The sequence below is a fragment of the Panicum virgatum genome, chromosome 2K (assembly GCF_016808335.1).
Source record: "Panicum virgatum strain AP13 chromosome 2K, P.virgatum_v5, whole genome shotgun sequence".
Classification (NCBI taxonomy): Eukaryota; Viridiplantae; Streptophyta; class Magnoliopsida; order Poales; family Poaceae; genus Panicum; species Panicum virgatum.
In genome coordinates, this window is record NC_053137.1 from 40856261 (window position 1) to 40999235 (window position 142975).

Below are 142975 nucleotides of genomic sequence, written 5' to 3' on the forward strand. Positions count from 1 at the left end.
GTGCAACCCCTCTGTTTTGCGAGGACCGGTCTAACCGGTCTGACCGGTGGTGTGGATCAGGCAGTGGCAACCGGTCTGACCGGTTGAAAGAACCGGTCTGACCGGTTGGGTGCACGCAGGATAGGGTGGAGTAAAGTTTAGGTGTAGAATTTTGTTCCTTTGAACCTTGGCTACCCTTGTAATGTTTTGTAAAAATTATTTCGTTTATGTATCCTTTATGTATATTTGGAACTCGGCTTGTAAAATAAGTGTTTCATATTGTTTTCATTCCTGTATTTTCAAGTATTATGTCGTGCTTGTACCATGTGCGCCCACCTTCGCGTGGGACTACCTGTGTTGTTTCGATTGGACCGTGGGTTGAGAAATGATCGCCAAATTAAGCCGTTAAGCTAATGCGCCCGATGTGTTCAAATGACGGCCATTACGCTTAATTAGAGTTTTAATTTAGCGGTTCCGTCACAGCTGGTATCAGAGCCGAAACGCATCGGGGGTGGTACGAGCATGTCTAATTTTCAGAGACTACAAATTAAGAATGAACTTCTGACTTAGGATGAGGTTGGTTTACTAATATGGGTGGAGTTATTCGTAGTAAGCCCTATATAGGTTATGTTAGCGTCATAATTAGATGTTCGTGTTTTGGTTGAGAGGTTAACGCAGGGCGTCCATGCATCATGCTATTTATGTTTTCTTTAGGTGCATGTGTGAGTTGGCTTTTGGAATCATGCATCGTATCATACATCATGGCATCTGTTAATTTCAAATTTTCATTTGGAGATTTGTTTAAGGGGTTTAGTACACGACTTGAACTCTAGAATTTTACTTCTGGGTGGAGACCGGTCTGATCGATCTTAGCCACCGGTCTGACCAGTTGGTCCACGTCCATAGTGGCATGCAGTCCATGCAGACCGGTCTGACCGGTCATGGCACCGGTCTGACCGGTCGAGCGCAGACAGAGGTTCAAATAAATTGTTTTCTGCGATTTCTTCCATGATTCGGATATTAGTTGGTGTCAGGATTATTTTTATGTATTCAAAAAAATGTGACTAATCCAATCATGGTTGAATGCAGAATGGCAGGGCCCCTAAACCCTCCCGATTTGGCTCAGGCCATTGCGGCCATGCTCACAGGACGCAATGAGCAAACAGCACTCCTTTGGGAGATTGTGGAGCAAGGCAGAGCGCAGCAGCATGAACATCACCACCAGCCGCCCATCCCTGGATATGAGCAATTTCTGAGTACTCAGCCACTGCTTTTTCATAAAGCGGATGAGCCATTGGAGGCGGATAGTTGGCTCCGGACCATAGAGTCCAAGTTCACCCTACACCCATACAATGATGGGGACAAGGCGGGATTTGCAGCCCAGCAGCTCAGGGGTCCTGCATGCACGTGGTGGGACAATCACGTGGCCATGTTCCCTGCGGGCACTCGGTTCACCTGGGCGGAGTTCAAGAACGCCTTCAGAGCACACCATATTCCTGCAGGGGTCATTCGCAGGAAGTTCACCGAGTTCTTGGCCCTGAAGCAGGGCAATAGCAGTGTGCTACAGTATTCCCAGGCATTCAACACTTTGTCACAGTATGCCGGGTATCACGTGGACACTGATGAGAAAAAATAGGCGTGCTTCAGGCAAGGGCTTAGCAGTAATCTCCAGGATCGCCTGGCGATGATCAAGTTTGACACCTTCAGTGAGCTAGTCAATGGGGCCATTATTCAGGAGGATGCCTATCTAGCTCACAAGGCGGCGAAGAAGAGAAAGTCACCGGCAGCGGGGTCTTCTAGCAGTGCTCCTCAGAGGTTCCGCCTGGTGCAGTCAGGCCCATAGCGAGCCCCCTTTCAGCACCAGCCACAGCAGCAGTGGGGGTATCGTCCACCTCAGTACACACCGCCACAGGGGACAGTTAGGCCTCCTGTTCCTCACCAGAGTGAGCAGAAGGTGTGGGTGCAGCAGCCGGGGATGCGCCCCAATTTGTTTTCGTGCTACAACTGTGGACAGTTTGGTCACTTTGCACGGAACTGCCCGATGCCACCAAAGCAAGGTCAGCAATCAAGCCAGCAAAACCAAAAGCAGCAAGTGGCTCACTTCAAACCCAGGCGTGTGCACTACACCACCCTTGAGGGTATTCCAAAGGGAGCTCCAGTGATGGCGGGTGCGTTTTTCATAAACAATCAACCCGTTACGGTATTATTTGATTATGGTGCATCTCATACATTTATTAGCAACGAATGTGTGAGAAGACTAGGGTTGGAAGTAGAGAGCATATCCAGGCCATATAATATTCATTCACCCGGGGGGCACTTAATTACTAATCAACTTGCTAGACAAGTACCCTTGCAGATACAAGGGAGGATTTTTGCCACCCAGCTTATAGTATTACCCTCCCAGAAAATGGATATCATTCTTGGCATGAATTGGATGGGAGTTCATGGAGTCGTTCTTGACACTGTTTCTCAATTTGTGCATATCAAATCTCCTACCCATGGTTCGATGACCTTGTGTCTCATGAGTTCCACCCCGTTGGTCCATACGGTGAACCACGCCGAGGGCAAGAAGCTAGCAGATATACCAGTGGTTTGCGAATATCCGGACATCTTTCCGAATGATTTGCCTGGAATGCTACTAGATCGCAAGGTGGAATTTGACATTGAATTGCAACCGGGAACGTCACTAATTTCCCGAAGACCTTATCGAATGCTACCCAATGAGTTGGCTGAATTAAAGAAGCAATTGCAAGAGCTGCTCGACAAAGGCTATATCCGTCCTAGCACTTCGCCCTAGGGCTGTCCAGTGCTCTTTGTTAAAATGAAGGATCAAAGCCTCAGGTTGTGTGTGGACTATAGACTTTTGAATGCCGTCACAATCAAGAATAAATACCCACTCCCCAGAATTGATATTCTGTTTGATCAGCTATTCAGGGCCAAGATATTTTCAAAAATTAATCTCTGCTCTGGTTATTATCAGATAAAGATTAGAGCTGAGGATATTCCCAAGACGGTTTTTTCCACCAGATACGGGCTCTATGAATACCTGGTTATGTCTTTCGGGCTAACCAATGCCCCTGCTCATTTCATGTATCTCATGAACTCGATGTTTATGCCTGAGCTCGATAAGTTTGTCATGGTTTTCATCAACGACATTCTTATATTTTCTAAGAATGAAGAAGAGCATGCAGAGCATCTCCGCATCGTGCTCCAGCGCCTACGGGAACACAAGTTGTATGCCAAATTCAGCAAATATGATTTCTGGCTGGAAGTCCAGTTCTTGGGCCACATCATCTCAGACAAGGGGATTTCTGTTGATCCTAGCAAGATTCAAGATGTATTGAATTGGAAGACTCCAGAGTCTATTTCAGAGATCTGGAGTTTCCTTGGGGTAGCAGGATATTACCGGCGGTTTGTTCCGGACTTCTCAAATATTACTAGGCCTATGACTGAATTACTCAAGAAAGGGGTGAGATTTAATTGGGACGACAAATGTGAGCGGTCTTTTCAGACTCTGAGAAAGCTTCTGACATCTGCCCCTGTCCTAGCTCAGCCAGATATTACCTGGCCTTTTGATGTGTATTGTGATGCATCAGGTACGGGTCTCGGCTACGTTCTCATCCCTGTTTGTCTTCGTCGGATACTATTCGGCCATTAATACTTGTTGTGATGCATCAGGTACGGGCCTAGGCTGCGTCCTTATGCAAGATCAGCGAGTGATTGCTTATGCCTCCAGAGCCCTCAGGCAATACGAAGAGAATTATGCCACTCATGATTTAAAGCTAGCAGCAGTGGTACATACATTGAAAATCTGGCGCCATTATCTCCTGGGCAACTCTGTGCATATATACTCAGACCACAAGAGTCTCAAGTATATCTTTACCCAGAGCGAGTTGAATTTGCGCCAGAGACGGTGGTTAGAGCTAATCAAGGATTATGATCTGGAGATTCATTATCACCCGGGCAAAGCCAATGTTGTTGCAGATGCATTGAGTAGGAAAGCGAGTTGCCACTGCATCTCAGCAACATCTATGCATGCAACTCTATGCCAAGAAATGGAGAAGTTGAATCTGGTGATGATAGCTGAGGGTACACTTACCAATATTACCCTCGCTCCAACATTGCGGGATCAAATTGTTGATGCTCAGAAAAATGATATTGGCATGGAAAAGATTAGACATTGGCTCAGTGGAAATGACCCCAGAGTTTAGTGTTTTCATCAAGATGATGAAGGGGTGTTATGGTTTAAGAACCAGTTGGTAGTACCTAAGAATTGGGAACTTCGAAAACAAATTCTCGAAGCTCATCTCTCTAGGTACTCAATCCACCCGGGCAGTAATAAAATGTACCAAGACCTGAGGCAGCGTTTCTGGTGGACGAGAATGAAACGGGAAGTTGCCAAATATGTGTCCGAATGTGACACCTGCAGAAGGGTTAAGGCGAGCCACTTGAGATCAGCCGGCCCTTTGCAGCCCTTTAGTATTCCATCCTAGAAGTGGGAGGACATCAGTATGGATTTCATTGTCGGTCTACCCAAAACTTCCAAGGGGTATGACTCAATATGGGTTATTGTGGATCATCTCACCAAGTCGGCACATTTTCTACTGGTAAAGACCACATATTCGGCGAAGCAATACGCTCAGCTGTATATGGACCATATTGTGAGTCTTCATGAAATTCCAAAGACAATCATTTCGGACCGGGGTATTCAGTTCATTGCCCGGTTCTGGGAACATTTTCATGCCGCCCTCGGCACTCAACTCCTCCGCAGTTCGGCTTATCATCCCCAGACTGATGGTCAGACAGAAAGGATAAATCAAATATTAGAGGACATGCTTAGAGCTTGCGTGCTTACATATAGCCAGAAATGGGATGAATGTCTACCGTTGGCCGAGTTTGGATATAACAATAGTTATCAAGAGAGCATCAGAATGGCTCCTTTCGAGGTCTTATATGGACGGAAATGCAGAACACCATTGAATTGGTCAGAAGCTGGGGAGAGAACTTTCGTTGGGCCTGATATGGTAAATGAAGCAGAAGAGTAGGTTCGGGTTATTCAAGAAAATTTAAAGATTGCAAAATCCCGACAAAAGAGTTACGCGGATAAGAAACGTCAATCGATCATGTTTCAAGTGGGGGATCATGTCTAATTGTGGGTGTCTCCAATGAAAGGGATTCAACGATTCGGTGTGAAGGGAAAGCTTGCACCTCGCTATGTTGGGCCTTTCCTTATTGTTGAGCAATGTGGGCCGGTGGCATACCGTCTGGAACTCCCTGCCCACTTATCCGCTATTCATAATATATTCTATGTATCCCAGCTCAGAAAATGCCTCCGTGTCCCTACCAAGATTGTTGATATAGAAGAGTTACAATTGGAGCCCGATCTTGTGTATCCCGAGCACCCGGTGAAAATTATTGATTATAAGACCCGGGTCACTCGACATCAAACGAGCAACTTCTATAAGGTGCAATGGAGTAATCACTCCGAGCGGGAAGCTACTTGGGAGACGGAGGAATTTATTCGGTCTAAATGTCCTGAATTGCTACAAGCATATCAAGGTACCCACTTAATCCTATCTTTCAATTTGGCACGTTCAATCTAAATCTCGGGACGAGATTTCTTTTAGGGGGTAGGATTGTAACACCACAGGTGTTAATCACCTATAATTAAACAAATCACGGCCATTAGTTCCAGAAATCACGCAACAAATCATCAAAAAAAAACATTGCTTCTCAGCCTGGGCCGGACCGGTCTGACTGGTAGGGGCGACCGATCTGACCAGTTGAACTGGGCTGAACCGTTTTGAGGGGCCCCACAACATTTAAACCACACACTCTCTCTCCCTCACCAACTCACTCCTCCCCACCGTGCTCAGCTCGAGCTCGAGCTCTCTCTCGCTCTCATTTCCTCACTCAAACCCTAATCCCCAAATCCTTCCTTTCCATTGGATTCCAAGACCGGGGAAGGATCAAATCAGCGTGGGGGATCATCTTCTCCTTGATTCCATCCTTGGGGAGCAGGAGATTCGAGTTCTTCGTGCAAGAAGGAGCTCACTCAAGGTATTAAGGCTTGTGTGGGTCGATCTCTCATTTTAGATGATTTTAGGTGATTTTCTCTGGTCAAACACGTCTAAATGTATCCCTGAACTAGTGCCTAGAAGGGTTTAAGGACTTGTTGGCGATTTTCGCCGCGCCAAGGATTCCAGCTTTTGGTCTGGGTTGGACCGGTCTGGCTAGTCGGAGAGACCGGTCTGACCGGTAGAGGTCCGGACAGTCCGGCCATTGGTTCGGATACTCCGGGTTTGTGGTGGTTTAGGCCCGGAAACTCTGGGCTTGGGAGTCCGGATACTCCGAGTAGGTGTCCGGATACTCCGGATTTTTGGTCTTGAGTCGCACACAGGTCAGACCGGTTTGGTATACCGGTCTGACCGGTGTGGTAGTACCTGAGAGGGCTTAGTAAGGGATAGTTAGTGCAAATAAATGAAAACAAATTCAGGTATCGGTTACTTATAAGTTTTGCAAATCATGCCTGCATTCCTCATATCATATGCATGTGCACACGTGTAGCAGCCGCGGCAGAGGAGGTGGTGTACGAGGTGGTTGCGGAGCCACCGGAACCGCTAGAGCAGGCCCAGCAGGAGGAGAGGCGTGAGGCCCCGGCCCAAGGCCAAGTTCACCCCAGTTCTGAGCAGCAGACGCAAGGCAAGCCCCGGTGCACATCCTATTATTTTAAATTATGACATCTATATATGTACCTATTACTTGTGCATTACATTTAGGAGTTGTTTGGACCCTAGTTGCAAGATCCCGAGGTTTCCTTGAGTTATACTAGCATGTATAGGACGATAGAAATGCTATGCTTAATAAGTTCACGATAGAAGTCGAGTGACTTCTTGTCACTCGCGAGGTATAGGATATTTAGAAGTCGAGTAATTTCCGGTTACACACGAGATATAAGTTATCTATATTTATATTACAGTCCCTGAGTTATTGAATGTGATATGGAAATGGGAGACCGGACGGGGAGTGATGATGATGTATAGGTATGACAGCAGGACCAGGTTTTTGGTTGTCTTAGCCCCGTCTGAGTCGGTTAAGGACCGGTCGTTGTCGGCAGTGCTGATCGGGGATTGAACTGTACTAACCACATGCCGGGAGTAGGAGGAAGTCAAAACCGGTAAGCCGAGTACTGCCTTGTTTCGAAAGTACAGAACTTCTACCCACCCCATAGGACGTGTCGAGTGGCCGTGGAGAATTGGGATGCATATGTTTACTTTTGGTGGTCTCTCGTAGGGCTCGGCTGACTATATGCAGGTGAGGCGGTTCTGTAGTTCGAGACGGGGAGGGGAAGGGTTGGTGCGTGTGGTCCGACGGGACATACGCGTGCCGTGTTGATTAGATCTACCTTGCAAGGTTAAATCGAATCGATTCGCCGTGTCTCGCGGTTATGAGGGTCTTGATCTCTTTGATGCATCGTAGCAAAATATTAGAATGTAAGTTGTTTATGTATATATATAATCTTAAACACATTGAGATATTTGGATTTGCACCACCATGTTTGCTATACATGATTCCTGCAAATATTAGATTAGAGTTAATTCATATATAATCTGAGGCAAAAATAATGAAAGTAAGGAATTATTTTAGTCACTTTTTCTGCAAAATAACCACCAGCCAAACGCTTTGCATGTCTAGATATATGGGCTAAGTTATACCCACTGGTCGGGTAAGTCTTGCTGAGTATTAGTATACTCAGGGTTTGTTGCCACAATTATTTCAGTCCATCCGGATGTTGACTTCTGCCCCTGATGTGTCAAGTTCATCCGCCGAGATGCAGAGGGGTGGGGGGAGTGGTGGAGCGAGACCCTTAGGCTAGGGAGTTGTCGGGTTGCACCCTTGAGGGTTGTGTGTGCAACCCCTCTATTTTGCGAGGACCGGTCTAACCGGTCTGACCGGTGGTGTGGATCAGACAGTGGCAACCGGTCTGACCGGTTGGGTGCAGGCAGGATAGGGTGGAGTAAAGTTTAGGTGTAGAATTTTGTTCCTTTGATCCTTGGCTACCCTTGTAATGTTTTGTAAAAATTATTTCATTTATGTAGCCTTGATGTATATTTGGAACTCGGCTTGTAAAATAAGTGTTTCATATTGTTTTCATTCCTGTATTTTTAAGTATTATGTCGTGCTTGTACCATCTGCGCCCACCATTGCGTGGGACTACCGGTATTGTTTCGATCGGGCCGTGGGTTGAGAAAGGATCGCCAAATTAAGCCGTTAAGCTAATGTGCCCGATGTGTTCAAATGACGGACATTACGCTTAATTAGAGTTTTATTTGGCGGTTCCGTCACAATAAGCATTCCTAGACATAGGTCCCACTGGCTGTTTCCCTGTCGAGCTGATCCATCGAGTGAAAAAAAAAACCGCCGAGCTGATCCATCGATGGGGTGTACTTTTCTACTGGAATGTGCTGGAAGGTAATATTTTAGTACTACCTGTGCTGTTGCCGAGACCATATCACTTTAACTCATGGCCACATGCGAATTTTACTACTCTCCTATTTCTTTCATTTGAATGCTACAAATGCTAACATTGTGGGACGGAGGGAGTACCTGACTGCCCCTCGGCATAGCCTGCCTTTGTTAATTGAGCTGCTAAACTAATAAACAGTATTAAAATTGTTGTTTAACTAATGGAAATTTCGCATTGCAGGAGGGCCCTGGCCTCTATGGCCCCAGCGACCCTCCGCCAGTGCCCCTCGGGAATTAGTAAACCGGCGGTACCAGCTCGGGCCGCCAAACATTCTACAAGAGCTGTACCTAAGATTCCGAGGCCCATTGTGATAATACAAAATGGAGCCCTACATTTAGAAAATATAAGTAGGTGGAATATATTTTGATTTGATTTTATAATGCACCATAATTAAGTGCATGCTATCCTGATTGGCGGGACATATGGAAGTGCAGGAGAGAAAAATTAACAATCGCAGAATACCTACAAGGAGGATTAATATTATTAGAGGAAAAACAACCAAATTAATAAACCCATTTCATGAAGACATGGAGTCACCTTGCTTTGTTTGAGAAGAAGCAGCCACGGCTATCAAAAGCAATCATCCATCTTGTGGTACGGACAATGGAGATCATTATGCATGAAAGAAAACGGCAGCAAATTGGACTAGTTGCCTTTGTTTTTTTGGATTAGCTGTTGGTAGCAAAATTTAATTTGGACAACTTTAATGGCTCAAACATGACCTGGTAGGCTGATAACGTAATCAAGTGATTTATTTGGCTGAATTTCAACTTTAATTCAGTTTACAGTAACAGAAACTATCTAGATCAAAATGAAGTTATTTCTTTAAAAAAAAGTGAAGTTAGAAATAGCAGCAGATTGCATGCTGGAGTTTATGCGTGATGAAAAAAAGAAAGAAGCTAGAGAGAAGTAAGCAAGCATTCATTGAGATTTTGCGGACATGTGAAAAAAAGGAAAGATTATACGTGCTTGCATGCATTTGAAAGAAAATTAATAGTCAAGCACAAGCATTCGTGTACTCCCTCCATATTGTAAAGGAAGTCGTTTTGAGTTTGTCTTAAGTCAAACATTTCAAACTTTGATTAATAAATTCTTTTGAGTTGGGTTTGAAAATATAAAAGCAATATAAGTAGATTCATCTTGAAATGTAATTTCATAAAACTATATGTTGACTATATTTTATAAATTTTTTTAGTAAAAAGTTAGTGTTCAAAGTTATTTTTGGAGACCATGTCGATGTCTGAAACGACTTCCTTTAGGGCAGTCCCAACGTAGACTCCACTTGTAGAGTCTAAGCCTCAAAGACTCCATCACAAGAAACTATACTTCCCAATGCAAAGTGTGTTACTTTGATTTATATGGCCTACTTGTCTCTCACACATTTATTTTTGATTTGTGTGAAGATTTGGAGTCTAAATAAGACTTGGAGTCTTGGTTTCTCTCCCTATCTCTTCAATAAATATACTATCACATCAGCAAAACACAATAAATAGGAGACTTAAACTCTACGAGTAGAGTCTGCATTGGAACTGCCCTTACAATACAGAGGGAGTATAGAGCTAAAACTAGGACCTTTGCATGTGAGTTTTTGGGGGGCCTAAATTTTGGAGGACCAGGGCCTAAATTTTGGAGGACCAGTGCGGTCCCTCCATTTGCACCGCGCATTCAGCGGGCCTGCTTTTCTACCGTGGATGCGGTGTGTGTGGAGATTGTGCATTGGTCACATGAACTGGCCCCGCCGATCTACGACTGGATCCTGATATATATCGCCGCCAGTGCTTTCTATTTGTTACGTTAAAAAAAGTGCTCCCTATTTGTCCTCGGCGTCCGTGCGCCACGACAACTCTGATCGCGCTGGATTTGAGATACTGAACCGGCCCAAGATGATTTTGTTTAATTAAGTTATCGTCCATTGATCAACTAGATTAAAAAGGGCCAACCTTGGTAGTTCTTAGAATATGTCATGAGCACCGCCCAGAATTTAAACACACTCCACTTACACAACATGTAGACATCAACACACAAGCACAACCGTACATAAAGTTTAGATTACATCAAAGAGGTTCAAGTACAAGGACATTAAGTTTCAGAGTTTTTACAGCGGAAAGTTCTACATCACGCTAATTCCATACATAGTATAAAATAGAAGGTTAACACTATATGCCGATAGTGCCCTTCTCATAGCCACCGGCCATCTACTCCTCACCCGCACCTCTGTCCGCGGGGTAGAAGTACCCAAAGACGGCCTCCGACTGCGGATCACCTGCAACAACTTTAGCGATAGCACCATAAGTACAAAAGGTATTCGCAGGGCTTATCCAATATGGGTATATAATATCCCGACCTCAAGGAGAATGCATTTGGTTAGTAGTAAGGATAGGATATGGTATTTAACTTTTGCATGAAAGCATCTATCTTTGATCAAGTTGTAATAAGCAAAAGACAAGCATTTAAAATCTCTAAATCATACATCAATACAATTGCATAAGTAAAGTGATCATACATAACTTGAGAACAATCTTCCATGAACTCCATCACGAAACTTTACAATGGTGCGAACCTCAAAGAACGTGCTCACTGTCCGAGAGCGCGGCTATTGCAATAGATTAAAAACCCTGCAGGGGGGTACAACTTTACCCACACGAGGCTAAGACCAACGCCCATACCCACGACTAAGGATAAGGGTTGATTCATACCTCAACCGTTCATACAAACACAACCGACTATGAGCGAACGGTCGGGAAGGATAAGTGCACCGAAACCGTCGATCACACTCCATCACGACCCGCACCGAATCCGATCAAGGCAAGGTGTGACTTATGCTAATTGGCTTGCTTTCCCATTATCAAGCATGTGGTTTGTACTAAAAAGGTGCTCAAGAGACCGACGACCAAGGAGACGGTCCTTAACCAACTCAAGCAAGACTAACCATTTGGACTCCTTTCCGTCATGACCCTACCATTCTTGCCCAAGTCCGAATCACAATTCATAGTTGCTCACATTTTAATCATCATCATCTAGGTGCGTAGAATTAACCAAGCATCCTATAACTCACGAGCGGTGGTGCCCTTGCCACTCTCGTCTTCTACCGAAACTATGCAAGGCTAAACATGTAGTTCGTGACACCTAACAAGCATACTCATCTATGGGGGATTCTCCTAAACAAGGTTGGTAATGCATCAAATAGGTTCTAATCAAGCATTGATATATATATATATATATATATATATATATATATATATATATATATATATATATATATAGTAACTCATGCACAACCAAGACACTTAAATAGACTTCATTGATCCAAAATAGGGGGGAGAAGTATGCTTAGGTGCCTGCCTTGAGTCTCAAAAGAAGCGTCGTCACCCACGGGCTCCGGTTCACCCTCTTCTTGCTCCGGCGTCACGGTCTCTACGCGAATGCACATGATGCTTGATAATGAGTATGTTATGAATGTATGCAATAAAGGTTAGCTGATATGAGGATACATGTATAAATAAAGCCAAAATATGGTATAGAGGCTGGACATAAGGTGCATGGGTGGGTTGTTCATGTGTACGAGAATGGGTGCTGAACAGGCAAGGGCGGACCGTCCGGGTTAGGGGAGCGGACTGTCCAGTCTGAACGGCGGACCAAGTGGCGGACCGTCCACCGGTCAGGTGCGGACCGTATTGGGTGAAAACATGCTCTCTGACTAAATCACGGAACGTCCGCGTAGGTTAAGCGGACCGTCCGCCTCTCAAATTTTGAAAGGCTAGAAATCGTGAAGAGGCTCTGTTGATTTGGGTGGGGATCAGGCGGACTGTCCGGCCATGTCGGGCGGACCGTCCGCGACACGGCCGAGGCTCATTGGTGAGTTCGCCGCCGGCGATTCCGGCCACGGTTTGGGGTGGGGTTTGATCCTAGAGGTTCCTGGGAGCCTAGGGAGTTCACTTTAGTAACTAAATCTCACATGCATTAGGATTTCGAAGCTTTAGGTCAACAATGGTGATTGGGCTCTAGGTGAGTTCTTGGCTTCAAATCCTAGGGCAATGGGGAATGGATCGGGGAGGGGAAACACTCACCGGCGTCGAGCAGGATACTGGCAAGGGCTTCAAGGCGACGAAGGCTTGGAGTAGCTCAGGGTCGTCTTCTTGCTTAGAGCTTGAGGGAGGAGATGGAATAGAAGAAGAACTTGTTGGGGAAGCTCCTCCCCAAAAAAGAAGAGGAGATCGGGGCGGTGTAGCTCGTCGGCGTCGTTCCTTGGCGTTGTCCGGCGATGCTCCGGCGAGGTAGGGCTTCAATGGCAAGAGAGGAGGAATGGGAGCTCCTCCATGGCTTAGCTAGAGAGAGAAGTGTTTGGGGAGAGTGGGAGAGAGAGAGAGAGCTAGGAGATGGGTCCCAGGTGAAGAGGGGTCGTGCTAACGAGTGGGGCCCGTGGGTGGGACGTGGCGCCCAGACTCTGCGCGCATGACACTCACCAGAGATGCACTGGCGGACCGTCCGCGAGTGAGGAGCGGACCGTCTGCGGATGGGTGACGTGGCAGTGAAGTCGATGTGTCCGAGGTTAACTGTGGTCGGCCACGTGGCATAACTGCGGACCGTCCGACGTATAGGGGCGGATTGTCCGCCACTACCGTAATCAGTGGATTTTCCTAAGTGTTGATTCTCTCCTTAAATGTGAGCTAATTATGCCTAATGTTAAATGATGCACCTGATGACAAATTTAGCTCGCTAATCAACATAGGGCTGTTACAAATTCTCCCCCCGTTGGGAAAATCTCGTCCCGAGATTTGGCTAAGGACCTAAAAAGAGGGCGGATTGTCCGCGGGGTCTGGCGAACCGTCCGGTCCAGATATGCGGGCCGTCCGCTGTTAAAAGGCTGAAAGCTCTTAGTTTTTGGTTGGTTCTGTGTAAAACTGGGCGAGTCTACTGCGGACCATCCGCGGCGTATTGGCGGACTGTCCGCCGGTAAAACTAGCGGGACAACAAGTTTCTGGGAGGGTTCTAGTACAACTTTTGGGATCTACAGCGGACTGTCCGCGATTGAAAGCCGGACTGTCCGCAGGTGTTTTTGGCTGGGAGACACAGATTGCAGGCTCTCTATTGGGATTGAAGTTTTGTACGGTGGACCGTCCGCTGCAGAAGGCCGGACCGTCTGCGTATCACGTAAAATGCCCAGAAATAGCTCAGCTAAGAGTAGATATTATCAAAGTATGGAGCATCCAACACAAAAATTTCTCAGATTTGGTGACAATCAACTTAGAACCAATAAAAAGATATTGAGTAAGATAAATGGGAGGATTGCGAATGCACATACTCGTTTTCGAATAAATCGGGATAGGATTGTCGAAATTGATCTTCTTACTCCCATGTCGCTTCTCGCTCGGAATGGTGACTCCATTGGACTTTCACAAATTTGTTGGTTTTGTTTCTAGTCTTGCGTTCCACTTGATCAAGAATTCGAATAGGATGCTCTGTGTAAGAAAGATTCGGTTGGATATCAAGATCTTCATAATTGGTGGCTTCTATAGGAACTCTTAGACATTTCCTCAATTGAGAGACATGGGACACGTTGTGGATTGTTGATAGAGATTGTGGCAACTCCAATTGATAAGCGACAGCCCCACACCTTGCCAAAATCCGAAATGGACCAACATAGTGGGGAGCAAGCTTGCCTTTCTCTTGAAATAGTTGTGTTCCCCTGAAAGGTGTAACCTTGAGATAGGCATAATCACCAACTTTAAAATATAGTTCCCACCTTCCACGGTCTGCATATTACTTTTGGCGAGATTGAGTTGCTCGTAGTGGCTCTTGAATGGTTTTCACTTTTTCCTCGGCCTCCATAACAATGTCCGGACCAAAGTATACTCGTTTTTCGGATTCTGACCAATTGATAGGAGTTCTACAACTCCGCCCGTACAAAACTTCAAATGGAGACATCCCAATGCCTGCTTGGTAACTATTGTTGTAGGAAAATTCAGAAAATGGTAAACATTCATCCCAATTCTTTCCATAAATGATTGCACAAGATCTGAGCATATCTTCAAGAATTTGATTTACTCACTCGGTTTGACCACCGATTTGAGGATGATAAGTTGTGCTAAAAGTAAGATCGGTGCCCATAGCATCATGGAGACTATTCCAAAATCGAGCGGTGAATTGAGGACCTCTATCGGAGACTATGGATTGAGGAACTCCATGAAGACAAACAATTTTACTGAGGTAGAGCTCGGTATACTTATCAACGGTATATTTATCTTTCACTGGAAAGAAGTGAGCTGATTTAGTGAGACGATCTACAATGACCCAAATAGAATTGTACCCATGTAGAGTACGAGGAAGCCCGGTAATAAAATTCATGGATATATTCTCCCACTTCCAAGAAGAAATAGGAAGAGGTTGGAGAGTTCCGGCCGGCTTGAGATGTTCGGCCTTCACTCTCTGGCAAACGTCACATTCAGCTACATATCTTGCAATCTCCCTCTTCATGCGAGTCCACCAAAATTTCTTCTTCAAGTCTTGGTACATCTTATTGCTACCGGGATGGATAGGAAATTGAGATTCATGAGTTTGATCAAGAATTTTCTTTCTAAGCTCAAAATTCTTTGGAACCACCAATCGTTTTCCAAACCAAAGAATTCCTTAATCATCTAGCTTGAAACACTTGAGCTTGTCTTCATTGATTCTAGCTCTAAGCTTCATCATGCTTTTGTCTTCATGTTGAGCTTTCTTGATTTCATCAATGAGGTTAGAAGTGATAATTAAAGAAGTAAGTGACCCATGCTCTACCATAGAAAGATTTAACTTCCGGAAATCTTCACAAAGAGTCTTGGCTCCGGATCAAGTGCGCAAGCAATGGCATTGGACCTTTCGTCTCAAAGCATCAGCAACCACATTGGCCTTGCCAGGATGATAGTGAACCTCTAGTTTGTAGTCCTTGATTAATTCCAACCACCTTCTTTGCCTCATATTGAGTTCCGCTTGAGTGAAGATATATTTAAGGCTTTGATGATCGGTATAGATATTGCAAGAATTTCCAAGAAGATAATGACGCCATAACTTGAGAGCATGAACAACGGCTGCAAGTTCAAGATCATGGGTCGGATAATTTTCTTCATGACGTTTCAATTGACGTGAAGCATAAGCAATGACTCGGCCATCTTGCATAAGAACACAACCAAGTCCAATCCTAGATGCATCACAATACACATCGAATCCCTTAGTGATGTCCAGTTAAGCAAGAACCGGAGCGGTAGTGAGTTTGGTCTTGAGGGTTTGAAAAGCATTCTCACAAGCATCGGTCCACTTGAACTCTACACCTTTCTTTGTCAATTCGGTCATAGGCTTAGAAATGTTGGAGAAATTTCCAATGAACCTACGGTAATAACCCGCAAGTCCGAGAAAACTCCGAATCTCACTAACATTTTGAGGTGGCTTCCAATCGAGCACATCCTTCACCTTGCTTGGATCCATAGCTACACCATTTTCCACAAGAATGTGCCCAAGAAAAACCACTTTCTTGAGCCAAAATTCACACTTGCTAAACTTGGCATAGAGACGATGATCACGAAGCTTTTGAAGAACAATGCGAATATGCTCGGCATGCTCTTCCTCGGTCTTGGAGAAGATAAGAATGTCATCGATGAAAATCACCACAAAGACATCAAGCTCTTCGAAAAAGATAGAATTTATGAGATACATGAAATATGCCAGGGCATTAGTTAACCCAAATGACATAACCGTGTACTCATAAAGCCCATATCGAGTAGAGAAAGCCGTCATAGGAATATCCTTCACTCGAATTTTAATTTGATGATATCCCAGGCGAAGATCAATCTTGGAAAAGAATTTAGCACCCACTAATTGATCAAATAAGATGTCAATCCTAGGAAGAGGATATTTGTTTTTCACGGTCACTTCATTCAACGGTCGGTAGTCCACACACATTCTTAGGCTGCCATCTTTTTTTGAGACAAATAGAACCGGGCATCCCCAAGGTGAGGAGCTCTGACGAATAAATCCCTTGTCAAGAAGAATTTGCAATTGCTTCTTCAATTCAGCTAGTTCATTGGGAGGCATACGATATGGTCTTTTAGATACCTGGGCCGTTTCAGGGAGTAGCTCAATAACAAACTCAACTTCCCGGTCGGGAGGCATCCCCGGCAATTCTTCGGGAAAAACATCCGGAAATTCGCACACCACCGGAATTGCCTCTAACTCCGGCACAATGGTGGCATTAAGAGCATGAAGTTGAGAGCCCAATTTCACATGAAGATAGAGAGAAACCCGCTTTCCGGAAGGGTGCCTAAGTTCAATAGAGTGAGGGTTGCACCGAATAATCCCGTCATATTTAGTCATCCAATTCATCCCAATTATGACATCCAGGTCTTCTAAATCAATGACCACAAAGTTTACCATGAAAATCAACCCCAATACTTCAAGTTGAGCTAAATTGACCACTTCCTTAGAAACTAATGTTGCTCCGGGAGCATCAATGATAAATGGAGTAGGTACTACCCAGATAGGAAAATTGTGTTCTATGGCAAACTTTCTACTCATGAAGGAATGAGATGCACCGGAATCAAATAATGCTCGAGTGGGTTTAGAATTGATAGAAACCCTACCAACAAGAACTTGCATGTCCTCACTAGCTTCTTCCGCCGTGATATGATTCAACTTGCCACGCTTGGAATTTTGACCATTCCTCCCATCTTGGCAAGGAGGAGGAGTTGGTGGGTTTGGAGCATTGCCGGCTCCACCCTTTCGTGGAGAGAGACACTCACGAGAGATGTGGCCTTGCCCGCCACAATTGAAGCATGGCCCACGAGAGGTATTTCCACCACCGCCTCCCGGCTGCCCCATAGCACGAGGAGGTTGCCCTTGGGGAGCCGGAGGACGGCGTGCCATCCACATGGGTTGAGGAGCACCAAAACCCGGCGCACGGGGTGGAGGAGGAAGTCCCGTGCGGGGGCATTGCGAGTTACCACCGGTTGAAGAAGAGGCAGCCCGCTTGCGGTTCTCCGTATCAATCTTACGGTTCTCATTCTCAAATGCATTCATCTTGTACTCGGCTTTGATCGCCTTGCTAACCATGTCATTGAAATCCCGAAAATCCGTGGTAGAGAGATGAGATTGTAGCTTCAAAGACAACCCATTCATGAAATGATCTTGCTTCTTCTCATCCGTGTTGACATTTTCCAAGGCATATTGGGCAAGATAATTGAAGGTGTTGACATACTCCATCACAGGTTTGTTGCCTTGGCGCAACCTACGGAACTCATCCCTCTTGATGTTGAGCACACTCTTGGAAATGTGATATGCACGAAAAGCCTCACGAAATTCAGCCCAAATCACTTGGTGACCTTCACCAACTTGTGGCATGTATCCATGCCACCAAGCTCCTGTGGCATCACGAAGTTGATGAGCCGCTTAATTGACCTTCTCTTGATCATTGCACTAAATAAGACCAAATTTTTGCTCTATGACACGCAGTCAAAAATCAGCATCCAAAGGCTCCTTTGATCCACGGAAGATAGGGGGTCGGTGGCCATGAAAGCGGAATAACCATGGTGTTGACCACCATGTCCCTGCCCTCCCAAGTGCTGCACAATGGCTTGCATAATTTGATTTTGCATTTGTCGGCTCTCCTCCGACCTTCTAAGGATCTCCACAAGGGTTGGGTGCAATGGAGGAGGAGGGGGCAAATTGTCATCCCCACCGGCGCCTCCATCTTGAGCCATCCTGCCGCCAACCACAAATGAGGTGAGCGACCAGGAGAAGGAAAATTGATACAATATCATTGCACAAGAGAGAATTGCAAAACCATATAGAATATCAACCACAAATATGTGAGAATAAATAAAAGATTGACATCATAGATAGGATGGATCAAGAATGATGGAACAAGAATTTTTGGACCACAACTACAGAGTTATTCATAAGAGATACCCATGGTTCTATTAGTAAGCCACATATTGCCATAAAACATATGCATGAATGATGATAAATGATGACATGTCTCACCCATATGCATATTTCATACGTCACACAACTAGAATAACGGAGGTTCACATAGATAAATAATAGTACCATACATAGACATCGTAGCTGATTAGTGTCTCACACGGTCTCACCAATTAACTATTCGATTACATAAAATAGGCGATACATTATAACGAGTCACATAGCTCGATGAGTCTCATAACCGCCAAAAGTTTACATAAATATTTAGAAGGGTCCATAGGGACCTCTCGCGAAGTACGGTGGAAAGTCATCAAGAAGGTGATATTGAGGGGATCCGGTGTCTTCGGGGTTCTCCGGGTGAGTGAGGGGTGCATGTTCACCACCAAAGATGATCTCTCTAGACAAAGTTGTGGGGGCAAAGCGGCGCACACGCAGCCCATTAGACATACGTGCTTGCCCCACCACATGTTGAGGAAGATATATGCCTTGGACTAAAGGAAAGCGAAGCTCCAATGGTGCCGCCTCATGTGTAGTGTAATCATTGGGTCCATACAACACATCTTGAGGCACTCGGCCCATACAAACATACATATCCACGGTGCGTTGCAATTCATTGAAGTGACGTCTTGTCTCCCTTAACTCCGCTCGGATGCAACGGAGGCTTCGGTCTTGTGCCGCCACCAACTTGGACATACGCCTTTCATACAAGCTAGCACCTCCCATTCCCATCTCAAACACATTCACACCTTGCAATGGTCCTTGAATTGGGAAGTGAGTGAATGGATGACGCTCCAACTCGATCACTTCTTGGCGGAGAATCGCCATGGCCTTGTGCGCCACTTCTTGGATTGCCATCTCAATTGAAGTTCCATGAGCTGAAATGTTGTGAGCTTCCGTGACCCCTTCAACAAAGCGTATTGGGATGAACATGGTGGCAACGTAGTCCACCATGCCCAGCCCAAGTCCCCTCGCAAAGACCGAATACTCCGGCCTCCGCGAGAGTTTGCCTCTCCAAAGCATCTCGGCCAGGAGTGGAGGAAAGCCTTCCGCCTCCTCGGCCCGAGTCACCTTGACCAATTGACCCAAGTTCCCGTTCATCTATCATGAGCAAGACAAGATAAATTAGAGAACATATTTATAATAACTAATGTGCAGCCCACAAGGTAAGAAAAGTAGCTCTAAGGAAGATAAGAGATATATATACAATAGAAGAAATATAGCCTTAAGAAAAGCAAAGTTTTACAAGTACTTGATTATAAGTGATCACCATTTTGTTCCTAAACGTGCCTCACACCAAAATTTTAATGATAACCATGCATGGAATGCAACCATAGCTCTGATGCCACACTGTGAGGAACCAGGCCAAGTTGACCCCGTTTAATTAAGTTATCGTCCATTGATCAACTAGATTACAAAGGGCCAACCCCGGTAGTCCTTGAAATGTGTCATGAGCACCGCCCAGGATTTAAACACACTCCACTTGCACAACATGTAGACATCATCACACAAGCACAACCGTACATAGAGTTTAGATTATATCAAAGAGGTTCAAGTACAAGGACATCAAGTTTCAGAGTTTTTGCAGCGGAAAGTTCTACGTCGCGCTCATTCCATACATAGTACAAAATAGAAGATTAACACTATATGCCGATAGTGCCCTTCTCATAGCCACCGGCCATCTACTCCTCACCCGCACCTCCGTCTGCGGGGTAGAAGTACCCAAAGACGGCCTCCGACTGCGGATCACCTGCAACAACTTTAGCGATAGCACCATGAGTACAAAAGGTACTCGCAGGGCTTATCCAATATGGGTATATAATATCCCGACCTCAAGGAGAATGCATTTGGTTAGTAGTAAGGATAGGGTATGGTATTTAACTTTTGCATAAAAGCATCTATCTTTGATCAAGTTGTAATAAGCAAAAGACAAGCATCTAAAATCTCTAAGTCATACATCAATACAATTGCATAAGTAAAGTGATCATACATAACTTGAGATCAATCTTCCATGAACTCCATCACAAAACTTTACAATGGTGCGAACCTCAAAAAGCGTGCTCATTGTCCGAGAGCGCAGCTATTGCAATAGATTAAAAACCCTGCAGGGGGGTATAACTTTACCCACACGAGGCTAAGACCAACGCCCATACCCACAGCCAAGGATAAGGGTTGATTCATACCTCAACCGTTCACACAAACACAACCGACTATGAGCGAACGGTCGATCACACTCCATCACAACCCGCACCGAATCCGATCAAAGCAAGGTGTGACTTATGCTAATTGGCTTGCCTTCCCATTATCAAGCATGTGGTTTGTACTAAAAAGGTGCTCAAGAGACAGGCGACCAAGGATACGGTCCTTAACCAACTCAAGCAAGACTAACCATTTGGACTCCTTTCCGTCATGGCCCTACCATTCTTGCCCAAGTCCGAATCACAATTCATAGTTGCTCACATTTTAATCATCATCATCTAGGTGCGTAGAATTAACCAAGCATCTTATAACTTGCGAGCGGTGGTGCCCTTGCCACCTCTCGACTTCTACCGAAACTATGCAAGGCTAAGCATGTAGTTCGTGACACCTAACAAGCATACTCATCTATGGGGGATTCTCCTAAGTAAGGTTGGTAATGCATCAAATAGGTTCTAATCAAGCATTGATATATATATATATAGTAACTCATGCACAACCAAGACACTTAAATAGACTTCATTGATCCAAAATAGGGGGGAGAAGTATGCTTAGGTGCCTGCCTTGAGTCTCAAAAGAAGCGTCGTCACCCACGGGCTCCGGTTCACCCTCTTCTTGCTCCGGCGTCACGGTCTCTATGCGAATGCACATGATGCTTGATAATGAGTATGTTATGAATGTATGCAATAAAGGTTAGCTGATATGAGGATACATGTATAAATAAAGCCAAAATATGGTATAGAGGCTGGACATAAGGTGCATGGGTGGGTTGTTCATGTGTACGAGAATGGGTGCTGAACAGGCAAGGGTGGACCGTCCGGGTTAGGGGAGCGGACTGTCCAGTCTGAACAGCGGACCAAGTGGCGGACCGTCCGCCGGTCAGGTGCGGACCGTATTGGGTGAAAACATGCTCTCTGACTAAATCGCGGACCGTCCGTGTAGGTTAAGCGGACCGTCCGCCTCTCAAATTTTGAAAGGCTAGAAATCGTGAAGAGGCTCTGTTGATTTGGGTGGGGATCAGGCGGACTGTCCGGCCATGTCGGGCGGACCGTCCGCGACACGGACGAGGCTCATTGGTGAGTTCGCCGCCGGCGATTCCGGCCACGGTTTGGGGTGGGGTTTGATCCTAGAGGTTCCTGGGAGTCTAGGGAGTTCACTTTAGTTACTAAATCTCACATGCATTAGGATTTCGAAGCTCTAGGTCAACAATGGTGATTGGGCTCTAGGTGAGTTCTTGGCTTCAAATCCTAGGGCAATGGGGAATGGATCGGGGAGGGGAAACACTCACCGGCATCGAGTAGGATACCGGCAAGGGCTTCAAGGCGATAGGGAAGGCTTGGAGTAACTCGGGTTCGTCTTCTTGCTTGGAGCTTGAGGAAGGAGATGGAGTAGAAGAAGAGCTTGTTGGGGAAGCTCCTCCCCAAGGAAGAAGAGGAGATTGGGGCGGTGTAGCTCGTCGGCGTCGTTCCTTGGTGTTCTCCGGCGATGCTCCGGCGAGGTAGGGCTTCAATGGCAAGAGATGAGGAAGGGGAGCTCCTCCATGGCTTAGCTAGAGAGAAGTGTTTGGGGAGAGTGGGAGGGAGAGAGAGAGAGCTGTGAGATGGTTCCCATGTGAAGAGGGGTCGGGCTGACGAGTGGGGCCTGAGGGTGGGACGTGGCGCCCTGACTCTGCGCGCATGACACGCACAAGAGATGCACCGGCGGACCGTCCGCGAGTGAGGAGCGGACCGTCCGCGGATGGGTGATGTGGCAGTGAAGTCGATGTGTCCGAGGTTAACTGTGGTCGGCCACGTGGCATAACTGCGAAGTGTTGATTCTCTCCTTAAAGGTGAGCTAATTATGTTTAATATTTAATGATGCACATGATAACAAATTTAGCTCGCTAATCAAACTGGACCTCCACGCGGAGTGCGAGCAGTGCGTCGTACGTGCACGGCGACATCACACCGAGCAACGTGATGCTCGACTCCTCGCGCGCGCCGCGTCTAGCTCGGTGACTTCGGCATCGCGAGGCTCGTCGGCCTAGCTCGCTTACTTGCTTTCCTAGAGCAATTATTGTTTGGGCTTAGATAGAACTATAGGTCGTGAGCCTGTTGAGCGATTGACACCTTGATAAACATAGAGCAGTTTCAGAAATTGTTATCTTAGAGCCAATCACTTTTTTTTAAGTGTCCTACTTCCTCTCCTCGGGGCACCATATGGTCCCTTTACGCTTCATAGGAACACCTGGTGATCAGCAAGTCAAACGAACTTCTTTATTTTGTACGGTGCAGTCAAGATACGATGCCGAAGTTTTTCATCTTCAGTATATCAGTTAAACAAGGGATACCACTACGTATAGAACTAACCAATAAACGGCTGTAAAAAGGTCACATGTTGGCTTTCCAATTATTCATTTCGAGAAGATACAAGCGCCAGGTAGATCTGGTAAGCACGGGCACATGTATACATCATCCTTGACATGCGACTGTTTACTTTTGCTCGCTGTATCGCATGATCCCATGGACATCAACGATGCCAGGGGGGAACACCGGATCTGTCGCTGCTCTCACCGCAACCTTCGCCACCGAGGTAACACTCACTGGAGGTGTCAACAGCGGGCCAACAACTGGTAGTCTGGTCAATGGCTTTGCGTTTTGGAGCACCTGCAGAGATAGATCACTTTCACATTTAGTGAAGCCACAATGCGAAGCAATTCATAATGAAATAAATCATGCAAATCACTAGCACTTTCACATTTAGTGAAGCCACAATGCGAAGCAATTCATAATGAAATAAATCATGCAAATCACTAGGCAAACAATAATTTGCATTGAGCACTACGAAATAATAACCACCGCAGTTTCTGCCAGTAAATCAAGGACCGTAGTTGGGTTCGACGCCATCATTAATACACGATAAATGGTATATATAATAGTTCCGACAGAGGAATAGAAAAAGGCACAACAGTTGCCACCAATTCTCTTTACTGTACAAGGCATGAAAGATGCATTTCTGTATATCAGTAAATCAAAGATCCTGTACGTTGACTGCTTTGGAAAACCTCATCTCCAACAAAATCCACCCTTAATCTTTTGGGAATATGGAAAGAGGGGGGTTTGGGTCAATGAATTTGTCAGGAACTAATCCAAATAAAACCCTTCATTGCCAAGAGCGGACAAGGACAGGTCGTAGAAACATTTAGTTTGCTGTCCTATCAAAAGAGAAACACATCTAGTTTGTTCAGCCACCTTACACTGCCTGCATTTGCCATTAGGCATGCAGTGGCTTCTCAAAAAGATAACTTCTACAAAAATATATTTTTCATTTACTTGCAGGTTCAGTGCTAACTAGTTTTAAAATAGCATTTAGCTGCTGTCGGCAGATGCTCTTCACATATTGTGCACATCCGAAATTGGCATTATTGCCACCACCGATCCCTAATTGAAGATGTGCCATCCAAGTTTGGCACTGAAAGTATTCCAATTCAGTTTCATTTGCCACAGGATTATACATGAATTACAAGCACAAATCCATGGGAAAGAACCTAACACAACTAATTTTAGAAGCATGCTCCATCCCAACAAAGAATGCAATTCTGGCTATGTATCTGGACAATGTGACGTCCAGGTGCTTACCCAGAATTGCATCCTTTTTTGGGGGCATAGTAGTACTTCCAATTAGTCTATTCCTGATAGCTGAAAACAAAAATATGCCAATGCCAAATATGCACATCACACAATAATGGAGCACCACCTATCATTACATGAACTGAAACAAGTGAGGAAAGAGAAACCTCACCATTTCCATAGGGGCACCAACAACACTAAGAGGTATCTTTACACTGCCCACTCGACGAGTTCCATGAATAAAACCAGGCCTCAGTATCACACCTAAAGAAAACAAACAGCAAAAATAATATGAAACCATCATGCAAGTGTCAGACTCAAGAGGATGGTAACTACAAAATGAGAGATAGGGGCAGCAGTTTGGCCTCCGCCTGAGGGGCAGCAGTTTGGTCTCTGCCATGCTGCAGGCCTATCCGCACGCACGCACACACATGTAGCGAGGGTTTTGCCCCGCATCCAAAATCTACTTACAAACCAACACTCAACTCATCAGCTGGAATTAGCCTCCATACATATTGTACCGCGCTTTCATCCTTGCTTCATGTAAAAGGGTTAACTTAGAACATGGAGGCTTATACACAGGGCTCAACCCACCTAAACTTCCAAGGTGACGCTAAACCATCACCATAAGACCACATGGGCCAACACCACTACTAACATGCTGGGGCATTATATTAACCAAATGAAATTGGCCAACAATCAAATATAACTTACCTCCATATGTGAATTTTGACAGCAATTCAGCTTCTGCAGCTCTCTGAACCAAAAAAAAATGCATATATACGTCAATAGGTGCCAATAATACTAAGAACTGCAATGCAATGCAATGGAACAACGATGTCAGGCTTACTCCCTCAGCTTCCTAGTACTAAGAACTTCTAACTAGCTCACACATAACTAGGAAATTAGCTTTCAATGAAGCAACAGAAATGTTGGCCTAACAAGATGGTGTGGAGCATATGTATATACCTATTTCTTAACTGTTCATGGAAAAAGGAAAAGTACAAGGATACTGAAGAAAAGCACTATGGAATTTTTGAAAAAGGTGCAACGTCTTATATAAGACAAATAACACGAGAAATAAATGCAATCATGAATGCATCACAAAACCTAACACAAATATTTTTTCCATATATCTATTGTTTAATCTGTTCACAGGAAAAGAAACATTTATTGAAAAAATAAACATATAAGAAGATTTAGAAAAATTACTTAGTAGTATTCAATTTTTAAAGATATGCTGATATCTAATTTAAGGTATGCACTGGCACAAATATAAATGATAAAATGAATGAATCATACAAGCATTTAGGAGACGATATCAATGTCTTTTCTCAAAAAAAACACTAGTGACAATAAAAAATGCACACTATTAAGACGAATCATATACTGCCCCTGGTATAAAGTGTAAGTTGTTTCAGGACACTTCTTGATCAAACTTTTATGTTTTTATCATTAATATATAAAAAATTATGCTGATTTAAATATAAAATGATACCACTAGATTTCTCATGGAAAATACTTTCATAATATATAATTAACTTTAGCTGCATGAACATATTTTCAAACAAATTGCTAGGCCAAGTGGCATATAGGAGACCCTGGAGATGCATAAATGACTTAATTTTTGGGATCAGATGGAGCAAAAGTTAATTTCCAAACATGCATGGCATTTCAATATATTGAGAAGTTACCTTGCCATCGTAATAACCTTTCAGTAAGTAATTCACTAAACCGAAGTCTGCAGCCGACACATATACAAATCTCTTTACACCTGCAGGTGGAAAACAAATAAATGAAAAAGCAAAAGAAGATGCTTCTCAAATAAACTAAATTCCGTTGCCATTTTTGTCTGCTAAAATAGCAAGCAATGGAATTTTAAGAACAGATTGGAAAATTAAATCAAATTCAACAGTTGTAGACCAGCCTAATGCGAATATATTAACCGAATCATATCTACAAGCATAAGTAATAGATTGTGCCCAATACTTTTTGGATAATGATAAGTGTCAAAACTCAAATTGGTTTCAGCTCGCTCATTACGAAGAGAAACTTTGGGCATGAAAAATGTTTAGACATAGAATTCCATGTCATATTCAGCAAAAAAAATATGGTCACGAGACTTGTTATTCAAATACGAACACAAGTGTCAGAACCAGACTCCACATGCTTTTGTCTTAACCCTTCTCCCTCTTTCCTCTATTCATTTTTCTCCCCCAAATCGTGTGTTCACAATGCCTATTCTCTTGAAGTATGTCTAGTGTTATTAAACTAATTCCATCATACTACATATATATCATATTCAACGAATATCTGTTTATCTATCACGTCCAAACCCCCATATCTGCCTCAGGTGTAACAGTATGAAGTGTCAACAAAGCATCATATATTTGCAATCCTTTGATTTAGTGAAATGATATGCAACTCTCATGCATTGTTCGAGAAAAAAATATCTGCAAATCATATCCTCTTTGTAAGATACCACGTCCAAAATCAGCTTATGGCACATCTCCCATATAGAATGGGACCGCCCTATCTTACACTTTCATCATTGCTTCGTGAAAAAGGGTTGATCCAAAGGTGATATGTTAGGAATAACCAGGTTATAAGCAGAGGCTCCCACCCTCAGCTTCGAGAAAAGTAAGAAGGCTCCCACCCACCTAAACTTCCAAGGTGGCAGTAGAGCACACCACCACAGACACCACTGCCCACATGGACCAACACCACCGCTACTAACATGATGCTGACAGGCTAGGGTATTTCATAGTCCCCACCCCTTTTAGCGCCCAGAACCACCCCTCAGTACACGGCCGTCGGGCCGTGCCACATGCCTAGCGACAAGCAAACATGCACATGCAGCAAGGGATCATGCTCATATGTAACACCACAGGTCCAAAATCTGCTTATAACCTAGCTCCCAAGTGGAAAAGGTCTGTATATGCATAGCAGCTCGCATAGTCATCCTCGCTTCATGTAAAAGAGTTAACAAGGAGGTCCTATATTTGGAACAAGGATTATAAGCTGGCCCTCACCCACCTAACCACACTACTACAACGACACCATAGGGCCACATAGGCCAACAGCACCACTACTAATATGCTGCTAACGAACTATGGTATTACACTCTTCATGATATTATTTTCTATTTCATAATTTTTTTTACCTCTTTCTTGGTTCTCGGAGGGGTTGATGACTACCCTACCCCACTTTCTTGAGATAAAAGACTTTGATATTGTATCACTTAGACCACCCCCTCTAGCCACTCCGACCCTAAAACCCAGGTGTTAGAGTGGGGGAGAGGGGGGGGCTTTATCACTGGACCAACATTCCCCCTACGGCGAGCGAGCCGCGCCGCGCCTGTGGCTGCTAGCTGCTGGTCTCAGCGAACCCCACAGGGGAAATCGCGCAGCGGAAGAAATGTGTGGCCGGTGGGTTTCGAACCCGGGACCTGGCTCTGGTACCAACTTAGACCACCCCCTCTAGCCACTCCGACCCTAAAACCCAGGTGTTAGAGTGGGGGAGAGGGGGGGGGCTTTATCACTGGACCAACAGTATCAAGTAGCTACGGTTTGGAACTAGTCAGATAAAGTTGAATCAAGAAAGGCAAACATACATACAAAGCAGAACACTTCTATCAGCCAATTGTTTGTAGCTTAGCCCATAGAGCCACCCTGTGAGTACAAAACACTGAACCATGGCGAGAAGCATCCCCCTGGCTTTGCCTGAAGAGAAGGGAGCACTAAACTCTTTATGAACATACTGACAAGCCACAAGACCTGCGATAACCTGGGTGGCTCCTAAACTAGATGCTCTAAAAGTGAGCTATTGTTTGGTTCTCATCCTGTGAGAAAAAACCGAAAAGGGAAACATGTGCCCTATTTTATCAAAAAGAGAAAGGAAAAAAATTGAAATGATGGTGAAGGCATACAAATATCATTTCAGTGTAAGCAAGCTGCTGTCTAAAAACCCAACTGCTATTTCTACCATCATTGTAGACCAAGGGACCACTTTAATTCTTTAATGACAGAAATAAGCCAGAAAAACAACATTATAATCATACAGAAAAGATGAATTCACTAAAAAATAATTACACACAGTAATCAGTAAACCAAGCAATGAAGCAAGGGAAACAGAGGAGTTTTGATCACAGAAATTGCAATCATAACCGTGAAAAGACATAATTTTTCACAATGATGACATCAATAGTAATATACCTTTCTCAGCTGCAGCCCTAATGGCATTGATGTTTGCAGTCCCATTAATCTTGTACATGAATGAACTTGACCCAAAACCTCCAACACAAGATATCTGCAATAAATTTTCTCATCTGTTAGTGGTACATCAAACCAGTGCATGCTTGGATAGTTCATGTAATAGTTACATTATGAGTTATGACTTATTCAAGTCCCAGTACATAGTTGAAAAGTACCTGATATGTCAGGAATTCAGGTATCAAGTCATACACGCTTCTTACTAATTCTAGCATTCCTAGAACCAGAACTGATGGTGAATACAACTCTAGTTTATCTACAGCTACATATTGGGTAGAAATAAAAGGAACCTCAGATACTATCCATAGAACAGGGATAATAGTGGTTGTATCACTGTTACTGTACAATAGGAATAATAAAAATGACTAGCAAAGTCCATGAATATTCCATTAACCTAGTCATACAAGTTAAACAAGGGCAAGCAGCTTTATGCCCCTAAGTTAAAATCAGAAGTCTGGGCCTCGAGGGTATTGGTGCCAATTGTTTGGTGCGAGTTCTAGCCAAGTAGCACTTGTACATGGTTATGTAAGAATAGGCATAAACAGGTGCTGCAGCACCAAATGTCATGTAAAAACGAAAGGGCAGGCCAACACTGCCAGCATCACCTACATCGTCAGATCCATGCAAGCACCGTCCAGTGGTGCCTATTTGAGTGTTGCTCAAAATTTGTGTACTGTTGAGGTCCTACAGCGCTGGACCTCTGGTATCACGTTTCGGAACTACTAATTTTTTTTAGAAAGTCTGATATTAAGACCTGCATGACCCAAATAAGTTATGTAGCTATGAAAGATTTACAAAAAAGAGTTGGTATAAACAAAACAAACATTAACAAAGGTTTAGGATTGTGCAAATGAGATCACTTTATCCAAGATCTTTCTGTTATGGCCGGGAGTGTGGGTTGTTCCTGGGATTGCAGGGACACTCAATGGCAGGGCGAGGCTTGTAGCTGCATCTCCATGGAGCCATGGTGGAGGAACAGTGCAACAGGAAGGCGCTAGGAAGGAGGAAGAGAGGAGAGAGGATATTAACTTCTGCTTAACTCTAGCAGCTACCTCTCCTTACAATGGTATGGCCCACTGCAACAAATCAAATCTCTTATCCTTACAAGCCAATCTCATATAGTGGTTCAGCATAATGCAAAAGCAACAGGCAAGCAACTAAGCAGCCCACTTCATGTGATCCTTGTGCAGTTGCTTGTGGCATTGAATTTGTCCTGCCCAACATAACAGCTTCAAGTTCCAATGAACCTATGATTTTCCATTTCCAACATACCTACTGATGGTAGACGGAACAGAAGCAAAAATTATGGCTGGTATTGGTACAGTACCACGGTACAGTACCATGAGTTTCCATGCTCAACTCATAACTGTGACATTGTCTCAGTTATTAAGGCATTGTCGAGATTGATTACAAAAAAGTTGCGGCATCCATGCCCTGTGTCTAGATTTTATCTATTGACCAAAACAAACTAGAAGCAATTGTATGTAGCGTGGGCAAATATAACCGAGAACCGAACCAAAAAACCGAGAACCGGAACCAAAAGAACCGGAACCGAGAAAATTCGGTTCTGCATCGGTTCCTAGTTCTGAGGAACCGAATTTACTCTGTTCTTTCAGTTCTTAGCCTCGGTTAACCGAAGAATCGAACACATAGCAAATTTGGCCCAGCAGGCCCAGACGGCTCAACTAAAACCCTAGCTATCCTATCCCAGCTCCCACCCGTGACCCCCTCACCCAGACTCCCAATCACCCCCACACCCGCCGGTCGCCACCCACCCCACTCCCCAGGCCACCTCGACCCCACCGGCGTTCCCGACCTACGCGGCTTAGCCCCGCGTGGCCGTGCCCCACGGCGGCACGGCCCCTGCCGCCGTCGGCGTCCCCAGCAGCCCGCGCTCTCCAGGAGTCCGCCCCCGCCCCCGGCCTGCGCCCCCAACTCATCGGACCCTGCCGAGCGCTGTCGCCCCCCCGCCCTCGGCACTGGCAGCGCCATCCTCTCCTCCCCTCCCCTCCCTGGCGTGCACTGTCGCTCTGTGTCTACCTCTGCCGCGCGGATCTGGCGGTGTGGGCGGCGGCGGCCACCCGGCGGCTAGCACGTGCACGGCTCGACCACACTGGCGGCCAACGCGTGCACGACGGCGGCCACCACGGCGGCAGCCACTCCAGCGGGCGGCGGCCAACGCGTCCGCGGCTCTGTGGCGGCGCCCGCTCAGGCAATGGGGAGGCGGTAGGTGACGACGTTTTTTTTTTGATTTTGTGAATCTGTTGAGGGGATAAAACTCGGTTCCTTCGGTGAGAACCGAAGCCGAACCGAAGTAACCGAAACCGAATTTGCTCGGTTCCTGATTATGAAAAGAACCGAACTTCTATGAGAACCGAGGTTTGGTTCCTCCTGAATGCCCAGGGCTAATTGTATGGTCTCCCTCACTTTGAACAATAACTACTGATTTGCCCTTCTTTTTTTAACTTTGCTTGTTTGCCCATATTTTTTAATCTGAGTCTGCCATTTGCTCCTGTTTTCACACAACGTTAGTAGGAAAAAAGAAGAAAACCAGTGAAAGGAAGAACAGGGAGGGGGAAACAGAACTACCCATGAGCTTAAACTCTTGCCTGATGTGCCCCTAAACTTATCCTCTCCTCCCTCCTATCTGCTCGGTAGGCAGCAGCGCGTCTGCAGCAACGGAGCATGGGGCGCATCAAGCAGACGGGAGAAGGAGCTCGGATGGTGGCACATCGGCTGCGGGAAGGAAAAGAGCAGAAGGTTGGGCTCAGGTGCAAGCAGTCAGGAGGAGAGCTTCAGGGGGTGGGTGCTCTGGTAACAGCAGGCTGGCAGGAGGTGTGGCGCTTAGGCATGACGCTGCTGTGCACATGGCGTGTCGCTCAGGCGTGGATGTTGCAGGATGACCATGCTGTCACGCAGAGCTTAGGCACAGGTACCATAAGGCAAAGGCGATGAGAAGGGGCACAGGGACGGCAGAGACAACGCACCACGCACAGGGAGGTACAGAGAGGCAGCTTGCAGGGACAGCAGAGGCAGCGCCAGGGACAAGCTAGGATGAGACAGGAGAAGGCCATGCATGGGCAGGCCAGCGCATGGGCAGACACTGTCATCGTCAGAGATTATTAGTATTATATTGCCTCCCTATAAACTACTCTGCATCTATTGATATGCGAAAACAAAGCAAATAACAACAAAATCAACTATAAGAAAAGAAGTGGTTCTGGGGATGGGGATGGGAGGCTTACCACTGCAGAAACATCATCCATAGCATCCTTCAATGAAGCTGGTTCCAGGAGGTTGCCTGTCCGATAGAAGAAGGTAGATATTAAATGCGTTACGTCGTTACCATTGATAGAACAAAGTTAAGCTCAGTAGCAAGCAACCTTGGTTCCATATAACTTTGTCAGCCCATGATTCACTTACAGATGGCTTTCCAGATCTAAGACAAAAAAAAAGCATTGGTAAGAATAAGAAACAACAGAACGCATTAAGAAGATGAATTTTAAGTATGAAAAAGTCCATTTTACTACCATTAACTATTCATTTAAAACCTCATAACAAACGCTGACCCAATTTACTCCCCCCTAATCGAAGAAATTGACTTTGCATGGGCATTTTACTGGCAGCTATAGAGATAGCTGCTCTAGCTACAGTTTTGGATACTCTGCTCATTTCATTAACCTCACAACAGCAGGATCAAATCACCCTGTGATGAAATGGCTTTTTTTTTGTCCCTTGACTCCCTTCTCATACAAGTTGTGTCTTGGGTTTAAATTTTGTGTGGTGATAGCTGACACTATACCTTATGTGACAAGAATGATTCAGATCTTTTTGAGATTATTTTCATTGGTTGGGAACATTTGATATTACTTTAACCATCAAGATATGAAAGCACAAGAAAAATAACCACCGGATTATCAATGTATTTTTCTAACATAGGTAATTAGGTACTGATGTGTTTTTTTCTCGAATACACCAGACAGCTGCTCATCATTGCATAAAGAGGAAGAAGAGCATAAAATACAACTCATGTGTCATCTCACAAAATTTGAACCTGAATACAACTATGGGGAGAAACAGAAAAGATAAATTTCAGCAGGGGATGATGACCAATTTGCATAATTTGTGGTAATAAATCGAATTAATACTTTTATAGGGAATCAAACAAAGTGGATCATTCAGGGTAGTCCTTTTTTCCTTGTATAAGCATGTAGAAGTACTCGGATTTAACTACGAGATACTGTGTACTGTGACTGACCTGTAGGCCAATCAAGTCTACTACATTACCATAGATATTGACTCTAATTTATTTTGGAACTGCTTATACATTCTTAATTTGTACAAAGAAAATCTCTTTAATGATATTAAATTGACACATCTTTAGTTTGTGTTGAATCAATCTGATTCTCCTTTCCAATTCTATACTAGGCAAGTAGAAAAATAATCCTAGTTCTGGACTCTGGTTTTGAGCTGACTGCTGCTGTTCATACTTCATACTTTTACCACCAATTTTGCTCTTTTAACCAGAAAGCTGGAAAAAAGGTCATGGACATGAATTTCTCTAGCCTGATCCATATAACAAACAGCCCTCACAGCAGTAAATTGATGGCTAGAACAGCACAACTGAAGACAGGAGAATAAGAGATTATCATCATCAATGCTAAGTCCACAAAAGGAATCAACAGAAACTTAGCGAATTATCATTTATTTGAGGATTATTGTCAGTTGAAGTTTTCCATGAATGATATCCGAACAGAGTTATGTTTTAAGTTGACACCCTAGGCAAGTAGAAATTTTATTATCATTTGGATGTTTCTAGCCTATTTTGTAATGGTTTTCGCACATTACATGAAAAACTTAGCATATCTTATTATCCTCATAAAACAGAAAGTCAGAACAAATAGTGTAGTATGAAATAAGAGAACTAGCTTATGGAGTTACCGATTAAGACTAGAGACAACAAATCCTTTGTCCAAAGCCTCTTTGCAAACATGTGATCCAACAAAACCACTTCCTCCTAGCACTAGCAGCTATACCAACACAGATGTCAGAAGCAGCTCAGTAATCTTCATAAACTATAATTTCAACAAATTAAGAAAACAATGACTGGAAGCACATCTTTGTTTCCTACAAAACACAGGAGAGCTGCATTTCATTTCATTAATTAGAGAAAATAAAATACAAATAAGGGGTCATAAGGATCCATATAAATCAGTTACATGCACGCCACTTTCAAATTATTTAAATGACCAGAGCACCTATTTGGGCTACGAGTCCAGGTAAGTGACCTTGACCTAAATTGTCACCCCCAGCACTAATAAAAACCCTTTGTTTTCTCATGGGCAAGCATGGATAATTGGTTTACCACCAAATTCACAATTAAGGTCATTGCATAACGATTGTTCAAAAACATGATTCACTGACAGATAGGACGGATAAAACATAGAAACATGGAGCACATGGATAGGAACAGTGTAAACGTAGAAAGCTTTACAGACTTCAACAAAATAATCTCCACAAACAAGATCCAGATGCTACATGAAAATACATTTCAACTACACAAGAGGCAAACTAATCTCATCTTCCACAACAACATTACCTTTTCTGGAGAAGGTGGTTTCACCTTCACAGTTTCTGCCTCCTCCACCTTAAAAGGCTCCTCGATGTGCTTCGGATCACTGGGCGTGGCATTGCTGGAGAATGCTTTCCCAGTTTCCAGCAAAACCGGCGATGAGCTGTCAGAACCCCAACACACAGGAGAATTAGCAATGTCACAAAAAGGCAAATAGCAGCCCGACTGCCCAGAAGCAATGTAGCAATCAATAATATGCCGGAAACAGGCCCAGCCCTGGGGCAGGGCAAACAAGGCGATCACTCAGGATCCCCATGGTCTAGGAGTAACCCTGTCTTGCAAGCCTATACATGCAGCTAAAGCGCCCTTACTGCTCGAGGTCAAGTAATGACATGAAGCACTGATAGGTGGCCATCTGTTTGTTCCCTGGGTGGTGACATACCGACGCGGCCAAGACTATTAATTGAGGGTCAACGTACTCACCAGTGTTTTCACTAATTTCTCTTCTTTTTTTTTTTTGCTTTTTCACTCTGCAACAAGCATTTTGGTGGTTCTTGGGTTCTATATGCAATGATAACAATTAAAGCTAATGCCGTAAGAGATTGAAAAGGCAATACATTTGGCCAAATCCTCTCATATTCTCACACGAGGGTTCTGCTATCTGGGACATATTGATATCTCCATTTACACTTCAAATCAGGTAAAACAACTAACCATGTACTAAACGCCTTAAGATAGCATAGGGAAGATAGAGGCCTTACAAGAAAGCAATCGGTTTTATTGTGTTATTATACAAGAACACTTACAATATTATTTCAGTGATTATCAGAGTGAGTATCCATAAGTAAATATATATATCAGCTGCAAACGTCCTAAAATCTTCACACTAGAGTAATATTAATACGTACTTGTACTTTGGAAACACAGTCTACACAGCACATTTTGTAATAAACGGAAAATGAAAAATCAAGGGGGAAATGCATATATATCTAATATAAGGGCCTTCCTCTTTCTATTTCGCCCCAGGCCTACCAAACAAACCGCGGCTCATTCTCCAATCAATTCGCCCATCCCCTTGGCCTACAGAATTGCCGCATGACCCAAGAGAACCCATCCACCGCAATGCTAAATATTACCGCATGACATGAGGGGGTCGCTCACCTGAGACGGGAGGCGGAGGCGGAAGCGGAGGAGGAGCGGATCAAACGGGCCACGGCCGACCTCATCGCCGCGGCACCTGTACTCACGGTCTTGGCGAGGGCAAAGCGGGGAAGGAAGGTTGGGGAATCGCGTGCGGGTTGCGCGAGGGGGAGTGGGGAGGAGAGGGGAAGGGTTCAAGTCTTCAAAGCCTCCAGGATCTGGCGGCGGCGTGGCGCTTGTGGAAGCGTTGGCAAGTGCCGCAGCAAGGGGCGCGCCACGTCCGGGGCTAGCGTGTGGTGCCAAAGCGGCCGAATCAGCTAGATAGCGCACATGCGTTTGGGGGATTCAAGGTGGTTAAGACCGTCCACAGTGGAATGAGCAAATGGAGAAGCAAATATACTGTTCGGCACTGTAGATGCACTGTTTGGCACTGTAGACAGAGAGAGCGTGGGAAACGAGGAGGGAGCAAATTTGCTCTTGCTCCCTCCGCTGTGGTCAGCCTAACGGGTTAGTTAAAATTTATTTCTTTGCTAATACAATTCAATTATTTTGATGGTTTTTAAATTGTTGAAAAATTTTACAATGATCGAAAAAATAGGAGTCGTCCATTTGGTAAAATCCTACGATGGTGAAGGCAGAAAGTACCCAAAAGTTCCTAGAGTAAAGTACCTGATACTTCCAAAATATAGTACCAAAACTAGTGGGACCAAGTAATAATTTAATTTAATTTCCATAGATCAACGGCGAGAAAAAATTTAAGTGAATAAGTACCTGAAAGTACCGTTTGGTACTTTACAATCATTGTAAAAGAGCTCTAAATTGTTATATAATACTAGTGTTAGCTTTTTCTAATTACACAGTACAATTTAGATATTCACAACGCACGCACACGTCTCCATGAACACACGTACCCAAATTCTACCCCTATGAGCATCTTTAAAGACTAAGCTGATAAATTCTCGAGATTAACAAAGTCACCGCAAACGTCTCACTATCGACGGGAACATCGACAACCACTAAAGACTCAACGCCATTAAATTCTAGAATATTCACTCTCACGGGGAGTCGAATCCAAGACCTGAGAAACTACTGAGGCCTTTATATCCACTAGCCTACATGCTCTTTCGCATGTTAGCTTTCTTTTGTTTCATGTTATTTTTCAATTATGCAATTTGTGAAAAACATTATTATGTTGTTCATGCTATATAAAACTTTTAGTTCCACTGTTGTATATGTGACATTGTAAGTAGTTTTGACTAATATAAAATAACATAGGTTGTATATCCATAAAGTTTTATTACAGATAAACTTTTGTTTCACAAGCTTGCAGGATTAGTTTAGTAGTACAAGCTCTTTGACACAAAGCATTCGTTTGGTATGAATAAAATTTGTTTTAGCTAAATAAGTTTTCTGCGTGAAAAATATTGAAATAAAAACTCAGAAATCTCCCCGGATCGTATGTTTTCATCAAATATATATCTGCATGAAAAATAAAAACTCAGAAGTCTCAGGTGTGTTTCCCAGTCATGCCTACCATAACAAAAATTTCCACCGCAATAAAAACACGTTGGATCAGGGCGTCCGCGATCACACCAGAGCTTGTGGTGCCTCTAGTGCTCGCGCACACCGGCACCAGAAATACTCAAATCACACCAGAATGCACCATGTGATTACTTAATAAGAGAAACAATCGTGCCATGACCATATACCAAATTCTCATCAAGGAGGCCGGGTAACAAGCAAGTAAGAAAACCAAATGCGCAAAAAAGCTAAGAGCATCTCCAAGAATTTCCAATCTCTCTTTCCTATCTTTATTTTTTAGAAAAAGAAAAAAAAACTCTCTCCACTAGTTCTCTATACAAGTTCTTAATCTTTTAACAGTTGGCAAACTGGCTGCGATGTGCGTAAAGTAAAAATACGCACGCTCCGACGTTCCCCATCCGCTCTTTTTTTTCCGTCGCTGTCTTCTTCTCACGCCTAGCCGCCGTCCGCCCTGCCCTGTGCCCATGTTCGCTCTGCAGTGTCCGCCGCCGACGCGCGTGGCCTGCCCTGTCCGCCGGCGTGGCCTTGGCCGGCGTGATGCGGATGTCCTGGCCTCCCGTGGCCTTGTCCTTGCTGTGGCCTCCTTCAATTGGTCATGGGTGGCCTTGGCCTGCGGGTGCACCTGGCCTGCATGGCCATGGCCGATCAGGGGAGGGGCGGCGGCTGCAGGTGGTGGCGCCAGTAAGTACCAGCGGCGGCGGCCGACGGCTGGCTGCAGCGGCGGCGGACCGAAAAACAAAGCAATCATAATTTCTTTTTCAAGTAAAAATAGAAAATTATTGGAGATGGATTTTTTCCCTTCCCATACTTATTTGGGGAATTAGCAAATAAAAAATTTTGGAAAGAAAATATAGAGAACTCTTGGAGATGTTCCAAGAGGCAAGCATGCATCTATACTATAAAGATCGAAAACAACTGAAAACTTTTCTCACCCAAATCGAACCCATCGTACCCCTCACACCGGACCCGCTTATCAGAACCGAGGGAGGTAGAAGGGGTGGAGACCTATAGAAACCGCGAGTTGAAGTGTGTTTCTGCCAAAAACTTAATTTTTTTCTCACCCGTCCGCTCGTACCCGTCTGAAATTTTCACGCGGGGCTTCTGTTCTCATCCCGTGTTCCTCGCAGATGGGCCCCGCCGGCCTAGAATCCCAAGCAAACACGCCAAGCTGCCTCCACCGCGCAGAACCATTTCGTATCCTTCAAGTATACCTAAAGTGGGAAGCGAAAGGAGCGCCGGTTATGGCGGTGGCCTTCACCGGACCTGGAGCTCGTCGGCCCCGCTGAGCCGACGCCCTGCGAGACCAAGCGCCTCTCCGACGACTGACTTCGACGGCATGGAGGGATTTCACGTACAGTCACAATTCATGTTCTTCCGGAGCCTAACGCGCAGCGACGCCTGGCCGCCGGCTGGAATCATCTGCAGAGCCATCGCTGACGCACTGGGGCCTTACTACCTGCTCGCCGGCCGATACGGTTCGCCGAGGGGCGCCCCCGGCACATCGACCATGCTCACTGCGTTGGCGTGGCGCTTCCGCGCAGGAGTTGGACCAATGCGCCGAGGAGATCAGACACAGGCTGACCTCGACACATCAAACGGGCCTTCTGGGAGGGCTACACAACGAACAGGCCACGCCGATTAGTACCAACCTCTCCGATTAGTACCAAGCAAGCGCACAACACCAAAGCCGGTGCATGGCCGTGAAGGTGCCAAAAAGGCACAAATCAAAGGGTATGGATTTTGTTTTTACTTTTGTCATTCTAGCCATGATAAGATTACTTTTATTTGCTTGCTTACTGGATGTTGATTTAGCTCCATAAAAAGAGAGGGTATGATTGGGTTCTTGAGTGTGGAGTGTATGGAGACATCACAATTCACACCTATCTAGCGCAGGAGCTTTAGGTTCTTTGATTTTGCTTGTCAAGCATTTGCATTTATACTTAAATAAAGTTGTTCTAAATTTGTAACTAGTTATCAAGGTGATATTTTTAGCTAATGTAATTTATTCTGGCTTAATTATTCTTTTCTTTTGTATATGCCTAGCAATGCTATAAGCAATACAACAACAACATAGCATTTTATCCCAAGCAATGAGATATTAAAATCTCATACTATGTTGTTATAACACATGTGATCAGTAGTTCTTTTAAAAAAATGTGTGTGTCGCACGTGCGTCTCTGCTAGTAAAAAAGAAACAATTTTGCTGCTGGCCAAAGATCCAATGCAAATTGGATAAACCTAAGTTATCACATAGTACATCACCGAGTACACAAGTTACCTATCGAATAGGTTAATCAGCCAAAGAAACACACAGTTAATCTGAAGAATCCATCTGCACAGATCGCGTCCACTCCTCGACGACGACGTAATCTCCTGCCCGCTACAGCGTCTGGACGATGAGGTCCCGCAGCGCGCGCCTTGACGCCTCGACGTCGCGGCGGGTGAGGAACGGGTGCCCGAGCAGCTGCGGCACCGTGGCGCGCCGCGCCGGCTCCCACTGCAGGCACGCGGCCACGAACCCGCGCAGCTCCGGCGACGCCTCTGCTTCTTCCGGCACGCGCAGGGGCTCCCCGTGGCAGATGGCCAGCTCCAGCTCCGCCGCAGACGCCTTGTCCACGTCCGGCACGACGGCGAAGCGGCCCAGGAAGAGCTCCAGGACGGTGACCCCGAGGCCCCAGACGTCGGCGGCCATGGCACCGTGCGGCCCGGCGCGGGCTCTCGGCGCGAACCGCTCGGGGCTGAAGTAGGCGCCGGTGCCGGCGGTGATGGGCACCTGGAGATGCTCGCCGGCGCCGCCGTAGAGGATCCTCGACGTGTTGAAGTCGCTGATCTTGATCTCGCCGCGGGAGCTGGCGAGGAAGTTGTCGGGCTTGACGTCCAGGTGCGCGACGCCGCGCGAGTGGAGCTGGGCCAGCCCCACGACGCAGTGCGCGGCCGCCTCGGCGAGCGCCGGCTCGGGGACTCCTCCTCCCCGACGCCGGCACAGGACGCGGCCGAGCGAGCCGGCGTCCATGAACTCGAGCGCGAACGCGGGCTCGCCGGCGGGCCCGCGGAGCATGGCGTGGCAGCCGACGACATGCGGCGACCCGGCGGCGCGGCGGAGCACCTCGGCCTCCTCCTCCACGTCGGGGTCCGCGTCGTACGACATCTTGAGCGCGAACACGGCGCCGGTGCGGCGGTGGCGCGCCTTGCTGACCCTGGCGAAGCCGCCGGCGCCGAGGTCGCCGACCCAGTCGAGGTCCGACAGCCGCAGCTCCTCTGGCGCCGGCGCCGGCGTTGGTGGCGGAGTCGGAGAAGGGGCCCTCATCATCATCTGGTGCGGGAGGAAGCCGACCCGGTGGGGCGCGATCGGGATGACGGAGCAAGCCATCGGACCGACGCGCGGCGCGGTGGTGGGTGGGAGGCGGCGGCGGCGGGATGCAAGAACAAGAAGCAACCGGGGGAGAGGTGAGGGCTGCAGGCGCGCAAGATGGGATGGAAGCAGTGGAGGTGCAGTGATTATTTATGGTTCGGGATGGATTGGAACGCACGTCTCGTTCGAATCGATCTCGAACTCGAACTCGACGCGGAGTAGCGGGGATTCTTTCCATATTTGGAACGGATGGCGGGAAGAGAGTCCGATTGAGCAGCGGAGGGGAGAGAGGTGGTCGGACTCGGACACCATACAGCAAAGGCGCGTCTCCCTTTCAGCGTCGCGTAGTACAGCTGGGCGCTGTGGTTCCGACTCACCTTCCTGCTGCTCGTTCGGCCTTCGCGACGCGCACTAGAACAAAGTTTCAGATTTTTGTGCATTTTATCTCATTCAGTGACTAGTAGTTTTACTTACACTAGCAAGCCTGAATTTTCCATTCTCCGTATTCATTTTCATCTACGATAAAAAAAATCTGAATGACAGAACCACAATGTAGTAGTGGTTAGTTTGTATCTGAATTTTCCATTCTCTGTATTCAGTTCTGAATCTTCTTTTTTTAAAAAAAATCAGACAGGAGAGCTGCCGATTTATATTAAAAAAAAGAAACAACGCTTAAATTGGGCACCACAACAGCCAACACCACCATCGGGCCACACGACTGCACAACTCCTCACGAAACTCGACTCAAACAACAACCGGTTGAATTGGGATATCAACACAGTTGTAAAACTCAACTCGACTCCATACAAAACCACCACGCCGCGCCACCACTATCCAAGAAGAAGCCGACAAGCAGCCCGCCTTGCAAGCACCATCGTCCCCGACGATATCCCACACCAACCAGCCGCTGCCATGCAGAACTAGCCGTCGCAATCCGTGCAAGCCAAGTAGCCACCACGACTTCTCCACCATATTGCCATCATCTTCATATCATGCAGACATGATCGTCGATCTTCCAACTCCAGTCGTACGTTGGCAGAAGTTGGTAGAGGAGCCCACCGCACCACACCGAACCGCCACCATGCATGACCTCTCACCAAAGTACCGTTGCAGTACCATGCACCCCAACACTGAAAAAATGCGCCGGATCCTGGAACTCCGAGACAACTCCACGCCCAGGTCGGATTGGGACATCGACTCAAGCCTCAACTCAATGCGTAGGGGCCTCGCCACATCCACCGCCGCACACCACTCCTCGGACACCACCTTAAAGAGCATGGGTCTTGCCACTCCCGCCGCTGGACTCCCTAAGGATCCGGGCTTACTTAGCCTTCCAGAGTGAAATAGTGCTACTAAGTCACTCCAAAACTTCATCTTCGGATAGAAAACCTCCGGAGACACAGCTTATCGCTGCTGTGCACATCTGCCCTTCAAGTTCACGACTTGGTATCCACCTACTCCACCACAAGCCCCGGGGCACCGAGGTTGGAGTCTAGCACCGACACAGTCGATGCTATGCGTGGCTGAACGCCACCGTTCAGCCACCAAACCAACCAGTGAAGCATCCAGCGCACTGCACAGAAGGGGAGCTCCATAGACGGCGTCTTTAGGAAGAGCACGACGCTAGGACGCGCCGCCGCCGCCCGCCCGATGAGGGGCAAGGTTTTCGCCTAGAGATTCTACCTTCAAAGCGAGGACGGTGCCTAGACAATGTCCTCAGCGGGAGCACGGCGCCGAAGGCGTCGCCGTTGCCGGCTCGGCATACCGCCAAGCAAGGATTTCTCCCGTCACCCACCTGCCCGCAGCCGCCCCAATCTCACTGCCAACCAAGGTTGCCACCACCACCAACCTCCCAGAACGCTTGTCAATTCCTTGGCAGGCAACGCCGTGCAGCCCACAATAGCCGCCGCACGGCCACCACCGCCCCCTGCGCGCCACTGCCGGACCACCATCCCTGCGCCGCAGCCGCCGGAGCACCCTCGCTACTGAATGTAGCCCGAAAACGCCACGCCAGCCGTGCCACCATGACGCAGCTGGCAAGCCCCCTGCGCAGGCCGCCGCCAGCCGCACCCCCATGGCTCCGTCGGCAAGGCCACACGCAAGCCACCCCGGCCACAGCACCACGCCGCCGCCAGTTCTCACGCGGTTGCCCCAGACGCCATCGCCGCGCAGACGCCGTGACGGGCCGCCGCCGCGCCGCACAGCTAGCCCGCAGCCGCGCCGCGACGGGCCATTGCCGCTCTCTCTCCCCACTCCGGAGCCGCCACGCGTTCACCGCGCCCAAGGTCGCTGGGCCGCGGCCACCTCCTGCGATCCCCCTCCGAGCGCAGCTCGGCTCCTCGCGCCCAAGTTCTGAATCTTCAGGCTACCCCAAAAGTGTAACTGCGGCTGCTACAAATTGTAGCCTTAAGTACTCTAGCTCAAGGTAATATGAATTTTGTGCCAGGTTGTTCTGCAGCACAATTACTATCTGATGTATCGTTGTCTTCTCTTTAGTTGAAGATAGTTGTGACACAGAGTGTCTGGAGAACAGTGAACTTCCAAATGAACTATGAGGCTCAAATAGCAGGGTAAGATCGTGACCTGAATTCTTTCGAAAAAAGATCGTTTACCTGATGAATATTTTTTGGATCAGTTTTCCCCATATTGTTTGATCATTGAAATCCATGAGCTTAAAAGAATATTAGTACATATTAAGTGAAACTGGTTCAATTGTTTGTAGCTTCATTCTGATATGTGCTAGTTCCAAGGCAAAATTAATTTTGAGGTGATTCCAGGAGCAAACAAGACATCTGCATGTACTTCAATTGTCTCCTCTCAAGAGCATTTAGCCTGCAATTGTTTCACTTACACCTGCAAGCCTGAATTTTCCATTCTCCGTATCCATTTTCATCTACTATAAGAAACCTGAATAACAGAACCACAATGTAGTGCAGGTTGTTTTTTTTTTGAGACCAGTAGTACAGGTTGGTTTGTATCTGCCTTGGAGAGCATTTTTTTTCTTCAGATATTTAGATGACTTGTTAATGACAAGTTTTTTTTAATAATAATAATAATGATGACAAGCTTTTCTGCTCTTGAAACCCCCTTTTTTTTGGCACAACAGAACACCAATTTATGTTTTTATAAATCTACGTTTTTTTTGGTAAAATTGACAAATGCTAGAAAACATAGAAATTGTTTGGGGGTGTGTGTGTGTGTGGGGGGGGGGGGGGGGTGGAATCCCACTGCTATCCCGATCCCAATGGGCTTCGAGGGGCAGAAATGCACAAAGTTTTTTTTATAAAAAAAAATGCACAAAGCTATTTTTGATGGAAAAAGTCTAAATTACTCCCCTCAACTATAGTCAACGTCTGGATAACCCTCTAAACTATTATTTGGTTCATTTTATCCCCAAACTATACCATTTGATTCAAATTACCCCTAATATAATTTGTATTTCTTATTTCTCCATTCATAGGTGGAGTTTTAAGTTGAAATTTTACAGCATAATAGTACACACCATAACACATGTTAGAAAAAATAATCATAAGTTTTTATCATTATTTTGATAGGTTAGGATATTTAATAATGAATTAATTATTGGAATTCAAAATTATATGAAAACTAATGGCGAAAAATTATGAAACTTTTTCTAAATATGCATTGTGATTTCCACTACTGCCCTGAAAAATTAAAATTAAAATTCAACTTGTGTATGGAGAAACAAAAAAGATAAATTCTATTATGGGGTAAAATAAACTAAATGTCATAGTTTAGGAGGAAAATTGAACCAAGTTATAGTTTAGGGGGTTATCCAAACTTTGGCTATAGTTGAGAGGGTAAATTGAACTTTTTTCTTATTTGACTAACAACACAGTCAGGCCCTGTCCTAACTCTTAACCCAGCCCAGACCAAAAACGAAAGGAATAAGGCCCTGTTTGGTTTCCATAAATCACTTGACTTATAAGTCAGGTGACCAAAATTTAGTGACTTATAAGTCTAGTCTGTTTGGTTGTAGGTGACTTATAAGCTCTCTCCCTCCCGAGCCCCTCCCTCCAGCCCCATCCGCCCGCCCCCCTTCTCTCCCTCCCCACCGACTGCCTCCTCGCCACGCCCCTCCACCGGCGGCCGGCGGACGGGTCTGCGCCCTCCCTCCCTCCCTCCCAAACCATTCACTCTCTCTCTCTCTACGTCGTGCTGCCCCTACACCGCCTCCTGGGTGCCGGCGAGCCTCACCGCCCCACGCTCGCGCCTCCTCCGACGCGGATCCACTCGCCGTCCTCCGCCTTCGCGCGCGCGGCCGCAACAGGGAGCGCCTCGGCTCCTCCGCGTGCGTGGACCCGAGCTCGCGCGGCACACGGCGGCCGAATCTGGGGCGAGGAGCGGTGCGGCGGCGGCGGTGGCGGCGAGATTGGGAGGGAGGCGGCGGCGGCGAGGACAGGAGAGCTGGAGGGAGGAGGCTGCCTGCGGGACGGCTCGCGTTGGGCGGCAACTCGGGCCGATAGGGTTGGACGTGGGCCCCACGCGAAAAAGGTGTGGGCCCCACGCGGAAAGGGGTGGCTTATAAGTTTTAAGCAGGGTTGAACCAGTTTATTGCTTATAAGTTGGGCTGACTTATAAGTTGGTAGTATTTGGCAAAATAACTCACTTTTTGACTTATAAGTTGGTGACTTATTTGGAACCAAACAGGGCCTAAAAACCACGGTGATGTTGTCACTGACTCGTGGGACCGTGCTCGCCAGAACCCACCCGTTAGTAATCACATGAAAGAATGCAAAGGTGTTAAGGATATGTGGGAGGTTGATATATGGATGTACAGATGACCATGCAGGTTGTATTTTTGGTTTGTTTTCTGTTGGATACCTTTGCCAATCTAAATAATTTTTCAAGACAGATAAAAGATAATGGTGTTGCTATGTCAACTTACATTTCTCTTCTCTTTTGAGCTGATGTTGTAATGAGACTGCTTGTTTGGCAAGTGTCCTAGTAGTACACAAAAAAGGGAAATCACCTAGCAACTTTAGTTAACCAAAACCGCCAATACTGAGAACAACTTGAGGAGATTTTTTTTTCATGAGCCTCTTCTTTCTACTGTCTTTGGGACGAACTCAAGATTCATAGCTGGAGGATGTTGAAGGAATCACTGTACATGTTAAATGGTAATTGTGTTGAGTTCAGAGTGCATGTTTGTTTTGAACACACAAAGGTAATTTGTGACCATCTGAATGCATCTGCGCCATGGATGGTAGTACTATTGGTGGATATATGTAGTGTGTTGCTTAAGCTGTAGATAGCCTGGGCTGAACAGACTTGATGTACCTGCTCTCATTCTAATGATTAGGGTGGCCATCATCACTGTCCAACATCTGGTTGTATCCTATTAGCAAGTTATTTCTACCTTTTCTATACCTTGCTTCCAATAAACATGTTTGGGATTTGTTTAGAGGCTTACCCCTAACCTATAAGCTTAACAAATTATTAACCCAGCGATTTTTTCTTTCTCGAGGAAGCCATGATGAAACAATTAGAGTAACTTGACCTCTACGTTGAGGAATAAGCTCCTCTAATGAGTAGCTACTTTTTGGTGATGAAAATACAGCTATGTTGATTCAAGAGTACTCTTGATTCAATTATGTTAGTTCATGTAACATTGGCTTTCTAGGTGATAACCCAGACATGGCAGACTGCAAACAAGATGAAGGTTCAAAGAGGTAGTTTACCTGGATCTGCAGACTCTAACGCTGCCCAGGACAATGACAACCTCCGTATAAGAAGATACATAGCAAAATACACCATAAATCCAGCAATAGTGAATAGGTTTTCAGACTTTGTTGGTTCTGTTGAGGTATGTGCTTCTCTAGTTACTGAGAAAATTCTATTATTTGCTCCTTATCACCAAAGAACTAAACTTTGATGGTGCTGTCTTGTGCCATGTACCATGAAATGATACTAGTAAAGATGAAAGATTTGTCTACTTTGGTATTCCTGATGTAAATTAAAGAAACCAATGTGTAATTGTCTTATTTCCCCAGTGTACCAGATAGACTCATGCAGTGTAGAGAAATAATACTTTGTTTAAATAAAACTTAGAAAATGTCTGTTGTATCAGTTTGGCAACTGTGTGAGTTGTCACTCTTAAAGTACTTCTGCATCAGGAACACAGCAAGAAACTGTTTATGTCCGAAAGTCATGTTCCGCATAAATGCAACTTGCTGTACCAGTAATTGACATACTTCTATCTAATTAGTAATATAAAAAACTCGACCTGCGAGGGGCTAGCCGCCCCTCGAGCATTCTTATAAGAAGGAGGCCTTCTAACGTAGGCCGAGAAACCCCCCGAACCCCGGCTCTTTCTGACCTTGGGTCTAGTGCCATTTCCTGGAACCGTTACCCGGGCCGGGACCGTTACCCACTGGGCCGGGAAACCGTGACGCCAGGCCGGGCCAGGCTGACTACACAGCCCAACCTATCAGGAGCACAGCGAGGGGGTTTTTCCCACAGGCGGGGAAATTCGCCCCGGTGGGGGTTCGAACCCCCCACCTGTGGAGTGCCGCCGGTTGCTTCGCACCACTCGGGCTAACAACCTTAGGCCTAATTAGTAATATCCCTTCGGTATGTAATGAAACCCAGCGAAATGTGGGCTAAGCATTTCTGCTATTGGTATCTCATTTCAAGTTCTAACTGCATCTACATATTTTTGACAGGCGGGAAAATTAGCTGACCTTGTTCTTTGGAAACCTTCTTTCTTTGGCGCTAAACCAGAACTGGTTGTCAAGGGAGGTGCAATTGCATGGGCTAATATGGGTGATCCAAATGCTAGTATTCCAACACCTGAACCTGTATGGACTACTTTCAACGAGATACTGAGTATAACGAATTTGTCTACTTTTACCATGATGTTTTGATTTAGCGTAAGTATAAAGAGAAGTCCATTTCACTACCCCAAACAATTAACATTTCCATTTGACCATTTTAATTAAAATTTCTACCTGTTTTACTGCCGTGAATTTTTGTAGCTCAATCAATTCACCTCCACTGAAATGTCTATTGTTTCCTGTACAAATATGGTTTCAAGTTCAAATTTTGCAGGATGCTGCATGGCATCATAACCTTTCCAAAAAGAAAAAAAATATATAAATCTTCTACAGTTTTTTGTGCATTTGGTGCCTGAAGGGTTACAGTAGCACACAGATGCTCCCAACTGATGAAAATAATCACAAAAAAATGAATTATATTTTTGAAGCATAGAGTATCATGTCAACTAGCAATACACAAAATTTGAACCCAACACTTGGAGGAGGAGAAACAAGAAGATAAAGTTCATTAAGGGTTAAATTGACAAATCTGAATAGTTTTGGGGAGTTAAATGAGTCTGTATTTTATTTAGGGAGGAAGGGTTTTAATTGGACAAATTGAATAGTTGAATGTAGTGAAATGGATCTTTTGTAAATGTTAAAAGTTTGTCCATTATAACCAAGTTTAGTTTGGTAAGAGCCTGAGAAGCATGGTGTAGCACTTTATTTTAGATCATTTGAACATGGTGTGTATATAACATGTTTGCTCAGGTTACAAAATTTATCTTCTTTCTCTTGATGCAGGTTGTGATGCGACCTATGTTTGGTGCATTTGGAAAGGCTGGAAGTTCCAACTCAATTGCATTTGTGAGCAAGGTAGTGTTTGGTTCTACCTCAACCTAGAAAAATGACTTTCTTAATTTTTCAACCCAAATGATAAAATATAACATATTGCACATCAAGGTATTAAAAAATAGATTTTTCCTTAAGAAATACGGCTACAGGAAACATACTGCGCAAGTAAAAGGAACAAAAAAAATGCTTCGAACTTGTTATTCACTCTTGCCAATTTACAATGACAGCTCAATTTTCAATCCCTAGGCTGCTAAAGAAGCTGGTGTTGCAATGGAGTACAAATTAGAAAAGAGGGTGGAAGCTGTTGGTGGGGGTTTGCCGTTTGACAAAGCTTGACATGAAGCTCAATGACGCTCTTCCGAAAATAGAAGTCGACCCTGAGACCTACACAGCGACTGCTGATGGAGAGGTTTTGACATGCCAACCAGCACCCACAGTACCACTGTCTCGGAATTACCTCCTATTCTAGAAAAGACAATGCATCAGCAATCCTTTTTTCTTGAGAGGCTACACGGAGAAGACACACACCACTACTACTACGCCCTCCACATGTACATCATATACGACGTGTCCTATGACATGCTTCAGCAGTTATTGTTTGACATCAAGAGATGAAAGTAGTTACTTCCGCCGATCACAAATATAAAGTTCATCTAGGTTTATCCTGAGTCAAACTTATTTAGTTTTGGCCATCAATACCATAAATTATATAAATTAGTAACAAAAGATTCATATTTTGTGAAAACATTTCTCATTATGATTCTAATAAAACCAATCTTGTGTTGCCAATCTTTTTTTCTACTTGGACAAACCGACACTTATAAGTATTTGTTATCAGTGGAAGTATGATTTATTAGTAGATTCTGTATGCTATGATTTATTAGTAGATTCTGTATGCTACCCTCTCCTTGGCTGCAACTCTTTTAATAATATGACCAATGAACAAATTCTTTGGCATTATTTCAAAAAAAAGGCAGGAGTAGAAAATTTTTGCTCTGTGCTGTCTGCATTAATCACTTTGTTATATTATGTTCTATACATGCTCACATATTTGTGCGGAAACAAACTTGGAACTGTCTAGTTTATTTATTTATTGAAAACTTTCACGTGTAGTTTATTGATATACTGCATCACTGCTCAATTTTGACTGAACAAACCTGACAGTATAAATTTCTCTTCTAGATGCGCGTAAAGCATCATCTTCACGTTCCCTGCTCCAACACGCGACTATGTGTATTTGCGATTCGATCATGTATCGAGGGTTTGAAAGCATTAAAAATAATCAGACCCTGATGTGAGACTGATCAGTTTATGCCATACTCGTCCAAACCCTTGAGATGTACTGCCCTTATCTGAAAGAGGAATTATCAATTTTCCTACAAAGAAGTTTACATAAAAAATCCAACAAAGAAATATACAATAATCGATAATATGCTAAAAATATGTGACCCCTAATGTGAGACTCCTTTGATCTCAAATATCAATATCATGACTCCCTTCCAGTCTTTCCATGTTGTCTTCGCTAAGTAATCAGTTGTACCAATGTTCAGTACCTATAGCTAAGACCTGATCCTACTATAATGAACCAAGCTAAACAGGGGAGGAATAATATGGCACATATGGGATTGTGGTATTTGTAAATTAAAGTGCTCATTTTCTTGAGCACAGTTTTTTATAACATAAGGGAAACCATATGCATTCAACCATTCAAGGGTTTCATTAAAGCTAAAGTTCAGAAGTAGACATTCAGTAGGATAATACAGGGTCCCAAGCAAACTTCACAGTGATGATCAAGATAACAGACATAAGAGATGCGATCCCTTGCACAAAATGCAGAACCTGACCATGACTAATGTCACTCATGCTAAAGAGTTGTCCCACTTAAAAATACATTATTAACCACTACAATTTGTTGGCGCAGAACTAGGGCCAACACACGAAAACGCTTGAACGTGCAGCGAGCGACGGCACGACGCAGCGCCGATGCTCAGACCGGTCAGACCAGTCGGGTATACCGGTCAGACCGGTTGTTGCCGGGCAGGCCGGCGGCGAGACCAACGAACGTCGCCCGGGAAGGACCCGTCGGGGCAGGTGCACGCAGGGTTGTTCTAGGGTCGGCAGGCCACCTAGAACGCCCTCAATCGACGTAGAGACGAAGGAGGAACAACAGATAGTAGATGGAAAAAAGCTAGGGCAAAAAGAAAGTAAAAAGATAAAAGTTGTATTGATTTGATCGATTAGATTCCCTAATCGGCCGTGACCCTTTATATTTATAGGGTGGGTGGACTTATCCCGCAAGAAATCATATTACAAGATCTAAATCTATTAAAATCCCTAGTTGTACTCGGATTCCACTTGGACCGGTCGACCCTACCGGTCAGACCGGTCGGCTGCTGCCGAACCGACTACAGCGTCTGACCGGTCAGACCGCTAGGGCGTACCGGTCAGACCGGTCTGTATTGTCTAATGCCAATTTTGGTCGTCAACATATGCCCCCTGTTCTTTGGCAAAGCTTGCGTGCCAAAGAACACTCTTCTGAACCAAAATTGTCTAAGGGCGATGAATACATCGGCCATTTTTTGTGCTAAGGGCGATAATAATTTATCGGCCATATCTTGCTTCTTCTTCAAGCTGACGACGAAACAACTTGTTTGGGCCTCCATTTCGGCTTCATGGTCGCCGATTTTGCTGGTACAACCTCCGCTTGCTGTTCCATGGACTCTTTCTTGCGCATCCTTTGCAACCTCCTCTTTTGAGTGTGAGATAAACATGAGGGACACCACGTCGGCTGTAGATATTTTGAATCTTGTTTTATGTTCTTCTCACACTCCTTGCTGCAATCAGTGTCCTTTTTTACCAGATTATCGCTAATCGGTCTTTGCGAAGCAAAACTTGGATATATAAGAGGATAATGAATATAATATGACTGCATGTGCATCCTACTATAATCCAAAAACATATAACAAGGATACCAATAATCCCAAGGAGCAATCGGCCCATTAAATAAATTACCTTGGCTCAAACTCAATTGCACTTGAGACGATGATGGCTTTGTATCCTTAACCTTATCTGGCCGTCCCTTCTGCTTCTGGACGACTCCTTTCTTCTCATATTTGGCCAAGAGTTCTTTAAAACTCGGCCTTTCTTTTTCCTTATTATTTCTGGAATTTTTTCCAGAATTCCCAGAGTGACCGGTCAGACCGGTTTTCTGACCGGTCAGACTGGTCTGAGCAGACCTAGCGCCCTTTTTCTGTTCTTGCCCCCCGAGCGTTGAATCCTTCAATAAATCTTCAGGGATCTTCTTCGCTGGAGCTTCCTGGTGAGATTTCGAGGGCTCAAATCTCTCTTCACCGATAATCACATTTTCCCCTCTTGTTGACTTGGCTTGATTCGGCCGAATTAACACTTTGGGATTACTCAACTCAAGCACATATGTATGTGCAGGAAAAGGATTCTGATCTACTTTCATTTGTGGAACAATTATTCGGCCTTCATTAACAACTGATTGAATCTGTCTCCGAAGCACATTACAATCATTAGTCGCATGAGAGAAAGTATTATGAAATTTGCAATAAGCTCGCCAATTTAATTCTTCAAGCGGCGGTATGACATGCGACATCTTGATGTATCCATTCTTATACAATTCAACAAATATTCTCTCGCATTTGGATACATCAAAAGTAAATCTTTCCTGCCGATCTTTGTGAATCGGCTTAAGAGAACCGCACACGCAAGATTTATCATTGGAGGACCAAACAAATTTAGCGGTATAAACATTTTTACCTTCATCGTCCGAACAATTAGAATCACACCCAAGCACATAAACATGACGATTAGGTTTTTCGTTGTACTTCTGAGAATCTCTAGCTTCTTTAGCTCGGCTTTCATTAGCCAGAGCTTTTTGTAGTACTTGACTAACATCTAGAAATTCTTGTCCCTCTAGCTTTGCTTTATAAAAATCAAGTAAACCAGCAAAAGCTAGATCAGCCAAATCTCTATCAGAAATTGTCAAACTATAACATCAGTTTCTAGTATCTCTAAATCTTCTAATATACTCAGAAACACCTTCATGTATTTTTTGTTTAACTGATGAAAGATGTGACAATCTCAATCCAGTTTCACCAGTAAAGAAATAAGCATGGAATTTCTACTCTAGATCAGCAAAAGTAAAAACTGAATTGGGTGGAAATGAAATAAACCAAGTAAATGCAGCACCCGATAGCGATAAAAGAAATAATCTCAATTTGTAAATGTCATTAGTGTTAGCTTCACCACATTGTATAATAAATTGACCAATATGCTCCAATGTAGTTCTACTATCATCACCAGTGAATTTAACAAATTCAGGAATTTTAAACCCTTGAGGATATGCAACATAATCGTAATTCTTAGGGTATGGTCTTTGATAAGATCGGCATTTGGCTTTAGGCTCTATACCAAAAGTTTGCCGAAATATCTTAATCACCTCCTCTTTAATACTACCTGATCCAACATCGTCGGCGTTAAGCCGATTAGTGATCGGTGTATTATTAGGTTGAGCAAAGTTCGGCGGTGTAGAATGTCGCAACGAACTTGATGCCCCATATGGCACATTGACGTTAGGTGATGCATAATAATTAATTCGGCTTCGCTGATTAGCTGAATTAGTCACAATAGCATTATTAGTTGGAATTGCTGAACCATACATTGTCTTATCAGTATTAGATGTAGATGCATTATTACCGACAGATTTCATACCAAGATGTATTTCAATTCGGCTAAAGCGATCGTCAAACATATCATGCATATTTTGGCCAATAAATTTCAACTTATTATTCACATGAAAAGAAACAACATCATCTATAACATTAGCTATTTCGGAATTAAGGATAGACTGTTGGTTCTCATCGAATTTTACCTCAAACTATGAAGCGTCGAAGGCGTCATCCGTCGTGACCTTCCCTTGCCGGTCGATGAAGAAGTGCGAGATGTACTGGTTCATGGCTTTTTCTTCCAGCTTCTGGATCTCTTTCTCCTTCTCTTCTCTAATTTTCTGGATCTCCTTCTCCTTATCTTCTCTGATCTTCTTCTGGACGCCATCAAGAATCTTCTGCTGCTCGACCAAAAGTTGTTGAACATTCGGCTTCCGGATATTGGCAGAATCAACTTCACCAGGTTTAGGAATACCGGTCATGGCAACCGATTTATTTCTTCTTTTCCCAGCGGAGTCGCCAAAATATGTTGGCGCAGAACTAGGGCCAACACACGAAAACGCTTGAACGCGCAGCGAGCGACGGCACGACGCAACGCCGATGCTCAGACCGGTCAGACCGGTCGGGTATACCGGTCAGACCGGTTGTCGCCGGGCAGGCCTGCGGCGAGACCAACGAACGTCACCCGAGAAGGACCCGTCGGGGCAAGCTCACGCAGGGTTGTTCTAGGGTCGGCAGACCAACTAGAACGCCCTCAATCGACGTAGAGACGAAGGAGGAACAACAGATAGTAGATGGGAAAAAACTAGGGCAAAAATAAAGTAAAAAGATAAAAGTTGTATTGATTTGATCGATTGGATTCCATAATCGGCCGTGACCCTTTATATTTATAGGGTGGGGTGGACTTTTCCCGCAAGAAATCCTATTACAAGATCTAAATATATTAAAATCCCTAGTTGTACTCGGATTCCACTTGGACCGGTCAGACCGGTCGACCCTACCAGTCAGACCGGTCGGCTGCTGCCGGACCGACTACATCGTCTGACCGGTCAGACCGCTAGGGCATACTGGTCAGACCGGTCTGTATTGTCTAATGCCAATTTTGGTCGTCAACACAATGGTCCCTTTTAACCTTGACCGACCAGCGACAAGCCTGAAATGGAGAACCTTATTTTATCAGGCATTTGATGTGCCTGTTCTTGATCCCTTGGCAGAGGCTGCCCCCAATGCTGCAAATGCATAGTTTTGAAAAGAATATTAGTTGGCTGATTTCCCTCCGCGAACATTCTGTTACTAATCAACCACGAAAGCAACAAGTTGTTGGGTAACCTAATAGACAAATAACCACATAAAACAAAGAGATAGACAGCGCAAACTAATCACCAACGGCTGAATTCATAACCCTTGAGAAACCCCTATCTTTGTAAGTGTAATATCATCATCCATGCGTATATATCATTGAGTTACATTGGCAATAGATCATTCCAGGGGAGGAAAAACATAGTCCGCATAACCAACACCCAAGTCAGATCGCTCCTCCAACACCCTCTTGATCTCTCTTCCCATTGTTGAAATCATCTCGTACTTCATCTTTTCAAGGATAGTTTTCCTCGCCTCCAGAATACGGAGATTGGCCCTCCAGAGTGCCCTCTGGGCACGCCTGTCATGAGCACATGCTTCATTCAACTCTGCTGGTGTAGCATAGGCATTTTGATATGGGACTCTATGGTGATGATCATCATGTTCAAAAGAAGGGATGGTATTGAACTGTCAAAAAAAGAAAAAGAAAAACTAAGTAAACATACCACAACAGTTTTCCAGACAAACACTAGCATAACAGCAAACATATCACAACAGTTTTCTAGATGAATGAGTAACCAGTGTCGCAAGATCCGTTCCCCATTATTTTCTGCCATGTTTCGAGACATACAATCACAAAATTGCCAATATAAGTACTACCAAATGCAGGAGACTCATTCAGACAAGATGTGACATGAAAACCATGGCTTATAATTTGGAAACGAGCAAACCGGAGACAAAACTAAAGAAAGTACCAAACTACACAGCACTTGCATAATTCTTTTTCAACAGCTTATAGTAAGATAAACATTTCCAACAGGGCGCAATCGAATTTCATAAGATCTACTGAAAACTAGTTGAAACGAGAATGAGAAAGACATACAGGAGGACAAGGATAGATCATATGCTGTACTCCACGATTTCTTTCATTAAGAGCAGGTCCATGATGAGGGATCTGGTGGTCTGGGGTGTTCACAAGGACTCTTAGTGTTGCAATGCTGTTTACAATTCGCTCCAGGTCTTCATTAATCCTCTGGATAGATGCGTCAAGCACGTGGTTCATAGACGTCTCTAGCATCATCTTGGCTTCATACTTGCACTCCAACAACTCCGGATTAAGCAATCTAAATCCCTGCCTTCCTGGTCGGGTCTTCATCTTCATCATTGCAGCGTCTTGAAGCGATGCTTGCTCATGCAATTGAAACTGAACTTCATTAACCTGACCAACATCATAGATGTTCAGATCCTGCAGCGCGGTGTTCACCTCCTCGAGGCTGGCGACGACTCTAACGTTGGCCATGGTGAGATATTCTGTAAATGCCGCAGTTCATCACAATTCGACGCTCTACTTCTAGCACGTCCACAACTATAAACTCATCTCAGGTGGACTTCAATTCAACACCAATCTATTAATTTATAGCAGCTAAAGACCACAAGAAGACAGACTACAGCACAGGAAACAAGTGCATAACTACAGCACAGGAAACAAGTGAATAACTTGAAAGAATTTGTACAGCACAGTAACACATGTTGCCAAGATAATAAACTACCGTACAGTTCAGATATATCTAGAATAGCATATGAAGTGCCTATCTTATCCCTGTGATGCTACTTGCTAGAACACTAAAATAGGTGACTGACAGGAATCATGCATGCAACAAAATGGGAGAGTATATAAAGGTACATTCTTCTACCTACAGTCTGCAGTTAGTTCATCACAATTCAATGTCCTACTTCTAGCACAGTGCACAACTACAACAACAACATAGCCTTTTTTCCCAAGCAAGTTGGGGTAGGCTAGAGATGAAAACCGAAAGAAATAAGTTCAAGGTTCAGTCACATTGATAGCTAGTCTCCAAGCGCTTCTATCCAAAGCTATCTCTTTAGAGATATTCCAATCCTTAAGGTCTCTCTTAACCGACTCATCCCACGTTAGTTTAGGTCTACCTCTACCTCTCTTTACATTATCGACCCGCTCAAGAACTCCATTACGCACCGGCGCCTCAGGAGGCCTTCGTTGGACATGTCCAAACCATCTCAGCCGATGCTGGGTAAGTTTCTCCTCAATTGGTGCCACCCCGACCCTATCTCGAATAACTTCGTTCCGGACTCTATCCCTCCTTGTGTGCCCGCAAAACCACCGCAATATCCGCATCTCTGCTACACTCAGTTGCTGGACATGTCGCCTTTTTGTAGGCCAACATTCAGCACCGTATAACATCGCCGGACAAATTGCTGTCCTATAGAATTTGCCTTTTAGCTTTTGTGGCACCCTCTTGTCACAAAGGATGCCAGAAGCTTGCCGCCATTTCAACCAGCCTGCTGAAATTCTATGCCTAACATCTTCATCAATGTCGCCATCCTTTTGTAGCACCGATCCTAAATACCGAAAAGTATTCTTCTGGACCACCACTTGCCCATCTAGACTAACGTCTCCCCCCTCATGCCTAGTCACGCTGAAATCGCACATCATGTACTCGGTCTTGGTCCTACTAAGTCTGAACCCTTTCGACTCTAACGTGCGTCTTCACAGCTCTAACTTCCTATTAACCCCTGCCCTACTCTCGTCAACTAGCACCACATCATTAGCAAAGAGCATACACCAAGGGATATCATCCATCACTAAAGCAAATAAATAAGGGCTCAATGCTGACCCATGGTGTAGGCCTATGTTAATAGGAAAGTCAGTGGTGTTGCCATCACATGTCCGGACAAACGTCGTCGCATCATTGTACATATCCTTAATGAGGGTAATGTATTTAGTTGGGACTTTGTGCTTCTCCAAGGCCCACCACATGATATTTCTCGGTACTTTATCATATGCCTTCTCAAGGTCAATGAAGACCATGTGCAAGTCCTTCTTCTGCTCCCTATATCTCTCCATCATTTGTCGTATTAAGAAAATCGCCTCCATGGTTGACCTTCCAGACATGAACCCAAATTAGTTTTGGGTCATACTTGTCACTCTTCTTAGGCGATGCTCGATAACCCTCTCCCAAAGCTTTATTGTATGGCTCATCAGCTTAATCCCACGATAGTTAGTACAACTTTGAACATCGCCCTTGTTTTTGAAGATAGGTACTAATATACTTCTCCTCCATTGTCTTGTTTGACCGGAAAATGAGATTAAAAAGCTTAGTTAACCATACTATTTCTCTATCTACTAGGCATCTCCACACCTCAATGGGGATACCATCAGGGCCCATCGCTTTACCTCCATTCATCCTCTTCAAAGCCTCCCCGATCTCTACCTCCTGAATTCTCCTCACAAAATGTCTGTTGGTATCGTCAAAAGAGTCATCTAACTCAAGGGTAGGGCCCTCACTCTCCCCATTAAACAACTTGTTGAAGTACTCTCTCCATCTATCCATGATCTCATCATCCTTCACTAGCAGTCGATCTGTCCCATCCTTAATGCATTTGATTTGGTTGATGTCCCTTGTCTTCCGCTCGCGGATCCTAGCCATCCTATAAATATCATTCTCCCCTTCTTTTCGTGCCTAGCCGCTGATACAGGTCATCATACGCCTTACCCTTTGCTACACTCAGAGCTCGCTTTGCAACCCTCTTCGCTAATTTATAGCTCTCGATGTTGGCTGCACTCTTGTCAAGGTGGAGGCGCTTGAAACACTCCTTCTTCTCCTTAATAGCCCTTTGCACCTCGTCATTCCACCACCAGGTGTCTTTCCCCTCCTGTTTGCCTCCCCTACTCACGCCAAACACCTCTGAGGCCACCTTCCGAACACATGTTGCCATCTTTAGCCACATGTCATCTGCGTCTTCTTCTTCTTCCCAAGGCCCCTCACCTAGCATCCTTTCCTTAAACGCTTGTGCCGCTTCCCCTCTAAGCTTCCACCACTTTGTTCTCGCAATCTTGGCACGTTTGTCCCGGTGGACACGTACCCGAAGACGAAAGTCCGCCACCACAAGCTTGTGTTGAGGGACAACACACTCCCCAGGTATCACCTTACAATCTAAGCAATCACGTCTATCCTCCCTCCTAGCAAGGATAAAGTCGATCTGGCTCGAGTGTTGTCCACTACGAAACATCACAAGATGGGATTCCCTCTTCTTAAACACAGTATTCGCTATCAACAAGTCGTAGGCTAACGCGAAGTTCAACACATCCTCCCCCTCTTGACTCCTGCTACCATACCCAAAACCCCCGTGCACTCGCTCGAACCCTACATTAGTCGTACCCACATGGCCGTTGAGATCTCCTCCTATGAAGAGTTTCTCGCTGGTAGGCACGGTACTAACCATGCTATCTAGATCTTCCCAGAACTGCATCTTGGTGCTCTCACTAAGACCTACCTGAGGGGCATAGGCACTGATCACATTCAAAACCGAATCTCTAACTACCAACCGGATTAGGATAATCCGGTCGCCTTGCCTTGTAACCTCTACGACTCCATCCTTAAGGCTCCTATCAATCAAGATGACTACACCATTCCTACCCGGAGTTGCTCCCGTGTACCAAAACTTGAAGCCAGTATCCTCAACCTCCTTCGCCTTCTGGCCCTTCCATTTAGTCTCCTGAACGCATATAATATTTACACGCCTCCTAATTGCTGCATCAACTAGCTCTTGCAACTTACCCATTAGGGACCCTACGTTCCAGCTACCTATACGAATCCTAGTTGGTTCGGCTAGCTTTCTTACCCTTCGCACCCGTCGAGGGAAGTGCACAACAGTGCACAGCTATAAACTTCTAATCCGCAGCACTGAAACCAAGAACTCCTTAGTTACAGAAAGAAATTAGTTACACAAAAATGGCCAATTTCTGCCTCGCTACAAGCAACCCAGCTAAATATATGCCAAATAACCACTTCGAGATGGTGTTGCTACCAAAATTGAAACATGCAGCCTATACGTCTCAGCTGGTCTTGCAAGATTTCAACACCAATCTAAACAACAACTTCCATACCAAAACCCTAGGTGCTAAGAGAGGAGGAGGAAGAGGACCTTCTCGGCGGCAGAGAAGGGGCTGCGCGGTGCTGCGGATCTCGCACAGGACGGTAGGCGGAGGCGACGGAGGACGGCGGTGCGGTGTCGGATCTTGACCGGGAGGCAGAGGACCGGCAGCTGGGAGAGGCATACGATGCGCCAGCGGATGGGGTGACGCGATCTGGATGGGAAGGACGGAGCGGCGGTGCTCGCGGACGGTGATGAGGACGGGACAGCGACGGAGGATGGGATGGGGGACGGGGATGCGGTGGTGGAGGCGCTCGCGGCGGGGAGGGGGGCGGAGGCTAGCGTTTGAGAGAGGGCGGAGGCGGCATCGCGTTGAGACGAGGGAGGAGGCGCCAGTGTGTTTTTACGGCGGGCTAGGCCGCGCCTAGTGGCCGGCCGGGGGGCCGTGGGCCAGTGGGGAGCGGGGCCTCTGGTTGGGGTGGGCTGCGCTAGCTTGCTTTGGGCCCTTGTTCGCGCGCCCTCCCAGCCAGCCGCGCGCGGTTTTTTTATTTTTTTATTTTTCATTTTCGTTTTTTACAAAAATATATTTTCGTTTTCGAAATTAATAGAAATATACCCCGCCCGCCCCGCTGCCGAGCGGCTGGGACCTGGTCGCCCCGCTGCGGGGCGGCAGGGATTTTTCTGCAAAAAATTTCACGAAGAATTTGCGCTAAGACCCCTGGAGGACCGGTCGCCCGGTAGCGGGGCGGCCGGCCCCCAGGCCGGCCGGCAGCGGGGCGGCCGGCCCAGACCGCCCAGGTCCGGTCACGCTGTACGTGCACGCCTGGATATAATTGCAGCCCTTCTCCTTGTGCGCAAGGACGGACGTGCTCAGCATGGGCGAACGTGCAGATAAGCTGGCCGTGCACTGGTGTGCCGACACATACGAGGAGTGTAATCACACACACTAAATGCCTAGTACTCCTTTATGTAGTACGTGCAGATAGAGTGGACCAGCTACTACTATTTGACATTTTGACTGGCCGCTCCACTGCCTTGCGTTGCACAATAATTGGTGCGTACTTTTACTACTGCCTGTACTACCAGTACATTTCTTTTCTCCTCGTGGCCTAGACGCAGCTCCTAGAGTCCTACTAGACTAGTAGTCCTAGCTACTACTCTGAAGTCTGAACAATGGCGCGATTGCTCCCGTACATTGCAGGAGGACTGGGTGCTGTGCAGGGTGTTCGAGAAGACAAAAGGCGACGACGGCGACGGCCAGCACGGCGACTCCGCCTCCTCGCCCCCCGTCTTCGCCGGATCGTCATGCGTAGAGCCGTCGCCGGAGCCGGACCACTCCGCATCGTCAGGCGGCGGCTGCTACGGCAACCTCCCGTCGCAGCAGCAGGAGGTGGCCGTGCTGCCGCAGTATTATTACTACGGCGGCGGCGGCGCGGACCTGGGCGGCCTGGGCCGGCTGCCCTGCTGCCGGGCGGTCTGGCCTCCAGGGGCCTCAGCGCAAATTCTCTGCGAAAATTTTTGCAGAAAAGTTCCTGCCGCCCCGCAGCGGGGCGATCAGGTCCCGGCCGCCCGGCAGCGGGGTGGCCGGGGTATATTTCTGTAAATTCGAAAACAAAAATATATTTTTGTAAAAAACAAAAATGAAAAATATAAAAATAAAAAAATCGCCCAGCTGCGCTAGGTTGCTTTGCGCCCGTGCAAGCTACCGGAAATCCTATGGCCCTGTTTGTTTCCGTGGCCACTGGTCACGTGATACGCAAACTCGCGATTGAAAAAAGTCTATTCTCTCGCTTCTTACATAAGTGGCGTTTCACACTGTGTTTAGTTTTCGTGAAAAGGTTTGAATTTGATACTGTAGCACATTTTGTTGTTACTTAAAAATTAAAAATTAATGTTCAATTATGGACTAATTAGATTTAAAAAATTCATCTCATGGTAATCAGTTGAACTGTGTACTTAGTTATTTTTTCAACCATATTTAATATTCCATGCATGTGTTCGAACATTCAATGTGATGAGTACTGTTGATTTTTTTAAAAAACTAAACATGGCCTCAGTTAAAAAATGAGCTGCCCCAGGCTGAGCTACTCCAGGGCAGGGTTGGGCGTTCGGTTCTAACCGAACCGATCGATTCGGTTCCTCGGTTTTTTGGAAAATTCGGTTCCAAAAAAATAGGAACCGATCGGTTCTTTTCAGATATAGGAACCGACAAATTTCGGTTTCGGTTCTTTCGGTTCGGTTCCGGTTCTAACCGAAAGAACCGAATGTTCACAGAATAAAAAAAAATTGGATGGAGCCGCAGGCCGCCGCGGACTCGAGGCGCTGGCGAGCCCGCGCACGCGCTGGCCGTGCGCCTGCTGGGGCCTGGGGTGGCTGCCGCAGCCACGCACACGCGGATCCGCGTGCTCCGGGAAGAGGAGAGGAGGTCGACGGAGGAGGTGCGCCGTCCTCTGCCTCCTCCACCGCGAGCACTGCTGCCGTGAGCTCATCCGGGGGCGGCGTGCCGGCGTCGGCAGCGGCCGGCGGGGTGGATGGAGCGGGCGCGGAGCGGCGGAGGCTGGCGCTGGCCGGGGCGTGCGCGCCCACGGCCGCGCGCTGCCCTGCGCCCATGCCGCCGCCGGGAGGAAGGGAGGGAGACGGCCAGACGGCGGGGCAGGGCGCCGCTGCGCCGGGACTCCGAGAGGGAGGGAGGGAGACGGCTAGACTAGGGCGGGGCGGGGCGCCACCGGCTGCCGCGCCGGAAGGGAGACGGGGCCGGGGCGGGGGCGCCGCCGCGCCGGGAGGGAGGGAAGGAGACGGGGGCGGCGGCCTGGCGGGTGGGAGTGACCGGGTGCCCAGGTCGGGTGAGGGTGGCTGGCTAGTGTAGGGTTTTGTTTGGGCCGGGCCAGCTAGGGTTGATGAATTGATGGGCTGAATGTATAATGGGCCGGTTCCTTGGTTAATCGGGTTGAGAACCAAACCGAACCGAGTATTTCGGTTCTAGAGAACTTGGAACCGATTAGGAACCGAAGTTCTCGGTTTCGGTTCGGTTCGGCTCCCGTTCTCGGTTTTCTCGGTTCGGTTCTCGGTTTTTGGTGCCCAGGGCGACTCCAGGGTTCCATCCAAATAAGGTCTTGTTTGGTTCCCAAGACATTTTTTAGTCCCTGTCACGTCAAAAGAAATCTTACTATTTTAGAGTATCAAATAAATTCTGTTTATAAATTTTTTTGACAGCTGAGTGCTAATTTGCGAGACGAATCTAATGAGCATAATTAAATTTTAGAGTATCAAATAAATTCTGTTTATAAATTTTTTTGACAGCTGAGTGCTAATTTGCGAGACGAATCTAATGAGCATAATTAATCCATAATTTGGTACAGTACTGCTATAGTAACCATCCGCTAATCATGAATTAATATACCTTATTAGATTTGTCTCGTAGTTTAGCCCCCAGGATTCTATAGTTAATTTTATAATTAACTTTTATTTAATACTTCTAAATACTAAAAAAATTATATGACACAACTAAAGTTTACCTCCGCAACCGAACAACCCTGACCCCTTCGTGTGGAGTGCGATCCTCTCCAATTCCCATGTCCGCACAACCGCATAAGCAGCACGACGACGGAGGCGGCGGCAAGCCGGCAAGTTCCGGGCCTTCGCTCATCTTCTCGAAGCCTCGGCGTGGGCACCGGGCGGCGGATCGAATGGCGGGTGAGGAGGAGCTCCTCGCCGGCGGGGGCGTGCCCATCCACCCCCCGCGGCTGGAGGACGCGGGGCTCGAGGACTGCGCGCTCCCGCCGGAGTCCATCGCCGAGGCCTTCTCCCTCGCCGCCGCGGCCGTCTCCTCCCGCCTCGCCCGCTTCCCCCTCTCCGACGAGGAGGAGGACGAGGAGTACCGCATCCCGGCGACGCGCGGAGGCGGCTGCGTGGATGGCGGGGGGCCCGCCCGCGGCGCCGTCCCCGAAACCGACGCCCTTGTCGGCGCCGGCGGCGTCAGGGGCGACGGCGGCGCGGATGAGGTCGTGGTCGTCGGCGGAGGGCGCGGAGGCGGGTGCGAGGACGCGGTGGTTGTCGGCGGGCGCGGGGAAGAGCAGGATGGAGTCGTGGTGGTCGGGGAAGGGCGGCGCGGGGAGGAGAAGCTGGGGAAGGAGGATGGATGCGTCGAGGGGGTCCGAGAAGGGGTCAGTGAACCGGAGCGCGCGCAAGGCGACGGAGCGGATGAGGTGGCGGCGGAGGAGGCGATCTTGGTGCCAGATTTCGCGTGAGCAGCTCTCGATTGGTGACTGCTGGACTCGAGCATGGCGTTCGTAGCTTGGGCCAAGGTGTGAATTTCTTTTTCGCTTTGTTCTTGTTAGATGCAGCTGCTACTGTCAGATCTTTCGCTGCTTGTTGTTTGTTTGACTGTAATGTAATGTATGGTTTTTAGGCCCTGTTTGGGACTGCGTGGGCGATAAGCGCGAGCGGAATAAGCGCAACGCAGCCGCGAGCTCGCTTCTGCGATTTTTTGCCGCCCAGTTCAAATCCCGCGTTTCGCATGCGGCTGGAATAAGCGCGTTGGAAGTGAAGCGTTTGGCGGGATTTTTCTGCGTTTTCTGCGGAAAAGCACCGCAAACGCTGTCCCAAACACGCCCTTAGGCCCAGATGATAGCTTCTCCAATGTTAGCCTTAGTGGCATCTGGCTTAAGGTTTCAGAGCTACTAATGGTTCTTAGCTATGCTTCTGCTCCTGCATATTTTTTGGGCACTGATGTTGCAGAGTAGGATGATTGAAATGGAATGAAGAATGAATCACTGTTCACTGGTCCGGCAGACAGATCTAAAAAGTTAAACTAAGAGAACTTGCTTGTGCACAGTGGCAATGTATGATGTGTGCTGTTTGTTTTCTGGTCAAATTAAACTAATATCTGTGAGCAAAAAGGGACTAATTGGACTAATATTGAGAAGAGAAATATCAAACTTTCTATGCCTGTAGAAGAGGAGTTCTTGCAATTTACTAAATTGCTGCGGCTCCTGAAACCATTTTTCACATTGTTTGTTATTGAAGGGCAAAGTACGCGAAATCTATTTGCTGGTGAACTCATAAAGAGGGGAAATAGGATCTATAGTTGAATGTCTCTTTATGAATTCATCATATACTATTCCCAAAAATAAAGTGAACTTCATTCATTGATTGAAACGATACATACTTACAATGAGACAAGCAAGCATCTTTGCCAACTCCTTGTGTGTTCTAGAAGAAATGCCAGTGGAACTTGTGTAACAATTTTGGTCAAAGCAATAAAACTTGTAAGCTTGATAGCCTTGCTGAAATCCAGTGAGATTTGTGGAACTGGATAAAGAAATGGTAGCTTTCATATTAGCTAGAAGATTATCCAAAATTCCAGTAACTGGTAGAACAGCTTCAAAGGTTTTGCATTTCTAGCAACTTGGATCTAATTTAGTTCCCAGAAGGTGACATCAATCAATTATTGCTTCCGATGCCTCTTGTGACTGATGAATGAGTCAGATCAATGTGCCACATCCAAACATGGAGCAACAGACGGCATTCCTATGTTCCAAGATACTGATAGTAACCTGTTAACCTATAACTTGCAGACCTGCTGAAAATTCTCTATGTTTGGAATAATAATGGTAACAATTAAGGCTCATTCAGCCTGGTGGCCAATGTTCAATGCTGACACGTTCTGCAGTAGATCTAAGTAAGCCTTGTGGCAGAGTTACTGCAGAAGAGACCGTCACAGTAGTGTTATTAGTTTCAAGCTATTTTGTAGAACATCCAAGGCATACGAATCATTCCATATTACCTCGAACTTTTAGTCAATAAAATAGTTTGGATGAGAAATATAAAATTGTCAATTTTATTACATTAAAAATTTAACACCACACATATGCTTCATCTCCTACTTAAGTATAATTAAATACTACCACATATCATTCTTCTATGTTTGTAGTGGATTTTAATTTTATCTATCTATAGAAGATCGGATGGATAATACTGAATGTCCTGTCAGCTAAGTCAAATATTCATTATAAATGTGGCTGTGAAATAGAGTGCTTACCGTTTCTGTGCAGATTGCTCACGTGTGAATATGGGTAAGCATGTAAGATGCTTGATATGGGCCAGTTGGTTGAGAGTGGTTTTCTTTGTTCCAAACGAAAATGGTAAAGTGCAGGGGTTGCTGGTAGCTTGGGACATGTCATCAGCCTGTCTTGTTGGTGCCTGTTGGATTCCTATCTATTATTAAGAGGTTTTATCATCATTTCACAAAAGAAAATGATACATACCTCTCGTCATCCTGATGTTCACTGCAAGTTTGTACTCTCGTCATGATCGTGAAAATTGTTCTGATACTAGCCAATGAGCATGCCTGGCATCGTCTGCTGATCGCTACTTATTATAGTTTGGCCCTGCTGCAGGCATCGGCTGCTGATCCCAGTCCCGTTCTAACGGAGGGGCGGACCTATAAATCGGATGTGCCCCGGGCAAACCGGTGTCTGCAGGGACGGAGCCAGCAAACGAAGCCGCCGATGTCAGTTCTTTGTCACAATGCTGTCAACTATATACATGAACAGTTCAAAACATTGATTGCAAAATCATCGATGTCCTGGGTGTCTGCTCTGCTGTACCTTTTTTTTCTTGAGTTAAATGGGATTATCTGAGCATCAGCGCTCCAGCCTGGGTCCTGCATCGGCCGCTGTGTAAAACAAGCACTCGAGAGCACAACTGTTTTTCACTCTAGGGTGTTCCAATTTTTATGTCATGTATATTTCTCTTTCACAGGGAAGTATGGATCACCAGCTGAGCATCCTTGTTCTAGGGATAACTGGATAAGGGTTTGGAGACACGAGTTAAACATAAAGCATCGTCTGTTCTTTTCATGTCCTCATAAATTTCAGAGAGGATCGCCTCATAAATTTTAGCTAGGAGTTCGTCGTAGCATCTGGCGCTCCTGCTAATGCATTGTCGACAACAGCTGCTGTCCAACCTTGCCAAATGCCTATGGATATCATCGACAGACCAAACCACAAGTTAAGCATGTGCCTTTCCCCAAACAAAAGGATCGGAGACAGTCACCGAAGTTTCCGGAACGGAGGAACGAGGAACGACATTTGTGATGCATTTTTACACTGCAGGAACGAAAACGCCCCGTTTTCCTGTCCAGAATGGCGTTCTCGGGACGTGAACGCAGGGCCGTTCCCGTTCCGCGGTGGACTATTATGATCGGAGAATGATCTAAAGTGGCGCGGAGCACTAGGGTTTTCACATGCTTAATTGTAAGCCAAACCCAAAGACAACAGCACTCGTGATTCTCTGACTTTGGACATGCTGCTCATCGACTACGACCTCGCCCTGCTCATGCAGCCTATGCTAATGCTTGGAGTCAGCATTGGTGTTATTTTCCCGGACTGGTTGGTCACGGTTCTTGATCATCCTTTTCCTATGTGAGTATTGTATCCTCGATAAAGCGAGAGAAATTTTTTCTTCCGAGAATTGCCGTTGAGGCTATGATTGACCACAGTTTGCATCCCCAAATTGAATAACAGTCACATCGACAATGGCCTTTCTCAAGGGTGTTGAGACTTGGAAGAAAGATAATAGTCTAAAAAGGTAATGTTTTCAGAAATAGTGAAGCTGCATTTCTGCTTATTTTCTTCTGCTAGTGTCCTATACTAATGTCAGTACTTCCATCACTTCCAGGAGGCTGCAAAACGGCTGGAGAAAATATGTAAGTGATGAAAAAAGAACCATGTTCTTATAATTATCTCATCTGTCATAAGATCCTAAGACTATCTTCCTTATTAACTTTTTCTTTTTATTCATTTTTTGTGATCGAAATGGGATTGTATTGCAGAGTCGCGCACAGTACGTACAAATTCATTTTACAAGGAAACCCCTGAGCTTAACAGGAATTACATAACATGCACACAGGAGTCATGTCGTCACCATCCCCGACAAGCATCGCTGCTTGTTGCCTTGCCCACAAACGCCGATGTGAAGAGAAGCAGACGCTTCCGGCCAAGGTCCACCTGTTACCGCTGGACGCAGCTCCAAACCTTGGAAACTACTGCAAGAGCCAAGGCCACTGAACCACGTGAACGACCTACTGAGACCGCTGAACGATCATCGGTGCTGCCGCTCCTTTGATGGCAAGGGAAGAAAGAAACCACCACCGCACTCATAAATCTCATCAAGCAAAGACAGACGGTAACTAGATCCACCATCATCTTCATAGAAGAAGTTAACCCAGAATAGAAGAACTCCCATCCGACCGCAAATCGAAAGGAGTAGACTAACCTCACGGGGCGAGCTATGAAGAAGACCTCGTCGAAGATACCTTGAAGGAACAAAATCCTCGGTTCCTCACCACGGACCTCACGGGGCGCTGGTGGCAATGGGCAAGAGCAGATCCATCAGTGACCGAACCACCATGGGAAAGTTTTATTTAGGCTTAGACTAGATCAGAACACAAGGCCTAACCTATACAATCTTTGGCCGATTCAGCTTCCCCTCCCTCTCTGGTGGCCTCTCCGGCGCCGACATACAAAAACCTTCAGATAATGTATAAACATATAACGATTATACACACTATAACCTGCGGTTTTTTGGAACCATAATCAAAGGGTGTCATGAAGATAAGATTTTTTTCCCAACATTTCAGAAGTCAGCTCTGAAGAACGTTTACTAGGAGTTTGGTCACCCTGCATTTGTATGGATGGCATGCCCTGCATTTCAGGTCTCGAAGGTAAGCATTTCAATTTTCAAGTGGCTAGCGCCGGATCTTAGGAGGGAGGGGAGGTCAAGCCCCCTACTCCCTATGATTAATAGGAACCCTCACTGTAATTGTGGCAATAGAGGTCAAATCGTTGCAATTATCTCAATTGCCACGATATGATGGTCATTGGGAGCCGTGGCAAGTACTTGCGTGGTCTAAACTTTGGGCCACAATTTTTTAGTTTGTTGCAATAAATGTGGTATTTGCCACGAAAACTATAAAATCTAGAGCTCTTTTACAATGATTGTAAAGTACCAAAGGGTACTTTCAGGTACTTATTCTCTTGAATTTTTTCTGGCCGTCAATCTATGAAAATTAAATTAAATCAGTACTTGGTACTTGGTCCCACTATTTTTGGTACTTGGTCCCACATTTTGAAAGTACCAGGTACTTTACCCAAAGTACTTCTAGGTACTTCCTGCCTTCATCACCGTAGGATTTTATCAGATGGACGGCTCCCTTTTTCAATCATTGTAAAATTTCTTTTTAATCTATTATTGCAATGACATATTTTTGTGGAAAAAAATAATTAGAAGAAAAAACTATAAAAATTGCTACTAGTTAGGCTTTGAACCTTGGACCTAAAGGAATATAGTCCTTTACCACTACACTAGAGCAACTATTGTTGTATGTTTTGCAAATAGTCTAATTTTATCCTCTCTATTAACCATGAGAATGATTAAAAAAATATTGCAATATTTAGAAAATGTGGCAATAGTGTTCATATATTGCAACCCTACTTCACTCATGGCAATAATAGCTTTTCTTGTTGCAACCATTTTTTGAAATATTAACACATTAGTTTACCGTGGCAAAACAAACACCTTAGTGCAACAACATAAGCTAATGTTGGAATATATGCTAACCTATTGCAATAGAAGTTGAACATATGGCAATGCAAAAAAATTCGTGGCAATACAATAGATATATTGCCATGAAATTTCAAATTGTGGCAATATCACCTACTTATTGCAACAATTTATATATTGTTGCAATATTTTTGGTGGCAAAAGCCTATTTTTCTAAACCCTTTTATTCATATGTTGGCTGGATTTGCCCCCTGCAAGTGCATATATCATTGTTAGCCTCGTTTCCATGTGATTGTTGCCAATTCTATTCCCTGCATCAGTATCCTCTTCAATGATAATAATGCCAATGTTGTTTCTTTCCTTACTTGTAGAGCTACACTGCTTCATGCTCCGCGTTGGGGCAGGCACAATGTACTAAAAAAGGTGATCTTAAGCAATAAATACAATATATATGGTGCACATTATACATTGTGCAAATAGCAATGGTCAAAACATTCATATGGTGCACCTTAAGCTTAAGGTAAGCCATAGTGAATAAAAAATAATTTCTCTCCCCTTTCCTCTCTCACACAATCTACTTTAGAATAGTGAGCGGTTGTATGTAGATGCTTTTTTATTTTCAAGACAAACCATAAGCATTGTGAAGCTGATCATAGCTACTTTGTCCAACTGTTTATGGGTCCCACCTTAAGGTGTTGTTGGGCAATAACCATTGCCCTTGCCCTTGTACTGGGTCCTGAATTCTCTCCATGAACTGACTACTTAAGGATTGATGGTGTATGCTAAGTTGCTAACAATATTAGCAATACACCATATAGGATTTGTTTTTATAAGGTGGATTGCTCCAATTTATAGAATTTAGTTCGAATATGCACTAAACCTAATTATTTGTTAATTGCAATCCTCTTACTAAATATAGATATTTTGAAAACATACAATGATCATGTCGGTTGGATGTAGATCCCAGTGGCAGTAGGAGTGACCATTTACGAAGCGCATGGTCTGGGGACAGGGAAGAATGTATTTTCATCGAAGGGAAGCCAACATATTACCCTTAAATCTTGAAAACTCTTTGTGTACGGCCTATTCAACATCATTGCTGGACTTGTAGGTGTCTCCTAGGTCTTGGAGGTGACTTCATTATGGGGCCATTGTTCTTAGAGCTTGTCGTCCCTCCCCAGTTACACTTTACCAAAAAAAATCGCATGTTTTCTTTTGAGTTGCATGCATCAACCAATTCAACACAAAAGGTTAAATTGATAGGAAGATTTGGAAAATTCACTTCAACACCCCCCCTCACATTTAGGCTTCGCCAGGCCTCGAACGTGGAAATAAGAATTGGCTACAATTATTTTATTTAACCGTGCCTACTAGGATTCGAACTCGAGACCTCTAGCTCTGATACCATGTAGAGAAGCAATGCAAATACTCCCTCCTTCCTCGATTCTTAGGCTTATGAGTGTTTTCTGCTTTTTTTCCAATATAGAGCGCACACCCTCGGGACTGCTCTGACCTCGGTCCTTATCGTCCTCGGTACGAGGGGAATTAAATCACGGAAGTTGAGCAGCCAAGGCCGAGAGGAATAAAGATGGATCAATCTTTCTCTTTTCTCCGGTTCATCCTGGTCCTTTCTCTTTTCTTCCAATGGCTAGCGCTCCTGCTGCCGGCAACGATGTCGTCCTCTCCGACAGCAACGCGGTCGTCCTCTCCGACGGTGATGAGGTTGTCTGCTCCGATGGCAATGAGGTCATACTCTCTGACGGCGGTGAGGTCGTCCTCTCCGACAACGGTGTCGAGGTCATCCCCTCTGACAGCGGCAAGGTCGTCCTCTCCAACGAGGATAAACAGGCAGCGCAAGGTCTCGTGCGGCGAGGTTTGGCGAGGGAAAAACTGATTAGTTGTGGCGCCCCTGGTTGGGAAAGATTTTGGCGAGGGAAAATATAGTGCGGTTGTTTTTGTCGAGGAACGAAGCAACGAGGCTGCCGGGCGTACATGGGGAATGAAGTGACGAGGCTGCGACGTGGCTAGCTCGACATGTCTACCTTGGTCTTTGGACTCCTCCTCCATCCGCCTAAGAATCGAGGAAGGAGGGAGCAGATTGGGAAAACACCACACTCACATAGGGTTGGGTGACCTTTCATTCTATAGCCGGGATACAGCTTGTGTTACAAGTCATATACAATAAATATATAACTCTATTATTTCCTTTCCTCAAGCTACGCTTTAACGATGAAAGACCTCCATACAAGTTGGAACTATGGTAGGTTTCAATGCCACATCAACATTTGCGATGATGTTCTCATCAACATTTGCAAGGTGGGGGAGGAGCATGGGGAGGCCGAGCACTACCTGTCGGTGGGCTTGGTGAGGCCGGAGAGGGTTGGATGGGGTTGACTAAGGGAGCAGTGGCTCGCTGGCGGTGGTGGGCGGCGGTGGTGGCGCTCTGGTGAGCTGGAGAGGCGCGCGGCGTGGCCAGGCCGGAAAGCACCAGTGGGAGGAGGGGATTCCGTTTTGGGGCTCAGCTTGGATTATTACGGCGCGGAAGAGGGAGGTCGGCCTGGAGGTCCTGAAGGAGGCGACAATGGTGGCGATGAGGAAGCCTGGGGTGCAAGTGCAGGGACGAAATCCTCGAGCGCGTGCAGTGGATCCTCTCCTCCGTCGCTGAGTCGCAGTGCTTCGTACAATGGCACCACTCCTCATTGCTTCGCCTTGGAGCACGCATGGAAGCCGACGACGAACGAGATGACGACCGCTCTCTCTCTCTCTCCATTTGTTTGGCAAACTTTTTTTCAGAAACATGAACGTGTTTGAGCACATATTTCATTAAGTGGAAGAAAATTACAGTGACACAACTTCAAGAGAACCCAGAGAAAATATTCACATCTAACATCAGTCTTGGAACATGTTCATATCTGTCTGTTTCCGACTACCCAGTTCATGTCGGAGTTGTAAACTAACCAAGAAACTGGACTGCTCATTTTGAGCTCTTTCGTTATGATCCCAGTCATCCGATGAAAAATATCGAGAATATGTAATGTTCTTTTTGCTTCAATATACAGATCTACGTCAAGAACTCAAGATAGAGGTATATATCAGTGGCTAAAGATTTTCAATAATACAAGAAGGGGCTAGCTACATATGTTAGGGGACAACATTTGGTTGTTAAACTGATTGAAACACTACTAGAAAACGGGCCATCGGTCCAGGCCAAAGGTACCAGCTGCTGTTGCAGCCGGCAGCTGGTACCTTTGGCCTTGGACCAACCTAGTGGAGGACAATTGGCACCGGGTGGTGGTTCCAACCGGTTCCAATGCGTCAGCATAGGCACCGGTTTGAACCACCACCCAGTACCAAATGAAGGCGGCGCTATAGGCACCGGTTGATGGTAATAACCGGTTCCTATGGTGATGAAACATGGCAGGTGCCAGGAGCTCGGGCCTAAGGCACCGGTTGGTGCCTTGACCCGGTGCTATTGAACAAAATTTAGCCCCGGGTCATTGAAACCAACCGGTGCCTTTGGCCCGAGCCTATAAATACCCCAGCCCCTCCCCCCCTCAAGTTGTCGTGAACTCACTGTTCATGGCAGCTGAGTGAGGTGAGGGGAGGGGAATTTTTGTTTTTTTTTAAAAAGGTTAGTTATTTTTCTTTATAACTTAGCAATTAATTTTTAGAAACAGTTATTACTTGATTTAGTTTATACATGTGATAATTATTTTTATTTGTAGCATCTTATTTTAGTTATATGCGTTATCAATTTATTTGATATTTGAATACTATCAAATTATTGTATTTATATGTTTTATCAATTTATTTGATAAGTGAATAGTATCTATTTATTATAGTTATATGCATTATCAATTATATAAATGTATTGTTATAAATTGGTAGTATGAATGAACTATTTGTACAGTACAATGATGTATATAAATGTATTGTGGACCCAGATGAGTCGGCAATGGATGTACATGGCCAACCGGCGTTCAAAGGTGTTCATGGATGGCGTGCATGAATTCATAGAAGCGGCCGAGAAACACAAGTATGGCGGTTTCGTTCGTTGTCCATGCAAATTCTGTAAGAATGAGAAAGATTACTCATCATCAAGAACCATCTATAGTCACTTGTTCAATAGTGGTTTCATGCCGAACTACTATGTTTGGACCAAGCATGGCGAAAGAGGAATTGTGCTGGATAATAATGTAGAAGAAGAGGATAGAATTCCTAACTTTGCAGCCAATTATAATTCCTTTTTCAATGACACTGCAATGGGTGAGCCTGAAGAAGATACTGAAGGATATGTTGTAGAAGATGATCTTGGTCAGATGCTGCGCGAAGCTGAGGAAGGTTGCGAAACAGAAAAGGAATCGAGAGATCTGAAGCGTATGTTGGAGGACTACAGAACATTGTTATACCCTGATTGCAAACAAGACTAAAAGAAGTTGGGTACCACATTGGAATTATTGCAATGGAAGGCATCAAATGGTTTGTCTGACAAGGGATTCGAGGAGTTGCTCAAACTTATAAAAAACTTACTCCCTAAGGGTAACACCTTGCCGGAGACAACATACGAGGCAAAAAAAAGTTGTTTGTCCTTTATGATCAGAGGCATAGAAGATACATGCTTGTCCTAATGACTGCATCCTATATCGAGGTGAATATGAAAATTTGGATTCATGCCCTGTATGCAACGCATGCCGGTATAAGATCCCTCGAGATGATCCAGGTGACATTGAGGGGATGCGTGTCAAGAAGAGGGTGCCTGCCAAGGTGATGTGATATTTTCCTCTAATACCACGTCTGAAACGTTTGTTAATGAACAAAACGAATGCTAAATTGATGCGATGGCACAAAGAAGAACGTAAGCAAGACAATATGTTGAGACACTCCGCTGATGGGTCGCAGTGGAGAAAAGTGGATAGAACATTCTCAACATTTGCAAATGATGAGAGGAATATAAGATTCGGCTTAAGTACGGATGGCATGAATCCTTTCGGTGAGCAGAGCAGTGGCCATAGTACCTGGCCTGTGACACTCTGTATATACAACCTTCCTCCCTGGTTGTGTATGAAGCGGAAATTCATTATGATGCCGGTGCTTATCCCCGGCCCGAAGCAACCCGGTAACGATATAGATGTGTATCTGAAACCACTGATTGAGGATCTTCTATTGTTGTGGAAAGAGGAGGGTGTTCGTATGTGGGATGCGCACGCAGAGGATCATTTTAACCTTCGTGCATTGTTTTTCGTAACCACCAATGATTGGCCAGCACTAAGTAACCTCTCTGGACAATCCAATAAGGGTAATAGGGCATGCACCCATTGTTTAGAAGAAACCGACAGCATGTACCTCAAGCACTGTAGGAAGATCGTGTATATGGGTCATCGTCGATTTCTTCCGATCAAGCACCCATTAAGGAGGAGGCATGCTCACTACGATGGAAAGGCAGATCATCGTACCAAGCCTAGGCACCGTTGTGGGAAAATGGTGTTTGAAATGGTCAAAGATATAAAAGTAGTATTCGGAAAAGGACCCAGCAGCAAATCAGTGCAGAGTGATGACGGATGTGCACCTATGTGGAAGAAGAAGAGTATTTTTTGGGAGTTACCTTATTGGGAAGTCTTAGACGTCCGCCACGCAATTGATGTGATGCACCTAACAAAAAATCTTTGTGTGAACCTTCTAGGTTTCCTTGGTGTCTACGGTAAGGCAAAAGATACATTGGAAGCGCGGCAAGATCTTCAACGTATGAAACAACAGGCCGCCCTACATCCAGAAAAAAGGGATAACAGACGTCATTATCTAGGTCCTGCATGCTACACTCTTAGTAAGGAAGAGAAGCAAAGTATGTTCGATTGTTTAAACGGTATCAAGGTCCCATCAGGCTACTCTTCGAATATAAAGAGGCTACTGAACTTGAAAGAGAAGAAATTCGCACACGTAAAGTCTCATGACTGTCACGTGTTGATGACGCAATTGATTCCAGTTGCACTTAGAGGTATTCTACCAGCTAATGTTCGAGCAACAATCATAAAGCTATGCACCTTTCTCAACACAATTTCTCAGAAGGCAATCGATCCATCGAGTTTAAGCAGGCTACAAGAGGATGTTGTCCAAAGTTTAGTCAGTCTTGAAATGATATTTCCTCCATCATTCTTCAATATTATGACACATCTTCTAGTTTACCTGGTCAAAGAGATTGGTATTCTCGGTCCTGTTTTCCTTCATAATATGTTCCCTTTTGAATGATACTTTGCAGTCCTAAAGAAATACGTTCGTAACCGGGCTCGTCCAGAAGGAAGCATTGCGAAGGGTTACATCACAGAGGAGGTCATTGAGTTTTGTGTTGACTATGTGGAAGAACTCTGCACAATTGGGATTCCAGTATCACATCATGAGGGGCGGCTGATTGGAAAGGGCACACTTGGAAGAAAATCAGTAAATGCCACAGATCATGACACGTTGAGCAAAGCACATCTCACAGTTCTGCAACAACCAGCCTTGGTGGCTCCATACATGGAGGAGCACATGCAAATTGTGCGAAGCATATACCATTTGAAGTCTGAGACATGGATTACAAAACATTATAACGATACATTCGCCACCTGGTTGCAGAAGGAAGTCATGGCCAACGATCAAATTCATGAGCAGCTAGCTTGGCTGGCTAGGGGTCCGGAAAATTCAATCTTGATGTACCAAGGATATGAAATTAATGGTTACACATTTTATACAAGAGCCCAAGATAACAAGAGCACCAATCAAAATAGTGGTGTCCGTATAGATGCCACCGACTCTAGTGGCCAAACGAACTCATATTTTGGTTACATTGAAGAGATCTGGGAACTCGACTATGGGCCGTTGAAAATACCTCTATTTCATTGTCAATGGGTTAAACTCACAGGAAAAGGTGTCGATATTGACGTGTACGGAATGACAATGGTAGACCTCAAAGAGCTTGGCTATCGAGACGAACCATTCGTCCTAGCTAAAGATGTCACTCATGTTTTCTATGTGCAGGACATGTCTAGCAAACCGAGAAAGGACAAGTCCAGGAATAAATCAAGTTTTGTAGGTGCCGGAGATGAGCCAAAGCGCCATATTGTTCTGGCAGGAAAAAGAAAAATTGTGGGAGTCGACGATGTCACAGATGAAGAAGAATACAATAAGGTTGAAGATATGACTCCGTTCGCAGTGGAGGTTGACACAAGTATTCTTATAGCCGAAGTGGAGGCTCCGTACGCACGTCATGATCATAATGAATGGACGATTGTAAAGCGAACTATCGTTAATGTTCCCTTAGTTGAATGATTATGTCTTGTAATATTTTCTGTGAACATTATTAAATTTCTTATGCAATGAATTGATTTATTGGACAATTAAATGATTTATTATGCATTTAAATGATTTATTATGCAATTACTTGATTTATTATGCAATTAAAATAATTAGTTATGCATCTAAATGATTTATCTTGTAGTAATTAGAATTATTATGCATTTAAATGATTTATTATGCAATTATTTGATTTATTATGCAATTAAAATAATTAGTTATGCATCTAAATGATTTATCATGTAGTAATTAGAATTATTGTGCATTTAAAATATTTATTATGCAATTATTTGATTTATTATGCAATTAAAATAATTAGTTATGCATCTAAATGATTTATCATGTAGTAATTAGAATTATTGTGCATTTAAATGATTTATTATGCAATTATTTGATTTATTATGCAATTAAAATAATTAGTTATGCATCTAAATGATTTATCATGTAGTAATTAGAATTATTGTGCATTTAAATGATTTATTATGTAATTATTTGATTTATTATGCATTTATTAAAAGAAAGCCTTAGGTACCGGTTAGAATTGTCAACCGGTACCTAAGGCAGGCAATTCGAAAAAAAGGGGTTGGGCGCGGGTTCGAACCGTGGCCGCGGCGCACAAATTACACAGAGTTACCATTGAGCTATCGAGGGATTTCAGATGTCATCCCGCTAGAAATCTAGAAAAATAAATTTCAAAGACCCTAAGGCACTGGTTTTCGTTCCCCACCCGGTGCAAAAGGGGAATTTCAGATTCCACCCGTTGGGCACCTAAGGCACCGGGTGGGAGATCACCCGGTACCTAAGGCTTACCTTAGGCACCGGTTGGATACCCAACCGGTACCTAATACTGCCTTAGGTACCGGGTGACTTTATCACCCGGTGCCAAAGGCTTCCACCATATAAGCACCGGCCCTCTCCTTCTTCCTCCACTCGATGCCGCCCTCCGCCGCTCGACCTCCGCCGCCGCCCGGCCCGTCCGCTCCCACCATTCGGCCACGCCATCGCGCAACCCGTCTGCCTCGACACCCTTGTGCACTTCTCGACCGCCGCCTCAACAACGCCCCCCTATCCCTTGCGCGCCGCCGCCGCCCCGTCCCCTGCGCGCCGCCGGCGGGCCATGCCCTGCGCGCCGCCGACCCCGTCCGAGCCCGCGCATCGCTTCGCGCTTCGCCTCGACGTCGTTCGCGATCACGTTTGTGCGCTGGTAAGGCCACGCCGTCCCGTTTCCACCTCACCTCGCCGCGGTTCGCGCATCCGCCATGGCCGCGACCTCGAGCTCGCGAGGTCCTCTCGTGTCTCCGCGTCGTCTCCGTCGTCGTCGGGTGTTTCGAGCAGTGTAGGAGCTCTAGTTGCTCGGCTTAGGATGAATCGAGCTGCATCGGTCACCTCATCTCGGAACGCGGCAATGCCACCGCCGCGGACTTGCCGCCGAGCTGCCGCGCATGGCCAAGCCTCGCCGGAACCCTAATCCAGCCGCGATTCGGGGGGAATAGCTTCGCCTCGCGACTCTGAACGTGATGCACTAGCCGGTTTGGCTCGCCGTCGCTTGGACCCGTGTGTTCGCCATCGAACCGCACTGCCGTGCCGCCATTGTCGCCGACGAGCTCCGTCTTGTCACTCCAGCCTAGGGTTTTGTAGCTCGTCGAGTTCGCGGTGAAGAGAGGAGTTGAGTGTTGCCGTTGGTTTTGCCGGAGACCTCGCCGACAGCGAGTTCCGCCATCGCCGTCGTCATCCTCCCCGTTCCCCTGTCCCTGTATCGCTGTCCGGTGGGGCCCAGAGTCAGCGGGACCCACATGTAAGTGACCGGCAGTGTAAAAGAAAAGGAGAAGTTTGTTTTTATTTCTTCGTTTCCTTGCAAAAATCACAGTACAAAATGTAGGGCTCCAAATTGAGTCAAATCAATTTTGTTAGTCTTCTTAAGTCCAGTACTACATGCTAGAAATATAAAACTTGGTCATTACTATGGTAAATTTAATTGTTTAGATTTAATCTTGAATCTACAATTTTCTTTATTAAATTCATAACTGCTATTTTATACTAAGTTCTAAAATTGTTCTCCTTATGAGCTTTGAGACATGAGCTCTATAAAGTGTAGTTACTTTAGATAATTTTTTTCTAAACCCATTAATGGACTTTACCTCATGCTTTTAAAATATTAAAGAGAGAATTTAGTTACAAGTGTACAATTTAGTTATTAGAGAGAATTTCTATTATTAGTCTTATGTATAGTGTACAATGTTTTCATTATTTATAGTGTCTAATTTAGTTATAAAATTTAGTTATTAGAGAGACTTTATTTAATCTTGTATTTAAATAGAGAGTGAATAATACTTGTATTTATGTATTTATCATGTATTTCTGTAACTCATGTATTTATCATGTAACTCGTGTATTTCTGTAACTCATGTATTTATGTATTATGAATTCTTCATTCTTAATTATGAAATCAAACACGATGCTCTCTGCTTCTTAACGACTTCTTAACAGCGATCGGTCTCTCGCTAACTCTCGTTGTCTCCTTGTCCCCGACGCTCTCTCGCTGTCTCCCCACCGACGCTCTCTCGCTGTCTCCTCACCGACGCTCAGTCTCTTGCTCACACACACGCGCGCGCGCGCACACACACACACTCACACCGCCGAGCATGCGCTTTTGCTATAGAGACCCTGAGTTTCTTCAAAATTAACCCGCAGTCCTTCCTAGTTCAAAAGAAATTCCAGATAGGCCCTTTATACATTTTTCTTGCAAATAAGTCCCTAGAATCTTGTTTTAGCCATATCTTTCACATTTTGACTCCCATTTTAGCGATTCTTGCGCTCACGCGATCCTTGCATCGTGCATCTGTTAGATCCGAGCTGAACCAGAGCCGAGGATGTGCTTTTGCTAAAGAGACCCTGAGTTTCTTCAAAATTAACCCGCTGTCCTTCCTAGTTCAAAAGAAATTCCATAGAGGCCCTTTATAGATTTTTCTTGCAAATAACTCCCTAGAATCTTGTTTTAGCCATATCTTTCACATTTTGACTCCGATTTTAGCGATTCTTGCGTTCACGCGATCCTTGCATCGTGCATCTGTTAGATCCGAGCCGAAACAGAGCTGCCCCGGTGCTTTTGCTAAAGAGACCCTGAGTTTCTTCAAAATTACCCGCAGTCCTTCCTAATTCAAAAGAAATTCCAAAGAGGCCCGTTCTAGATTTTTCTTGCAAATAAATCCCTAGAATCTTGTTTTAGCCATATCTTTCACATTTTGACTCCGATTTTAGCGATTCTTGCGCTCACGCGATCCTTGCAGCGTGCATCGTGCATGTAACTCATGTATTTATCATGTAACTCGTGTATTTCTGTAACTCATGGACACATACTCTAATACATTTTTACGGTTTCAGTTAAGGATGGACCCCTTCCGTGATGACGAGGTCGCCAAGCAATATATGTTGGACGCAATAAACGAAGATACGAGGGCCAACACCACCCAGCCAATCGCTGAAGAAGATGCTCGGACAGCTGATTCGTTCCTGAAAATGTCTGGAGATGCCGATGAAGAAGATGATGACTTTGTGCTGCCGCCCAATCATCAGCAGCATGATCCAGTACGAATCTTAAAACTATATGCATGGTGACTTCAGTATATTAGTTTTGCGATTGACATATCTTTTTTGTAATTTAGTCGACCTCCGCATCGACTTCGTTGAGCCAGTCAAAAGGGAGACGCAGGCGAACCAAGAAAATGGAGGGAAGACAGGTTGTCACAGAAGTGGACGCAGAGGGCTGTCCAAGTGCTTCAGAGGCTGCTAGCACAAAATTTGTCAACCAATGTGGGGTTATTGTTCGGGCAAGAATTCCGATCACCACAAGACTATGGAAAATGAGCAAACCCGAAGAACAGCAACACGCCGTGCTTGCAGAACTCAAGGATATGTTCACTCTTCCTGAAGGAGTTGACCAAGAACTTGTGAAGAAATGTGCCTTGAAAAAGATGGCCCTTGCCTTTGCAACTTTCAAGAAGAAGTTGTACATCAATTACATCAAGAAAGATAAGGAGCCGAACTGGGACGATCTTCCTTAGGTTAAACCATACTGGGAGGAGTTCAAACGATACAAACTATCAGAGGAAGCCCAAGAAAAATTCGAACAGGCCAAGGTGAATGCAGCAAATAAGAAGTACAGCCACCACCTTGGGGCTGCCGGGTACAAGAAGTCAATAAAAAAATGGCAGAAGATGGAGCAGGACCTTATGGATAGAGGCATCAGGCCGACGACTTGGGATTGGCCGGATAGATCCAAGTGGTGGTTATTTCCTAATGGCGTGACACTAAACCAGTTTGATGGAAATTTGGTCGTGCCCGAGCATATGCAAGAAGTGTCCCGCGATCTAGTCACTGCAATAGATGAGACCCAACAAGGAACATTCCATCCTCAAAGGGAGAATGATGAGCTGACAAGGGCATTAAAGAATCCGGAACACCCTGGACGAGCCCGCGGCATCGGCGTGGTCCCATGGAAAGTTGCTTGGGCTGGAGATTCCTCTTACAAGACTCACTGAAAGAGCAAAGCCGAATAGGAAGAGAAACTTCGTGCCATGCAAGAAGAGATGACAAGAAAGGTTGCGTCCTTGGAATCTCAGATGGACGCCAGGGTCAATAAGGCAGTACAGCTAGCTCTGAGCCAAAGGGGCACTGCTGGGTTGCACTCGGATGTTGTGATAAGCCCGGTCTCTCAGCGACGCAGCAGCTGTGCATCCACAGCGGCGCCCGACGTACAAGCGGAACAGCAACCCCAGATTGAGCCAACGGCGGTAGATGACCAGAGGTATCCAGTGGACGATGTCACCATGCCGACACCGTGCGAGCTTCATGTGCGAGCAAGAAATATATCCATTCATATCGCATACGGGTCAGCCCTGCCCCTGAATCCTTCTACTACAATTCATGGAAGGCCGATACCCCCTGGCTACACCTCCGTCACAGTCGAGCAGATAGTTGGAAACAATGAGGATCTTGAGCTCGACTTCGTTGGAGGGGATGGAGAGAAGACATTGGGAGACGCACTGCACGGGGTCGTTCTATGGCGCAAGGCCGACATCAAACTTACTGCAAGCACAACGGCTCCCGTGCAGACCGATCGCCCGTCTCCGCAGTCTCCCTCACCGCCGTCCCCACAACCACCTCCTTCACCACCGTCTCCGCCGGCGCAAAGGGCCACGAGTACTCCAACTCCTCCTGACCCAGAAAAAGGAAAGAAAAAGACAGCATCCGGCCTCCCAGCGGCTGGACCTTCAAAGAAGAAGCAGAAAACGGTCGAAAGAAAATTAACTTATGAGAAAACTGCTGAGGAGTTGGAAGAGGAGACTGCTCAATATATAAAAGAACAATTGAAGCCTAAAGTCCCCCCGCCGAGGGAAAATGTACCTCTAGAACTAGGCAAAAAGCTTCTCGCAAACCTAGACAACCCACCAAAACCGAAAAGCTTACCCTCGGACTATGATCGTACTCTGACAAAAGCACACAAGGTGAGAAATCTGAAGAAAAAATGTGGCAAGACCATTCCTCAGCTTGGCACACAACAAAAAAGACTCGAGCCCCTCCGGGTGCCAGGGTTGCCACTCCTACACCCGACGGACGTACAACTCCAGGCGGACCTACAGGCCGCGTTATTTCTTTTTGAAACTGGATTAACGCTAGAGGAGGCAACGAGGCAAGTGGAGGCGGAAATCCCTGTCGCTCCCGTTCTTTCTCCATTCCAGCATGGAAAACCTTTTGTCACTGAGGAAGAGGAGAAAAGTCTAGGCACGCAGATGTTCAATTTGCATAGATGGTACTTGCGAATGTCGAAGGACCATGGGAAAATGTTTGGAGTCAAGTATCGTGACCATGATTTCTTCTGCGGGGAGGAGGACTTCTGGGTGTACTTCGAAAATTTATATCACATTTACCATCGACAAGCCCTCGACGTCTCTATCATCACCATTTGGGTTTTGTAAGTATCACTTACCTCTACATTAATATTTTTTGTTAACAAGAACATAATTATATGTGTGCATTATAAAATTTCTATTGTATCGTTTAGACAGGAGACCCAAAGAAGCCAAAAACATGGATGGCACCATCAGATCGGCTTCATGTCTCCTTTGCTAGTCAACCAGAAAGTGCTCAACGAAAATTACAAGGAAACGTGCCAAAACATGTACGATTCGTTGACTAGGCAAAATTACAAATCCTATATATTCATACCATACAACTTTGGGTAAGCCTTGGTCGACTCAATCCTCTGTTATATTACTAAATAAATACTAAGTCATCTAATGCATATATGTATATATCCTATCTATATTCGCAGTTATCATTGGATTTTACTCATACTTTCCGTAGAGACCGGCAATCTTATAGTCTTTGACTCAATGAGAAATCCAAAGTCCGCAATCCAACATATCATAGACCCCTTGAATAGGTAAGTTCAGTTTGCACAATCAAATCTTTTTTCTGTTAATAACAATTTCTGAATATCAACCTTAACTTTGAGCGCAGGGTTTGGAAAAAATTTGTGAAAAATAACAAAGGACGTGGTCAATGGAGGCCCGAACTGAACGTTAACATGGATTATCCGGTATGTTGATTCATAAAGATTTGTCTAGTTAAGTATATAATCCCAAATTATTCTAAATTGAGTAATTTATTTGTTTCTCCTTAAGTGTGCGAGACAACAACAAGGAACTGATTGGTGCGGGTACTACGTATGCGACTACTTGCACATCATGACTCCATGCGGGAAGGTTACTGATGAAGACACGAGAGTACGTCCAAACCGTTCACTAGTATATTTTCATAATTGTACTAACGCACATGATGTTAATCCTTTTTTTTCTAAATGATAGATGTCTCAAATGGGGGATGAATGTTACTCTACTGATCGGATCAACGCCGTGTGCGAGCAGCTCACCGGATTCATTTTGAACGAGATCTTGGATCCTAGAGGCGAGTTCTACCACGACGGTCACATCCATAGAGGACTTCCATCTACCATCTGAGGGGACCAGTAGTTGGACTACAAACATGACTTGTACATTTGTAAATATTTTTAAACATTATGTCTTGATGTTTGTAAATTTGTAAATATATTAGTTCATCTAATTAGCTTAATTATATGCTCGCATTTCACTTTTAGTTAGTTTCAAATATTCTCTGAAAACGAACACGAACGACCAATGAACGTATAGTACTGTAGAGCTTGAGTGCGTTTAGCAATTATAAAAGAATAAACAGTAATAAATATAACAAACAAAACTGGATTTGGGAAAAAAAGGGAAAATGTCATTGGTACCGGTTGGAAAGACCAACCAGTACCAAAGGGGCTGCCACCCGGTGTCATAAGGCGAGGCCATTGGTCTCGGTTGGCGGGAACCGGTTGGAAAACCGGTGCCTAAGGCCATTTCCAACCGGTTCCCATAACCCGTTTTCTAGTAGTGAAATAAACTCTAGAAGCAATGCAAGATTATTTCTGTAAACAAGACATTAGTACTTCAGGAGTCATAGTCGCAGCTTGGTAAAGCTTTCTTCAAAATGATTGCATAAGTTTAATTCATCATTCATATTAAGATGCTAATTAATAAAGTCCATACGGTATTATATATAGTTTCGGTTCACAGTAGATGAGGGGACAAGAACTCCTGATCAACTCGATCAGACAGTAGTTCGAACTTTGAACTCTATCCGGCAACTAGGGATGCAAGTGGGTACTCATTGGCGTTTTTTGGATTTGTCAATTGCCTTTAGTTTATTTTCTCTTCCAAACTATTTACATAGCATGTCATTCTAGTTTATTCTATCAAATTTTGGGTCGACCCAATAACCCAAAAACGGTGGGACTTGCATCCCTACTGGCAACATCCTAGCTAGCTATGAGCACTACATCGTTAGCATTTTAATCGCCTTATTTCCTTCATTTAGTTCGTCATCATTCATACCAAGTCAAAGTCTCAAGCCATTCAAAATTATCGACGGAGCGACGACGTGGCTTGGTTAATTGTGTGGTCAGACAGTTTCACGTGAGACTTCACACATTTATGCATATATATGTTTAATAATGCGTGTCAAACTGAGATGAGATCTATCCCCATCGTTGCAAATCATATATGGATGAATGAGGCGAATGGAGCCCGGTCAGGATGAGTATCATATACTCTACTCCTCACCAAGTCAACTTGCAACATGTGGCGTAATAATCGACGCTAGATCACTGCGAGTATACAAATCTAGTAATGTCATCCCTGCATTGGGAGCCTATAAATAGCATCTCCTACTACTCTATCATATACAGGCACCAACCTTGCTCCTCCTAGTATAGCTCACCGTTCTGTTACCCCTCTCTTTCTCTCTGCAATAGCAAGCTGCAACCCTGCTGCATCCATATCCAAAGCAGCGATGGCTTCATCAGGTGCAGCTGCTCTTAAGGCGGCAGCCTTCGTTGCTGTCTTCGCCATGCTGGTCATGTCTTCGCAGGGCAACCCGAGGACGGGGCCACTCTGCAGCAACTGCGCATCGCAGTGCAGCACCCAGTGCGGCACCATAACCGCCACGAACTGCAGCGGCGCCTGCGGCTACCCGCCCGAGTGCTACAGCTGCCTAGATCGGGTTTACAACGGGTACGAGGACTGCTGCAGCAACGCCACAATCAACAGCAGCTTATCCTGCTGCGACAACGGCTGCTTCGGCGACTGCGTGACGTGCGCACCCTGCGACGTCAATGGCCTGATGACAGTCCGCTGCATGGACGTCTGCAAGCTCAACAAAACAGCATGCCAGGCCTGCGAGGACACGGTTAGCCAGCAGTGCAATGCCTCTTGCAACAAAGACTGCAGCAAAACCTGCGTGAAGAAAAGCAATGGATGGTGAACGTCCATGCATGCTTGACTTATTGTGCACGCATCCATGTACGAGTTGATGTATGGATATGTACTTTAGTTAGGGCCGTATGCATTGGATGATGCAAAAGGTCGGATCTTTATCTATTTTCTAATTCTAAAAATATGTACTTTAGTTTTGTGGCAAGTCTGTATTACTCCTTTAAAGTGTCATGTTTGTCTCTTTGATTAAACGAATAGAGCGTCCTGTTTGTCGGTTTGACTAAACAATAATAGAGGATCGTGTTTAATTTGTTTGTTTAATTAAATGAATAAAAACCCGCTCCATTTATCCAGTTAATCTAACGAACTTTCAGGTAAGGATGGAAAAGATGATCGGATTCGCATGGAAACATATTCGGATATTTCGGATATCTATCTTCCCGTTTCCATCATGTTTCCATCCCTATGGAAGCAGGTTGGATTCACACCCCTACTTTAAGAAAATGCTTGATTTTGATTCACTATGGTTATGCTTTTGTCACTACAAATAATTTATAATGTGGTAGATGAGGACCTAATAATCAAAGTTTAGTTTTGGATAATGTGTTATGTTCGCCTGCACATTATCATTGGTAACCGAGGGGGTACCATAATGTAAAACATTAGATATGCTTAAGGCCAGTCTCAATGGGAGTGTCATGAGCAATAAATTTGCTGATGTGGAGGAGTCATTATGAAGAGAGAGGATGTGGAGTGTCATAAAATGTGAGAGGAGTGTCATCTCCTCTGACTCGATTACCTAGTTCATGATCTTGGTAACTGTGTCGATGACACTCCAACTGAAACTGGCCTAAAGAAAAAGAAACACATTAGCTACATAAAAATGCATGGGGAATGGAAAGAAAGGAATCTCATGCACATGCCAAAACTAGCATTACAAGACCAAATCAAAGAAATAAGCTAAGTGCATGCATGTAGCCAAACTGATTGGGGAATCTCGTGCACATGCCAAAATTGGCATTGCAAGACCAAATCAAAATCAGCGCATGCATGTAGCCACGAACCTCTTGAACTTTAATCAGCGCATGCATGTAGCCACGAACCTCTTGAACTTTGTAGTATTGAATAATACTGGAGTCAAGGAGGACTAGCTGCATGCATGGAGCTTATTAAAGGCAAGCTGCCTATGAAAATTGAGCATGTTAGCCCCCTTAGCCTTCTTAAACCGGCTCCAACGACCTTGACTTTGTCAAAGTCATTTCACATTTTTAATATTATTGCAAAGTTGGTATGGAAATTGATGATTTTACCATAGATGCCAGCCTCACTGTCCGCCACCCAAAGAAATAGCGGAGGTTTGGTCCTTGGTAGGAGGAACAACAGCATCGGCTTGGCTCACTACTACAAAAATAATTCATAGCAACGGTCAGGGGCGGATCAAAATAGAACCCTTCCTATAAATGAAGCGAGATTATTATAATAGTTGAACTGCTCCTAAAAAGACATTTTTAGGGGCGGGTAGGCGGGTGATGGTGTCACCTGACCTCTAAAAATTCCATTTCCAGGGTGTCGATGGTCCTTATGTCAAACCTAACAGTCAACTCTTGCATAATATAATGGCACAATAAATACCAAAACTAGAAATAGGAGTATTAATTCTAACTATTTTCACAAGTTTTAGTGAATCGTTGATTTAAGGAAGCCCTGTCTGCAATCGCACATAAAGGGTAAGAAACACACCTCCAACCAATCAGAGCGAAGCACACATATTCAAAGGCCCATAAAGACGAGAAAACCGTCTAAACTTACCACCAACCACCATGTACTCATTTAGGGACCCACCTAGTAGGCAGTGCGAGAGGCTTTACCCAGGTTTGGCTGATCCCTAGAGTCACCCGAACCTAGATGGAATCCCGTCCCATTCAGTTTTGGTGGGAAGTATCCCCCACGCTTTCTCATGGCGGTTCTCAATGTTTCCATACTTAATTCCGGCTAGAACCAACCTATCCAAGCTATAAAGGGTGGAGAGGAGCCCTCACACAACACCACCACCACCAATACCTATCTCCATGTGATGATGTAGTGCTCCACTCCAAGGCGAAGCTCTCCTTAGGCTAGTGCTTAGAATGGAGAGAGAGAGAGAGAGAGAGAGAGAGAGAGAGAGAGAGAGAGAGTATCTCGGAGGAGCGAGTGCTGAGTTCCTCAGCACTCTACTCTAGTTATGTACCTCCACGGATAGTAGCTTCCTTCTGAGTAAAGTAAGTATTTGTGAATCCTTCTTTGGTATAGTGCTTATGTATAGGTGAGATTAGTTTGGTTACTCGCGGGTTCGTTGCTCCATATTTATATGGAGTGCTATAGTTTGCTATCGGTCGACAGGTGTAGTGAGACTACAGTAGTAACTAATAGTGCATACTAGTGTTCGGGTAAGGGTTATCCTTCATTTATCTTATATTCCACGAATTGTTAGTGGTACTCCACAAGTTGTGACAACTCTATTGGCCAGTGCCTCTAGGCAGACTAGGAGTAAGCCTGTGCCCGAAGTGAATCTTACCTAAGAGATTGACTTTTAACTTATCTAAGGGGTATCCAGTTAATGCTCAATTTTTACCCATTTTGAGCGTCAATTTAAGCCAAAAATCATGAGAAATAATATCTCATGGCTGCATATTTATCCAATTTCTCTACTGGAAAAATGATCATGAAATCTAAGCTCTAGTTGATTCCATGACTGAATAGAATTAGGAGCTAGTGAAGAAAACTAAGAAAAAGCGGTGCCCAGTTAAGGATAATGAAAATAAGCAAATATACAAAGCATCAATGAAACAACAAATATGCAAAGCATCAATGAAACAGGCTTCCCCCAATTGAAGAATATATTGACTATTATGTTCTCAAGTCATCCTAGTATCATCACCATTAAATTTAGTAAACTCAGGAACACGCCAAGCAGCAGGATAAGAAACAAAATCAACTTTAGCAGGTGGTTTTTAGTACAAACGTGTGAACTACCCATATCCACACCAAGCTTAGTTTTAATCATACTAGCCAGATCCTCTTTGAATCTAGAGAAACCGGCTTGATAGTTCCCACTGGTCGAAGCTTGCAACGCAGATGCGAGACAATGTGAATTAGGATTAGTAGGTGCAATCGTCTGTGTAGCATTAGGAATCAGTCCATAATAGGCACCAGATCCCTGTGATGTATTGCTCGCTGCTGCAGTATGATAGGGTGTGTAAGTCACCAATTCATTGGTTCGGTTAGGGACAACCGATCTAGGAATCGATGCAAGCGGTGTGGGTGAAGGTGGGCTAGGTGCCATGGGACCGGTCTGACCGGTCGATTGAACTGGTCTGACCGGTCCAGTCTCAGCTGGCTAGACCGATTATGGTGATGGTGACTACCCCGCAAAGTAGCCCGACAGCATGCCATAAAGTGGTTTTGATATAGGTGTAGGCACTACCGACGAGCTAGGTTTAAGAACATCCGATGAATAGGAGCTATCTACGTTTTTACCTTTTTTTCAAAGCATGAATTTCATCGGACATGGTAACAAGTATGTCACTCGCAGATTTTTGTGCATCAGAAATTTTTTGATCCATCATGAGTGACAATTGTTTCAGCAAATTAGGGTATTCAATGCTTACATTGGGGATCTCTTCAACCTGATTGTTGTTCAGTTTGAAAGATGACATCACGAACTCATGAACCCTCTTCACCAGGCCGCCACGATCTTTCTTGGAGCCCTTCAATAATTGCACCTTGAAGTGTTCCTCGGCTACCAGGTATGCTTTGCGCTCGTCCTCATTGAGCTCCTCGATTGTAGCAGTGATGATGTTGTCCTTGTCGATTTTAGTGGCGGAGCCCATCTTGTTTGGAGTAGAATAGATAGGTTTTGAAAAACCAAGATCTTCTTTCCCCGGTGGAGTCACCAAAATATGTTGATGCAAATCTGGTCAACACACGAATGCATTAGAACGCGCGGATCGCAAACAATCAACACTAACCTCTCTGTGCCGACCGGTCAGACCGGTTCTTCATCAGGGAGAAGGCAAAAATCTAAAATCACAAGGTTGGGAGGGACCCGTTGGAGCTAATGGAGTTAGGTTGTCCTGAGATCGGTAGGCCACTCGGAACGCCCTCGAACATCGTACAGATGCAAGAAGAACAAAATTAGGTTTTGTAATAGAGATGGGTTTGGAGGATAAAAAGTAAAGATACTAGTTGTTGAATCAATTGGAATTAACCTCCATCGGCCTTAGTCTTTATAGTTATAGATCGGGGAAGACGTATCCCTTCACAAGTCAGTTTACAAAAGGAAACTTAAATACAGATGTAAACCTAGTGGGACTACAGAAAAGGCCAGACCGGTCTAACCGGTCAGCCATGATCTTTGCCAGTTTTGGCTAACAATAGATCCTCGGACATGTTTCAATCTCGGGCTATTACTCCTTGAGTCATTTATTTACACATCTGTACAAGAAACTTTTCTACAATGTTAGGGATCGCCACCTCCGGACGTGGTAGTGGTCGAAGGTCAGGGTACATCCCGAAGGTTAACCGAAGGTTGGCCTCATGACTACATAAACCACGAAGAATATTGTCTCGTGTTCTGGTTTTCAGGGTCAATTGAACAAGCGGCGAGCGGCGACTGTGGCGCCGATGCTGACCTAACCTCCGGGAACCTTCGAAGATCTGATCCCAGCAGCAGGGCACCAAGAGGCAAGGAAGACACAATCCACCACTCGGCTTTCTCATTCTCGCGGAGATACGATCCAATTAATTTGCAGGTAGGTCGTGAGGATCCATCGCACTGATTCAAGGTGAAATCTATTTTTTTTTCTCTCTTCATAAATTTCTTATCATGTCATTGAAAGAGATCGGGTGCTCTAGCCTAAGAGGGGGAGGGGGTGAATTAGGCACTAATAAAAACTTAGACCTATGGCTCCAACTAGTTTGCACAAAACTTAAACTAAATCATGCTATTTAGATGTGCAACTAGGTTGTTCTAGTGTGAAACCCCTATCCCAAAAGAGTTTAGCAACCTATAGCCTTTCCTATCAAGAAACTACTCTATGAAAGTAAAGGCATACAAATTGCTAGTATGAAATGCGGAAGCTTAATAAGCGGGATATGAGATAGCAAACTCTTGACGCGGGTGTTTATCCCGTGGTTCGGTTAGCCACAAAGGCACACCTACATCCACGTTGTTGTAGCACTCACTAAGAGTATTGCTACTCGGCCACCAAGTCTCTTCAGTGAACACAATCACGGTCACCTTGGCCCCGGGTTCCACTAAGGAGCTTCTCCACAAAGGATGGGGGTCTCCACGTCCCCCGCACAAAGATGTCGTCGCCGCTCCACACCAAGTCGGAGGGTCGATGACGTTGCCGGCGAGCTTCACGCTCCAAGGTGCCGGCGCACCAAGCTCTTGTTTTGGTTCGCTAATGAACCACAGCACAAAGGCTCGAAGCCTTGCAATCTCACTCACTAAGAGCTAATCCTTTACACAACACTCTCAAAGTGTGCTAAGGGCTAAGGATATGATTTTGATGCTTTTGTATGGCTTGGAGATGTTCTTGGGTGTGTGTGGGATGTCCAGCAACTCCAGCAATCTTCAAATGGCCGGGGTGAGGCGTATATATAGGCCACCAAGTCTTGTAGCCGTTGTACCAATGGTCAGCTGAAAATCTGCGTATCACCGGATGAACCGATGCCTCTGGCAGGGGTAGCGTCGGTTCATTCGGTCACTCTAAGACACGAAGTAGCCGTTGAACTTCTGACTGCTGACACAGTGACCACCGGTTGAACCGATGCTTGCCCGTCGGTTAAACCGGTCACTCACAGCCTTCTTCTCTTCTGCTGACGTCAATGCACCGACGCAATACTCCGATGCACCGTCGGTTGAACCGGTGCTGAAGAAACTTCTTCTGGGCACTTGACATCGTCTCTGGTACACAGTACGCCCAATGCACCGATGCCCTTTCTTGGACCGTCGGTTCAACCGGTGCCTATAGGCTGACTTGGCTTCGATTTCCTCCTGCACCAAACATCATAGCGTCGGTTCTTCCGACAAGCGTCGGATGCACCGATGCTTAGGCATCGGTTCTTCCGGTGCTCCTGATCCGACAAGCGGAACCCCCATAGGGGCGGCCCTTCGGGCCTTGCGACGCCTATATTTTCTTTCTCTTTGTCATCACTTGAACCTAAACGCCTGAGAATGGTCATCTTAACAATCATATTAGTCCAAGTGTTGTGTTGTCATTCAATCACCAAAATCACTCGAAATGGCATAAATGGTGACATCTCATAAAGGCATCCCCACGACCTACCTGGAAATTAATTGGAATCCTCACCAATGACATGCATCATAAAAATTTGGCTACATATAATTTCGCAATACACTAAAACAAATTTCCTATGATGATTAACTCGCGATTGGAGTTTGATTCGGCACTAGGTGCTTTTTTTCTTCTTTTTGAACAAACGGGCACAAAATTGTGGCTATTACATTGATAAAGAAGAAGAGTAACCGGGAAACCAATAACAAAATATTACAGCCGTGAAATTATAGACACCAAGTCCTTGGCTCCTGCTGTTGTCGAAATGGCTGCTTCCGTCTTAATTTTCTCCATTAGCCTAGTTGCTAACGTTTCCTGTCGATTAAAATCCCTGATTAAAAACCCTGTTGTTTTGCTCCTTCCAGACCTCCCGGATGATTAGCATGGCGAGGCTCCGCACGGTCTTCTTTGGCACAGCAGCCATAGTAGCAATGTTTAGCCACCATGTGGGCTTACTATCACTCGGTCTCCACTCGTTCGGGTTGAGTTCCGGATAGGCAACCCACTCTGCAGCAAGCTGTCATATCCTTCTAATGTATCTGCATTCCGACAGCAGATGATGTGCCGATTCCCTGACTCCTCGGCAGAGAGGGCATGATAGAGAGTGCAGCCACCCCCTCCTAGCCAGTCTGTCCGAAGTCCAAACGCGATTTTGGGTGATCAGCCAGAGGGTTGAGGGGATGAGATTGAATGGTTTGAGTATAGAGCGTGAGTGGTCGTGGTGGTTTCCCTAAGAATATGTTTAGATTCCAAAAGATTCAATATTTTCCTAGGAAACTAGTTAGATTCCTAGGAAAATTGATAGTTCGTGACACTTTGTGAAAAAACCCTAGGGAAACAGTCTTTTTCTTGGAAACTTCAAATAACCCTAGGGAAACACGTGGATTCCAGTAGTGAGAGTGTGTTCATTAGTGCTGCCTTAGTGCTTCCAATAAAGTGCGCTTTGTAAGATGATGCAGGTGTGTATGTTCCTGATGGCGTGAATTTTCAATGGATTTGGTCGTGTTGATCGGATAGTAGCCGAACATTCCGCACATGCTCCCTGACAAAACTCCAAGAGGTGAGTAGTGGTTATGATGAGGACATGACACCCATGCATATGACTATGATTGGTGCATGGCATGGAAAAGGAGTCCAGCAAGGATGTCCAAGTCATAAGGAGGCCTAAGGCTAATTCAGTTTGAGTCGCCAAGGTGGAGGCCCAAAATAACTCAAGTTCGAGTCCACCTTGGAGTCCAGAAGCAGCCCGCACCAAAAACAATACCCAGGTCGCATACGGAGTCCGTTTTGGACATTCTTTATTGGATGGAAAGATAATTTTAAAGAGCTTCCAATGGCACCAGTTTCAGGCCCAAATTCTTTAGGAGTCGACGGGACGTCCATAATCTGTCACGGCGCTGCGACACCATCTTGATGGGACATGGCCCGATCTTCCGAGAGGTAGGGGTAAATTCGATGTCCCCGATCGACGCGTCTCCCGCTAGAGCCTCAGCTACTGTTCTCCTTTTGCACTTTGATATGCTGAAGAGGTTTGGTGCTACATCTCTTGGTCTGCAGCCATTCATCCATCCTGAGCTCCAGAAGCTTGTCTTCCTGCCGTTACCAAAATATTATTTTGTGTGCAGGCCGCAAATAGTAACCTGTCCGTGATGTCACAAGGAGTTTTTGTCCCAAACCCAAGCTTTTTGTGGTGAGATCTACCTGTGAGATCCACTCGTGCCACGCATCTCCCGCTAGAGCCTCATCAGTGCCGTAGGACCTAGTGACGCCAGTGGATCTCACCACTGCTTTGCTTTGGTTGGCTTCTGCGCTAGAATGGGCAATAGAGCAGCGCTGACGGCCGGCATGCATCGCGCCCGGTCGCCCGTCCAGGAGATCAGAGCTGCGTCGCCGCCGAAGCCGAACAGTCAAGCGCTCTAGCTGCCGTTCAGGCTTCGGCCAATATGGCATGGCCCCTCTCGTCGATCGCTGATGTTCCCAGCACGTTCCCAATTGGCATGGCTAGTGAGGAAGACGACAAGATACATACAGATGGGTGTTTTTACCGGCCGGGATCGGACGATCCGATCCAACATGCCGGGGTAGTGTTTTTCTAGCAGTAGTGTGGTGTGAAAGCTACTCCGGAGATGATGATCGAGTTTAGTTTACTTTGCGCGCATCCAAGAAAGCTAAAAAAAACATGGCTAGGAGGTGAACGGACCTCACCGTTTTTCATTAAGAGGAAGCAACACGGCTTCTCCCGTCCGTGGAAAAACCGCCGAACTCAAGAAAGCTACTCCAAGATGATTGAGCTTTGCGTTCTGAATGAGGAACACCGTAAGCTAGCTACTTGCATATTGTCGGTGGATCGGAGCTCCATCAGCAAAGTGAGCAAACCTCGGGTCCGGGCGGCCGGACGAAGAAAGCCGCTCGCAGGTATCTGCCAGAGGAACCGAAACCACGCGTATCGCGCGCGCGCGTGGTTCTGCCCGAGCAGTTTCTTTGCTTGCCTCGCACACGGGAAGCATGTGCTCCCAGATCGATCGATCGGTCAGATGACCGACCCCAGATTCTAGTAAGCGCCAGGATTATATTATTATATATTAAAAGAAATTCAATGTTTCTTGATCCATTCTCGAATGCATCCATAAGAATTCAGTCATTGATCATTTCGACCTGCATTAAGAAATATAGCTTTAATATGTATCACTTCAAACTGCATAGAGAAATTAAGCTAGTTGTAATATTATATATTAAAAAAATCAACTATATCACACACAACTCAAAGGCCAAGCAATCGATAGTCCTTAAGATCATTATAGAGTGCAGGTAGAAGCATATGCATATATAACCTACAAATATCAGCTAGGCAAGAAGTAAATGCATGTTATTATAATATAATGCTGGCAATGCCTAGTAACATTAATTGCAAACATTAGCTAGGCAAGATGCTAACAACAGCACAATCATGAATTATTTCAATACCACAAGCTATACCTGGATACTTGCGAGTAGTGTCCAGAGGGAAAGCCACGGACACAATCAAGAGTAGCAACTAGCATGAATTAAATATCCTTTGAGTTAGCACAAAAGAAATTTGAAACAATATCGAGCTTAATATAACATCTCACCAACCATCCTCTGTTTTCATTGTTTATATAAGCAGAGTTTATCAATCTCCATATGGCACCTGACAGAAAGTAGAGTAGTGGAAGTCATATTTACCATGTCATTTTAAAAAAGGTAGAATATAGAGTAGGGGTAGTCAAAATTTGAGGTAACCTTTTCCTGAGAGGCACCTAAAAGATGTCCCTTGTGTGAGAGTGATACTCTAATATTTAGTCAAATCTGTTTTCAATGATACCCACTACATTATGTCATCTCGTTTGATACTTAGTACACCCTAAGGTTACTCCCCCAATGACCATATATGACATTTCCCCCATCATATAAACCCTGCATTGAAAGGAATGACTGCAATATCTTTTCTCAAAATGGTAATTGTAACGACCCGGCCGGGGATAACAGCTAAGATGTACTCTACACATTGAGTAAACCACATCTGCTAAATAACTCTCTTGCGCTTTCGTCCTCGCTTCGCGCAAAAAGTTCGAACCAGAGTTACTAGCTTCCCATGGACCGGCTATTTAAACTGGTTCGGCTCCCTCTCTACTTCCAGTTTGGAACTAAGGAGCTGAGCCGCGGCGCTACAGTAGCTCGTGCTACAGTAGCCCGCGCGGCCCAGTCCGCCCATGGGCCGTGAAAATCTCCCCCCGTTAGGATTCGACGTCCCCGTCGAACCAGCTTACCCATACGGGACAAAAGGAGCAGGATCTCCTCTCTTGGCCACATCACATACGTCTAGTGCTAACGATCCCATGTGCCACATCCGTGGGTTCACTGCCAGCAACCCATGTGTGTGTCCGTCCACACATGCCGGTGACATCCGTGTCCCCACGCGCATAACGTGCTCATATACGCGCACTTCTGCCCGTACGTGGCGTGAAACCGCGAGAGTATGACTCTGATACCCCTGGAACAACCCGGCCCGGGATAACAGCTAAGATGTACTCTACACGTTGAGTAAACCACAACTGCTAAATAACTCTCTTGCGCTTTCGTCCTCGCTTCATGCAAAAAGTTCGAACCGGAGTTACTAGCTTCCCATGGACCGGCTATTTAAGCTGGTTCGGCTCCCTCTCTGCTTCCAGTTTGGAACTAAGGAGCTGAGCCGAGGCACTACAGTAGCTCACGCTACAGTACCCGTGGGCCGTGACAATAATTGTATAGTCATGTAGCTGGCGTTATGGAGAAAATCTTTTGATCTAACTATGAAGACAGATGCACAGTTGGTAGTAACCATCTTAATTCATAAACAGAGAAGTATCACCAAGCTTGCAGTACAGAAAAGGGTTAATCTAAGTAAAATTCTTGCCGGCCAAAGTGGCTTCACAAATGACGAACCTTGCATTTGCAGTGTAGGACAGGGTTCAATTATAAGTATAATTTATGGAAACAATGAAAAGGAATAGGTAGTAGTAGTGGAAATCATACAACATATATAAGCGACCGATTTAATGATTAGTTCAGCACAAAGATAATGCAACACACTATATCTCTGCAATGTGCAGCTTGTGAGAGCAACCCAAAAATCTTGATAGTGTAAATTTTGATCATGCACATATAGTCAGTACTGTATACCAACCAATTAATTATCACATTTTAGAAACAAACTAAGGATCTTTAGCAGAAAATCACCCCAGACTTTTAGATTATATCTCCAATTTTCCAAGTCTAATTGTACAACAAACTCAATGAAAACTTGAAAAACTAAAAAAAAAATACCTAACAAGTGCCAAGTCTGTTCATTCCCGCCTATCAATCTATTATATCATCATCATCTGTAGGAAGTTAACCTGAGCCTACACAAGTGAGTTGGAGTGTTAGACATTTTGAAAGGAATTAGGCAAGCAATATGCAGAATATAATTAATTAGTGAAAAATGGTAATTGGATGCAATATACCACCTGCACCATGTGAAGGCAGTGGAGGCATGCAGATCTAGTCTACATAATGGGGCTTAAATAATCTCATAAGTCAATTTCTCCAATTTTGACAGAAAAAATGAATATGTAGTGCAAGATGAGCCGATTGGGGAAGGTGGAATCAAATTGACCTGTTTGCTTGCTGACTTGCCGCCTCTGCCATCCGCCCGCATGTCTTGCGTGCTGAACTGCTGTCTGCCACAGTGCATGGTGGCGTTTGCCGCTGGCCGCCGCGCAGCGTGCCCGAGCGGCCGGGAAACCGCGCAGCACCTACAGCGCTCGCGCCATACGCTCAAGACGCCGATGCCCGCCGTGTGCCCGAGCGGTTGGCCGCCACGCCTCCTCGCCGGTTGCGTGGTCATGCCCCTCGCTCCCTCGCCCGTCGGCCGCCCGCCGCCCGCCAGCAGCCAACGGTTAGGTTTTGGCGAGTCCGCGAGAGGGCGACTTGGCTCCAGGGGGAAGTCGTCGTCTCAGAGGAACACCGAGATAGGCTGTCAGGCTTTGCTGGGCCTGGCTGATGACTGGGACCAATTTATCAAATATATTCACTAGCCCATCGGAAAAATACAGGAGGTTATTACAAGAGCTTTTTTGCCGACGCATATTGTTGTCATCTGAAAGTGCTAAATGTGTCACGGTTGAAGGAGGTGGGATGAAGGTGGATTTATAAAAATTTATATATCGAAAACAATTATGCTAAAAAGTAATTTTTATCTCTCATCCGCCGGCGCATACCCTCGACTGCGCACCTGCCTTCGGGCCTACTCGGCGGGTGCCCGCGATCCGCCGGGGACGTCACTGACACACACACGAGGCTCAGATGTCCACCCTGCCGCCACCAGAAGAGCTGCTGCTCACCGACATCACGCGCATCCCCTCGGCAGAACTATGAAACTTGGAGATTGCTATGAATTGTAGATATGGCATAGTTTGTTTTCATGACAGTGCAAAAGCTATATTTGTAACAAAACTAGTATAATATATATTATTGTCATATTTTCAATTAGTTTTTGTTTGTACACGTACTCCTTGCCTTGTCATCATCTATCGAGCTGACCTCATATTTAATATATATTTGATATAGTTATATCTTGCTGCCAACAAACGAGTCTTTTTTGTTAGTAATATTCTTTTTTTGTAATTGCTACGACATTCTGAATTATCTACTCATGATGCTATCTAGTGTCATCACGTTCAATTCATGGCACTTAATGAAATGAAAAAAATTCGAAGGGCTTCTTTGTAACACTTAAATTGTAACATTATTTTGTATGTGTTACTAACTACTACTATTTTTGTAACATTATAGGTGTAACATTACTTTTGTGTTACTATAAATAATTTTTGTAACACAATTTATAAAACATGTGTCATGTGTTACAACACTCATTTGTAACACATAGTTTTGTGTTACTATTAAACTTCTCTGTAACACAATGATGCATGTGTTACAAGAGTGTGTTACAGTATCCCTGTTATGCCTCGTGCACCATGGGGGAAGGGTAGCTGGGAGGGGAGGCGCGATTAGGGAGGGGCAGCACTGGAGGGGAAGCAAGGGGTAGCACTGAAGGGGAGGCACGATGGGGTGAGGGTAGGCTGGCGTGGGAGGGACGGTAGGGGAGATGAGAAGGGCCGGGGGTAGAAAGAGAGGGGTGAGGACGGATCGAGAAGAGAAGGGAGGGGGAAGAGAGAGGCGTAGTATGAGAGGAGAAGAAATAATAGAAGAGAGACATCACCACCACGGCGTAACATGACCCGGCGGTGATAGTGGCCATCACCACCGGTTCGTGTTACAACCCAGCGGTGATGCCTTTCAAATCTATCACCGTTGGGTCGTAATACAAACCGGACGCCCACTATTGGAATCAGCCGTGATAGGGTGTTTGCAATCTGTTGTTCTGTAGTAGTGTTACCAACTGGGACAAAAAAGTTGGTTGGTAACTGACGGAGGTGGACCTAGGCACCTCTCTGCCGAGTGGGGTCCTTGTGTCCAAGCGCCTACGGCCTACCCTGCTCGGCTACCCGCTTAGACTACCCGGCCTACAGGCACTTGGCTGGACGATGGAAGGGTCCTCCGCGAATCAGGATAAAGATTGGACATAGATGCCCAGATATCTAGGGATTTTAACTGATCCGCTTCATTGTAAACAATACGAGTAGATCTTATCCCTTACTTGTAACCTACGGCTTCTGGGCTATATAAAGGGGTCGTGGGGGTACCCACCAAACACAACACACTGTATAATCATTCATCCAGAAATCCTAATACAGCAACCAAAAGGAGGTAGGTATTACGCTCCCGAGCGGCCCGAACTTGTCTAACCCTTACGTCACCACGTAACCATCAATCTCTTGGCTCCGGAATCCTCCACCTAATTAAAATCTACTGTTAGGCACCCCCTAGGTGGACTTGCCGGATAAGCAATCCGACAATAACTCCAAGTGGAACCAAAGAGAGACATTTAGTTCTGGTTGGAGGCTCCAACTGGGATTAAAGTTCCCCTCCATCTCCTAGCCGTTGTTCCCCTCCATCTCCTAGCCGTTGAACCCAAGACTAATACCTTCATTAGTCTCGTGCTAAAATTGGCTGGGACCAAGTTCTAAATCTTCCGCTATATCTATTTGAAGGAGGGTATAGCTATTAATGTATAATTTAGCCTGCTATTAGCTGATTTTAGAGACTGGCCCCAAAATCTCTTAGCCCACTATTTTGAACCATGGCTAGGACTAATGAAGGGGATCGATGTCTCCTTGTGTACTAGTGTTTAGTCCTGGTTGATATTAATAACCAGGACTAAAAAGTCCTCTAGTGTCCATAAACTTTAGATCCAGGACTAATGGGAGCATTAGTCCTAGGTCTAAACTCTACCGAGACAAATGTCTAAGTAAGATAGATGTGTGTTTCTGTACTAGTGCCCCTGCCGATTATACATTTATAGAAGACGAAAAAAAATCTTTACATAGAGAACTCATGAAACAAAAGAAAAAGGAAAGATAGAAATCCCAGTTAACTACAAGAGTTAACCAAATAAATTTATCCATTCTTCCAATGAGATTCTATATATGCTTTGCTATCTTGTACTCGATGCGTGAGAGGGCGAGTTCCTTCTTGAAAAAGAGTTACGACGGCTATCGATGGTTGTACACCTTGGAATATGAGATCATTTTTTGCAGTCCAAATGGTCCGGCAGAGAAGAGTAATTATATTCATGAATATTGGTGTGTTTGATTTTCTTTTGAGACTGTTAATAACTTCAAAGATCGTTGTTGGAGCCTGTATCTGAACTTGCATTGACCCCAGCAAGAAATTGCCAAACGACATTGAAAGAAAGGTGTGCAAGAGTTTCTTTACCGCTCGAGCTGCAGAGTTCACAATCATAATAGAGCCATGTTTTTTTTCTTGTGAGAATATTCCTCGTGCTGAACCTATCCTTTATGAGAAGCCAAAAGAAAACTTTATACTTATTTTGACAAATGACAACAAGATTGCCAGGGCATGTGAGCATAAGCTTCTTCTTAAAGAGGCAGAGGAAACAAATGATGAAAAGGTTCTATGTTTATGACCTTATTGTATGACCACATTTTTTTTTTAAACGTAACCGGTAGAAGAGCTGCCCGTTGTATTAATAAGGAGAGAGTAAAGACAAGAGGCTACAAAACTGAATAAAAAAAACTTTACAAAGAGAGCCCACACTCGACCTCTCTTGTATGACCAAATTTTAGTTTTAATAAAGGAGAAGAGCTCTGGCTAAACCTGACAGTTAATTGTCCTCCCCTAGGTCTGTCCTAAAGTAATATGTATCGAGCCATCTTGTATGTTTACTGCTGCTATTCCTTTGTAAGCATCTAGAACTTTAAAACTTTAAGGTTATCACCAAAAAGACCCATTTGTTATGACTAGGCAGCTTACCATTTTGGTTGTGCTTTTCCAAACAAGCTGAACCCATGCGCTACTCCTATCCCAAACTATATTATAGGTTGTTTTAGTTTTTCTATATACATATAGCACTTTTTGTTACGTATCTAGATGTGTACTACGCCTAGAAACTATATATCTAAACAAAAAACAAAATAACGTATAATTCGAAATGGAAAAGTGTTTTTTTTCTGTAGGTATATATACGAAGGTCTTGTGGTGTAAATAAACGTGCACACACGACCACGTTAATTATACTCACTGCTATAAGCCGACACAAGGTCGACGACACACAGAGTTGCACTACTAAATACTAGTACTTCGTTCCTCTGACAACACGGACGGGGAGCGTGCGTGCGCTGCTAGATCGAAAGGAATCCTATGTATACACATATTTATATCTCACCCCTGTTAGAGGGGTATATATATTATATGCCCTCTGTACGTCGTGGCAATTTCGTGCAGAGAGACGTGCAGTCAAAACCGTGCGGTGCACACAAATTTAAAGACAATCTTTGGCCATACATTACATACTATTATTTATCTCATAAGTAATATATTAACTGTCCGCGCCCTTAAGCAGTACTAGTTTTCTCTCTGATATATAGTTAATGCGGAGGGACGACCGGATGAGGGACCCCCCCCCCCCCAAAAAAAAAGAATTCTCGATCAACCAGAACGGCGCTGCGCTGTGCTCGATCGATGTAGGTTCACGTTCTGGTGCTCTAATGTGGAGTTAATTATTAAGAGATTTGCCTAGGATTTTGTTGATATTAATTCATTCAGCTAACATGCATTGCGTTAGTCCATGTATGACATGTTTATTATTGTGCTACTGTGCAAATGGTACTTGATCATTAGTTTGATGGGATGCACGAAACGAATGAAACCATGGAATCTGGTTGAAGATTACAGCTAGGTGCACATGGTGAGTCAACTGTCTGGAAAAGAATTAAGCTGGTGGAATCCGTATGTAACGATCCTTGCACTATTACAATTTTTTCCGAGGGGGCAAAAATAGTTTTTCGAGGCAGTCAAGCCCATCCGCCTCGCCCTCAAGGTCATGGTAAATCAATAATTTAGTCCACTGCCCGCCTCGGTTAATAAAAAAATAAAAGAAAAAGAAAAAGCCTGATCAGCCCATCACAGGCCCGCCGAGCCCATCCACCGCCGCTTCCCGCACCGCTGCCCGCCGCAGCTTGGTGCCGTCTGCCCGCACCGCTCGGTCGCGCTGCCGGATCCGGCCTCAGTGGCCGCACCACCGCCGGATCAAGGCTCTACGGCCGCCCTGCCGCCGGATCTGGCCTCACCAACCCCGAATATGGCCTCTCTGCCGCCGTATCCGCCCTCGCACGGACCCGGATCCGCTGCCTTCCACGCCATCTCGCGCCGCCGCCATAGGGCTGCTGCCCTCCACGTCGTGCTGCACCGTCGCCGGGAGCCGCTGACCTCCATGTCATGCTGCGCCGACGCCGAGGGCCGCCGTCGTCCATGCCATGTGGCTCTGCCACCGAGGCCACGCGCCCACCACACCATGTTGAGCCGCCGTTGGGGTCCACCGCCCTCCACGCCTTTCGGCGCCATCACCGAGGGCCGCGTGCCCCTCCTCCCTCCTCCGGCGCAGACCCGGGCGCAGGCCCAAGCACCGCCGCTCGCCCGCCAAGAAGTGAGGGAGGGAGGGAGAGGAGTGGAGGGAGGGGGAGAGAGAGAGAGAGAGAGAGAGAGAGTAGAGGAAGGAGAAGTGGCGGCTGGTGAATGGGGTGGGTGGGTTAGGGTTTTCTTTTGTTTATATACTTCCCTGAGCAATTGAGCTCATTTGGACTTCTATTGGGCTCGGTCCATTAACCGAGATGCCCCTTTATAATGCGTCCGGTTCTGAAAATAGTAGTATTAACCGAGGCGGTTATATAAATGATGACCGACTTCGTTAATATGTTTTGCAAGGTGGTTTTTTTTACCGCCTCGGTTAATAGAAAATGACCACTTTGGTTAATTAATATCATTAACCGAGGTGGTTTTTTTTCCTGCCCGCCGTGGAGGTGTTTTAAAAAGATCGCGGTAAATCATTTTTTGTAGTAGTGTTGATAACCACGGTATTTTCTCGTCATTTGTTGTTCATCACACAATTGCAATTTGTAAGGTGAGTTTAATTAATACACAGTTTGCAAGGACAAAATTATGATATTGTGCTCGATAAGCAAGATCAGTTAATAAGAAGAATCAAGCACCCACGGGGTCATCGAGGCACCAATAATTAAGGACAGTTAAAACGCATATAATCATGCGTGCAATAATCATATGTAATTAGCATTAACAAGGACAAGATAGCCAGAGTAGTCCTTAATGGGAAGGCAGAATAGAAACTGCAACTCCTGACAGATAGAGAGTCCACAATAAGCACGTGTTTGGCAATAATGATACCATGCTGGCAGACACCAATAAAACAGGATTCAGAGAGAGAACAGGGACTCGGGAAGAAAATGTAATGTGGTGAGCCTTACTCCTGCAGTCTTGTTCGTTTGCTTCTAATTTGTGGCACTTGCTAGTTGCCACCGTCCAGGTGACGACGACCCGGAAGCAACGGCTGCTTCCTCCGATAATCCTGCAGGAAGCTGGAAAGAGAGGCTAGCTGAAGATGTGTAGTGTAGGGGCAGAAAAGGCACATCCACATCTCCTGCAGGCTTCCCGGAAAAACCACAGCCATCGATAGACTCATCCTGAACCACGTACGACCTGACCCAAGATTCCAAGGAGCGAGGGTACATGCAACACATCCTGAACCACGTACGACCTGACCAGAAGGTGCCGGGGGTGCCAAAATAAAGCTATTCGTAAAAAAGTTAGACCTCCGGAGAACACCGCCTGCCTGATCGTCGAGACAACGGTCCGTGCTGCCACGGCTCGAATTACAATATATATTTAGATTTGACCGCTAATTAGAAGTGTCAAATAAAATTAGTTTACAAAATCAACTCCAGAACTCTTGCGCTAGGATACTGACAAGTCTAATGAGACCTATACAACAACATAGTTTTTTTTCCCAAGCAAATTGGGGTAGGCTAGAGATGAAACCCGAAAGAAATAAATTCAAGATTCAGGCACATTAATAGCTAGTCTCCAAGCACTTCTATCCAAAGCTATCTCTTTAGAAATATTCCAATCCTTAAGGTCTTTCTTAACCGACTCATCCCACGTCAGTTTAGGTCTACCTCTACCCCTCTTTACATTATCGACCCGCTCAAAAACCCCATTACGCACTGGCGCCTCAGGAGGCCTTCGTTGGACATGTCCAAACCATCTCAGCCGATGCTGGGTAAGTTTCTCCTCAATTGGTGCCACCCCGACCATATCCCGAATAATTTCGTTCTGGACTCTATCCCTCCTTGTGTGCCCGCAAAACCACCGCAACATCCGCATCTCTGCTACACTCAGTTGCTGGACATGTCGCCTTTTTGTAGGCCAACATTCAGCATCGTATAACATCGCCGGACGAATTGCTGTCCTATAGAATTTGCCTTTTAACTTTTGTGGCACCCTCTTGTCACAAAGGATGCCGAAGCTTGCCGCCATTTCAACCAGCCAGCTGAAATTCTATGCCTAACATCTTCATCAATGTCGCCATCCTTTTGTAGCACCGACCCTAAATACCGAAAAGTATCATTCTGGACCACCACTTGCGCATCTAGACTAACGTCTCCCCCCTCATGCCTAGTCGCGCTAAAATCGCACATCATGTACTCGGTCTTGGTCCTACTAAGTCTGAACCCTTTCGACTCTAACGTGCGTCTCCACAGCTCTAACTTCCTATTAACCCCTGCCCTACTCTCATTAACTAGCACCACATCATTAGCAAAGAGCATACACCAAGGGATCTCACCTTGTATATCCCTTGTGACTTCATCCATCACTAAAGCAAATAAATAAGGGCTCAATGCTGACCCCTGGTGTAGGCCTATGTTAATAGAAAAGTCAGTGGTGTTGCCGTCACATGTCCAGACAAACGTCGTCGTATCCTTGTACATATCCTTAATGAGGGTAATGTACTTAGTTGGGACTTTGTGCTTCTCCAAGGCCCACCACATGACATTTCTCGGTACTTTGTCATATGCCTTCTCAAGATCAATGTAGACCATGTGCAAGTTCTTCTTCTGCTCCCTACATCTCTCCATCAATTGTTGTATTAAGAAAATCGCCTCCATGGTTGACCTTTCAGGCATGAACCCAAATTGGTTTTGGGTCACACTTGTCACTCTTCTTAGGCGATGCTCGATAACCCTCTCCCAAAGCTTCATCGTATGGCTCATCAGCTTCCAACAAAAGATGCTAGAAGAGAACTTGCGAGTGACAAGAGAAGTCTATGCTGCCTCCTCCTGCATCCCTAGAGCTCTCATCGGATCCATGCTGGACATCATGTCCTTGCATCTTCCAATGAGGCAGATTTTGGATCGTTGGGTTGGATCTTGTTGTGTCACATCCTTGGGGTTGCTTATTTCTGGGTATCCAAGAACAGACATCTCTGGCGAGGAAGCTTGATCTTGCCACAAAGTGTTCAGGGAAAAGGAGAAATTTCTCTGCAAGATGCTACAAGAGAACTTGCGAGGTGATTACTGTAATCTGCCTCCATACTCTTGTAGCTTATCTCCCTGAATACAAATATCTTTATTCCCGAAATGGGAATAACAAGTTTGTACTTTGTCATGGCCTCGGACCAATCTAGTCTGCAGCAAGCGTCGACTAGAATCTCCAAGACGGTAGTTCGTACAACTTTGAACATCGCCCTTGTTTTTGAAGATAGGTACTAATATACTTCTCCTACATTCTTCCGGCATCTTGTTTGACCGAAAAATGAGATTAAAAAGCTTAGTTAACCATATTATTACTCTATCTCCTAGGCATCTCCACACCTCAATGGGGATACCATCAGGGCCCATCGCTTTACCTCCATTCATTCTCTTCAAAGCCTCCCCGATCTATACCCCTGAACTCTCCTCACAAAACGTCTGTTGGTGTCGTCAAAAGAGTCATCTAACTCAAGGGTAGGGCCCTCACTCTCCCTATTAAACAACTTGTCGAAGTACTCTCTCCATCTATCCATGATCTCCTCATCCTTCACTAACAGTCGATCTATCACATCCTTAATGCATTTGATTTGGTTGATGTCCCTTGTCTTCCGCTCGCGGATCCTATCCATCCTATAAATGTCCTTCTCCCCTTCTTTCGTGTCTAGCCACTGATACAGGTCATCATACGCCTTACCCTTTGCTACACTCACAGCTCGCTTTGCAACCCTCTTCGCTAATTTATAGCCCTCGATGTTGGCTGCACTCTTGTCAAGGTGGAGGCGCTTGAAACACTCCTTCTTCACCACTCCTTCTTCACCTTAATAGCTCTTTGCACCTCGTCGTTCCACCACCAGGTGTCTTTCCCTTCCTGTTTGCCTCCCCTACTCATGCCAAACACTTCTGAGGCATCCTTCCGAATACATGTTGCCATCTTTAGCCACATGTCATCTGCGTCTTCTCCTTCTTCCCAAAGCCCCTCACCTAGCATCTTTTCCTTAAACGCTTGTGCCGCTTCCCCTCTAAGCTTCCACCACTTTGTTCTCGCAATCTTGGCACGTTTGTCCCGGTGGACACGTACCCGAAGATGAAAGTCCGCCACCACAAGCTTGTGTTGAGGGACAACACACTCCCCAGATATCACCTTACAATCTAAGCAATCACGTCTATCCTCCCTCCTAGCAAGGGTCGTTAGTCGTCCTAGGCAGGGTTAAAATATCCGACCGGTTAGCGGTAACCGCCGGCCTCCAGTTCCGGTTTACCGGACCGGTTTGACCGGTTACCAGTAGAAACCGGTCAAATTCAAATTTGAATTCAAATGGCGCAGTTCAACCGGTTTGTACCGGTATACCGGCCGGTTAGACCGGTTTACCAGCCAGTTTGACCGGTAACCGGTCGGTTTGACTGGTAACCGGTCAAATTCAATTTTTTTTGGTTTAAATTCAAATGCCCGCAAAGTATACTAAATAAATGTTTGTATAACATATTTTAGTCTAAATGAACCCTCAAACCCTCTTTTGTACTACTTTTATATTGTATTTGTATACTTTTGTATACACATTTTTTTATTTAACTTCAAATCTCCGAAACTATACTAAATGAACGAATTTTGAAGAAAATTTGACACCATTAGATTCGTCGCACCTTGAAGTATTTTTAGAAAGTTTTTGGAATTTTTTTTATTTTTTTAAATTTAAATTTAAATTTTGAATTTGAACCGGTTTCATACCGGACCAAACCGGAATCGGTCCGGACCGGTTTGACCGGTAACCGGTCAAACCGGACCGGTTACCGAAGGTTCGGGGAACCGGTCCTAGGTAGCGTGCGTTGCTGAATTTGAATTTGTGTGACAACTCACAAGCACATACATGTACAGGACTAGCTGCCTTCGACCGTTCCTGTCCTTTCTTTGAGGTCTCCGGCCATCCATGGCCATGCATGGTCGATCTATCATTCTATCTGACAGTGTATTTAAATTGATGACATAAACAGTGCTTTTGAATCGCTGGAAATTTTTCAGAAAAAAAAGAAACACAAAATGGCGGACCTCTCTCTCTCTCTCTGACAGTCTACTCAAAAATGAAAATCGGGCCCATTGAGAGTCGATCAGGTTTCCAGACCACCACACAGCAAGTGGGGAGAAGGCAGCCCAGCGAGCCCAATAAAACTCTTGAGCCCGACAGTGGCAACACGTGCAGGGCCCATGCCCACGCCCCAGCCGCCCGAAAATCCTGTATATCTTGCGAAAGATAGAAATGTATAGAATCTTTCAGTATTTGAAATTCGTGTAAACATCTATTTTCATTTGAGCAACACACTTTTTTTTAGATTACACAGCATAACTCAGACACTCACAACGCACGCACAGTCACCCCAATGAACACACGTACGCAAACTCTACCTCTATGAGCATCTTCGAAGACTGAGCGGGCAAATCTTCGAGATTGACAAACTCACCACAGGCGCCTCGCTGTCGACAGGAACGTCGCCTACCACTGAATACACAACACCGTTAAATCTCAAAATATTCGCTCCCATGAGGAGTTGAACCCGAGACCTCAAGTGATACTGAGGTTCTTGTAACCATTAGGCTATAGGCACTTTCACATTTGAGCAACACACTTGAATCCTAACCTTCACCCTCTCTAACCTGCACCTTTCTCCCGTGCTCGTGCCGCCCCCCAGGCCATGCTGCCACCGAGCGCAGCCGCCGCGGCTGCCCCACCGCTGCGCCGCAATGCTGCCGGTCCTCCCCTACCTGCACCGCTGCTCCCACGGTCGGCCGGTGTCCCCGTAACCACCGCCGCGGCGGCTGCTCCCCACATCCTGCGGGCGTGCCACCACTTCATCCACCCAGCGCGTGCCACCGCCGTCGCCGTAGAAGAAGAAGATAGGAAGAATCTATTTCAAAAAATATTGATCTAGATTTTTAAAAATGTTGAATCTATTTTTTAAAAATATTGAAATAGGCTGTGAAAAATGTTGATGTTAATATTTTTAAAATGTTGATTTGTATGTCTGAAAAATGTTGAATATGCTATTTTTAAATGTTGATCTATATTTTTGAAAATGTTGAATCTAATCTTGTACAATATTATATCTAGTTTGAGCCTAATAAATTTTAAAGTTATATTGTTTAACTATTTTCTCCCAAGTTATATAGGTTCCCTCGATCGCCGTCTTGCTTGTGAGTTGTATTGAATTAAAGTGCAGCCTAAAATGCAAAAAAAAAATTGTTGAGATACTCAGTATAACTCAGACACTCACAACGCATGCACACTCACTTCTATAAACACACGTACGCAAACCCTACCTTTATAAGTATCTTGGAAGACTGAGCCGACAAATCCTCGAGATTCATAAAGTCACCACAAGCGCCTCGCTGTCGACGGAAACGTCGTCTACCACTTAATGCATAATGCTGTTAAATCTTAAAATATTCACTTCTATAGAAAGTCAAACCCAAAACCTCAAATGTTACCGAGGCTCTTATAACCACCTTTCGCAATCTAAAACGCAAATGACACTTAGTGACACGCGCGGGTGCCATCCGATTTCTATTACGTTTTGGCCATGCTCCCCTTTTATTGTTCCACTTCTAATATTCATGTATTCTTTTTTCTTCTTAATTAGTGTCATTTATATTATTTCATACTTTTCATTTCTTATTCCATTCATTTGTTTATCCTTACCCTATCTAATGTTTTAAATTCTTAATCTCTTTTATTATTCCATTATTCTTACCTATTCTTTTTTCGTCTACTCTCTTATTTTATTATTCTAGTTTCAGTTTTCCTTATTTCACACACTCAAATCTATAGATTTATTCTTTTCGTAGGTTACATATATATATATATTATATTTTCTTCATGTGATGACTTCATGTGTCTCCTCATATATATCAGACATATTTTGTTCCAATGAAACAATCTGTTCTAGTGGAACAATTTTTTATTCTAATGGTAAGATTGGACCCAATTGAACAAATTCTAATATTTTTCTGATGAAACAATTTGTTCCAATTGTACTATTGGATCTAATTGAATAAATTCTAATAGTTGTTCCAATAGTCCAGTTGGATGCAACAAATTCTAAAAAAATTTCTATTTATGCAGTATTTTTTTACATTTGTTCAATGGGAAACTTTTTCATCTCGTCTGCAATGCAACAATTTTTTGTTCGACAGTTTAATATTTGTTTAGGCTGTATGTTTTTGTTTGATGTCATATTTTTTTATCATGTACTAATTCATCAAAAGAAATATGAGTTTTTGGTTAGGCTATTCAGGCCGTGTTTAGTTCGCGAAAAAGTTTGAATTTTGACATTGTAGTACATTTGATTGTTATTTGACAATTAATATCTAATTATAGACTAATTAGGTTTAAAAGATTCATCTCGTATGAATTAATTATACTATGTAATTAGTTATTTTTTCAATTGTATTTAATGCTACATGCATGTGTTCGAAGATTGGATGTGACAGATGATGTGAGAACTTTTTTGCCAACTAAATAGGGCCCTTCTAGCCCCTACGAAGTAAGAGCAGACAGAGAGTCGGGCTCACAAGAAAATGGAATCTGGCGGCCAGCAGGCCCGAGATGAATGGAACAAATTATTAGCCCAACAAAATTAATTGTCGTGAATCGGCGGCAAACCGCTTATACGATCTATCGCATCACAATAACATGAGTTACTGCTAATCAGTTTAGCAAATATATGCTTCATAATTTTAAATACCCACAACTTTATATTAATCTAATAATCCTTAAGATAATTAATTTGGGCTAGTTTCCTAGGGTGAGACTATGCGTCGCCAGAGGCGATAACAGCGGGAACCATCACCGGAAGAATTAAGCATGTCCTAATAAATGTCACTACACTTAAACCTAAACTAGGGTTTTACGAAAATTGGGGTTTCGGAGCGTGGCTTTGTCTCACTTCCCCGCCGCGCGATGTCGCTCGGCAATGATGTCGGGGCAGCATGCATAACTGCAGGGAGTTGCAGCAGCGGCCGGCCGTGGGGAGCCGCACGCGGCCTCCTGCCACCGGCATGGTGCGGGCGTGGCAGTGCCGGAAGTGCTTTTTTTGTTTTTTTTTTCAATCGATTTTTAGGAGCGGGCGATCTCCTCGTCTGCCCCTACAAATCCATTTCTAAGGACGGGTGGGGGCGTCACTCGTCTCTGAAGATGGGTTTGTAGGGATGAATCCATTTCTAAGGACGGGTGGGGGCGTCACTCGTCTCTGAAGATGGGTTTGTAGGGATGAGTGAGGGGGCGATCCGCCTCTGAAAATGTATTTTTAGGGACGAGGAACGTACTCACTCCTGCAAATAGTTATTTTTAGCTACGAAAAGCAGGAGCGGGTGCGACATCCGTCCCTAACAATATCTTTTTACCCACCACTACAACCCATTTAACAATATCTTTCTACCCACCACTACAACCCATTTATGTAGTAGTGGCAAGCTGGCCTTTATTGACTGCGACCGGAGGAGCCGGGCGGCGTGCAGAAGAAAAAAAGATATTTATTTGGCCTCCCGCTGCCATGCGCCATTGGATTGGGGAGGAGTACTCATCGGGGAGATCCGCGCCAGCTTGGGGAGGCAGGCAGCGAGGATGCAGTAGCGAGCAACTGAGCAAGCCGCAAACGCGAAATCCTACGGCGATCTTTACCACAGAGGTGCACATACGGCTGAGAGGACAGGGAGAGGGCAAAGGGGTAGTGGGTTATGCGGTGTTACCTTGTACGATATCCACGACCCCGGCGGCGGTGGCGGCGGCTGCTGCGCCGAGATCCTCGTCCCCGGGCGGGGGAATGAGGCGGCAGTGGCCCATTGTTGTTGACACAGAATTGCGCCAAAACTCAGATGCGATAGAACACGCGAACGATCGTCAAAACGATAAGGACCAACGATACTCAAGGCAGGCCGGTCTGATCGGTGCCACCAACCGGTCTGGCCGGTTCAAGTAGCGCCTCGCGTAGACCTAGAACAGCGAATTCGGGAGGGACCCCATCAGAGCTCGTGGAACCAGGGTTGTTCTAAGATCAGTTAGGCCACTTAGAACACCTTCAATCGCCGTCGAGACGCAGGAAGAATAGCAATTAGGGTTTAGAAAAAGCTAGGGTTTGAGAGATGAAAAGGTAATGCGATTGTTTTGTGATTCGATTAGAAATAACCTCAATCGGGCTTAGCCTTTATATTTATTGGCCGGGGAAGACGTACACCTTCACAAAAAGGTTTACAAAAGAATCTTATCTACAACAATGAAATCAATATTGGGGTATGAGTCTAGGGACTACATGTACTACAAGAAGAGAAGTGCTGACAATCATGCGGCAGCAACACTAAATGATATCGACTACAATGTTGATGTATTAAGAATGATAGGTAGTAACGAGGAAGAGAGGGAACTCAGATTAGTTTTGTCCAAGAATCCAGTAGGAGACCGATGTGTAGCCATAACACCCATTAAATCGACAAGCGTTTGCTCAGATCATGATGATGAAGAAGAATAAGTGCAAGATTTTGAATTAGATGCATACAAAGATTGGCTAGCTTTTATGCATACAAGGAACCAAGCCATGGTTGAGTTATGAGAAAGCCCAATATATAAATGAATTTTACAATGCACCCATGACTCATATTATCTCTCTTTTTCAGAGTTTGAAGATATATACAGAGAGGACACAATCAATATATGCCATGAATGGTTGGGTGTTGAAGAAAAACTTGATGACATCAGTAATATCCCTCTCCTAATTGTCAAACAAATTATCATTCTTTTGCAAACTTCAAATTATGCTAGCAATTATGCTAGCTCGTCAGGTGACAATATTGTCTGCATATGCGTTTTTGGATTGTAGCAGTCAAATACATTCCAGTCAAGACAGCAATCGAACACCTCTAGTGCAGCCACCATCTCATGCTCGGCGTTGGAGACAAGAGCAAGGAAATGGTAAGTTGTGTTTATTATGAATTAATTGTGTTTCAGCTTTTTCTGGCCCTATATGCATTATTTTGTTTAATATCTATTATTACATTTTGTTTCCATGGAATAAGCTCAGAAAATAGGAAGAAAAGAGGATGTGGTACCCTAAAAGGCTTGAAGGCAATCTCCAAGAGATTCAAGGAGGGCAATCAAAAGCTGCAAGTTGAGTTCTCTAGACTTGGAGGAGCGGTAGGTAAGAACTCCCGCACGTTCACTGATGAAATAGTAATGTTTACAAGGAAAAGGGTGCCACTCATTGGAGTGAGAACATGGAAAGATATCCATCAAGATGTAAAAGAGTCAATAACATCTAATATATTGGTAATAATAATCTTTGCTTGTGTATACATTTTAATTATAAACTAACATAACAACTGACATAGTTGCATGTTCTTGTAATTATATAACAAGCTAGGTGGGGCATTGAGGATAATGATAATTCAAGGAGAACGATATGGGACATTGCTAAGTAGTGTTACAAAGGATGGCGTTTAACTTTCAGTGATACGGCCAAGGCATACAACAACTGCCACGAGAGAATGATACATAAGCCTAAAGAATTAGTTATTGTTGAATACTTGAATGGCACTATCTGTTGAAGTATTTTAGGACTGCAAAAATCCAGATTTGTTCCACATTGTTACTATTCTTTACAATAGTAATTTCATAAAAATGGCTATGTCTGAGTAGTCATTAAGATTATTGTTCAAATCTATGCATTCTATAGGAAAAGAGCAGAAAGAATTCTGGCAATCGATCCCTTAAAAAGACCACACATTTGTTAGGCTCTAAGCCTTTTGCTCAGTGTTGCTATGAGAAGGTAATAACCGGAGAAGCACATATACAAGCTTTCTTGCAGGATGAATTACTAATTTGTTATATTCTTGGCATATCAGAGAGACCCAATAACTGGTCAGGAGCCCAATGATATGGAACTTTGGTTTATTACTCACACTAAGAATGGGCAATGGAAAGACGAAGCATCTAGAGATGTCTATGTGAGTTCTTAATGAATGTGTACATAACTTACTATAGTCCATGCAAATAGAGAATGCATGCAATTTCTTCTTCAACTAACTCCTCTATCTGTGCCTTGTAAATGTTAGGAGACAGCAAGCAGCCTTATTTCTGATAGAGAATCAAATACAGAGGAATACTTTGTTTCCCAAAAGAAAAAGAACGAGATTTTTCTAAAGGCATACAAGGAAGTCACATAGTGCAAATCAACCAGGTTGCATGGTATGGGTACCTGGCAAAAAAAAACCCAACTAGAAGGTAGCTGCTGAATGCGGATCGCCAGAAAAAATTCCTATGGAGAAGCAACGACATGAGGAACACCTCGAGCTCATGAAATTGTTTAGGCAGCTACAACAATAAATGGAATCATGGGAAGCTGAGATGGAAGCTAAAGGAGAGAACATGCACAACAAATTGATGAAATTTTGAAGGCAAGAGAGGCTGATAAAGAAGCGCTTAGGCAAGAGCTCCTATCAATAATGCAAGCAGCATAAGGACATGCAATGTTATAGTAGGTACTAGTCAAGCTAGTTATTGAATGACTTTTTTCCTTATTAGGTTCTATATCTAACTGTTTGTATCATTTCATAGATTGTCCAACCAAGAACATATGTCCAGGCAAACAACAATGTCACTACAATTGCAGAGGTGGAGGCGGCTGCAACGAACATGAGTACTGAAGAAGTTGAGCCAACCCCACAGCATGTGGTCTCTTCACATCAGGTTATTTGTGAATTGACAACTTTTTAGTGCTATCATCTGATACTGAACAAAATGGCACCTATTTTTTCCTTCCAACTTATTCGTTCCCAGGAAAAGCCTCAAGGCAACCCGGAGCAATCTGAACTTGCTGATAAACCAAGGGCAACTGGCATTCGCAATATAAGAAGTAGTAGAGTTGTAAGCAATGAAGCAAATACGGCACTGGCCGTGGCATTCGTTACTACACAACAGCTGAAGGATAAAGCTGCTAAGAGACGACTTGCCGCCAAAAAGACAGGAAGTGAAATTTTTGTAACTCTGCTACCTGTTGTGAATATTTCTGTTTCAGCTGTCAAAGTGTTTATAGTTGTGTTAATTATATGTTGTCATTCTGATAATTTTATGATGAGCAATGAAACTTTGGTTTACTGCCTGCTGTTGTTGCCTCCTTTTCATAATTTCAGTTTATTTGATGCTAAAACACATGGTATTCATTCTTTTCAGGAAAATAAGGCAGTTCGAATGGAGCGAACAAGTGATGGGATAGTCTTGAAGTCACCTTTTGCTGATCAAGTGCTTCATTTCGTATCAAATTAGCCTAGGATGTGTTGAAACAATCTAGTGTTGCAAACTTACTAGTATTTCAGTACTACGTGTGTCATGGAATTTTACACTGAATGGTTAAATCTTGTTTGATGGATGATAAATGCATAAATATTATTGATCCTGTATTATATTGTTTTAAATTATTGGTGGTACAAATAAATGAGCGTGGCAAAATAGACATGTTGCAATAGCTACAAAAGTATGGAAGCAACACCATTCGTGGATAAGAGAATTCATCCTATCGCAACCTAGTTTTTTCGGTGTCACAAAGGGTCGTGGCAATTGGAAGTTCCACATGTAGCAACCGACTATTATGGTGGTAAGAGAGACATGAACTTTTGCCTACCAAAAATGATTTCAAAGCAATAGAGGAGATCACATCTGTTATGAATAGCACTTGTATTCATTATGAGGGCTCTAGGCCCAAATATATACATGTACAGGTATTAGGAAATATGCACAAAACCCCTTATACAATGGGGAAACTACAAAAGATACATATACATCTAACAACATGTACCAACCAATCGAACTGGGTGGCAATAGAGTGCTCCAACTATAGCCTCCAAATGATTTTGGTGGTAGCTAGTAGAATGTCCCACCGCCTATAACAATCAACCCTACTGCGTGGCAATAGAGTTGTCCACCTCTAGCACCCAAATGAACCTGGTGACAATAGAGGACACCACATATAGCACCGAAATCAACTTCATGGTAATAAAAAGAATCACATATAGCACCCAAAACACTTTAGTGGCAATAGAGGTGCTTCCCCTATAGCAACCATTACTAGAGTGTAGCAATACAACGCTTTGCAACACCTCATTTTACACATTGCAATTGAAACCTCTGGCGACACCAAATGCATCGCAATAGGATACATTACAACCAACACGAGCACGCCCTTAGATGCTAGTTTCAACACCTCATTGTGTTGTAATAGAAAAAATATTGCAACCAACAAAAGACATTCGTCGTTGAAGGCTAATAACACAGGACCTTTTGCAGCATGTTTTTACGAAATTTTTTGGGTGCAATTGCGGCTATTGCACGCAAATAGGGCATATTGCAACGCATTTTGGGTGTTGTATTAGGGGAAAAAATCTAGTAGGGCTGCCAGTTCTTGTACTCTAGCATATGCTTTGCCGTAGTGGTCGTGTTCTTCAAGCTTCTTTGACAATGATGTATCCCTTTAGCAGGCTCAATTCTTTGGTAACCTTGTTAGGGTGGTTGGGTTGGGTGTGTCCTCCCTTCCCTTCTTACTACTGCTTGTTGTTGTTGTGTTTGCGGTTTTTGTCGCTGCCGGCTGTGCGTTGGTTGTACCTTTCTTCAGTGTTTCTTTTTCTTTAGTCCCTTCTGTTCTTGTGTTGGCCAAGTTTTGTTTGGCTGCATCAAGATTTGTCTGTAAACTACTTTCTTCTTAATGAAATATGTGCTCAGACACGGTCGCGAAAAAAAAAGTTTCTGTTCGAATGTCATGTTAGTTGGAATTGGTTTTGGATGTGCTTTACTTGGAGGTAATCGCTGTGCATTTGAGTTTAATATATGCTACTTTCAACAGAAATGCATTTACAAACATAGGTAATAAGTGCATTATGGAAGTATTTTCAAGACAATGCATTTATGATATTATGGTGCCCACGTGGCCGAGCAGCATCCGGTGTTACTATCCTGTTGCCCATAGCAACACACGGGCACAGACCTAGTGAAGTATGAACCTTCATGAACCTAAATCAGCTAAGCATCAATTCAGTCTGAAACATGCATGGAACAAAATAATAAGCACACGCGAACAGTTTAAATGCAATCCTAAAATGCAATTACTATCTAATAGATGCAAGCAATCTGTCCACCAAGATGAAGCCTGACCTTCATTATCCACAGTAACCTGGAAGTGGCTATGATGGCCAAAGTTGTGTGCATGTGTGTTTTGAAGCAACCATTCGAAGCAGCAAGCAATATTAACTAGTGTTCTTACCAGTCTCATCTAACATAGCTCCACTTGATGTCAGGGAAACCAAGATCAGTTCCAACCTACCAGCTATTGTTGGTCTGAAAAAAAGCTGAGATTAGCTCAACATAAATAGAAAATCAAGGATGAATAAAAATGAATGGTCAAACATTGAGTCAAAAGTCAATGGTGTCAAATAAAAGTGAAAGGAGGGAGTACATATCGTAGGCTAGTGACATCCTATTATCTCATTGAATCTGATCCTAGAGCGCTTGAAGGTAATAGGTTGTCCTATATCTTGTTTTTTTTTCTTTTTTGTATGTAACGTGAGTTAGTGTTCTGAGACACTTAACCTAATGTAGAGATGGAATTGATAGAACGCAGATTCCTTGTATTTCCAAAGAGGTGTGTGATGCCGTGCGGTCAGCTGGTGGCATAGTAACGTAACAATATCCGCATGTAGCTGTATTGTGCTGACGAGCCTTGAGTCCTCTAACTGTCAGTGAGCTGCTGGCTTATTCTGGTTGATCCCTTACCAAAAGCATAGGATTGCCTTATGTCTGGAAGGAAGTTGACTTTGGTGATGATTTCATGTTTTGTTCAGCTCATACGGGCAGCAATCAAAAGTCACTTTTCTCTAAATTTATGATGCTGGCAGGTCTATTGCAGCAGTAATTTGCCAGTTTTTAGCTAACTCTTTGCCTTGTATGGAAGCTCATGCTAACCACGGGCAGAGGCTTGTTAAGAAATGGCCTAGCATCAGGTTGTGAAGGCACAACCTGGCGCTTTGCATCAGAAGTTCTGAATGACAACCATTTTTTTTTCTAAATCACAACCGGTTTTCTTTCTCCTAGGTATTTGAAACTCTCGCTAGAACCTGTACTGTATTACAACCGCATGCTAATGCGTTTCCTACAGTTTCTTCTCCGTTTGGATGATCTGGAAATGGAGCAGCAACACACGTTGCCGGTGGAGTGACAAAGAGTGGTTAGCAAGGCCATCAAGAAGCATCATTGTCGATAGGCTGATTTTATTAGAATCCTGGAGCTAAGAGCCTAAAGCTACAACCTACAATGAAGCACCATTGCCGATAGGCTGATTTTATTAGAATCCGGGAGCTAAGAGCCTAAAGCTACAACCTACAATAGGGTTATTAGCTACGACGGGCTACAACGGGATTGCTGCCACGTACCAGCCTATCAGGCAGAGACAAGCAGCTGGTTGATGAAGTCAGAATAACAAGCTTCCGGCAAGAAGTTAATAGGCGAACATACAAAATGCAGCACATTGGTAAGTTACTGATAAAAAAGGATACATAGCGATAGTTTGACATTAAAGTCTAAGCTCAGAAATGGGTAAGATCCAGCAACAACATGACAAGCATTAATTTGTCACCCGATACTCCCTCCGTTTTTTTAAATGTCGTATTTAGTTGTGGTGCACAGACTAAGGTGATGTCAAGGGCGTTGAGACCTAAGGTAGCTGGCTCTCGACCACAAAGTTCGTAGCTTCGGCTGGTATGGTCGCCCGGAGCTTGCTCCCGCCGATCTATGGTGAGGGGAGATTAGGAATAAGAGGGAGGTTTGGGAATAAGTTTGTAATTGCTTTTTTGATCCACACGATTACAGCCAAATAAATAGAGTATCTCCTCAACAAACTAGGAAGTAGATCCTAAATTGTAGGCATGCCAGCCGGCTGATCCTGTGCGGCGCCTGCAACTTACCTTCCTGCGACGTCGGCGCGGCGGTTGCGGCGGGAGTACTGCCGGCCCCACATGACAGGTGAAGATTAACTTCGTGTTGCATCCAATTTCGGCACTTCGTACGGAGCGCTATGCAGTATTCGCACCCTCCCGCATGGCTCCATGCAGTCGTGCGCGCCAATAGCAGTGCTCGCCAATGCCCTGCCTGACAATTGTGCGTGGAGTACTCTGTATGGCTGCGTGCAAATTAACTGCGCGGCTCTCTGAAAGAAGCATTTGACCCAAATACAACATCTAATTCTAACATTTTCTAACCCAAATACGACATCTAATTCCGACATTTTCTAAAAACTAAATACGACACTTAAATAAAATACGGAGGAAGTACAACATAATAACATTAACTTGTCACCCGATACAACATGACAGACATTAACTTGTCACCTTTTTTTTTTGAAAGCAAACACCATGGGGCAAAGCCCCCCGGCAACAGGAATTAATTAGAACGAACAGAACAGTTACAAGAGAACTTACAAAGCTACCCAACCAGGAATCAGGCATAGAAGCTTCACTTGATACAGGAACAACATGACATGAGAGACATACAACTTCTATGCAGCCTTCCTCTTATCTTCTTATCTCTATGCAGCCTTCCTCTTTCTCTTCTTACTCCTATTCTTCTTTTGTGGTGGGTCAACAAACCTCTTCCTCTTCTTATTCCTGTTCTCCTTTTGTGGTGGATCAAGAATTGATATCACATCTTTGAAATGATTTGCAGTGAGTGCCACTTTGAATTCAGCACCTGAACAACCTGGCTCATGATGACAATATTGTAAGATGATTCCAATTGTTCTTCTGACTGTCCCAATAGCACCTGTACAAAACACAAGAAGTTAACCTATTGACTCCAATGCAAGTCTTCTCAAAGTAGCTACAACTGACCATGAAGTAATCTACTGAATTTGGCACCATCAAATGTGGAGTATCAACTGGGTACGACTCAAGCGACTTAAAGTGGTATAAGTAAACATAAACAGAATTATAGTACGACCCATTGGAAGTTGGGTGAACATGCGCACATTGTCTAACCTAGTGTTGCCTTCCCACAAGTCTAACAGCCTCGCAACCAAGGTGTAAACTAGTAGCCAGCAAACATAATGCCCCATGTGTCCTAAGTAGGGTAGCCTTCAACTCTCTTTTGTCCCAAAAGACTACTGTTAAATCATTCTCTCAACCCTCGACAAACTTAGATGAGGTGATAACCAATGTTTTGTTTGCCGATCCTGGAACATCCTTGGACTTAACTACAACACAATCACTGTAGTACGCATCAAAGACTGTTTTAACCCCGACAACCACCACCAACTTATGAGCTCTATCACGATATTCAATTTCAACAGTAGCATGTTCGAGGGTGATTTAAGGTGGCAGGAACGAAGGTAAAGAGGCCGCACCACACCCGCTCGAGGCAACACACGAGACCTACATGAAAAGAAGGGAGGGATCACAACACAAGCATCAGAACGAGATCGAGAACGAGAAAGAGAAAGAGAAAGAGAACGATATCGAGATGTGGATCTAGGGTTAGGTTAGGCCATTAGGGTGAGACGGTTAGTACTTGCGCAACCGAAGCCCGGAACTGGAGAAGACGACTGGAGCAGCAGATCGACTCACCGGAGACGGGGGAGAAGGCGAGAGTGCGGCAGCTGGCGAAGGAGTCAAGACTCGAGAGTGCGGCGGCCAGCAACGGAGGAGCGAGGTCAAGCCATCGCCCGTCGGCCATTGAGCAGTAGAGAGTCGGCTTGAGAATCTAGCTCGAGCTTTGACTTGTTGCTACAAAAGAAGAGCATGAGAAAACGAAATAAATAAACAGAGCATTGCATATAGTAAACAGTAGAGAGGGCATGGGTACTGATGAATAAAGAAATAAAAGCTTGGCCATTTGCATATAACACAAGAAGTGCGCTACTGCTACACTAAACTGAGCCGCACTTGCTAACCAGTGTTTAAATAGCGGGCTAAGACATTTAGTGGCTAGTGTCTATAGAGGCAAAGAAAGACTATAGCGGGCTATAACCTAGCTAACAAATTTAGCGGCTCTGTAAATACCATGTGTGGAGAAATTGACGACTCTGACCAACACTATATGAAAACTCAACTCTTTATTCATCATAACTTAATAAAAACACAAGATCCTTGCACTCCTTATACAGCTACCATACCATGACACTACCACACTACATGGCAACCTTGTTATCTCATATTTAAGACCTCTTATGTCATGGTATGGCAAGAGGGGAGGGAAGCACCTCTATTTATAGGACTTCATGGCTCACATAGTTTTGTCATGTGTTCATTTTCTACACACTTCTTTACAAAATATCTAACTTTAGAATTTTCCTCATACTTATCTAACCATACAAATATCTACTTTCTAGAGTATTTCATATTTCACCATGAGGCATGGTAAACATGCTTTATATATACTCTCTACTAGAAGCTTCTCACAATTATGCATTTCTAACTCAACACCATGCATAAAGCTATGAGTAAATTTGCATATAAACATGAAATTAAGAAAATTTTATATACCGAAGTACGTCTTGGGCTTCATTCTCTTGTTACATCATTGACAAAATAATAAATTTTGTAAATGGCGAAGTTCAATACTAAACTAACAATAAATATAGATTGATTATATGGTTTAGCTAGATAGATAAACCTTAAGTTGGTGGCTATAGCAGGATATAGCTGACTATTAGCGGATTTAGCCTTTTAAAGCTAAGAGATGCATATTCTAGCTTTCTCATCTCTCAAAAGTTATAACAAACTATAGCGATGGATATAGCCGGCTATTTAGAACCTTGCATATAACACAAATTCTAATTACGTAGGTAAAAGACACAAGAGCCAACTGATTACCCAACAAGATTACACAGAGCTTACCCCTGGAGTGATAATAACAAATTTAAATGGAGGTAATTATTTTGCATTATTCTATGGGTAAAGAAATAAAAGCTCAATATTCAGCCTAGATACCACCACAAAATTTCAGAATATTCAGCACACATGCATTTTCCGTGTAGCTAAAGGCACACACCTTGAGATTCTGAAGGTTCTCAAAGGCCTCCAGCAATTCAGTTAAGAGATTTGATGAAAAATTGACCTGAATTCAAGATGTCCTCATTTGTCCTGAGTGCCTGACCCGGGACGAAAGGTTCCCCTTTTGTCCCGCCTTAGCAGTCCCAGTTGGGAAATCGGGACAAAAGGGGTTTCCCAACCGGGACAACATGTCTGTTCTGTAGTAATGTAAGTATTTCCCAAATCATAGCTCATCTCTTGAAAACTCCCAATATAGGATATTTGTTTAAGTTTACTTAGTACGTATGATATAATCACATAATTGATTTCAAAACCAATTGGAGTGGAGGGCGTCGATGCGTAATTCTTGGTAATTTTCCTCCAGGTGCTTATGTGTCCCTGTCGTTCACTTCTTTAGTTGCTATTCAATTATCTGCTGACTATTCAAGATGATTTTAACTTTTATCCTTGAAGCAACTCCATGTGTGAAATATTTAGCAGGTCGATGGGTATTTTTTGAACAATATATTTAATGACTTCTGGATATCCTTAGCCAAATGATGTTGCAAAGTTTATGTTATTTCAAAAACATTCCTGGAATAATATCTCGGCTCATAAAAACTCTTTGCAAAGTATGTTGAGTTTTGTACCCTAGATCACATAAATGATTTTGAAATCAATGTTTAACTAATGAATCAACAGAATGACACTACTGAATCAACAATCAACAGAATGACACACAAATTCCAATATAAATTTCTAGTAGCCATTGAAGTACTGATGCTTCAAATGTTTACAGCTGCTACCGAAAGAGTTAATCTATAACCCAGTTCATTAAGACAGTTTCAAAAGACAATAAAGAAGTCGAATTCTGCTAAATCATCCAAAAGACTAAAAATCTGGAATCTCGGTGCTCAAGTCCACATTCTTCTTCCTGCACGGGGCTGACCAAGGATAAAGCACTCACTGCATCGGGATTGTTTCTTCTTTTTCTTCTTTCCACACTGATCTTCATTCTCTATCATATTTCTTTTGAACAGACTTGGCTGTTTTCTCTTATTGTTTTTCGCATAGTAATCAGTGATCCCGTTGTAATGGTTTTCCTTAGGTCTACGTCTACCGGCAGGTCTGATGAACGACAGTGCCTTAATTTTCAACAATTCTGTATCAGTCATGCCGGAAGAATGGAGGAGAAGTATATTAGTACCTATCTTCAAAAACAATGGCGATGTTCAAAGTTGTACTAACTACCGTGGGATTAAACTGATGAGCCATACGATGAAGCTTTGGGAGAAGGTTATCGAGCATCGCCTAAGAAGAGTGACAAGTGTGACCCAAAATAAATTTGGGTTCATGCCTGGAAGGTCAACCATGGAGGCGATTTTCTTAATACGACAATTGATGGAGAGATATAGGGAGCAGAAGAAGAACTTGCACATGGTCTTCATTGACCTAGAGAAGGCATGTGACAAAATACCGAGAAATGTCATGTGGTGGGCTTTGGAGAAGCACAAAGTCCCAACTAAGTACATTACCCTCATTAAGGATATGTACAAGGATGCGACGATGTTTGTCCGGACATGTGATGGCAACACCACTGACTTTCCTATTAACATAGGTCTACACCAGGGGTCAGCATTGAGCCCTTATTTATTTGCTTTAGTGATGAATGAGGTAACAAGGGATATACAAGGTGAGATCCCTTGGTGTATGCTCTTTGCTGATGATGTGGTACTAGTTGACGAGAATAGGACAGGGGTTAATAGGAAGTTAGAGCTGTGGAGACGCACGTTAGAGTCGAAAGGGTTCAGACTTAGTAGGACCAAGACCGAGTACATGATGTGCGATTTCAGCGCGACTAGGCATGAGGGGGGAGACGTTAGTCTAGATGGGCAAGTGGTGGTCCAGAAAGATACTTTTCGGTATTTAGGATCGGTGCTACAAAAGGATGGCGACATTGATGAAGATGTTAGGCATAGAATTTCAGCTGGCTAGTTGAAATGGCGGCAAGCTTCTGGCATCCTTTGTGACAAGATGGTGCCACAAAAGCTAAAAGGCAAATTCTATAGGACAGCAATTCGTCCGGCGATGTTATACGGTGCTGAATGTTGGCCTACAAAAAGGCGACATGTGCAGCAACTGAGTGTAGCAGAGATGCGGATGTTGCGGTGGTTTTGCGGGCGGAACGAAGTTATTCGGGATAGGGTCGGGGTGGCACCAATTGAGGAGAAACTTACTCAGCATCGGCTGAGATGGTTTGGACATGTCCAACGAAGGCCTCCTGAGGCGGTGCGTAATGGGGTTCTTGAGCGGGTCGATAATATAAAGATGGGTAGAGGTAGACCTAAACTGATGTGGGATGAGTTGGTTAAGAGAGACCTTAAGGATTGGAATATCTCTAAAGAGATAGCTTTGGATAGGAGCGCTTGGAGACTAGCTATCAATGTGTCTGAACCTTGAACTTATTTCTTTCGGATTTCATCTCTAGCCTACCCCAACTTGCTTGGGAAAAAATGCTATGTTGTTGTTGTTGTTGTTGTTGTTGTTGTGTATCAGTCATGCCAGCACAAGACCCTGAAGCGCCATAAGAATTGCAGTTCCTGCCTCCAATTCAGAACTACTATCTACTGCTGCATCACTATCAGTAGTGCAATAGTTTGTACACCAATGGTGGTAAATTTAACCGAATCAAACTTACCCGCACAATATCATCTTGGGAAATGGCATTATTTAAGTGTTAAGGATCTTACTATAGTGGTATCGAACTCATCGCTGTCTTCAGCTTCGTTACAGTCAAAGAGAAGCTTGTTAAATTGCACAATGAATCTGTTCATCGAACAGTTCCTTGGAACAAATCTCTTTAGCATATGGTTGGTGCTCTCGCTTCTTTAAGTACTTGACATTCTTGCGCAGAAACAGTTTTTAAAAAAGGGTTTCGCCCACTTTTCCCTCTTGTAGATGTTTTCCAGGTAATCATTACCAGATAAATTGTAAAGAGTGATCATGTAATTCCATGCCCGTTCAAATTCATCAATTGTAAGCATGTCATTTATTATTTTGTGGAACAACTTACGAAAAAAGGAGAAGCTTTCCTGTAGATAGGCCCTAGGCGTGCACTAGTGTCTTTGAACATGTGCCACTTGCAAAGCAGATGAGTGACACCCTTCCAAACATTTTTCAGAGCAGCAGCCGTAGCAGCACATTGGTCTGTCAACAAAGCAAATAATCAGCCATTTGATAAAGAACATTGATATGGTAAAGTAACAAATAGAATTGCATTAGAGCGTTCACCTGTGAATACTGCTTGTGGTAACTTCCCTCCCATCAGACTCAAGAATTCAGAAAAAAAAACACTCAAAACTTCTTGTCGTTTCTTCTTTCATAAAAACCCCACCAAAAATTGTGGTTTGGAAATGATTGTTCACTCCAACGAACAAACCAAACGGCATCTTGTAGATGTTGGTGCAATAAGTTGTGTCAAAGCTTATCACATCACCAAAGTATTGAAACTGCTCCCTACTTTTTCCATTAATCCACATCAATGTTCTGATCTTCTTCTCATCATCAAGCTCAACGCTGAACTGAAAACCAGGGTCCTCCGATCTTATCTGCCTGAAAATATTGAGTCTCTTCTGGATATCATCATCCATTTGATCTTTTGCAATTTGAGCACGCATTGACCTCTTGGTGATTGGTATGTTATTCATTGAGCCAAACATACTACCCATGATACAGTGTACCTTAGAGAAATCTTGTTCTCCCTGAGTTACTTGATCATATCCTTTGCACACTAATCTAGCTTGCCCTGGGAAAGCCATTCTTGCTTTTGACAACAGGTTGTGCTCAGCTATGTGTGCGCTTATATACCAGCCATCATCGTTGGATCTCAGCAGCCTATCATAGCCTTGCAGCCCGTCTTCTTAGTTTTGTACTCAGCCCGTTCATCTGTGCCCTACATTATTTTTGTCAGACATAACACAAGTATTTCATTAAAGTAAAAGGTATTCTTATCATGTTTAGATGCTTCAAAAGTAAACACTAAGAGACTACAACAGAAATAAAATTATTTCAGGTGTTTCAAATAAAAATAGCTTTAGCATGAGCAGGGAGGAACTTACTGAACAAAGGCACCTCAAGTCACGCATCGTATGGAATCCTTTCTTGTTTGTCGCTCTTGAAGCCTTTTTAATACCAAAACCAACTTCCCAAGATTACATGTTGTAGAAATCATAACCTTCATTCTCTGAATCAAAAGTTATTAAAAAGGTATGGTGCATTCCTCAAAGCAATTTCAATTGGGCACATCCCTTTGGGCACCCTGCAGTCAGACATTGACTGCCCATTTTTGGTTGTGTTCCTGCAACATTTCAGAGAAATAAACTAAATTTAAAAAGATGAAGAATTAGTATCCTAACATTAATAGTTTATACCAATTGAACTTTTATCACATAGCTGAATACATGAACTAATCCATCTTATTTAAAGATCAGTATCCTAACATACATTAATACATCTTATTCAACTATTTCGAGAAAGTTCAGTTCAATAACTAAGGAAATGTAGCCATAATATTCAGTTGTCAGAAACATTCAAGAATAGTGCTGCATTGAGAAACTATACATTCAGGAAATATTGGGCTGTTGAATAGAAAACCTTTTCTTCCACGGGGTAGATTCAGTATCTCCTTCATTTAGTCTTGTCATAACATGAAAGAATGAATTGCCATTCATGCATTCACAATTCTCAGTTTCTCCTTCCGTTGGAACATTTCTATCAGACTCAAAGCAGCATTGATTAGCTACATCAGCTTGAGTTGTTTCAAGCTACACCAGCTCGAGTTGTTTCATTATTACTACTGTTTTGTTGATCTTTACCATCTTCTGACTCTGGCAACCACAGTGGCTGTGTCCTGAGTTGAATCGTTTCTTTCTTTATTTGGCATGCTACTTGTTGTTCCACATTCAGTGTACATAAAACGATTTGGCTGGCCACTGTTGCTAAAGTCACAATTTGGTAATTGATTACTATACAAGATAAAAGAAGTGAAGAACAAAAACAAAGCTGATGAGATGCAAACTGACCCAAACTCATTGAAGTTCTCATTGTAGTCATTGTAATTTTCATCGTCAGAAGGAACCTCATACAGAGATGAGATGGAACTAAAATATCCTGACTCGTCAATTCCTGCATAATGATGAGCTTGCTGTGCTTTCTCTTGCTCAACAGTTTCATAAGTAGGTAAAAAACCAACGGACCGTTCATCAATACCAAAACAATTGTCCAGGACCTTAGTTAACTCTTCCTGCACTAATCCCTTTCTAATAGTCCAGATTTGCCACTGTTTGTTCTTGGTGTAAATGAGTTAAGTAACTGCTGGAAAGAGCCAAAACAGCCTGCTTGGAAATTTCATTTGATTTAGGGATAAAAAGAGAAATCTTGAATAACAAAACTTGTATCGACCAAAGTCTTGAATTATAACACTCTTTAGGTTCAAACATCAACTGCTGAAAAGTTTAAGAGCAATTTAGGCCGAAGCTAGAAAAATAAACTGGGAAACAAATTATTCTATACTAGAAATTGAGTAAGCTAATGACAAACTTATTAACCTACAATCTGTAAGGGAAATTTGCCATACCTGAGACTGAATCGAAATCTGGTGGGGGGAATGCGCCATGTGCTTCAGATCCAAGACTTTTTCCCCCCAAAAAAAAAATGAGAGCCACATTACAGCTAAGGCATGATTCAGTAGAACAATAATATTTTTGCCTTCTGAAAAAACAGATAATAAAAGCTATATAAAAATCTTATTTGCGTTCAGAAATTGGTCGCAACTGCATACCGTGCCCAACATTGCAGTTCTCAACCTGGTCGGATGTTGGTTCAGGATAAGGATGCGCAGTACTACGAGCCTCCATTGGTGCAGACAGAAGGGCCAAATGCAAAAAAAAAAAAAACAAGAACGTTCGATCCGCCTTCGTCCAAACTGCAGAAGTATCAAAACATCTGCAGATATGTAAATCAATGTGATATACAGAAGTGCTGGCCAACAAAGGAGAATGGTAATGAGGGGAAAAAATTGATGTCGATGAAATTCCAAAGCAAATAGGAATCAGATCTGAAATTTGTTGACAGAGTTTTACCGCTTGAAATTGTTCTTCCTTCTCCTTAGTCGACCGCCATTATAGCAAGCATCTCCAGCTAGATTCGTGGATCTGAGGTAAGCTTCAGTCGGAGTTCAAAGAAAGCTAAGCCATGGAGTCCGGCAAGAGAGAGGAATAGAGGAAGGAGAAAGCCACGGGCGGGAGGGACGAGAGAATAGATGGGAGAAAGAAAGCGGACCCAATGTATGTATGTATGATGTATAGATACCGTATTCATTTGGCATGAGAATCGGAAAAAATAAACAATGGGAGCTGCGGGGAGCAGTGAATGAGACCACGCCCGGATGAACAGCTCGGATAGTAACCACCTAGAACATGCATTAGGAAAAATCGTATATCATCACGCTCTTGGTTTCTTGAAGCAGGACTATCGAGATGGACTCACATGTGAAGCCCCTTTCTATTCAGGGTATGAACTAGCAGCTGGGATGGACTCACATGTGAAGCCCCTTTCTGTTCAGGGTATGAACTAGCAGCTGTGTATCTGGCCAATCCCAAGTACCAGCGCTAAGATGGAGGGCCTCTGTATTACTGCAAGTTCAACTGCTGTTGCATCTGTCGGATGGTTCAGCATTGTTGCCTTTGAGCACAATAGCTCCCAATATTTCCATTGCCATTTTACACATTTCCACAGTGCGTTGCTGATGTCAACTCTTTGTTAGCATCTTTTCAGTTCATGACTGATTAATCGACCACATCTTGCAGCAACTTGTTGAAGGCAACCCGGAGAAGACAGCTCATCAAATATCTGTTCAATATCAGCAGGTGACAACACAGGCTACAAACCAAATGTGGGGATCCACAATTGCAATCCGTGGATAGTGCTGGGACTGGGCAATCCGCTGTGTAGTACCGAGATGTATATCTAATGCACTCAACCTTTCAGGCTTTCAGTATATCTTATCCCTAATCTTTCAACATGCTCCACCAGTCAGTGATAAAGATCTGATGAATCTCACGGCCTGGGCGGCACAGTTTTCCTCCCAAAGGAAAAGCACCAAGAAAAACACCAGGATGAACTGCTCATACCTCACATGCTGACCGCTGATGCTCCATATTTTTTTCTTGTTCAAAGGACCAGATATTGTCGCAAGCCCTAGGGTGACACCACACACCAGTGTATGTCTTACATTGTTATTGAAAATGGTGGCCACGATAGTTACACTTGTTTCACCAATAATCTCCACAAGAGCAGCTACCGCCTCTAAAATGATGGAAACGTGTAGTATCCCTAAGGATAATTTCTCGATCCTCGATTTTGGAGATAAACTTCGCTGCATTATGACAATCTCCACAGACCCTGAGGTTCTTGAAGATCCTCAAGCTCATCCCAGGGGGACTGCTAATCAGGCCAAAAGCAATAGCGAGCTTCTCGCTGTGCCTCATCAGCATTTGTGCCTTCAGTCTCTCCTCAACATCATGCAGTGCGAAATCAAGATCCGGAGTGTAGCCCATCGCTTTCATCAGCTCCTCTAACCGGTCCAACTTGTCATGAATCAAATCAAGCTGAGGATGCAATCTGTCATTCGATCTGAACTCATGCCTCACACCCTTTATCTCTATCCAGCTATACCCAGGTGTTTTTACAACTGCATTATCTTTCATCCATCTCCTTACTCTCGAGACATCAGCCCACCTATTTGTTATAGCATAAATATTTGCCAATTGTACATAGGCGCCTGCATTCTGCGGATCCTGTTCAATCAGCTTTCCAGCAGCAAACTCGGCAAATTCTAAATTCTTATAAATTCTACAAGCTGTCAATAGGGTGCCATAGGCAGAAAGATGTGGTTCAAAGGGCATTGAGCGGATCATGTTGACAGCTCTCTCAAGGAGACCAGCTCGGCAGAGAAGATCCACCATACAGGAGTAATGATCAACCCGGGGTTCAATTCCATATACTTTCTGCATTGTTTCAAAGCACCGCATCCCAAAATCACACAATCCGGTGTGGATACAAGCTGTCAATACAGCCACAAAAGTAATCCAGTCTGGCCGCACTCCTTCATCCTTCATTTTTCCAAACAATTTCATAGCTTTCCCTTCATGCCCATGCCGCGCATAGCCAGAAATCATGGCATTCCATGCAACTACATCCCTTCTGTGCATATCATCAAACAGCTTGCAAGCGTCGTCCAAGTTGCCACATTTGCAGTACATGCTGACAAGCGACGTGCTCACAGTTGCACTCTTACTTAGTGGCAACTTCATGCACCACTGGTGAATCTGCCTCCCAAATTCAACTGCTGACAGGTTACTACACCCAAGAAGCACACTACTTATCGTTGAAGCGTTTGGCTGCACAGTGTCATTGTCAACCATGGTCTTGAACACCCTCAAAGCATCACTGGCACGTGAATTCTTCACATATCCAGAGACTATGGCGTTCCATGAAACCAAGTTCCTCACTGGCATTGCCTCAAAGAACTCCATGGCCTTCTGCACATTGCCTTCATCCATGTACCCGGACACCATGGCGGTCCAGAGAACAGCATTCTCCTTCACCGGCGCATTCCTGAACCACTCCTCCGCCGCAGCCATGTCCCCAAAACACACAAATCCGGCAACCATTGCATTCCAGGAAACAGCATTCCTCACCGGCATGCCCTGGAACACGGCTTTGGCCTCCTCTAGGGCACCGTTCTTGGACAGCCCGGACACCATGGTGTTCCAGGACGTGACGTCCCGCATCGGCATCTCGGAGAAGAGCCTCCGCGCGCCGTCTACGTCGCCGTTGGCGAAGTGGCAGGATAGGAGCGTGTTGTAGGACACAGCGTCCGGTTGCGGTATTCGGTCGAACAGGTGGCGCGCGTCCGCGAGGCGGCCAGGGCCAGTTGCCCTAGCATACCCCGCGAGGAGGCAGTTGTAGGTGGCCGTGGTCTTGACCCGCGTCGATGCAAAGGCCACCTCGGCGCCGGCGAGGTCCCCGCTACGGATGGCCGCCACGACGGCTGCGGTGTTGAGGCGGCGGGCGACGGCCAGAATAGAAGACCGCAGGGCCATTTCACGTTGGCAAAATTAGGTCTAGGACACTGAAAAAATGTGGGCATTTGTCACAACACACTAAAAAAACATGTCAATGCCCAAACACACTAAACTTTTATGTCAATTGGGTGCTACACACTATAACACATATTATAACATATCTTCAGCAAAGAGGTACGAAAACATTTATAAAAAACAAGTATACCCCCGCCCTTTCAAATGAACATTTTAGAGATAAACAAAGGTATTTACTTTGGAAAATCAAACGTACAGTTAGCCTAACCTTAGGGAAAAATGGCAAGAATCTTATCCGTCGAGAATCCATGACAGATCGGCGTGGTTCCCTGAGAAAATATCGCTGAAGAACCGTGGAGGAGGTTCCTCCATCTCCGGCTACGAGCAGGCGCCCCGGCCCTGCCACGAGCGGGCGCCGCCGCGGTGGCAGGCCGCCGCCCAAGAGCTGGCGAAGGCGCGGCCGTGCGCCTGGACTAGGGCGGGGCAGCACCAGAGGGGGGAGCAGCAGCGAGGGGAGCAGCAGGAACGGCGCGCAGGGGGAGCAGCAGGACTAGCGCGCAGGGAGCGGCAGGCGTGGCCGGGAGGGAGCGGCAGGCGTGGCCGGGAGGGAGCGGCGCGCATGAGCAGCAAGCCAGGAGCGATCCCTTTTTTTTGGCTCCCGTTCGGCAGCAGGGGAAAGGACAGGATAGGTAGGGGCAATTTCGTCTTTTCACGTTCCTTTCTATTAACAATGATTATATTAATAATTGTAGTGTCCAGGACCTAAATAGTTTTAGTGTGTCTGAGCAGAGACAAGTTTTTTTGATGTGTCGTAGCAAATACTATGTTTTTTGAGTATCTAGGACCTAATTTTGACTTTTAATTCACACATTTATCTTTTACTTTTTCCTCCAAACCCTAACTTTTCCAATCTCATCTGCTGTTTTTCGCTCGTCTCCACGGCGTTCGATGGCGTTCTGAGTGACCTGCCGACATCAGAGCAACCCTAGATTCACGAGCTCCGACGGGGTCCCTCCCGAGCTCGAGGTTTTAGGACTTCGCCGCGTTCTCTGTAGAACCGGTCTAACCGGACGCCATAACCGGTCTGACCGGTCTGTGCGCAGGGAGCCCGTTGGTGAAGATCGTGTCGACGATCAACGCGTGTTCTAGCGCATTCGAGTGTGTTGGCGCAAATTAGTGTCAACACGTTCGCCTCAGACTCGCACGAATTCAGAATCGAATACAAACTAGAAAGACTGGCGCGGCGTTGCCGCGCCATGACCTGTAGCCTAGTGATTGGTACGAAGGTTGGGAATGTTTTTCGCAAAATTTTAAGGTATGGATTAATTTATAGAAATTTTAGTGTATTATTATTTAGTTAGAATGCAATCGTCATGAATTTGGGGGGCTTTTTCTGCAAAGTTTCGAGCTGCTGGTATATTTTTAGGAAGTTTGGGGCCTTTTTCGTAAAAGTCTGTGGAGCGTGGGTTAATTGCTGTAGAGCTTGGGTTTGTAAAAAATGCATGGATCGTGGGTTGGTGGTCATAAAAATATCTGAGAGGTGGCTGGATCGAGAGGGTTGTCGTAAAATTGTCGGAGAGGTGGCTTGAATAAATGGTATTTATGAAAAGCTCAGGGGGGTTTCAGTAAATTGTCGGAGGTGTGGTTAGACTGTAGTTTAATTTTGATAATATTTGGGGAAATTTTGTAAAATTGGCATCCCTGCTGGCATTCATTCAAAGTTAGCGGTGGTTTCCATAAAACTGCCTAAGAGTTGGTTTGATTAAAATTATATTTATACGAAGCTCGAGGGGGTTACCATAAAATTGTTTGGGAGGTCGCTTGGGCAAATACTATTTTAGCGAAGCTCAAGGGGGTTTCTTATAAAATTAACTGAGTGTGGGCTGGACTACATATTAATTTTAATAAAATTCAAGGAGTTTTTATAAAATTACCGAGCCTCATGGATAATCCGGGACATCCATGCGCGATTCGACGGGCGAGAAATTCCGGATGATGTGGCTCAAATTGTATTTCTATAAAGCTCGAGGGGTTGTTGTAAAACTATTTGCGAGGTGGCTTGAGCAAATGCTATTTCTGTAAAGTTCAAGGGGGTTTCTATAAAATTAACTTAGTGTGGGTTGGACTATATATTAATTTTGTTAAAGTTCAAGGGGTTTTTTATAAAATTGCCAAGCCTTCTACAAAATTAACTGAGTGTGAGCTGGACTATATATTAATTTTAATAAAGTTCGAGGGTTTTTTTTGTAAAATTGCCGAGGCACTATATATTAATTTTGATAAAGTTCGGTGTTTTTTTTGTAAAATTGCCGAGCCTTCTAGACAATCCGAACCATCCACGCGCGATCCGACGGCCGAGATTTTTGAGCCTACGTGGCTCAATGGGGGGGGGCAAAAATCCCCCCGTTTTAGGGTCTTTTAAAGATAGTTTTGATAGGGTTGAGTGTCTAGGACCTAATTTTGCCTTTCACGTTCGCCTTAGACTCGCACGGATTCAGATTCGAATACAAATAGTTTTGATAGGGTTCGGGGTGCTCCGTCTCGCACGGCGGGCATACCTGGTGGATGCCCGGCGCCGGCAAAGGGCTGGGGTGAAGACGTGATAAATGGCGCCGCCACTAGCCTAGCCATCGCCGCCAAGGAAGGAAGAGCAAGAGAGGGGAGGCCCTGAGCCGTGAGCCCTGAGCGGGAGAGCTGTCAATGAGTCGAGCTCGAGCGAGCCTGCCACCTCAAGCTGCAGCGTCCCGAGCCGAGGCCGATCTGAGCCTGAGATGGTCTTAATTTTTATTCACCCCATATCCATAGCACCAATAGGATAGATAAGAAGAAGTATGTATAAGCGATCAATGAATAAATGGGAAGAGAAGCTGAAAAAAAACACATACCTGAACATCTAGTCTTATTATTTTGTACTTTTTTAGCTCGTGAGACACAGCAGCTCGCTAGGTAACCGACACTTGCTAGCTAATGGAACGCTCTAGCCTAGCTATATTACTTTAACTTTGGACAGTTGAAAATTTAGTAGAGGTAATGAAGATGCATGCACATACCATGCAAATAGAAATACTCGAACTTCATCGAATAGCTCAATCTCGGATCGTTGGAGCTCATGACCTCTAGGTTAGACCATGCTCAACTTGATTCTTAGTATATGAATTGAGATTTTAGCAAGTTAAAATTTAAATAGCTTTGTGAGTCTTGAGCTTTTTCGATAGCCCTACTGAACGATAGGGGTGAACTGTGGATGCTCAGCAATTATAAATCAGCCAGTTGTGACACGTTTTATTTCTTTACCTCTCTTTCTTCATTTTTTATAATACTATCTTTTCTTTTTTAGTATAATAGATGAAATGATAAATTAGTTGATCATATTTTTAATAATACTCTATATGGCTACATAAATTAAAATATGCTATACCAATTGAATTGACTCTCCTCTAATCATTATCGTACTGGGCCAATCTTTTCAATATTAGCTATTGATCCTAATCTTAAATAGGTACACACAATATGAAACTTTAGCGAATAAATTGAGAAAATAACATTCCATATAAATATTAATCATCAAAATTTATACAAGTGAAAAGCCACATATATACAACAAGCAAGTTAGGGAACCATCTATATTCTCCAAACTCGACTTTAGACGGTGGCTTAAGAAATGCAACTAAGAAAAATAATGATATGATAGTATAGAGCAACCATTTGATTTAATATTAATACTTATAATAGATGATGTTTCAATTGACAGTATCAAAATCAAAAATATTGAAAAGATTGACGTCTAATGATCCACCATTTGAAACATCTTATTGGTATTGATCATTTTTAGCACAGTGATTTGCAATAAAATGAATGTGTTCTTAAAATAGAGTATAAAAAGTTATATTATATTAACTTTTATCATACAATTTTACGACCTCTAACATATCAAATAATATCTCTACCTATTTCTAGAAAGAACAAACTATGTCCTTAGTTTGTTATTAATTTTGGTCATTAAATTTTTCACCAGATAAAGAATTGAAAGTGGACAGAGAGTTCAGGTCTAGGTTGTAGTAACCTACAACTTAAATCGAGGTTGACTTATCTACTTTATAGACAGATAATTAGCAAGAGAAGAAGTGAAAGATCATGAGCAGGACCAAGTACACCATGCCATAAACATGGAGGCGACATTCGCAAGGTAACCATGCATAGGAAGGTAACCACACAAGAAAGTACTGGTGACAACACGGTGAGCAAACAATTGGCGAGAAAAAAAAAGGTTGGTTCATTCATCAGACCATAGTATATGGACGAGCATGCATGCTAATATGGTGGGCATTCTCCTCATTGCTGAGGTCAAAATCGTGACAGTCAGCATCATGAAAGATGGCGGGAGATATTCTGAGGGAGGAGGACGGGTAGCGTTGTATGTAAGTGTTAAAAAGTGATAGGGATCAAAATATTATTTCGAAGGATTTTGAGCAATATGTTGTCATGTAAAATTAAATTATACCGTCATAACATTTATGGAGATAATGCTATAAAATACTTATAGTATTACCTAGGAATGGCAATGAGTACCCGAAATCCGAAATCCGATAGATTTTGCTCCATTAGGTTATGGGTTTAGGTCAATTTTTAGATCTGTAGGTTTGTTAATGGATAAAAAATTCTACATGCTGGGTTTATGGCATGGATTGTTCCTATAGTACAAAAATTCATAAATCCATTACCACTTGAAGTACTAAACTTGTTTGTAATTTTATTCCCTCTAGTACTTATACAATAAATTATGAACTTGTTGCTCATTCTATAGTTATGTAAACTAAGCCTTATTGCTTAGATAAATGTATTATATATTTTAGTTGTTTAAATTGAAGCATGGTTGATAATGAGAAGAATATGTATGTATTGATCATTGACAAGCTTGCAATAGTGCAACCAATGAATAAAGGAATGTTCTCGGTCATGGATGACCCATGAGTACCCGTTAACCCGATGGGTATGGTTTGAGCAAAATTTTATACTTGTCACCGGTATGGTTTTTTTTATTAATAATGGATCTAAATAATTTTCATAGGTACGGGTTTGGGATGGCAAAATCAGCTGGGTTTCTACCCATTGCCATCCCTTATCACCCCGTGGCCACGCAAGGACATATTTGGTAGTACTATAACAAATCCTTCCTGCTAAAAAAAATCTTACTCTTCCTCAATGTTAAAAAACATACTCTACAACATTCCAGACCATATAGTTGAGCAAAAATTATAATAATAGATATTTTATGCGCTAGCTATGTAACGACTAATGTAAGTTATAAATAAAGTATTAGACGAACATAGACAAAACATGTGAAAATTTTATTGTTTGGTCTTAAGAAGTTATTGCAAGAGGGATGGAATGCAGCAAACCATACCTAAATTTTCATATAGAATGAAAACAATATAGAAAGCTCCCTAAAAGCATAAGATCGAAAAAATAGTATATGTGATATACAACATATATATTGACTTTACATTTATATCTAAGATTCCCTGTTTCTAAACTTAAATGATCATATATGGTTATAAATAATTTATAATATTGAAGTAATTATGTACAAAAGTTATAAGGAAAATAATTATTAAGTTTGTGAAATATTTATGTTTTAAACCGGTTATAAAGAATTTTATTTAGAAGATGATGATGTACAAAAATATTTTTAGAGGTCATGTACACCGGTGCCTAATTTTTGTAATCTAGGTCTGCCACTGACTCGCACCAGGTCGGGAGACTGGCATGGCAGAAGATTGGAGATGGCGGTGCCGATGCTGAACGGCCCGAAGAACGGTGAGCTCGGCCGTCATGATCTCTGTTTCGAATATGGATCAACGGCGGGCTGGCGGCCAGCGTCGTGGACGGTAGGAATCATCAGAATGACAGATCGCTATATTGATGAACCTTTCAGACTCACCTAACACAAACGTCATTTTCGTCATCTAGAATTATTTTTTCTACAAAGCAGTTTAACATCTACATATACATAAAAAAAATGCCTTGAAAGTTTAGAATAGTTTTATACATGTTTGCAACTAGGACAGAGGTCAGAGAAATGAAAATGCTGAATACACTGAATCACTAGAGACTCTGCATTGCAAGTTTGCAACTAGGTGCACAATGCTAGCCTAAGGAGGCTGGGAACATCAGACTCACACTCTTACCATACCATGTATCATTCATCACATATAGTTCATGTCACAGAAAAGCACGAAATGCTAAATGGTAACCCATTATGTCATTGAAATTTGTTGCAGGAGTGAGATGACACATTGCAAATTGGGATACATGTCCATACTCTTCCAGAAGCTTGTCACAGACAAATTAAGTGGTAGGAGCACCAGGCAAGGTTACAGTTACCGAATACTCAAAAAGAAAATGTCTACTCTAGGATATTCTCCAATCTACTTTTTTCGACAAAAAAGAACATAAATAAAGCTAGTTGAGCTTGCACCCGCCAAGCTGAACACGGCGCCAGATTGACCATCTTGAGTAGAAGTAGCGGCTGGACTGGCCGGTGATCTTTTTTTTTTTCGCGAACGTGCCTTGGCACGTAATTCACTGGCCGGTGATCTTGATTGTTAGCTACCAAAAAAACCTGCTGATACACAGATCAAGTGATCAACCACATATTACAAGCACAAGAATGGGAACACTTTCATGGAGTATTTACTGAATGCGACAAGACAACAAACCTTTGTTTTTTTTTCCAGCGAGATGTATATCTATCTTCGACCCTTCTGTGCCTCCCATTGCTTCAGGACATGCTGTATGGCAATGGCTTCGGTTATGCTTGCCTTCCGGTTCTCTTTGTTGTTCCAGACTATACCATGTAGCTGCCGCTAGCGTTGTACTCATTGATCTCCAGCAATTCTGTAGTCACAGCCTTGTATACATATACATACACATACAAGACATGGGCTCATGGGCCTTTGACATATCAGTAGTGACATATGCAGCCCAACAACCACATATTTTGGACGTTCCCTCACGTTCTGGTTCGTCGTCACGTTCAGGAGAGGGCCCGGGAACTGGTTGTTAATCGCAATCACCTGAAAAAAAAAATGAACCGAGTCTTTCATGTGCGCTCTCAGAATTTTGCATCTACGGCCTCCAAACCCATTCTCTTGTGGAAAAAAAAACATGTGAGAAAATAGGGTACAAAGATTGCATCTTGGAAATGGATCGCAAAAGATGATTTTTACGCAAGCCTCTGGGCAAGAAATATTTCGGGCATGCGCCACCAGAACCGAATAAATTAAAAATTGAGAGAGAGAGACAAAAGTTTCTTCAGATTGCAAGAACTCAAGTCTCAAGAACACATATCACGACCAAGGTTCTAAATAACGGGCTAAGGGGTTTAGCGGCTGGACTCTGAAAATAGTTAATAACAGGCTAAATGAGACTATAGTAAGTTATAGCGGCTAAATTATACATAAGTTCAAATAGCGGTACCATGCCTAAATAGCTATAGCGGGAGATTTAAACTTTAATCACGACCAATAAAACAGTTGTTGCAACATCAACTGCAGATTTTATTTTCAGAGCAGCGCGGCCTTTATGAATCCTTTGGGACAAAGAAATCATGGACGAAGCGACCACGAGTCCACGACGGGATCGTGCGATGCAAATTGCTCGCTCGGAGAAGAGAAATAAAGGGGGCACTTTAAAGACAGGAACACGCCGATCGAATCGAACGACTCAAAAGTCAAAACATATCAAAAGGACGGCACTTTTTCGGAAGATTTCATGTAACAAAAGGTGTGGCAAACGAGAGTGAAAACCACGGAAAATATCCAAAGAAATCAAAAGCTTTTTTGTCCGGTCGAAATCGAGAACATTCAGATAGCAGGAGAACGAGAACAGAGAGGTGGTGGCAACAAGTACGCGCCTTCTGCGCGTCGCCGTCGCCGAGGGGCTCCAGCTTCTTCTTGCTGGCTGTTGGCAGCCCACCAGTAGCAGCTGCAGCCAGCAAAGCTAAGTATGCAAACCATACACCATAGTGCAGATTTTGGGTAGCGAACGGCTTGCGCTCTTTTAAGTTTTGAAGCTGTGCAGCTGCAGCCCAAGCAGCTGTGTAGAGTAGCACAAGCGCCGTGAAATTGCATGTGTCATCTCAAGTGATGATGGAGCTCATTGCTTATCTGCTAGGAGTAGTACAAAATTAGAATCGACGCTTATATATCTGCAGGCACAAGAGTAAAGAGTACTAGATGCTGTTGCTTGCCCAGTTGCCCTCTTTGTTTTCAGAGAAGCGACAAGGATTAATTCCGGCTGTTTAGTTCAGGCGCTGCTGGTGCACTGACGAGTGACGAGCCTCTCTGCTCTGATTGTGCCATTGTGGACCTGACCTGCACGGGCGCTCCAGAAACGAGGGCCACCTAGCCAGGCCCACATGGGCCAGCCCATAATCTCTCCATGGTGTCACTGGGCCAGCAAGTGTTTGCGAGACCAGCAGGTCAGGTGAGCTGACCTTCGTCAGTGTCCTTGGACGCACTGTTGCCCGTCCTTGATTCTACTGGTCGGCACCGCATATATCATTGCACAACACACTTGACTATGCAGTTTCCCTGTGACAGCTCTTTTTATGTGCAGCATGTTGGAACCATTAAACAGGGCAATGTATCAGCTGCAAAACAACTTCTAAACTATGAAAACTTCAATATGAGTCATTGGATCAACATCCAAGAGGTACGGGGAATTAGATTATTTTACAATCTGGACCCGCTCTTAGATTGGGTAATCATACTTTTGCAAATCCCCTCTCCCACCTCTCTGCGCTACTCCCTTTGGATGTTGATCTGATAGTCCAAATTGAAATTTCCATAGTTTGCACGGAAAAATTGATTTGCACCTGATATTTTTTGTGCCACCAAAGCAAGTATTAGAGCCATTACTCCTACCTATCCGTAATATGAAAAATAATTGTTTTGGTGAACCACCAATACAAAAAAAAAAATCAGTGGTCACCAAAAACAGCTTCCAATCACCTAGTACAAAGAATATTTTTTGGTGGGACCTGCATCCGCTTATCCCGCCGCCGCCTGCGCCGCAGCCTTATTTTTCATATCGGCGAAAAAAAAACGTGATTGGTAGAACAAGATTACCTTTCAGCTCTCCTTGCAAATCTGAACAGCGTCTTGGTCTCTTGGAGATAGAGACATAGAGTTATTGCATTGCAACATCTCATGATCCTGGAATAATCGGACTGCGCAAGTTGCAACCATCATGGAAACGGGACAGGCAAATGAAATGTTGCCTTATCATGCAGCGACTGCAAACGGCACGATAGCTCTGACGGTTCTGTTGCTACGTTCAAGTCTGCTCCCGACCACAAGCCGCTCCTTTTCCTTTGTGGCGTGAGGGTTGAGGAACGTGGAGTACTCTGTCCTGCTTGTGATGAGTGAATTGTTAACCGTGCGGTGTGATCGTGTGCTTGGTCTTTGGTAGCAGGTACACGGGCATCGAGTGTCGACGGAGAGTTGCCGGGGAGGAGCTCAGGCCGGGCGGCAGCTGTGGCGTCCACTCCTGAATCGAGGGTGCAACCGGCGACGGAAGGCAGGTTTCTTGGTTTGCGCAACAAAATCAAGGAGGCGGACGGCGGTTGAAAACGTCAAGTCGTGGAAGCACGGGCGTCGGTCTCGGGACTGACGGAGGCGACGGGCATCGACGGCGTCTAGGGCCTCGCTGCGGGCGAGGAGGTGACGGGCGTCGGGCGGCGCCTAGGGCCGTCAGAAGGCCGAGGCGGGAACGACGTCTAGGGCCACGGCGTAGAGGTGGGAATCTTCCTGTGCGTGGAGTTTTGGCGGTTTTCTCAAAACCGGCCACCTACCCGGGTTTCGCGGAACCCCCCCAAAACCGCGAACCGGGTCTTCATCGACATGGCGGCATCGCGGAGAAGGCTTCGAGTCGAAGAAAGAAACTCCGCCGTCGGATGAGATCGTGTACATATTTCCGGTTTTGCCCCTACGGGCGTTTTAGTGTCTAGATTGAGTCGAGGGTATTTTGGACTCCTGCGTGGGCACCTTAAATACCCCTCACCCTCTCCTCTCTCTGGGGGCGCCAGCCAACTAGAACAGAACCGCCTCTCCCTTCTCCTGGCGCCACCCCCCTTCTCTCCCTCTCGGTTATCTCCCTCTCCTCTCTAGGACTAGGGTTTTTAGCCATGGATACTTGAGGATTTGGTACTGAGATTGTTCGGGAAAGGAGGCCCATCCCTCTTTGTGCCCTCCGGGGTTTTGAATTCATCTCGTTCTTGTTCATCTTGTGCCTCGTTTGATTGAATTTCGATTTTCTTTTGTCGATTCATGAGCACGAGTTGATGGCTTGATTCTTGATGTTTTCGTGACTCTTTGTAGTGATTCAAAACCATCTAGCCTAGTGCTAACCCCCCCCCCCCCAAATCACGAGTCACCACGAATCGAAGTTTTTGCGTTCTTAAGAAAACCCCAATCTTGCTTCGAATTTCGTCGATTTCTCCCAAACCATGGAGTAATTCGTCGATTCCCTCCGTGGACGTATTCACAAGTACCTTGTGATCATGCCTACGAAATTTGGTGAGTTTTGGACTTGATTTGGTCACTCGATCATCAAGTTTTCAAAAGAACACGGACTGAAAAGCGTTTCTGGACTCTGTTTCATCTAGCACCGGATGAACGGACGCTTTGAAATTGTATGCGTCGGATCAACCGGTGAGTAGGTCTTTCCCACATTAGGGTTTTCTGCTTGTCATCTGGTTGCACCGGTGCATCCACTCCCTAGAGCATCGGTTCAACCGGTGAATGCTTTTCTGCTGCGGCTTTGCCCGTTCAACCGACGTATAGAAATTTGTTGACGTCGGTTTAACCGATGCTCTGTGCGATCGGTTTTGCAGTCTCTCTGGACAACTGCACCGGTGTTTTGGTTTTGATCACGTCGGTTTAGCCGGTGCTTGAAATCGCAGTTTTGTGGTCCCTCTGGACAATTGCACCGGCGCTGGCGTTTGATTTTGCCGGATCATCTGGTGTGCTAACACCGGTTGAACCGACGCTGCTAAAACCCATACGTCGGATCAACCGGTGCTTGCATTTCGCTGCTGCCGGCTCTGTGACGTCGGTTCAACCGGTGCTCATATACCGTGCCTGTTTCACTCTGTTTCTTCATGATTGCTACCGCAAATTGCTCTCGCTCGTTCCTAGAGGTGTTTTGGGTTGGTATAGCTCATCCATAGCTACTCCACACTTCATCTAGGACGTTGGGGTTGGGTGCACACTTTGTGACTAAGCCGAAGCTTCAGTTTGCAAGATTTTTGGATTGGCTCACATTCACCCCCACTATGGTCGCCCTTTCGGTACCTCTAGCGTGTGTTTCTTTATCATGTCAATCTCTCTCCAGGGCACACCGCCATCCAGTTGCAGCCAACCATGGTGTGGTGGAGGTGGTTCTTGGCTTCTTTGCGCCTTGCCCGGCCACCAGGAACCTGATAACCTGATAGACATCACACTGATAGGCAGATAGCCATCCATGGTGATTGGCTAACAAACAACCAAATTAAATGAAAAAAAAAGTGGTGCAGAAGTTTGGCACGCATGTGTCTTGGAGTTTCTTCCCTGTAGTTGCTTGTGCTTCCAGGTTTTGACCAATTTTACCTACTGGCTACTGAAAACATTTAACATCCACTTCGTGCACTGTCATGCGATAGCAGCATGACGCTGACGCCGGCGATAAACAACGGTACGGAATCCTTCACCTCACGCTCCTTGAATGATTCTGCATCCTGAAAATTGTGATGCATGATCGAATATAATATTATGTCTGCGTTAGGTTTAACCTAATGGGATTGGTTTAATAGCAATGTTACTAATAGGTTCTTGCTTGTCTTAAAATAATTTTGGCTCCGGCTTCAATGGTGAAGCAGTTTTTTTCAGTGAAGCTGAAGACATTTCTGGTGTGAAGCTTTTTTTTCAATAACTTTTTTCAGTGAAGCTGAAGATATTTTGGTAAGAGCTCGTTTGGTAAGATTGCAGAGCTGAAGCTTTTTTGGTGGAGCTGAACCTGTTTTCAAAAATATTTGGCAAAACACCCTGCCTCTTATGAATATATTGAAGAGGAGGAACCGGTTGGAGCCACATTTACACACCACAGTGGAAGCCCGTTTGGTGAAGCTGAAGACATTTTGGAGAAGCCGCAATCTTACCAAACGGGCTCTTACCATTCGGTGGGGCTTCATCAAAAGTTATCGGAGAGGCGCAGGTAGAGAAGCCCAGTCAAACAAAACAAGGGTCTAATGGAGGAGGATGCTGGGAGATTGGATCAAGCTAGCACCTGCATGTCTGGTCATACTCATCATTAACTTAGGCCGGCCGGAGTCAGCATATCGATCTTGGCCCTCTCGTGCCCCCATGTGTGTATTGTAAATGCTAGCTACTCCCGTCTAGTGGACACATGGGATGCCTCGTCTAATCATATATAGTCTGCATGATAGATGGAAGTCCAGATCCGCAGCCTGTCCCCGGTTTTCAGTTTTTTTTTTGGTGTGTGTACGGCATCGTGCATTGCCGGTTTATATACGTCTTCTTTTTCTTCTTACAACAAAAAAAAGTAAGTGTCACTTTCATAAAAAAAAAGCAGAAATATGAATCAACAAGGAGTGCTGGTGGACAGAAAGAAAATGCCATCCTCACGTACGTCTCTTCAAATTCAGCAACTTGGATGAGACAGAGCTGAGATCTGTTATCTGATGCACATTTTCTTTTTCTTTTGTTTGTCTGATGATCGTGTGTACCGAATCTCGCCGGGTTTGCACTGTTGTACAGTAGCTTTGCAGCATGATCCTGACTACTCACTCTCCTCCTGTTACGCTGCTAGGCATGGGCATACACGGTCTTCTCTCTTCTTGCTCTATCTTGCCATTAGGGCATAACGTGCATACAGTACAATAGTGCTGCAATGTGGAAAGACAACAACCTGAAAGGAGGAAGATGTAATTCGCTAGGCCCATTCCTTTCCTAGCACAAAGATTAAAGAAAAAGAAAACCTCTTTGTCGATAAAAACATGTAATTAAAACGATTGGTCAAAGTTAATGTGTACGAACCATCGCATCGTAATCATTATTGAACGGACCCCAGGGTTGAATAGGCCGGTGTGGAGCAGCTGTCAGTGGTTACGCTGTGATGGGTGCAGATCCGATCCTCCCGAGATAACCATGGCTGCAGTACCTTGATTTGGAGTGGCTTGAGCTTTTGTCTTCTCCCCTGCTGTCAGAGACTTATAACCTTGTTTCTTCTATAGAAGATTGTTACCATGCTACTAACCCCGGGCCCTTTAATTTCTTAATCTTTTAGTTCGGGGCTTGTAATGTGATGAGTGTCCTTTCCTGACGTGCGTGCTTTTGGCAGCTGGGAAGATCCAGATGCGTCTTCTTCATGGTTGGCCCCCTAATGATTGTACATGGTTGGCAACTGGGATCGGAGTATCAGCAGCTGCTACTGGTTACATACATTACACGTAGGGCTGCTAATCGGTTAACCCA

General features: G+C 44.5%; 8 protein-coding genes and 3 long non-coding RNA genes across 49 annotated transcripts; 3 read left to right on the forward strand and 8 right to left on the reverse strand.

Annotated features, from left to right (window-relative positions):
* Nucleotides 1-22877: 22877 nt before the first annotated feature.
* On the reverse strand, nt 22878-35547 carry LOC120676798 (uncharacterized protein At1g32220, chloroplastic-like). The gene is made up of 10 exons (XM_039958130.1): nt 35260-35547; nt 34126-34261; nt 33468-33556; nt 31910-31965; nt 31772-31827; nt 28470-28563; nt 25950-26029; nt 24970-25012; nt 24428-24519; nt 22878-23292 (listed from the first exon to the last, which is right to left on the reverse strand). Exons 1-10 carry the CDS (start codon nt 35322-35324, stop codon nt 23119-23121), a joined length of 885 nt encoding a protein of 294 aa, XP_039814064.1. The 5' UTR covers nt 35325-35547; the 3' UTR covers nt 22878-23118.
* A 3560-nt stretch (nt 35548-39107) lies between these two features.
* Nucleotides 39108-40301, reverse strand: LOC120696034 (mitogen-activated protein kinase kinase 9-like). Its single transcript, XM_039979199.1, has one exon. The coding sequence runs from the start codon at nt 40148-40150 to the stop codon at nt 39161-39163; it is 990 nt and encodes a 329-aa protein (XP_039835133.1). The 5' UTR covers nt 40151-40301; the 3' UTR covers nt 39108-39160.
* Nucleotides 40302-41686: 1385 nt separating this feature from the next.
* On the forward strand, nt 41687-48552 carry LOC120676810 (urease-like). Of its 8 annotated transcripts, XM_039958140.1 has the most exons (6): nt 41687-42557; nt 42629-42702; nt 45777-45959; nt 46819-46953; nt 47713-47784; nt 48010-48552. In XM_039958140.1, exons 3-6 carry the CDS (start codon nt 45810-45812, stop codon nt 48097-48099), a joined length of 447 nt encoding a protein of 148 aa, XP_039814074.1. In that variant the 5' UTR covers nt 41687-42557; nt 42629-42702; nt 45777-45809; the 3' UTR covers nt 48100-48552. The 8 variants fall into 8 exon arrangements, 4 of the variants coding, with proteins under 4 accessions (XP_039814074.1, XP_039814090.1, XP_039814069.1 ...); XR_005676007.1 differs by having other exon boundaries at nt 41687-42702; nt 46819-47025; nt 47991-48552; XR_005676006.1 differs by having other exon boundaries at nt 41687-42702; nt 46819-47025.
* A 5266-nt stretch (nt 48553-53818) lies between these two features.
* Nucleotides 53819-58940, reverse strand: LOC120676846. Its single transcript, XM_039958176.1, has 3 exons — nt 58719-58940; nt 54637-55064; nt 53819-54221 (listed from the first exon to the last, which is right to left on the reverse strand). The coding sequence occupies exons 1-3, from the start codon at nt 58849-58851 to the stop codon at nt 53934-53936; spliced, it is 849 nt and encodes a 282-aa protein (XP_039814110.1). The 5' UTR covers nt 58852-58940; the 3' UTR covers nt 53819-53933.
* A 3245-nt stretch (nt 58941-62185) lies between these two features.
* LOC120676854 lies at nt 62186-65504 on the forward strand. 4 transcript variants are annotated; one of them, XM_039958208.1, is made up of 2 exons: nt 62186-62971; nt 64721-65059. In XM_039958208.1, the coding sequence occupies exon 1, from the start codon at nt 62240-62242 to the stop codon at nt 62912-62914; it is 675 nt and encodes a 224-aa protein (XP_039814142.1). In that variant the 5' UTR covers nt 62186-62239; the 3' UTR covers nt 62915-62971; nt 64721-65059. The 4 variants fall into 4 exon arrangements, with proteins under 4 accessions (XP_039814142.1, XP_039814127.1, XP_039814120.1 ...); XM_039958193.1 differs by lacking the exon at nt 64721-65059 and adding an exon at nt 63076-63511 and having other exon boundaries at nt 62187-62971; XM_039958186.1 differs by lacking the exon at nt 64721-65059 and adding an exon at nt 63285-63507 and having other exon boundaries at nt 62188-63075.
* An 18465-nt stretch (nt 65505-83969) lies between these two features.
* LOC120695300 (keratin-associated protein 5-2-like) lies at nt 83970-84440 on the forward strand. Its single transcript, XM_039978586.1, has one exon. It carries the CDS (start codon nt 83970-83972, stop codon nt 84438-84440), a length of 471 nt encoding a protein of 156 aa, XP_039834520.1.
* Nucleotides 84441-93281: 8841 nt separating this feature from the next.
* On the reverse strand, nt 93282-94211 carry LOC120676881. The gene is made up of 2 exons (XR_005676022.1): nt 93709-94211; nt 93282-93387 (listed from the first exon to the last, which is right to left on the reverse strand). It is a non-coding gene; the product is annotated as an uncharacterized LOC120676881 (long non-coding RNA).
* A 1242-nt stretch (nt 94212-95453) lies between these two features.
* On the reverse strand, nt 95454-96242 carry LOC120676886. Its single transcript, XR_005676025.1, has 2 exons — nt 95739-96242; nt 95454-95633 (listed from the first exon to the last, which is right to left on the reverse strand). It is a non-coding gene; the product is annotated as an uncharacterized LOC120676886 (long non-coding RNA).
* Nucleotides 96243-117567: 21325 nt separating this feature from the next.
* LOC120677073 lies at nt 117568-120858 on the reverse strand. The gene is made up of 4 exons (XM_039958368.1): nt 120299-120858; nt 118817-119031; nt 118653-118680; nt 117568-118072 (listed from the first exon to the last, which is right to left on the reverse strand). The coding sequence occupies exons 2-4, from the start codon at nt 118979-118981 to the stop codon at nt 117840-117842; spliced, it is 426 nt and encodes a 141-aa protein (XP_039814302.1). The 5' UTR covers nt 118982-119031; nt 120299-120858; the 3' UTR covers nt 117568-117839.
* Nucleotides 120859-121005: 147 nt separating this feature from the next.
* LOC120676894 (pentatricopeptide repeat-containing protein At4g16835, mitochondrial-like) lies at nt 121006-130133 on the reverse strand. Of its 29 annotated transcripts, none has more exons than XM_039958331.1 (9): nt 129709-130053; nt 126420-129472; nt 126119-126282; nt 125915-125970; nt 125361-125780; nt 124933-125276; nt 124398-124636; nt 123571-124231; nt 121006-123486 (listed from the first exon to the last, which is right to left on the reverse strand). In XM_039958331.1, the coding sequence occupies exon 2, from the start codon at nt 129441-129443 to the stop codon at nt 127611-127613; it is 1833 nt and encodes a 610-aa protein (XP_039814265.1). In that variant the 5' UTR covers nt 129444-129472; nt 129709-130053; the 3' UTR covers nt 121006-123486; nt 123571-124231; nt 124398-124636; nt 124933-125276; nt 125361-125780; nt 125915-125970; nt 126119-126282; nt 126420-127610. The 29 variants fall into 29 exon arrangements, 25 of the variants coding, with proteins under 25 accessions (XP_039814265.1, XP_039814298.1, XP_039814276.1 ...); XM_039958342.1 differs by having other exon boundaries at nt 121013-123486; nt 124900-125276; nt 125361-125672; ... (1 more) ...; nt 126144-126262; nt 129709-130133; XM_039958243.1 differs by having other exon boundaries at nt 121013-123486; nt 124933-125783; nt 125915-126048; nt 126144-126282; nt 129709-130133.
* A 5615-nt stretch (nt 130134-135748) lies between these two features.
* Nucleotides 135749-137633, reverse strand: LOC120696035. Its single transcript, XR_005683995.1, has 2 exons — nt 136160-137633; nt 135749-136062 (listed from the first exon to the last, which is right to left on the reverse strand). It is a non-coding gene; the product is annotated as an uncharacterized LOC120696035 (long non-coding RNA).
* Nucleotides 137634-142975: the final 5342 nt, after the last annotated feature.

Coding starts and splice junctions, on each gene's coding strand:
- LOC120695300 (XM_039978586.1), top strand. CDS start 83,970: ATGGCTTCATCAGGTGCAGCTGCTCTTAAGGCGGCAGCCTTCGTTGCT.
- LOC120676810 (XM_039958135.1), top strand. CDS start 45,810: ATGAAGGTTCAAAGAGGTAGTTTACCTGGATCTGCAGACTCTAACGCT. Junction 46,954..47,712: donor GTATTCCAACACCTGAACCT/GTATGGACTACT, acceptor CTCTTGATGCAG/GTTGTGATGCGACCTATGTT. Junction 47,785..48,009: donor CAATTGCATTTGTGAGCAAG/GTAGTGTTTGGT, acceptor TTCAATCCCTAG/GCTGCTAAAGAAGCTGGTGT.
- LOC120676894 (XM_039958364.1), bottom strand. CDS start 129,443: ATGGCCCTGCGGTCTTCTATTCTGGCCGTCGCCCGCCGCCTCAACACC.
- LOC120696034 (XM_039979199.1), bottom strand. CDS start 40,150: ATGGCTTGCTCCGTCATCCCGATCGCGCCCCACCGGGTCGGCTTCCTC.
- LOC120676854 (XM_039958208.1), top strand. CDS start 62,240: ATGTCCGCACAACCGCATAAGCAGCACGACGACGGAGGCGGCGGCAAG.
- LOC120677073 (XM_039958368.1), bottom strand. CDS start 118,981: ATGGCCGACGGGCGATGGCTTGACCTCGCTCCTCCGTTGCTGGCCGCC. Junction 118,681..118,816: donor TCCGGGCTTCGGTTGCGCAA/GTACTAACCGTC, acceptor CTTTTCATGTAG/GTCTCGTGTGTTGCCTCGAG. Junction 118,073..118,652: donor TGTTGCCTCGAGCGGGTGTG/GTGCGGCCTCTT, acceptor TGTTTTGTACAG/GTGCTATTGGGACAGTCAGA.
- LOC120676798 (XM_039958130.1), bottom strand. CDS start 35,324: ATGAGGTCGGCCGTGGCCCGTTTGATCCGCTCCTCCTCCGCTTCCGCC. Junction 33,557..34,125: donor AACCACCTTCTCCAGAAAAG/GTAATGTTGTTG, acceptor GTGTTGGTATAG/CTGCTAGTGCTAGGAGGAAG. Junction 24,520..24,969: donor GTCAAAATTCACATATGGAG/GTAAGTTATATT, acceptor TGTTTTCTTTAG/GTGTGATACTGAGGCCTGGT.
- LOC120676846 (XM_039958176.1), bottom strand. CDS start 58,851: ATGCCTCTCCCAGCTGCCGGTCCTCTGCCTCCCGGTCAAGATCCGACA. Junction 55,065..58,718: donor CCTTCTCTGCCGCCGAGAAG/GTCCTCTTCCTC, acceptor CGGCATTTACAG/AATATCTCACCATGGCCAAC. Junction 54,222..54,636: donor TGATCTATCCTTGTCCTCCT/GTATGTCTTTCT, acceptor TTTTTTTGACAG/TTCAATACCATCCCTTCTTT.